The sequence below is a fragment of the Cynocephalus volans genome, chromosome 17 (assembly GCF_027409185.1).
Source record: "Cynocephalus volans isolate mCynVol1 chromosome 17, mCynVol1.pri, whole genome shotgun sequence".
In the NCBI taxonomy this organism is placed as follows: domain Eukaryota; kingdom Metazoa; phylum Chordata; class Mammalia; order Dermoptera; family Cynocephalidae; genus Cynocephalus; species Cynocephalus volans.
The window spans coordinates 1,154,210-1,281,733 of record NC_084476.1 but is presented as its reverse complement, the minus strand read 5'-3'; the positions used below and the strand labels follow the sequence as shown (position 1 = coordinate 1,281,733).

Sequence of the window (127,524 nt, the reverse complement as noted above, 5' to 3'; positions counted from 1 at the left end):
GGCCTCCACCTGCCCCGCCCCCTGCCCACGCGCCTCGCGTGGTTGCTGCTGCCGCCGCCTGCCTGGGTCCGCCGGCCGTCTCCGGGTGGCTGCGGGGAGCGCCCCGGGGGAAGCACCCACGCGTCGCAGCAGCGCCTGCGGCCGCCGGGTCTCCACCTCCGCCCTGCGGACCCCGCCCGGCTCGCCCGAGTCTGCCCCGGAAGACCCGCAGGGCCCCCGAGCATCCCTCCCGCACGGTGGTGTGGCCCGAAAAGACACCCAGGGCCGGGTGCTGCAGAACCAGCGAATGCACTGAGGCATGGCAGAGGACTGCGACTCGGGCACGCGAGCGGGCGCGGGCCGCAGGCACATCCCGGGGTCGGGGACGGGGGGGGGGGGGGGGGGGTCTTCTTCCACCTAAGCTGCTCCGAAAGCAAGGGCTCTGCAGGGGCTGGCGCGAGCCGACCCTGCCAGCGCTCGTCTGGAAGACGGCGGGCCGGAGAGCTCGCGTGTAGGCCGGCTACACGCACGTGCGTGCCAGGGCTCCTGGTTCACGGCCTCCCCGCGGCTCTCGGTCACAAGCGAAACGGTGGCATCTCAAGGATGCAGTGCAGGAAGGCGACTCACCAGCTGTCAGTGCTGAGGGCGCAGACGCCCACCCCTGCCAGGCCCCCGAGACCCTGGAGAGGAGCTGGACGAGAGCACGAGGATTCCTGGGCACCCCGGAGTGGTCCCCGGCTTCCTGTGTGGACGCTGGCGGGCACCAGCCCCCGGCCACAGAGTCGTGGACACCTGGTCTCTGTCCCCACCACTGTGTGCTGGTCAAAAACTGCCCTCGCCGCGGTGGCAGTCAACCGCAGCATCTTATCTACCGGAGATGGCCCATAGAAAGTCACACAGAAAACCAAGAAGTCAACAGTCTTTTAAAACTCAGTTGTCCCACTGGTGGACCCCTGGGTTAGGGCTGGTGGGGCGTGTGATCTTTGTGGTGTTGGCACAGGGGTGCATCTCAATTGCTGAGGGGGGTGCACTAATCACTACATGTGGTGACTTCACATAGGACCAGTGTCACATTCTGGAGTTTGATATTGGCCTGTCATCATGTGAGATGCAACCATGGGGGAAATGCAGAAGGGTACATGGGACCTCCCTGGCATTTAGGGATAGGCTGGCCTAAGTCAGCTCCTGCCCTCCATCCCCCTGGCATCGCCAAAGCCCGTACATTCAGGGGAGAGTCTGGAGGGCAAACAGCAGGGAAACTGCACCGCAGCCAACAAGAAGAGCCATCCCAGGCCCCCGTTTCTGAACTAGGAGGAGACACCGAGGTTGATGGAGGAAGGAACCAGCAGGTGGAAGAGAAAGATTCAGATAAGTAAGGAGGGCTCCGGACCTGGGCGCAGATAATCCAGGATGAATGGGATTAAGATTGTCAGAGAGATTTGAGGAGAGGTTGCATCCATTAAACAAGAGTAGGTTGCTATAAAAGAAGGAGAGCAAGAGGAGTTCTTGGAAATAAAAACATTACTGTTGAAAAACAAAAACCCTCAGTAATTAATTTGAAAGACAAAGTAGTGGAAGTCTGCCAGAATACGGGGGTGGGGAGTGGAAAAATAACATGAAAGAAAAGAGCAGAGATCTACCCATTTTAGTGCTGCTCAGACCTGCCTATGAAAAAAAAACCACCTGCAGATCTTAAAATGCAGATTCTGATTCTGCGGATCTGCTACGAAGCCTGAGGCTCTGCATGTCCCACACTCCCAGGGCATGCTGCTGCTGGTCCACTCGAGGGCCTCTGGATCCCAGGGGTGTGAATTATGAGATCAAGACCTTAGGAAAGGGAGAAAAGAGAAAATGGAAAGGAAGAAATTTCCAGAGCCTAATAGAAGAAATTCCCTGTAGCTGACAATCTTCCAATTCCAAGCCAGGCAGCACAGGGGAACAAAACCCACTACTCCATACTTGTAAAGTTCAGAATTTCAGGGTCAGTGAAGGTCCTGAAAGATTTCAGAGAGGAAGAAACAGGTGGGCCGCAGACAGCAATCCTCAGATAGCAACAGGCTTCTCACTGATTACCCTGGAGCCAGCACGCAAAGCAGCACCTTCAGAATCCTGAGGGAGCATGACTGGAACTCTCCATCCCTAGTAATGTTTTTTGTCTTCATGTCTCTGTTTCATCTGGTTCTAGTACAGCTACTCTGGCTCTCTTATGATTGCTGTTTACGTGGTGTGTCTTTTTCCAGAAAAACAGTGAAAACACACACGCCAAACAAGAGAGCAACAAAATACAGGAAGCAAAAACGTATAGAATTGAAGAGAGAAATAGACAATTTAAAAACAATATTTAATATCACACTCTCAATAACGGATAGAACAGCTAAGCAGACTGTCAACAAGGGTTAAGAAGACTTGAAGAATGCTAGCAAGCAGTTCGACCTGACATCTGCAGAAGTCCCCACCCAACAGCAGCAGGGTACACATTCTTCTCGAGTGCCTATGGAACATTCTCCAGCATAGACCACACACCAGGCCACAAAATAAGTTAGATAAACATAAGAGGATTGAAATCACGCAATGTACTTTTAGATAGGAATTGCTCCATTTCCCCCGGTTCCAGTTTCAGGACACATCTCTGGGTTTCATGCCATTCCCCAAGGTCTCAGGGCCCCCTTCAGGCCCACCCCTAGAGGAAAGTTACTGTCCGACCTATTTTGGGCACCAACGTGAGAGACCGCAGGAGCTGACCTGTGCAAACCCAGTGGCTGGACATGCTCAGTAGAAGGGTGTTCTAGAAGCCTACTAGCCAGGCACGCTGGTAAAGCAGAACTTACATTCATTAGGCAGCATGACCGTGGATTAGATGGCATGACTACAAAAGCGGAATCCCTGCAGAAGGCAGGTGGTGGCTCACTTTCCCGGCTGACCTGTTGCACAGGCTGAGTGAGTGTCTTGCTTTTGTGGGGAGCTCACTCCACAGGTGGTTGCTCCTCTCCTGAGCCGACCTGTGCTCTGCACTCGCCTTTAAGGGGGCATTTCTCACTTTCCTGTTAAACCTGGTGCAGGCCCCCTGCTCGCCCTCCGGAGCCAGGGCACATGCTCTCTCTGTGATGCCTGTGTCCTTGTTCACTGCGTTTGTTAGGCAATTATGTTTTAGCCAATGTCTAAGACGGCGGCGGGCAGACAGGAGGAACACCCAAAATGGCTGCGGAGAGTTTCAGGTCCTTAGAACAGCACGTTTTCCAAGAATCACACACAAAAAAACCCTCCCCCTGCTTCACCACCACATCCCCTTCCCGCGTGCACGAATTTCTCCACCTATAGAAAAGTCCCAGCTCAGCTTAAACCCCGCTGGCTTCCTCCCCTTCCTTCTTAGCCAACAGGAACCGTCCAGCTCAGCCTGGCTGGATATAAAAGGCCCACCCGACTCTCCCTGCGGCTGCTCCCTCTCTCCAGAGGGCAGCCCGCTTGCTCGTTTTGCCTGATGCACTTTGGTTGAGTCCCTGTCTCCTGGCGTGTTTTACTTTCGCACTCGGGCTGGGGTTTTTTCCTTTCAGCGTTCGGCCCGTTCTCACTCTCTCCTGTGACCCTGCCCTCGAATTCTTTCCTGTGGTGAGTCAGGAGCCCGGTGAGAGCACGGGTGGGTGTAGACTGGCTCTCAGGCCCCCCAGACCCCTTCTCCTCTGGCATCACTTTTCACCACAATGGAATTAAACTAGAAATAAAAGAAGAAAGATCTGAGAAATGCATAAGTATTTGAGAAATTAAAACAACACACTTCTAAATAAGTCAGGGGTCAAAGAAGAGATCAGATGAAATTAGAAAATATTTTGAGCTGAATAAAAATGAAAATAAATACATCAAAATTGACAGGGTGCAGCTAACACGGTGCTTAGAGGGAAACTTATAACTGTAAACTTGTACATTAAAAGAGATGAAAGATCTCAAAAATAAAAAACCTAAGTTTCTACCTTAAGAAACTAGAAAATAAGGAGCAAGCTAAATCCAAAGCAAGAAGAAAGAAGGAAAGAATAAATCTTAGAGAAGTCAGTGAAGTAGAAAGCAGAAAAGCAATGGAGAAAATCAATAAGACAGAAAGTTGTTTTTTTGAAAAGATCAATAACATTGATAAATGTTTAGCTAGACTGATCAAGAAAAAATAAAAAACAGGAATAAAAGAGGGACATCACTACGGTCCTTATAGAAATCAAAAGGGTATAAGAGAATATTATAAACAACTTTATGTCAATAAATCAAGCATCTTGGAAAAAATGGAAAAATTCCTAAAAAGATATAAATTGCCAAAACCAAGTCAAGAAGATACAGAAAATCTGATTATACCTATAAGGAAATCAAGTTAGTAATTTAAAATCTTGGGGCTGAGCCCGTGGCGCACTCGTAGCGTGCTGCGCTAGCAGCGCGGCGTCGCTCCCGCCTCCGCGGGTTCAGATCCTATATAAGGATGACCGGTGCACTCCCTGGCTGAGCGCCGGTCACGGAAAAAAAAAAAAAAAAAAGTAATTTAAAATCTTTCTACCCCTAGACTGGCCAGCCACCAAAAAATAAATAAATAAATAAATAAATAAATAAATAAATAAAGGAGAATTAACACTAATAGTCCATAAACTCTTACAGAAAATAGAAGAGGAGGGAACACTTCCCAAATCATTTTTTAGGCCAAAAGTAGCCTAATACCAAAACCAGAGAAAGATATCACAAGAAAACTACACGAGAATATCTGGAAAAATTCTCTGCAAAATATTAGCAAACAGAAATTCAGCAACATACAGAAAGGATTACATATCACAATCAAGTGAGATTTACTTCAGGAATGTAATGTTTTTAACATCCAAAATCAATTAATGTCGTGCACTATATTAATAGAATAAAGCACAAAAATTACATTATCATCTCAAATGCAGAAAAAGCATTTGGCAAAATACAATATTTATTCACAATAAATACTCTTAACAAAGTAGGAATAGATAGGAACTTCCTCCACCTGCTGAGGGCAGATACAAAAAATTTACAACTATCATCGTATTTAATGGTGAAAAACTAAATGCTTTCCCTCTAACACTGAGGACAGGCGAAGATGTCCACTCCCACTGGGTATATTTGTCTTGGTGCTGGATGTTCTACATCGTCTGCTCAGGCAAGAAAATCAATAAAAGATATTCAAACTGGAAAGGAAGAAGGAAAACTGTCTTTATTAATAGAAAACGTAATCCTATAAAAAAAATGCTAAGGAATCAACAACAACAAAACTCCTAGAACTAAGGCTGGCCCGTGACTCACTCGGGAGAGTGCGGTGCCGATAACACCAAGGCCACGGGTTCGGATCCCATATAGGGATGGCCGGTTCGCTCACTGGCTGAGCCTGGTGCTGACAACACCAAGCCAAGGGTTAAGATCCCGTTACCGGTCGTCTTTAAAAAAAATCAAAAAACTACTAGAACTAATAAGCAAGTTCAGAAAGTTCACAGGTACGAGATCAATATTCAAAAATCAATTTTATTTCTACATATTAGCAATAAACAATCTGGAACTAAAATTAGGAAAGTAATTCCATTCATAATTTCATTTAAAAATACTTCGGAATAAGCTTAACAAAATAATTGCAAGACTTGTATATTAAAATCTCCGATCATGACTGAAAGTAGAAATTATCTCAGTGAACAGAGGGCTACTCCATGTCCATTGATTAGAAGACTCAATATTGCTAATATCATAGTTTTGCACAAATTGATTTACAAATTAAATGCAACCTCTACTAAATCTTAGCAGAAATTGACAATATGATCCTAAAATTTATATGTAAATACAAAGGACCCAGAATAACTAAAATAATCTTGAAAAAGAACAAAGTTGGAGGATTAATACTTGCTGATTTCAAAAGTTAGTGCAGAGCCACGATGATCGAGACAGTGTGGTCCGGGCATGAGGACGGACATGGAAATCAATAGAACAGAACTGAGATTCCAGAAATAAACCCTTACATTTAATGGTCAATTGAGTTTTGACAAAGATATCAAGGCAATTCAATAGGAAAGGGTAATTTTCCTACAAGTGGTGCTGTGCCAATGGGATATAAACCTAAAAATAGATGAATTTATACTTTGTTTCATACCATATCAAAAAAATTAACTCAGAGTGGTCATAGGTCTAAACATAAGAGCTAAAACTACAAAACCCTTAGAAGAAACCATAAAAGAAAATCTTTGTGACCGTGGGTTAGGCAAAGATATTTTAGATATGATTCCAAGAGCCCTATCAATAAAAGAAAAACTTAGATTTCATCCAAGTTTAAATTTTTGGCACTTCAAAGACAATGTTAAGAAAATGAAAAGAAAAATCACAGGCTGGGAGAGAATATTTGCAAACATATCCCTGACAAAAAGACTTTTATCCAAAATAAATAAAGAATTCTTGCAACCTAATATTAAGATAATTAACCCAACTAAAATGGGTAACAAATTTAAGTAGACATTTCTCCTAAGGAGATATGCAATGGCTAATAAGCACATAAAAAGATGTTCAACGTCATTGTCATTAGAGAAGTGCAAAATAAAACCACAAGGAGATGCATTTACATTTACAGTGCACTCCATTCAACAGCAGCAGGATACAGAATTTTCTCTAGTGCATATAGAACGTTCACCGAGAAAAAAAAAGAACATTCTGGACTACAAGACAGGTTGATTACCCTGCTTCCTCCCCTCCTCTGCTGAACGCTGTTATCTGCAGAACAGCCAGGTGACCCTTTTAAAGCCGTAATCTGAATCATGCCCCTCTCCGGGTCTGAACCCTCCGGTGGCTTCCCGCTCCCTTGGCATGAAGGCGATGCCCTCTGCACGGCCTGCAGGTTGTGCAGGGTCTGGCCCATGACCCTTGGTCTTCTCCCTGACGTCCCCTCTCACTGTGCTGCATGCTGCATGCTCCTACCCCAGGCCCTTCGCCCTTGCCATCCCCTGTCCCCAGGAGACACTTTCTTCAGATCCTCAGATAATTTCTTGCCTCACTCTCTCATTTTGTTCAGATATTTTCTCAAATATATTTCAGGGGAGGCATTCCCTAAAGCAGCACCCTGTATGGATGAGTTATTTGTCTATTGCTGCAGAACAAATTACCCCAAAACTTAATGCATAAAACAACGATAAACATCATCTCTCACATTTTCTAGGAGCCAGGAATTCTGGAGCAGCTTGACAGGGTGGTTCAGGCTCAGGGTCTCTCATAAGGTTTCAGCCAAGATGTCCCCCAGGGCTATGGTCATCTGAAGGCTCAGCTGGGGCTGGAGGACCTCTGGAGCTGCCAGGGATTTTGCTCCATAGCTGGCAAGTTGGTGCTGGCCATAGGCCTGAAGTTCCTCTCCACACTAGCCTCTCCCAGGGCTACCTGAGTGTCCTCATGTCATGGTAGCTGGTCAGCATCCCCTTGAGCAGGTGACGCGAAGGGACAGGGCCAGATTGAAGGTGCTACTTCTAGACCTCACCTCAGAATTCACGTCATCGCTTCTGCCACGTTCCATTCATTAGGACAGAGTCACTAAGTCCAGTCCACATTCAAGTGGAGAGGAACTGGGCTCTGCCTTTTGAAAACCACTGGGTGGTTTTGGTGTGTTGAAGAAATCGCAGGCGAGTGTTAAAACCACTGCCCATTTCCATCAGTGTCTGGCCCCTTATTCTGCTTTATGTTTCTCCAGAGTATGTCACTCTGCAGGAAATGGGTTAAGGTACTTATTTGTTTGCCACATGTTTGAGTTGGCACCACGAAGTCAGGGAGTGTCCCTTTTTCACTGCTGCACCTCCAGCACTTAGCACAGTGTCTGGCACACGGTGGGAGCTCAGTAAATGTTTGCGGAGTGAATTAAATGTGAACGCGCAGTCGCACCCGCAGCAGGACTGGCGGGGACTTCGTGATGTTGGGAAGATGGCCCTCCAGGAAAGGCGGGATGTGGAACATCAGGAGACAGGGACAGAGAGAGGAGGGACTCGTGGAGTGCATTAGTCTATTTTTGTTGCTTATAACAAAATACCTGAGACTGAGTGATTTATAAACAAAAATGAAATTTATTGCTTACAGTTCCTGAGGCTGGGAAGTAAAGAGTCCATCTGATGGTGGTGACAGTGACCCAGGGGTCTCACATTGCAAGATGGTGGAAGCAGAGAGAGCACAGAGAGCAGAGACATGACAGACTCTCCTCTTCTTTTACAGCCCTCAGAACCACACCCCCTGACCACCATTTTTAATCCATTCCCTACTGCACGGTCCTACAGTCTAATCATCTCTTCAAAGCTCCACCTTTCAATCACCATAACAGGATTTCCCACCCTCTTGACAGTCACAGTGGGGGCTAAGTTTCTAAAACATAAAACTTGGGGGACACAATTCAAGCTTCAGGGAGTTTTGGGGGACATAATTCAATCCAGTACATGGAGGCAGCTGGTAGCACAATGTGGACAAAGGTGTGAGGATGGGTTTCTGTCCCAGTTTCTGACCCAGCCAAAATCCTAAGGAAGAACCCTAGTTGGTCTGCTTGGGTCATGTGACAACCCCTTGGCCAATCGACCGAGGCCAAGGAGGAGCTCTATCTATGATTGGCAGCCCTCACCAGAGCCAGAAGGCTGAAGTGGAGGAGCAGCTCCCTGTAGACGGGGCTGCAGTTGCCAGAGGGGCGACGGGTGTGGAGCAGAATTAACAGGCGTCCAGAGAGCCCCTCCCCACGGGTCCCAGCGAGGGCAGCTTGTCCTCCAGTGGCCTGGGATGAACAGGTCCTCCCTCCCCACGGGGCCTGACTGCTGACCAGGTCCCACCCCAGCGGCAGCACTGGGGGGTCGGGGGGTGTCTCTCTGGACGTCCCCACAGCCTTTGTCCCCACCAGGACTCAGAAGGGTTCAAGTCCAGCCTGGCTCATCTGTCATAGCATGACAAAGGTCAAGTCCTCTGTGGCTGCACCCCACACCCCTACCCCCCCGACAGGCGTGACAGAAGACGCCCACAGGAAAAATGAAGAGCAGGTACTGGGACAGACACGCTCAGCCTCCACCCCATCCCCCATCCTTGGGGACCTGTCGAAGGCCTGGAACAAAAGCTTGAAGACCCACGGCCTGGTGCAGGCAGTGCTACGCTGGCAAACTGGCTCTCTGGAGGAAGAGGGGGGAAAAAAGCCTCGACTTGTAGGGTTTAATGATTCCCGTGGTGTAAGTAATTCCACCATGGCCAATTTCAAGCTCCCAACCGTGCAACGACCGGCTCACAAACTTCGGGATATTTAGCACTTGGCTCGGCAGGACCAGCAGGAGCCACCTCCAGCACCCCACGGGGGGAGGGGGAGACAGGTGGAGCCAGAGCCTCTGGCTGTGGCCCTCCACTGGGTCCCTTTCTCCCTGCACTGCCCTGGAGCTGTCTGGGCCCAGGGCCGCCCCCATGCAGCAGCCTCCAGGCTCTGACCTACCAGAGGCCTCGGGAGTTTGGAGATGGGCCACAAGCCCCTGGCGATGGGGCTGGCACTGCTCCCCGGAGCACCCCCACATGCCCTCCTGACAGCAGACAGGAGGAGTAAGGGTCGCGAGGCTGGTCCCTACCAATGTGTTCGTCGACCCCGAGCATGTCAGCCCCCAAGCGATTCCCCTGAGAGAGAAGAGGCCGAGAGAGGGAGCTTGGCAAACAGCACAGCCCCTGCCCCTCCTCTGGGCTCCAGGGGGATCCCCCAGTGTCTGCGTTTGGCTGGTGGCGAGAACGGCAGCGGGGAGTGTGATCCTGACGGGGGCACGGCTCCCCCACTGCGCTGCTCAGGACAGCGCTTAGGTGTGGGGACGACCCTGCTTTGTCCCCCCCGGGGGGCTTCTGCTGTTGGGTCTGCAGATTCCTCAGTTGCCATTGGAAATGGTGATGTCACCAGCAGGGGCGGAGCTTCAGCCGGTTTTTGAGCTAGGGAGGTGAAGTGCAACCCAGGGATCGAGGGGGACAAATAATTTGGGTCATAAGGACCCAGGGGACAAGGAAGACTCTGGAAAGGGACAGGACGGAGGGGGCCCGGGAGCACGTTAGAAGAGGGACTGAAGAGGGCAGAAGAGGGGAAGCAGGGGACGTGAACGCCTAGCCCCGACGCACGGGCTGCGCGGCCTGCCTCCTGGGGACTGGCCGTGGCCCAGCTAGTTGGGGTCCAGGCGCCCAGGCTGTCCTGGAAGATCCAGCTCCACGCATGCGGCAGCCGCTGTCACCCTTTCTGTTCTTAACTCTCGGGGGAGGCCCAGTCACATGGCCAAGCAAGCGGGGTCTCTCCCATGTTCTTGAGCCTTGGGGGTTGGGGGAGAACCGGTCTCCCTGCCCCGGAGGTGTGGCTTTGGGCCTCTCCACCCCTCTGGGTGTCCAAGGTCGCACCGGCTGCGGGCGAGGGCTCGTGCACGCGCGCGCGCGCACACAAGCAGTCGGGACACACGTGCGGCCGCGTTGGCAGAGGCCCCAGGGTGCGGGCTGCGCGCGGTGACACGGCTGCCTGTGCCGTCAGACGCAGCTCCCCGCCGGTCCCGGCCGCGCGCGTGGTCCCGGCAGCCCTGCGCGCGCACGCGGGCGCGCCCGGCTCACGCGCGCTCTGACGGCTGCTCAGGCGACCGCGGGCGCGGGGGACGCCGCCTCGGCTCGGCGCTGGGGAGCGGGGGCGGCGGGAGGGGCAGCAGACGTCGGCCCCGCTCGCGGCTCCGCAGCCGCCGCACTCGCCGCCGCGCCCGGACCCGCGTCAGCACCGCGGACAGCGCCGGCCGGCGCACGCTCCGGGGACCGCGGGTCCCGGCCACGACGCAGCGCCCCCCGCCCGCCGGGGCCCCCGCGCGCGCGCCGCCCGGAGCCAGGCCTGCCGCGGCCCGGGCCCATGAGCACCATGCACCTGCTGACGCTCGCCCTGCTCGTCTCCTGCTCCTTCGCCCGCGCCGCCTGCGACCCCAAGATCGTCAACATCGGCGCGGTGCTGAGCACGCGCAAGCACGAGCAGATGTTCCGCGAGGCCGTGAGCCAGGCCAACAAGCGGCACGGCTCCTGGAAGATCCAGCTCAACGCCACGTCTGTCACCCACAAGCCCAACGCCATCCAGATGGCCCTGTCGGTGTGCGAGGACCTCATCTCCAGCCAGGTGCCCGCCCCCCCGCCCCCCCCCGCTGTCCCAGTTTGAGTCCATCATTGTCTGTCCCCCCCAAGAGACCACTCCCAAGCCACCGGCTCCTTCAGGGGAGGCTCGGTCGCACTAGGAACCAAACACGAGTGTCCTAGCCCCCAGACTGGTCACCTGCACCTGGCACACCTTGGTTGGTCCTCAGAAGGGCTCTGGTGCTCCAGGCCCCGACCAGTGTGTGCAGCGCGGACATTGGCCCGCGTCTGGCGTTAGCTTCCTCATCTTGTGTCCGTGTGAGGGTGGGCGCTCCGTGCACAGGGGCAGAAATGCGCGTCCCAGCCACATGCCCGCACTGCAGGGCTTTAGATAGGGTGGGGCCTGGGGCCACCTTTGTTTCTGCTTCTCGACTCTCCTTTCCTTCCTCCTTTCCCTTCCCCCCACCCACGGGTCTGCCTGGAAATGGCCCAGGTGTGGAAGCAGGGTGCTCGGTGGGGGTGGGAGTGGAGACTGCGCATGTGAGAGGCGTCAGGGCACAGCATGGGGGCTACAGCAGCCAGCGCTGTGCTGTGGGGGAGGACGCTACCCCGGAGATTTCGCCTGTCGAGCTGTCCGGCCCTGGGCCGAACTGCCTGCTGAATTCCAATGAAGCTGAGAATCCCTGCAATGCAGCCCTTTATGTAAGAGCAGGACAGACGCTGGGCCCAGTGCTGCTCCCACACGCTCACCTGAGGACACGCCACACCCACGGACACACAAGTGCACATGCAGTCACGTAAATACATTACACTAGCACACACTGGTGCACCTCGACATTACGCAATCAATTGCACATGCTCACTCACACCCACATGCACACCCACCGACGCACACGCCCACGTGCCACGCGCTGCTTGGCATGCTCACGTGCACATACAAAACGTGTGCTTACACACTGGTTCAATCACGCATATGCACATGCACAAACACAGACACGTTGCGGCATACAATACATGCAGTTCCATTTCTCCACAAGCGGTTTTTTTCTTTTTTCCTTCTTTTTTTTTTTTTTGCTTACACCAAGTTTTTGAAGTACCCTTGTACGTGTCCTGGCACATGCTCGTGAACACCTTCATGGTCACCTGCCTGCTCTGTCTCTGGGGTGCTGCCCTCCACCCACCCCTGGCACAGAGGGAGGTACAGCAGGTGGTCTTAGGGTGGCGCCAGCACGATGCAGGACCAGTCGTCCTCCCCAGCCCACCCTGGGGTGCATCCCTCACAAGGAAAGGCCTTCACCCTTCCCTTGAGACTATGTCACCACATACCTCAGGGCAGCCCCTCCAGGGGACCTTGGTCAGCAGGGTGAGAGGAGTGAAGGAAGAACCAGGCAGAGGATGGCTGTGGGCTCTCACTTCCCTTCCTGGGCGTGTGTGCCTGGGGCTGCGTGTGCACAGATGCCACCCAGGCCCCCCCACCCCCTGCCGGCAGGTTCAGCTCCCGCTGCTTCCATATCTCAGGCTCTGGCCCAGCCCACCCCCCACTCGAGCTGACCCTGTCTCCTGTGTCCACAGGTCTACGCCATCCTAGTTAGCCATCCACCTACCCCCAACGACCACTTCACTCCTACCCCCGTCTCCTACACAGCCGGCTTCTACCGCATTCCCGTCCTGGGGCTGACCACCCGCATGTCCATCTACTCAGACAAGGTAAGCCTGACCACCAGGCCAGAACCCAGTGGGCTTCTGTTCCTGTACTCAGCGCCGGGCCACAGGTAGCTGACAGGACAGGGCAGGGTACCCAGACCATGGGTTCTGCCCCCAAGGAGCAGCAGGGCCATACGCACTCACACATGCACATGCACGCTCATGCACGCAGGCACACAAACACACACACCTACACATCTCTCATGCACTCACATGTTCACCTCTCACGCTCTCACTCACACACTCACACGCTCAGGTCTCACATGCACTACCGCGCACCCATGCACGTGCCACTACACAACACTGACCTGTTCACCCCACACATGTGTGCACACTTGCACTCACAGCCAGATGGCCCGCTGGCAGGTGACAGCAATGACATCCCCTCAGGAGAAGGGCAGGGCCCCGTGGGCTGGGAGAAAGGGTGCAGGGGAGGTTCCTAGACAGGGGACTTTGATGGGGGAGTCTGGAGAGCTGGGGAAGGGGCTCCAGGAGGAGGAGGAGCCTGAATGGAAGAGGTGTCCACAAGGCAGCAGTGAAGGCTGGGGTTCCCAGCCCTCCCCCCTGCGGGGCCCGGGAGGAAAGTGGTCCACGTTCTTCAGGATGAACAGATGGAGCAGCTCACGGCACGGGGTGGGGGCGCGGTGCTGGCCTGGGGGCTCCGAGCCTCAAGGGCTGAGAGCACTCGGCTCAGCACCATCCAGAGACCTTGTGGCCCACAGCCAGGGGGGGATGTCTCTGTTCAATCCTGGAACCACAGCTGGAAGAGGGGAGAGGTCACCAACTCAGCTTTGCAGGAAACTCCAACCCAGAGAGGCACAGGGACTTGCTGTAGGCCACACAGCCTTCAGACTGCCCACAATTCTAGGAATACCCACTAGAGGGAGATGCCAGCTGGCCACTGAGAGGCTGGAAGGGCTACCACAGCCTCCTGCACACCTCCCTGCGGGCAGACCCTGAGGGGCTACTTGGCAGGGTACTCTGGCGCAGGACCTCAGCGGAGGAGCCACAGCCCGGGCTGGGCAGCTGGGCAGCCAGGTTCCCCATATTCTCCAAATCCCTCCTGCCTGGAGGCCACAGTCCTAGGTAAAGCTCCCTTGAGGCGCTGAGACTCCCGGCCAGGCCCAGGCATGTGTGGGAGGATGGGCGTGGGGAAGACGAGGCCAGGCTCCTCGGGAGGGCCCTGCAGGCAGGAGATGAGACAGGCCGGCAGCCACCCCTGCTCAGGCTCTGAAAGCCCAAGCGTCTCCTCCCAGCTGACTTTGCCCTTAGCCAAGAGAAAGGGGGTCCTGTTCCTGTGCCCTCAGGCCACTGCATCCTTCACCTCCTTGAGCACCAGTTTCTTTGTATGTAAAGGGAGGAAAATGACCCTTTCACAGAAGGCAGCCGGTGGGGCAGGCAAGGGACCGGGAGGAGGGGCCCCCACGGCACTGAGGCAGCCCAGCGCGCCCCCCAGCCCGATGAGGACAAAGCTCGAGCCACGCCTCACGGCCACACCCCGGCTCCCTGCGGTCCCTGCTCTCAGCCAGCCCTGGGCCCAACACCCAGCCCAGCATGACCCAAGTCAGAGCCAGTCCAAGACCCCAACTACTACCCACCCCGCAGCCATGTCACCAGGTGGATGATGGAGAGGCAGGGGACATTGTGTCCTCCAAGGGACCACCCCTAGGCCACCAAGAGGGAACAGATAAAAAATAACGTGGAGGCCTAGAGGACCACAAGATCAGTGTCCACAGGAGCACCAAAGGGACCAGTGCTCCCCTGGGCAGACACAGGGAACCTCAGCCGGGGATGCCGGAGCCTGCTCCACCCCTGGCCATGCCAGGACGTGCCAGTAGACACAGAACACAAGGCAGGCCCAGTGAGCAGTGACGGCGGGACTCGGGGGAAGAGAGGAAATGTCCAGCCCCGAGAAGGAAAACTTTCTAATAAACACACTTTATGCACTGGGGAAGGACCCTGGGCAGCCCCCATGGGTATTCCAGATGCTGAGTGTCACTGAGAACTTTCTGGACACAAGTTCTCCAACAGGGGGTGGGGTGCAGGGAGGGCGCTCCCCAGAAACACAGAGAACCAGCTTCCCGGTCGGGGTGCTGCTGGGCGAACGCCGAGCCTCCTGCCATCTCAGATTAGACCACGTGGGGAGGGCAAAAGGCCAGCGCTGTGAGGGCAGGTGGGCGGCAGTGGGGTCCCCGGGGTCCGGCAGGTGTCCCCAGCAGTGTGAGGGCAGGTGGACGGCAGTGGGGTCCCCGGGGTCCGGCAGGTGTCCCCAGCAGTGTGAGGGCAGGTGGACGGCAGTGGGGTCCCCGGGGTCCGGCAGGTGTCCCCAGCAGTGTGAGGGCAGGTGGGCGGCAGTGGGGTCCCCGGGGTCCGGCAGGTGTCCCCAGCACTGTGAAGGCAGGTGGACGGCAGTGGGGTCCCTGGGGTCCGGCAGGTGTCCCCAGCACTGTGAGGGCAGGTGGACGGCAGTGGGGTCCCCAGGTCCTGGCAGGTGTCTCCAGCAGTGTGAGGGCAGGTGGGCGGCAGTGGGGTCCCCAGGTCCGGGCAGGTGTCCCCAGCAGTGTGAGGGCAGGTGGGCGGCAGTGGGGTCCCCAGGGTCGGGCAGGTGTCCCCAGCACTGTGAGGGCAGGTGGGCGGCAGTGGGGTCCCCGGGGTCGGGCAGGTGTCCCCAGCACTGTAAAGGCAGGTGGACGGCAGTGGGGTCCCCGGGGTCGGGCAGGTGTCCCCAGCACTGTAAAGGCAGGTGGACGGCAGTGGGGTCCCCGGGGTCCGGCAGGTGTCCCCAGCACTGTGAGGGCAGGTGGATGGCAGTGGGGTCTCCAGGTCCCGGCAGGTGTCCCCACAGTGCGAGGGCGGGGGCGGCAGCGTGGTGTCCCCGCTGGCTCGTGCCGCCTGCGCCTCAGCCTGCCTGTGCCCACAGAGCATCCATCTGAGCTTCCTGCGCACCGTGCCGCCCTACTCCCACCAGTCGAGCGTCTGGTTCGAGATGATGCGCGTCTACAGCTGGAACCACGTCATCCTGCTGGTGAGCGACGACCACGAAGGCCGGGCGGCGCAGAAGCGCCTGGAGACGCTGCTGGAGGAGCGAGAGTCCAAGGTGAGGCGCGCGCCGGGGGCGCCGCGCAGAGCAGCAGGAGCGGGCCGGGCCGCCCGCCGTGTCTGTGGCTCCGTGTGACACCCTCTCTCTCCATCCTGCATGCTCAGCACCACCGCGTCTGGCGAGCGCCCGCCCCAGCCTGTCCTCGGCTCATTTCACTCGCTTTTGCCATTAGTCGAAATCTCCTCCGTGTCAGTCCCTGCGGGGCCAGGGCCGGACCACCTGGAGCTCCGCAAACACCCCCGCCCCGCCCCCACCCCGCCCCCCGCCCGCGGCGCCCGCCGAGGCCCCGCCCACCCTTGCCCGTCCCAGTCCCCAGCGCCTCTGAGGGCGCCCCTCCTCAGGGGGATGGCGACGCCCACCATGCCCGCTCCCTGCTGGGACCTTCCACGCCCTGCACCGGCCTCACCTCCCCCAAGGCCCCCTCCCAGCAGCCCCCCACCTGGGCCGCCCCTTCGGCTCCCACTCGTGCCCCACGGGGCTGGGCTGCGGCCTCCCCATCAGGACACACTGACCACTCCCAGGCCAGCCCGGCCTCCACTCCGAGGGGCTGCAGAGAGATCAGAGCTGGGATCTCTGGGGGTCCAAGCGACCCCCTCCCCCTTCTTCGCCCACCCCCACTGCCAGCCAGAGGAGGAGCTGGCGCCCCGCAGAGGAGGAGGGGACCACCCTCACCCAGTGTCAGAGCCCCGAGGGCATAGCTCCCGGGCCCATGGCTCCCCGGGTCAGGCAGAGACGGAGGGAAGCCCAGGCTGGGTAGGGGCCCCGGAGGCCAGACCAAGGGTGGTGGCGGGAGCGTGTCCGGTCTGTGAAGTCAGCGCTGGCTTCATCAAACCTAGTGCTGATCCTGGGCCTCCCAAGGCGCCATAGGCCCCCGGAGGGAGTAGAGGGCACTGGTGTTGGGGGAGAGGAGGGTGAAGCCAGGGGGCAGGCCCAGAGGGTCCTGGGGGTCCTGTCATGGGGAATCTGCTGAGTCTGGGAGGGAGGGAGGGCTGGCTACCAGTGCGGATGGGCCCCAGGCCTCCCCAGACAAAGCCCCCACCCCCAGCAGCTGACAGACACCTCACCCCCCGGCGTGCCACCCACAGCAACACAGACTGCCACCACACACTCACACACCTGCACACCCAGCCACACCCACAGCTCATCAGTCACACCCCTGCACGCCCGACCTCCTGCTCACACACGCCCAGGCACACACACGCCATCACTCCCGAGACGCTTCCGTCATCCTCCACACCTCCTGCCTCCACAGACCCCCACACGGCCTGGTGTGTGCCCACCCTCACTGGCACCCACCAGCTCACACACATAGGCGTGTGCTCAGACCCCCCATCGTCACAGGCTTGTGTGGACAAACGCTCCCACACTCACACCCGTGGGCTCCCACAACCCCCGCAGGCACACACTGGCACACACATCCTCTGAGGTGCACACGTGGGTGTGGACACACCAGTGAGCAAGAAGTAAGCACCTTGGCCTCTGGGGAGACAGAAGGGAAGACAATGGGGGGAGGAGGGAGGGACACAAGGGATAGGGCCCAGGGGTCTACTCACCCCCCACTCAGGACTGACATGGGTGGGAATGGGTACTGCTGGGGCTACATGGCAGGTGCATGGCAGGGGTGGGGGCGGCAGGTGGGACCCTGAAGGGTGGATGTGGACAGGGCTTCCCTTTCTCCTGAGAGAGAGTGACCATTCCCCAGAGCACAACTCCGTGGCAGGGAGTCTCCGTGGCCCCTGCCCCTGTGCCCCTTCGCCCCTAGCTCCACCCCGGCCCCCAGCCCCTCCCCGGGCCTCGGTGTTTGCGAGCTCCAGGTATGTGCCCGTCTGCAGACGTGCCGAGGAGGTGGTGTGATTGCTTTAGCGCCGTCATTTTCAACCGTTTATAATCTTCTTCTGTGTCTGCATATTTTCTCTGTGCACATTATTCATCAGAGTAAAAAAAGGAACTATGAAAACCTCGACCAACTGTCCTATGACAACAAGCGCGGACCCAAGGTATATATGCATGGACGTGCACGCCACCCACCGACTAGGGAGCCCCGGCCTCCGGCGCCTCGGCCACTAGGGCTGCTGTCTGGCCCAGCCACGCCGAGCCGCAGGCCCAAGCAGTTAGGAGAGCCAGGTCATGAGGCAGGCAGCAGGCAGGAGAGGGCAGGCGTGGCCAGTGTGGGTGCCTGCGGCCCACCCGCTGTGACCCCAGCCTGCGCCCTCGAGGCAGGCACTGCCGCAGGAGGAGCTGCTCTCCGGGAAGTGCATGCGAATCTCCAGGACCCCAGGGTTTCCTCGTGGAACCCAGGAGGGAGCCCGCCCACCTGGCTGCCCACCAGCCCGGGTCCAGGCAGCTCCTGCAGGGGCCTGTGGAAACAGGCCTGAGAGGATCTCCCATGGTTTTGGAAGTTGGCCCCACCTCTGTTCCCGGTTGCATTCCGAAACTCTTTTCTGTTTCCTGTCTGCTGCACGCCTCTTTCTGAGTCTCGGGCCACTTCAGCTTGCATGCTCAGTGCAAAAATGAGGACAGGCGTGAGAAGCAAAGAGAGAACAGAGAAAGCAGAGAGTGCGTGCAGGAACTGGAGCAAGCTGAAGAAAGGACAAGAGAGACCAGGCCAGGCCAGGAGCAATGAGGCAGGTGGACAGTGCAGGTGGCAGGCACAGGCCATGGCAGCCTTAGCGAAGCTGCCTCGGGGTTCCTAGCTGCTGCGGCCCAACTCTCGCCCCTGAGGCGCTATGTCCCTTGTCCCAGCCACTTGCTGACACTCTTGCTCACACCACAGGCTGAGAAGGTGCTGCAGTTCGACCCAGGAACCAAGAATGTGACGGCCCTGCTGATGGAGGCGCGAGAACTGGAGGCCCGGGTCATCATCCTCTCTGCTAGGTAAAGCTAGGGGCCTGGGCCAGGCCCCTCCCCAGGGCTGGGCTTGGGCCACGAACCCACCATCTGGGCCAGGGCTGGGGCATTTCGGCAAAGTGAGCTTCAGCTTCCAAAACGCCTTCAGCAAGGGAGACCCCCCACACACACACCCCCACATGCCCAGTGACCTGGCTAGTGTGACAGCCTCCTTCTACCCTCTCCGCCTGGACCCTTCGCCCTTCCACAGTCACTGGCTGCCTCTTGCCCTGAGGAAGACTTTGGGGGTGGGAGATGGATAAGACCCTGCCCTTGGAAGCCCCAGGACTCAAGGAGGCACGCCTATGCAAATACTGCCCAGGACTGGGATCAGGGATGGGGGCATGGGAAGTGACAAGCAGGTGTGCAGATGAGCCCAAGTGGCAAGGCAGGGAGAAGGCCGGACCTATTGACTGTAGGATCAGAGCAGCTGGAACAGGTGGCTCAAGAGGGGAAACCACTTAGGGACCCATGAAATTCAGATGGCCCCTGGGCAGGGCCTGTCCCCCACACCGAAACCTCAGGGATGAGCCCACAGTAAAAATCTCCCTATTTGCAAATGGCGAAATTCTCCTGAGAAGGTAGAGTCTAGGCCCCTCCGAATAGGAAGAGGAAGGGAGCCCCGCCCCACGGGAGGCCCTGGGTGGACCCTAACCTGACCTGTTAGGAGCTCTGCGGGGCTCCCACAGAGTGGAGAAAAACAGCCAAGTCGCCGCAATCCAAACCTGCTGCCCTGCAGGTGGGAAAGACAGGCGTCCCTTTGCACATTCAGTCATCACACCCTCGGGCATGAGCCAGATGCACTCCTTCCCCGGGGCAGAGCGCAGGGTGGGTCAACCAGGGCTCTTCTGGCTGGAAGGCAGGAATCTCCCCAACCCTACCTACTGCCCCACTCCAATACCTGCGAGCCTCTCCTGCTCCTCCAGTAGCCTCGACAAGAAGGCGACAATCACCCCCACCGCAGCCCAACCCCCATTTTACAGTGGCGGACCTGTCCATGCCACTCATCCAACTGTGGGCTACTCGGGGAGGGAGGCCAGGCTTCCTCAGAAAGGATTAAAGATGTGCACTAGCAAGGATGGGGCTGCACAAACCCCGCCCACAGCAAGCTCCACCTACAGCAAGCTGGGGAGGGGGAGCCTCACCCAGGGAAAGCCCCGCCCGAGGAAGGACCCGCCCAGAGCAAGCCCCGCCCAGGAAAAGCTCCACTCAGGAAAGCCCCTCCCAGAGCAAGCCCCGCCCAGGAAAAGCTCCACTCAGGAAAGCCCCTTCCAGAGCAAGCCCCGCCCAGGAAAAGCTCCACTCAGGAAAGCCCCTCCCAGAGCAAGCCCCGCCCAGGAAAAGCCCTGCTCAGGAAAGCTCCTCCCAGAGCAAGCCCCGCCCACCAGACCCTCTTCTATTTTCTGATTCGTTTACACTTCCCTAACTCATAGGGCTTGAGGGCGATTGGGTGGATGTGGTGGGATAAGAGGATGGATAGGCGGGTGGACCAATGGACAGACAGCTGGCTAGTGCGCAGAAGACTCTTTCATCCAGGGTTGGCCAACTCAAGGAACCCATTACCCCAAACATACTTTTTAACTGTTGGGTACTTCTGCAATGGACAAGCAGGACACAGGCCAGAAAATCACATGTAAAACCAATCCAAGGAATCCCACAACGCCCAAGTCCCAGAAGAGGGTGGGTACTTTCTCCACTGTTTTCTCTCTGGCCATTGAGTGCACATGCCACACACTGCAGCCATGGGGAATCCCCGAGACAAGACCAAGAGGGGCCTACCTTGTGTTGCCAGCCCCCAGGATCAAGGACAGGTTTTCCAGACATGGCTCCAAGAAAAAGGCCAGCCCAGAGAGGGGGACACAGTAATAACAGACAGATGCACACACATGCACATGAGCCATGTGCATGCCACACACCCACACACATGAGCACACATCACATAACGCCACATGTGCACACACTTGCTCACACTGTACACACACCACACATGTACAAATGTGCACACACACACAGGCACAGGCACACATACCACACATGCATACACAAACACCATGCATACACATATACAGTCACCCACAGACATATGCCCACCTACATATGCGTACATACACACCACATGCAAACATATATCACACCAATACACATATGGACACAGGTACGGATGTGTGTGTGGACACACTACGTACACACTACAGGATACATATGTACCAAACCCCAAACATATACATGCACTGCACACAAACACACAGCACATAATATCAACCATACATCCAGCAGCACCTCTGTTGATGAATCCATGCAAGGCCCCTGCACCATCAGGGCTGGAAGGGACCCGTCCCCTCAACTCTGGGCTTTTTGGAGCAGAGAGGCCAAAGTCCCACAGCAGAGGGCAGGTCGGCCCACTCCACACACCCAGTTTCTGACAGCACAGGGAGGCAAGACCCCAGGGCGGCAGCAGACAAGGGCCTTGACCCTGGCACCTCAAGCTGTCACATTTCGGCTCCTCCTTCACGAAGGTTGTTGAGAATATTTTGCAGAGAGACCCCATTAAGCCAATCTTAATTTCTGAATAATTTTCTATAGAGTACAAAGAATTCACCTCCAAAACTTTTTATTGTTATGTTTCTGAAATTGTCTTTATTGGCATTGGCTATTTCCATAAAATGACCTGATGAGGTTTGATGGATTGACCAGGTTTTTGTCTACAACTGTTTTACTAATCATAATCATTCCATCAAGTCACATGTCATCAACCTGAATTGTAGAAAGAAGACGGGTTTCTCTGTCTGGTTTTGATGGGCACAATTGCCAGCTGGTATTCTGTGTCTGGACATGCGTGGTCTTGGGTTTTGCTGGGCGATCTTTACCATATTCAATGTGTTGTGACAGTTCACATTCAGTGTGTGATCTAGGGCTAGGAGTCCTTGTCATGACCAGGGAGGCCCCAGCCCCAGGGACCAGGTCCCCTGCTTCACTGTCCACAGGGGCTCACCTGTGAGAGCACCCCAAGAACTCAGGACCACAAGTGCCTGCAAAGTGCTCTGTTGATACCAATGAAGGCAGGGATGGAGCTGCTGGCACCAACTCGAGAAGGGAGGAGCAACCCCTTGTGTCTCTGGCTGCTTCTGCTGCGATGCTCAAGGCAGCTCCTAGGCCACTGTGTCCCACCAGCATCTCATCAACCTGGAGAGTCCCCCAACCCCTCATTTCACACTTTTCAACATGGAGGACCAGAGGGGTGTGGCTTGTCCATAGGTCACAGGACAAGCTCTGGGGTGGACTGTCCAGGCACAGAGCTGACTGCCACTTACAGCTGTGTGTCCCGTGTGCCTCAGTTTCCCCTCCTGACACAGGGATAGTACTTATGCCTGCCCCATAGGGATGTCGTGAGAATTACATAAGGTAATCCATGCAAGGACTCAAAACAGTGCCTGGTACCTGGTGAGCAAGTGATCGATAAATAACGATCCATCACCATCCTGGGTCACTTGAGGAGGGGGATGCTGAGAGAGAGAAAAGGGCGCGCCTGGGAGCACAGTCAGAAGGGCCCAGCGGGAAGTCAGTCCTGTAAGCCGGATGTCAAACCCGATGCCTGCCCCGCAAAGTCAGGGGCCAGCAGCAGAGGCCTGCGAGGCTCCTGGGTCTGGGCCCCGGCGCCTCTGTGGGGTCTCCTGGGCGTGAAGCAGGCTGGGGGTACAGTCTGGGTGCGGTCCCCTCCGCCAGGTCGCTGGGCCCAGGCAGTGCCAGGAGAGGCCTCCGCGGGGTGTCCAGGCCCCGCTCCAGGAGGGGCTGGGGGCGGGGAGCGGCCGCGGTGGGGGCGGCTGGAGTCCTGGCCCGTCACCCCCGTCTGCCCCACAGCGAGGACGATGCGGCCACTGTGTACCGCGCAGCCGCGATGCTGAACATGACGGGCTCGGGGTACGTGTGGCTGGTGGGGGAGCGCGAGATCTCGGGGAACGCCCTGCGCTACGCCCCGGACGGTGAGTGCTGGGCCTCGGCGGGTCCCGGGCGGGGGGCGGCCGCGGGCTCTAAGCCGGACTCTCGCTGCAGGCATCATCGGGCTGCAGCTCATCAACGGCAAGAACGAGTCCGCCCACATCAGCGACGCCGTGGGCGTGGTGGCCCAGGCCGTGCACGAGCTCCTGGAGAAGGAGAACATCACAGACCCGCCGCGGGGCTGCGTGGGCAACACCAACATCTGGAAGACGGGGCCGCTCTTCAAGAGGTGGGCGGGGCCGCTCCTCGAGAGGCGGGCGGGGCACGCTGGGGTGGGAGGGGCCGCTCTTCAAGAGGTGGGCGGGGCCGCTCCTCGGGGAGGTGGGCGGGGCCGCGCTGGGTGGGAGGGGCCGCTCTTCAAGAGGTGGGCGGGGCCGCGTTGGGGTGGGAGGGGCCGCTCTTCAAGAGGTGGGCGGGCCGCGCTCGGGTGGTGGGCGGTGCCGCTTTCCTAAAGATGGACTCTTTAAGAGGTGGGCGGCCCTGTTGCTCAGGGGTGGCCCAGCGACGTCTGCTGCCAACATCTTATGGACACAGTCACCTACCCCACTGCCCTTCTGTCCCCCCACCTCCCCAGCACCATCATCTCTATCTCCACTGTGACAATCGTCTCCCTTTTCCCAGCACTGACACCAATACCTCGACTGTCACTGAAGTCCTCACTGCTTCCACTGCTCCCGTCCCCACCTTTCCACACTGCAGCCCACCCTGCGACTGTACGCCACTCCCCACAGTGGCTGGCAGCCTTTGGGACTTGCTGCAGGGACCGGGAGCTTCCAGGGACCCAGGAGGTCAGACAAGGAGCCCAGGGACAGCACTTGAGCCTGTAGAGAGCCCTGGCTGGCCAAGGCTCAGACCCTCAAGTGAAAGGCTGCCGGCGGGCAGGAGTTAGCTCACAGCACCCCTGGACATCATGCCACCAGGGGTGGGGCAGGTTCAGCCCATCTCCAGGGTCCCCCAACCACCATGTAGCATGTGCAGAACCACCGTTCATGGTGCCCACGACAGGTGCACACACATAACTGCAGATGTAGGCAGCACATATGCACACACATACAGACACTTGCACAGACCCATGTGCGCACACAGACTCAGAGAGGCGCGTGACATGCACGTGTGCCACAAGTACATGTATAGGGGTGCACCCAACATAGGGATCACACGTGCACACAGGTTCACTGACATGGCTCGATGGATACAATACACACAAGCGTGTGCACATACAGCCTGATAGGATGCCTGATGGTTAGAGGCAGGCGCCAGGCTCAACCTGCCTACCCCACTCACTGTCAAATAGGACAGGCATCCTCCTGGGCTTCTGCCTCCTTCTTTGTAAAAATAGGATGGCTGCTGTTAGGATCAAACCTCCTAACCCATGGAAAGCCCTCAGAACAGAGTCTGGCACCCAGGAGTCACTCAATGTCACTAGCTGTCCTATCCATCTGGTGTGGGCAGACACGCACACCATCCATCAGATTCAGAATAAGGGTCTGACATCTGCTCGTCTTTCTGTTCCTGGGATTGGGGCAGGAGGGGCTCGGGCTGCTCAGGAGGCCGGGGGTAAGGAGCATGCCTGATAACTCTAAACCATGCTGCCCTCCCCCAGGGTGCTGATGTCTTCCAAGTACGCAGACGGGGTGACCGGTCGCGTGGAGTTCAACGAGGATGGAGACCGGAAGTTTGCCAACTACAGCATCATGAACCTACAGAACCGCAAGCTGGTGCAAGTCGGCATCTACAACGGTACCCATGTAGGTGGGGGTCATGAGGGGGTGGGGGCTGGGGCCTTAGGGTCCTGGGGCCAAGACCCCTGCGTGGCCACCCTCCATCTCATACTCCCACCCCCAGGTCATCCCTAATGACAGGAAGATCATCTGGCCAGGTGGAGAAACAGAGAAGCCTCGAGGGTACCAGATGTCCACCAGATTAAAGGTAGGGAACTCTACCAGCCTGCCCCGGCATCTCCACCCCAGACACCCCATACACCCAATCAGGCCTGGAGGAAGGGACAATGAGGATAATGAAAGCAACAAAGGATGCGGGGACAGGGCCCGCCTGCACCTACCTGGCTGTGGTTCCACATACCTGGCACGGCAGAGGAAGCAGAGAGAGCAGGTGGAAGGAGGAGAGGAAGCTGCCACCGTCCCGTCCCCCCACCCCTCAGGCTCTCTAGTGCCCCTGCTGACCCAACACAAGTTAGGTGTGAAGAAGTCGTTTGAGACAGGACTTCCCTGGGGAAGATCTGATGCACAGGCAGAGGGACAGACGAGTGGTCATTCCGCGCCCCAGTGCAGACCTCAGCCTCAGCACTCGCTGTCCTAAATCCTGATCCCGCGTGCCAGGTGGACCAGCACCCCTCCCTCAGCATCCCTGGCCTCTTGCTGTGACTGGTTCGAACTGTCCTCTTCCACCCTGGCCTACCTACAGCATTCCCCGTGGTGGGACATTCCCTTCTTGACTCTCTCTCTGGACCACTGGGAGCCCCCTCCTGCCTGGCTTCCTCCCTCATAGAATCTCTTCCTTGACCTGACTCATTTCCTCCCAGGTGCTCCCCTGAGAGTTCCTCCCTGAGCTGAGCCACACCATACCCACTCCAGCCTTGGCCAATGTGGTAAAGGCAAGGACCTTAAGTGTAGTGTGCCCAACCAACCTTCTCCTGGTGTCCCCAGGTCCTCTAAGGTCTCTTAACCCTGTCTGCTGTCTGAGCCCATCCCTGCAGCCTGGGGCCAGTCCACATGGCCTCCTACCCAGACCCCTTTACCAGTGCCCACCCTTCGCTGCAGACAGGGTGACCTTTTCCCATGCCAATGTGGCATCTACCTGCAGCTCAGCCACCTCGGGTTGGAAGCACTGAAAGTAACTGTCAACATGCCAATGGTCAAAGGCTCCCTCTGGGCTGTGGGATGCAGATGGCTGTTTACAGCTTTCTTTCTTTCTTTCTTTTTTTAAAAGAAGATGACCAGTAAGGGGATATTAACCCTTGATTTGGTGCTGTCAGCACCACGCTCACCCAAGTGAGCTAATCGGCCATCCCTATACGAGATCCGAACCTGTGGCCTTAGTGTTATCAGCACCACACTCTCCCGAGTGTGCCACGGGCCGGCCCTTACAGCTTTGTTTCTGTCCCTACTAAATTTTTAAGTAGGAGGGTCTCCCACAAGTTCATGGAAATATTTGTATTATGTTTTAATTCCATTTTTCTGTGAGTTTTTGAAGTGCCCTTGTGCTAACATATATCACACAAAGTACAAGCACAATGAACTTGTAGAATGCAAACGAAGGTCTTTGAGGGCCCTGTCCCCGGGATGCAGGCCAAAATGCTGCCTTCAAGGTGGAGGCTGGCCCTGACCACCTCTCTAGGCTTGCTCTCCCCAAGACCCTCCACACCTTCCTGCCACAGACGTCCAGCCCTTCTCTGGACCCCAGTGCCAGTGCCCTGCTCTCCACCACCTCAGGAGGCACCTCCACAGCCGTGCACCATCTCAGCCCCCTCTGTCAGTATTTGTTCCCCCACCCCCAGACGGTGGGCCCTGGAGGGACAGGAAGGGGAGCGAGCCCGAGCACACGCCTGGGTTGCAGAGGCAGGCCACGGCAGAGAGGAGAGCGCCAAGGAAAAGAGGAAGGAACGAAAGACAAACGATCGAAGACCATGCAGGCCAGAGCCTGCGGGGCTGCTGGGGAGGCTGAGGGCCAGCAGGGCGAGGGCATGTGACAGAGAGGCGCAGTCAGGCGGCCCTGTGGGTCCTGGGTCCTGTGCAGGTGCTGGGTGGACTTCAGTGGGCACGCCCCTGTCCTCATGGCACAGCGGGGTTCGGGGGCAGGCTCCGGGCTGGGATGGGGAGTTTCTTGTCCCTAAGGAGTCAGAGAAGGTGCCCAGCACACCCTGGATGTCCGCAGGCACCTCTGATGGAGTGACTGATGTGTAAGCCAAGACCCAAGGAAAGGTGGCCAAGAGAAGGGATAGCGCTTCCGGAGGTGTTCCCCACGTGTCAAGGGCGGCACGGGAGGGTCCGGGGAGTCTGCGGCCCCTCCTGAGGGCGGCAGGCAGATGATGTTGACGGTGGCCGAGGAGGAAGCAGACTGACCGCCTGAAGTCCTGTAGGGGGGCTTCAGAAAAGGGCAGTGGCGGGTGGATGGGGGGCCAGGTCAGGGATTTGAAGGGCGCCAGGGGAAGCCAGGCCCTGTGAAGAGTCCAGCGCCCCGAGGTAGCCAAAGGCCGTAGTCCAGGCTGGGTGTCCCCTTCCCCCATAGATCGTGACAATCCACCAGGAGCCCTTCGTGTACGTCAAGCCCACGCTGAGCGACGGGACGTGCAAGGAAGAGTTCACGGTCAATGGCGACCCCGTCAAGAAGGTGATCTGCACTGGGCCCAACGACACGTCGCCGGGGAGCCGTGAGTGACGCATGGGGGCGCGGGGGCAGGACGGAAGCAGGGGCAGCGAGCCTGGAGCCCATCGTTTACCGTGTTCACGCCCCCGGCCCCCAGCGCGCCACACAGTACCTCAGTGCTGCTACGGTTTCTGCATCGACTTGCTTATCAAGCTGGCGCGGACCATGAACTTCACCTATGAGGTGCACCTGGTGGCCGACGGCAAGTTCGGCACGCAGGAGCGGGTACGCAGTGGACGTCTGGGGTGGGGCCTGGGTGGGCGGGGCCTGCAGGCTGGGGCGGGGCGGGGCCTGAGCGGAAGGGGCCTTCGGGCTGGGCAGTGCTGGGTGGAGGGGCCTGCAAGCTGGGGCGGGGCCTAGGTGGGAGGGGCCTTTGAGCTGGGCAGTGCTGGGTGGGAGGGGCCTGCAGGCTGGGTGGGGCGTGGCCTGAGCTGGAGGGGCCTGCAGGCTGGGTGGGAGGAGCCTGCAGGCTGGGTGGGGCGTGGCCTGAGCTGGAGGGGCCTGCAGGCTGGGTGGGGCGGGTCTGGGTGGGAGGGGTCTGCAGGCTGGGTGGGGCGTGGCCTGAGCTGGAGGGGCCTGCAGGCTGGGTGGGGCGGGTCTGGGTGGGAGGGGTCTGCAGGCTGGGTGGGGCGGGTCTGGGTGGGAGGGGCCTGTGGGCTGGGTGGGAGGAGCCTGCAGGCTGGGTGGGGCGTGGCCTGAGCAGGAGGGGCCTGCAGGCTGGGTGGGAGGAGCCTGCAGGCTGGGTGGGGCGTGGCCTGAGCTGGAGGGGCCTGCAGGCTGGGTGGGGCGGGTCTGGGTGGGAGGGGTCTGCAGGCTGGGTGGGGCGGGTCTGGGTGGGAGGGGCCTGCAGGCTGGGTGGGGCGGGTCTGGGTGGGAGGGGCCTGTGGGCTGGGTGGGAGGAACCTGCAGGCTGGGTGGGGCGTGGCCTGAGCAGGAGGGGCCTGCAGGCTGGGTGGAGCGGGTCTGGGTGGGAGGAGCCTGCAGGCTGGGTGGGGCGGGTCTGGGTGGGAGGGGCCTGCAGGCTGGGTGGGGCGGGTCTGGGTGGGAGGGGCCTGAGGGCGGGTCTTGGTGGGAGGGGTCTGCACGCTGGGTGGAGCGGGTCTGGGTGGGAGGGGCCTGCAGGCTGGGTGGGGCGGGTCTGGGTGGGAGGGGCCTGCAGGCTGGGTGGGGCGGGTCTGGGTGGGAGGGGTCTGCAGGCTGGGTGGGGCGGGTCTGGGTGGGAGGGGCCTGAGGGCGGGTCTTGGTGGGAGGGGTCTGCACGCTGGGTGGAGCGGGTCTGGGTGGGAGGGGCCTGCAGGCTGGGTGGGGCGGGTCTGGGTGGGAGGGGTCTGCAGGCTGGGTGGGGCGGGTCTGGGTGGGAGGGGTCTGCAGGCTGGGTGGGGCGGGTCTGGGTGGGAGGGGCCTGCAGGCTGGGTGGGGCGGGTCTGGGTGGGAGGGGCCTGTGGGCTGGGTGGGAGGAACCTGCAGGCTGGGTGGGGCGTGGCCTGAGCAGGAGGGGCCTGCAGGCTGGGTGGAGCGGGTCTGGGTGGGAGGGGCCTGCAGGCTGGGTGGGGCGGGTCTGGGTGGGAGGGGCCTGCGGGCTGGGTGGGGCGGGTCTGGGTGGGAGGGGCCTGCGGGCTGGGTGGGGCGTGGCCTGAGCAGGAGGGGCCTGCAGGCTGGGTGGGGCGGGTCTGGGTGGGAGGGGCCTGAGGGCTGGGTGGGGCGGAGTCTGGCGGAGCTCGTGGGCGCGGCCTGCCGGCTGGTGCGGGGCCTAGAGCGCGCGCCCCGCGAGGCGCTAGCGCTGCTGTAGCCGGAGCTCGCCTCCGCCGGCTCTGTCGCCCCGCAGGTGAACAACAGCAACAAGAAGGAGTGGAACGGGATGATGGGCGAGCTGCTCAGCGGGCAGGCGGACATGATCGTGGCGCCGCTGACCATCAACAACGAGCGCGCGCAGTACATCGAGTTCTCCAAGCCCTTCAAGTACCAGGGCCTGACCATCCTGGTCAAGAAGGTGGGCAGGGGCCGGGCGGGGCTGCGGCGGGGCCCTGGAGGCCCGGGCGGTGACGACCGCCCGTCCGCCCGCAGGAGATCCCGCGGAGCACTCTGGACTCGTTCATGCAGCCCTTCCAGAGCACGCTGTGGCTGCTGGTGGGGCTGTCGGTGCACGTGGTGGCCGTGATGCTGTACCTGCTGGACCGCTTCAGGTGAGCGCGACCGAGGGGCCGGACACCTGCGGGGCGGGCGGCGCCGGGCGCGGGGCCGGGCAGGGCCGCCCTCCCGCCGTCTCTCCCGCCCGCCCTCTGCGCCCTGCAGCCCCTTCGGCCGGTTCAAGGTGAACAGCGAGGAGGAGGAGGAGGACGCGCTGACCCTGTCCTCGGCCATGTGGTTCTCCTGGGGCGTCCTGCTCAACTCGGGCATCGGGGAAGGTGAGGCCACGCCCGGGCCACGCCCCGCTCCCGCTGCCCTCCCCCGCTGACCGCGCCTCTGCCCGCAGGCGCCCCCCGAAGCTTCTCGGCCCGCATCCTGGGCATGGTGTGGGCCGGCTTCGCCATGATCATCGTGGCCTCCTACACCGCCAACCTGGCGGCCTTCCTGGTGCTAGACCGGCCCGAGGAGCGCATCACGGGCATCAACGACCCGCGGGTGAGGCCCGCCGGGCCGGGGCGGGGGTCGGCCTCGGTCGGGGCGGGCAGCAGCCTCGAGCCCCGCTCTCTGGCCCTGCAGCTGCGGAACCCGTCGGACAAGTTCATCTACGCGACGGTGAAGCAGAGCTCGGTGGACATCTACTTCCGGCGGCAGGTGGAGCTCAGCACCATGTACCGGCACATGGAGAAGCACAACTACGAGAGCGCGGCCGAGGCCATCCAGGCCGTGCGGGACAAGTGAGGGGCGGGGAGAGGGCGCCCGCACGGCGCGGCGGGAGTGAGCGGGGCGGTGTGCGGGGTCCGGGAGGGGCAGTAAGCATGGGCGGCGAGGACACCACCGTGCACGGCTCCGCGACCCCTGCCTCTGCCCGCAGCAAGCTGCACGCCTTCATCTGGGACTCCGCGGTGCTGGAGTTTGAGGCCTCGCAGAAGTGCGACCTGGTGACCACGGGCGAGCTGTTCTTCCGCTCGGGCTTCGGCATCGGCATGCGCAAGGACAGCCCCTGGAAGCAGAACGTGTCCCTGTCCATCCTCAAGTGAGTCTGCCCCTGCAGCCCCACCTCCCTTCGCCATCCCTCTCCAAGAGGCTCCGCACCAGAAGTGGAGCCTCTCCAGTGCCTGGCTGCACCAAGTCAGCTGCAGATGCCGCCCCACCCCGGGCAAGGCACTGCCCTCTCCGAGCCCCACCCCACCGCAGGTCCTGCTCTGGCTCACACTTCTGCACCCCCAGGTCCCATGAGAATGGCTTCATGGAAGACCTGGACAAGACGTGGGTTCGGTATCAGGAGTGTGACTCACGCAGCAACGCTCCTGCGACCCTCACCTTCGAGAACATGGCAGGTGGGGCCCCCCCCAGTCCCCTCTACAGCTTGCTGACACAGGGGTGGGCTCACCTCCCTGACCAGCAGCTGAGGCTCTGGGTCCTGGACACAGGGGTCTTCATGCTGGTGGCTGGGGGCATCGTGGCTGGGATCTTCTTGATTTTCATCGAGATCGCCTACAAGCGGCACAAGGATGCTCGCAGGAAGCAGATGCAGCTGGCCTTTGCAGCGGTGAATGTGTGGAGGAAGAACCTGCAGGTAGGGCAGGCCACCCTCCGAGGCCTGGTACCCAGGGCCTGGCCTGGCCATGGCCCTCCTCCAACCCCGCAAGCCATGGCACTGGCTTTGGCTCCCGTGGGCAGGACTGGAGCTAGGAGCCTTGGCCAGGGTCAGTGGTGAGTGCTCCTGGGACACAGGGGCAGCATTCATGGGGGGCTGCCTGCAGGTGGCCACCCACTGCAGAGCCGGGCCAAGGGAGGCCACGCACACTGCTCCAAGCCTCTGCCTGGCCCCTCTGTCTCCAGAGTCGCCCACCGGCACCCATTCCATAGGAAAGCAAACAGGCAGGGTACAGCAGGGGCCAACCTGTGTGTAGCACGTGAGTCCAAGATGCACTTTGCCCTCCGTCGCCCCAGGCCCCCTCAACACCCTTTGGGGACCCCCCTCTCCTGCTGTGTCCTTGTTCTCTGTGACTCCAATCCAAATTGGGCCGGCTCAGCCCTGCCTGGTCCCGAGGCTGTGTCCATGGGAATTTCCCACCAGCAGAGGTGAAGCTGCATGTGGGGCAGCCACAGCCCACCTGGGCCGGGTGGGTAGTGGGGTCTGGGCTGGTCCGAGTTCTGGTTCACTCCATCTCTTCTCTTTCTCTGGGTGCCTTCCTGGAGCCTGTGTCCTGAGATGAAGCTGGCATTGCAGCAAAGACTGTGGAGGGGTGGGGGTTGCTGGAGCCCCCACACCTCTCATCCGCCCACTCTTGCTCTTGGCCCTGCAGGTCCCCCGGGGACCTGGCCGCTGCTCTCACTGGCGGACACAGGCCATCCTGGCCATAAGATCTAAAGCTGGGGTCCTGGGAGCCGCCTCTGTCTATCGCTCCAATTCCATCTCGACACCTGCCTTCGGCCCCTTCCTGAATCTTGATGTGTGTCCCTTTGGGAGTCAGCAGCCTCCACACAGTTTGGCTGGCGTGGCCCAAGGGGCAGTTCCTCCAGTCCTCGGAGGGCTCCTCCTCCTCGGGACACTTGTAAGCCAGGGCCACCCAGAAGCCAGGGAGCCAGGTGGAACTCCCAGGAAGAGAGCCAGTTGGGACCCTCCCCAAGCCCAGCCCAAGCACCAGCAAGGTCAGGCCCAAGACCCTGGGCAGGAGAAGAGGCCACCCTCGAAGGTCCAGCTGTCAGTCTGTCCGTCCAGCACAGGGAGGCAGGCAGGAGCGAGGGCCCGAGTGGCCGGCCAGGCCGGGCAGCGGCCCCCCGAGGAGCAGGCGAGGGCAGGTGTGGCCGCCACCCTTAGCCATCTAATCACTTATACATATTCATTTTAGGATAGAAAGAGTGGTAGAGCAGAGCCCGACCCTAAAAAGAAAGCCACATTTAGGGCTATCACCTCCACCCTGGCTTCCAGCTTCAAGAGACGTAGGTCCTCCAAAGACACGGTAAGGGGGAGAGCACCCCAGTCCCACGTCTCCGACTCCTCCCTCGCTCCCCACCCGTGTCTGTCTCCCCTCCCCCTAATCATCCCACCCCCTCCTCTGACTCTCATGCCCTGTTCTGCCCCCCACCTCCACAGAGCCAGCCCCCTTCTGCCCGCCACACTGGTGCTGTGCTCTCTCTCTGACTCTCTAGACCTTTCTCCCCAACCCTCCCCAGGTCCTCAGCTTTCCCCGTGTGTCTGCGTTAGTCTGCCTCCCCCTGCCCCCCATGCCATGACCTACACGCCATCCTGAAGCCGTGTCATGTCGTTGGTCAGTCAGTCAGCCTCACCACCTCTCTGGGCCACACCTGGGCCCTGGGAGCCCACAGCGGCCCTGTCTTGGGCCCCTCGCCTGTTGGGAGGCCACACCACCGCTCTGTTACATCGTTTTTCTCGCCTCTCCCAGAGGGGCCCGCCGCCTCACCCCCTCCCCACGACAGCCCTGGAGGGGTGGCTGTGATGTCCCATCCCGTCCGTCTGTCTGGCCGCCGGCCCTGCCCCCAGACACCTGTCTCACCTGTCTCAGCAGAGCCATGCCTGTTGCATCCTCCATGTGGTCTCTGTGTGGGCCGGGGGCTGGGGGCCGGGCCTGGGTCCATATGGGTGGACGGCTGGGGCCTGGAGTTGAAACTGGCCCTTGGCCACAGGGGACTGTCAGGCAGGGAATGGGGTGGGATTAGAGGGGGTGGCTCCCACCCCAGGCTGAGCAGGGGCCCTGCAGGGTGTGGGGCGGCAGCTTCCAAAGAGTCTGAGAACAGGTAGGGGTAGCCCCACAAGCCCTGGCTTGCAGATCCCGGGGCGACACTGGGGTTCCCAGACAGAGGCCCAGAAGGGGAGGCGTCTGGGAAGGAGACCAGCGCCTCAACTCCTGACCCCCAGCCACCCCCTCGGGGCCGCTGTCAGGGCCAGGCTTTCTGCCCTTTTGAGCCCAGAATTTCCCTGCCTCCTGCCTTGGGCAGCTTGTCACTGCACAAGATATGCATACTCAGACCAAAGGCCCTCCAAATGGATCCAGCCTTGCTAGAGGCACCCTGGTCCCAGGCAACATTGTGGGCAAGGGGCCACCCAGAGAGCCAGCCCACAAGAACCCCAACCCATGGGCAGCATCACCCTGAGGGGGCTTATGCCGCAGGGAGGAAATGGGATTTGCAGATGCTTCCCAGTACACAGGAAAAGGGGCAGACCTCCAGGACACAAATGAGCAATCCAAGTCCCAGGATGAAGCCACCAGGGTGCCCCAGGGGACCCCTGAGGTCTGGATGCTCAGCTTCCCCGAGATAAGGGCTCAGCACAGGGAGGACGGCTGGAGAGTGTGGGGCTGTGGAGCTGGGCGCAGCTGCAGGCTCAAGGAGCAGATGAGGTGCAGTCCCCGGGGCCACCCAGGCCCCAGAGAGTGGGTGGAGCCTGCGCTGCAAGATCTGAGCCTAGGGCCCGCTAGGGGCGCAGGGCGGTGAGAAGGAGGTGAGCTTGGGCCCGAGAGGACTGTGGCATGAGGCAGTCTGGGGAAGGAGACAGTCTCCCGGCAGACAGGAGAAACAGCGTTTTGGGGGCAGGTGGCTAAAAGCGAGAAGCACAAAAGTCGTGCAAGTGATGGGCCACTTTCAGAGGGTGGCACTGAGTTCCAGGGCCCTGCCTGGAACTGATCCAGGTACAGCTCAGAGACCCTTACAGTGCCCTTCTGGGGATACGTTGTCAGCAAAATCCTTCCCCGAGCCACCCTGGGCACCATCCTCCGGGGCCAGCCCCGGCACCATGCAGCATCTGGGGCTGGCCCCGCCCTGCAGGGTTAACTTCAGGGCACTGCCAGCTGGGGGGCTGGGGGGTTGCGGGCAGCCCAGCTCCCACCCTGTCTCTGGGGCTGGAGGGAGGCCTGGGTGGGGGGCTCCTTCGGGCAGGGTGGGCTTGGTCCAGCTGCTGAGATCCTCTGCCCCTGTCCCGTGGCCGGTGTGGGCCAGGGCGGCACTGGGCGCTCAGGGCTGGGGTCCCTGGCGGCCAGCGGGGCCAGCGGGTATTGATTGTTGGTTCTTATTTATAGAGCACCGGGGGTGGACGCGGCGCTTTGCAAAACCAAAAAGACACGGTGCTGCCGCGACGCGCTATTGAGAGGGAGGAGGGCCAGCTGCAGCTGTGTTCCCGTCATAGGGAGAGCTGAGACGCCCCTCCCCCGCAGACAGACAGACAGACGGACGGGACAGCGGCCCGGCCCACGCAGAGCCCCGGAGCACGACGGGGTCGGGGAGGAGCGGCCCCAGCCTGCCCAGGCCGCGCCCGCCCGCCGGTGGCCGGTCCACCCCATCCCGGCCCCGCACGTGCCCCCCGCCTCGGGGCTAACGGGCGCCTTGTCTGTGTATTTCTATTTTGCAGCAGTACCATCCCACTGATATCACGGGCCCGCTCAACCTCTCAGATCCCTCGGTCAGCACCGTGGTGTGAGGCCCCCGGAGGCGCCCACCCGCCCAGTTAGCCCGGCCAAGGGCACTGATGGGTCCTGCTGCTCGGGAAGGCCTGAGGGAAGCCCACCCGCCCAGAGACTGCCCACCCTGGGCCTCCCATCCGCCCACCCCGCTGCCTGGCGGGCGGCTTCTGCTGGACCAAGGTGTGGACCGGAGCGGCTGAGGATGGGCCAGAGCTGAGCCGGCTGGGCAGGGCAGGGCCCTGGGGTCTCCGAGCAGTGGGGAGAGGAGGCTAAATGACCCCGGCCTCCCCCAGCCACTACCCCGAGCCGTAGCGGGGCCGCGGCCCCAGCTGGCCGGGTCGCCCCTCCTTCAGCGCCCGCCTCCCTCTGCAGCCCGCGCCCCACCGCTCTCCCCTTCCTGCTGCACCTCCCACCCGAGCCCCTTCCCCACGGTGGCCCCTGGCTCGCGGCTGCCTCGGGCCTCCTCCTCCAGACTCCAAAGGGCCGAACCGTGCCCTGCACCTTGAGCGCCACCCGCTCGCCGTCCCCTACGCTCCGGGCGTGTGACCCGCCAGCCACCTTGTACAGGGCCAGTCCTCCCGGTACCCGAGCACGCGCCTTCCCCGTGCGGCCCGCGCGCTGCTCCTCCGCCCGGGGACCCCGGTGCGCAACGTCCCCCCACCCCGTGTGTGCAGTGGTGATGCCTAAAGGAATGTCACGAAATTCGGTCTGTGTCGCTTGTTGAGCCCGGCAGGGGGTGTGGAGGGAGGGCAAGGGGACGGGGGAGTGACGTCGGGGGCGGCGGCAGGGCAGGAGCGCCCCGGGGCGCAGCCCGCTCAGGCGTGGGCGTGGGCGTGGGCGGCGGCGGGGCTCCCGGGGTCCGCGGCCGAGGCCGGGCCGTCGGGGTCGGGGTCCGGCGGTCTCCGTGGCGGGCGGCGGGCGGCGGCGCGGCGGCGGCGGCGCGCACGGCAGGCGGTGAGCACGGAGCCCAGCGCCAGGCAGGCGGCCAGGCTGGCGAGGAAGGAGGCGGGCCCGAGCGCGTAGACCACGGCCAGCTCCCCCGGGGCGAGCGGCTGCGCGCAGCGGCGGAAGGCGGCGTCGGAGAAGGCGCTCAGGGGGCTGAGCGTCAGGCGCTCCGGCGACACGCAGAGCAGCGTCTCGGCCTCTGCGGGACACGGGCGCAGCGTCAGGCGGCGGCGTCAGGCGGCGGCGCCCCGCACGACCGGCCCGCGCCCCGCGCCTCACCTGCAGGGGGCCGCGGGTGGCGGCGCAGCCAGGCGCAGAGCGGGCGCAGAGCGCAGCCGCAGGCCCAGGGGTTGCCGCGCAGGCGCAGCGCGTCGAGGGCGGGCAGGCCGGCCAGCAGCCCGGGCGCGAGCGCCGCCAGCGCGTTGTCCTGCAGGCTGAGCGCGCGCAGCAGCGGGAGCGCGCCCAGCGCCGCGGGCTCCAAGCGCGCCAGCCGGTTGCCGGCCAGCGACAGGGACCGCAGCGCGCGCAGCGGCGCGAAGGTGCCGGGCGCCAGCGCTTCCAGCTGGTTGGCGCTCAGGTCGAGCTGCTGCAGCGCGTCCAGACCCCAGAAGGCCCGCGCGTGCACCGAGCGCAGCCCGTTCTCGCGCAGGTCCAGGCGCAGCAGCGCGCATGCGCCCGCGAAGGCGCCAGGCGGCAGCGCGCGCACGCGGTTGTGGTCCAGCAGCAGCGCGCGCACGCGCCGGCCCAGGCCCGCGGGCACGGCGGGCAGCGCGAGGGCCGAGCAGTTGGTCTGGCCGCCCGGTGCACACGAGCACGCCTCGGGGCAGGCTGGGAGGCCCGGGGTCCCCGACGGCGAGGGCGCGGCGGGGGTCTGAGCCCAGGCTGGCCAAGGCGACAGCAGCAACAGCAACGGTAGTGGCAGAGGCCGCGAGGGAAAGGGGGAGCTCCTCATAGCGGCAGCCCCGGCACCCGCGGTGGCAGCTGCTGCCCGTGCGTCCCCGGAGTCCGTCGCTGCGGCGCCCGCACAAATATTAACTCTCCCGGCCGAGCACAGGCAGTTCCTGTCCCACGGCTGGTCCTGCGCCTGGGGCGGGGGCCGGGCACACAGCCAGCGCCAGCCACCTGTCCGAGAGCTCCAACCTCCCGATGGCTCAGCGCCAGCGGCGGCGCTGACGAGACCTTCACCCCCACCCCCACCCCCACCCCGCGCCCCAGGACCACACCCGCCCGCACCCACTGAACTCAAGGATGTGACCCAGGGCGCCCTGACCCTCACCCCAGCCTCGGCCCCACTGGGACTCAGCAGTGTGACCCTGGCGTGCACATAGGAAGTGGCCACCCGTGCAGGGACGGTCCCATTCCCATGGCGATTGGTGGGGGCACGAGCACATGATGGGGGAGTGAGCTCAAGGCACTGGCCTAGGGGTGGAGGGGGCTGCAGCCCTGAGGCAGGGGAGGCCTTGCAGGAGGCAAGTGGCATCAAAGGGACAGTGTGAGTGGTGGTGGTGGGCCATCAGCCCGAGTCCACCTGCTCAACGCAGCTCCCTTGGGAGTTGCCAGTTGCAGGTCCTGACTTGGGGTTTTCTGAAGGCGGGGATGGGGTGGGCAGGGGCCCAGGAGACCTGAGGGCTTCACAGGATGAAGCAGCAGGAAGATGCCTGGGGCGGGGGGTGGGGTGGTGGAAACACCAGGGATGTGGTTCCCTGTCCTGGGATGGGCAGCAGTTCCTGATGTGGGGCTGGGGCACCCCTCCCCTGGGCACCCCTCCCCCCATCGACGATAGATGACCCTTGATGCAGCCTCAAGGGTACTGCAGAAGAGCAGTAGGGAGCACAGCGCATAACCACTGAATACCCTTTAATTCCCCTCCCTCCAGCTGCCCTCCACCCTACTCAGGCAGGGGTGGGGCAGGGGGCAGCTCCTCCAGGTCATCCTCCATGGGGATGGGCATGAGGGTGTGCTCCTCTAGGGGTGGCATCATGGAGACCTCCAGGTGGGGCTCCATGAGGTGGGACTCCATATGCACCGTGTGCAGGTCCATGTGATCTTCTTGGACTTCGAACTGCCCCACCAACCTGCACACATGAGCCAGGTCAGCATGGCCTGGCAGGCTGTGACCACCCAGAGCAGGCTGGCCCTCGGGGACAGTGCTCTCAAGGCCACTGTGAACTTTACTTCCCATGAAGGGCAGAGAGAGGACACAGCTTCCCCTTGGCATCCCCTGGACTCACCTGCTGTCCACTTGTCTGTGGCATGTTCCGCTGGGGGGACAAAGGTAGACATAAATCCTGCAACAGTGTTGACCTCCCTCCAGGAGCCCAGCATTGCCCCCGGCACCTCTCCCCAGCACACACCCTGGGAAATGTCATTCCCAGCTCCCTGTGATATCCCACCCCAGGGGCAGAGGCCCCTCATGGCAAGACCAAGGGTCCGGGGCCAGGTAGTAGGACCTCGCTCCCACTGCTCCGGGCCCTGGAGCTCACACACTTTTTGGCTCGAAAGATGCCAATTGCCACGATGACAAGGGCACAGAAGCAGCTGGCGCTGAAACTCGCCAGCACCACAAGCAGGGCAATGAGGGCCTCGCGGCTGAGGCCGAGGCTGCATTCGCAGTAGGTTCCAGCTGCAGAGACAGGACCCACATGGCCAAGGGGTCCGATCACCTGCCTGTGGAGGACCCCCAGGTCCGTCCCCACCCCGGCAGCCACAAGAAGGACATGGGCGTGCCACCCTTCTTGGAAAAGGGAGGGGACCTGGTTGGGGGCAGGTATGTGGGGCAGGAGAAGGTACCTGCAGCTGGGACGAGCAAAAGGGACAAACATATCAGGCGCAGGGGGCTGCCAACCAGGCAGGAGTCAGGCTGGGGACAGGGGGCCATGTCCAGCCCCCAGCCCCACTGCACACCTCTGGACGGAACGGAACTCGTGGGAAGACTCTGACCTCACAGTGGAGCTGAGGCAGGGAGGGTGGGGGCAGGGCCTCAGAGTTCCTGAAGCCAGCCTGAGTTACATTTACCCTCAGGTGTTGAGATTCAAGGAGCCCCAGGCAGACAGCGCCTGGATGAGGCAGGTAGGGTGGTCAGCGGCCTGGGAGCCCTGGCCAGCTCCTGCCAGATGTGAGACATTGGTGGGGCTGGCCCAGTCTGAGGGGCATGTTACTTCACAGTGAAGGGGCAGGGCCCTACTCCAGCCCCTGGCAGCCCTGGGAGGCCAGCAGTGGATGCCTTGGCCTCAGTCCCTTCTCTCAGCATGAGGGCTGCAGTGGCTCAGGGTGGGATCTCTCCTCCAGTTCCCAGGGCTGGGGCAGGAAGGGACCAAGGAGGGCCAGGGGGGTGGATTTGTGCCTGGCTGCACTCACTGGCTACTTTGGGGATGGTCTGGCCCACATTCCCAGCAAAGCTCAGGTTGGATAGGGAGTACTGGCCACACCTGCCTGAACAAGACCCCAGTCCACAGCCTCCCAGAACATCCCCCTCTGGGAGCAGGTGGCTTAGAAATGGCTGCAGGCTCTGCCCAAGGCTCTGGCTAAGTGTATGGTTAAAGTTAGAGTCCAATGCCCCCAAGGGTATGTTTTGCAAACCAGGCAAGCACTGCCTAAAGAAGTTGACTACAGGCTGGCACGGTCAGGGTTAACGTCAGCCTCCGTGAACCTGTTGTTCCAGGCTGGCACAGGGAGGCCACCTGCCCTCCCAGCACTGCCCCATCCCCACCCTGCAGCCTCCTCTCCTCCCCCTCCGAGGATCTGCCAAGCAAACCACAAGGCTGCAGGAGGAAATGCAGGACCCACAGCTGACTGAGGCCAGGCCTCCTGCCAGCTCAAGCCCACAGGGCACCAAGGCAGGAGGCACCGCCTGGCCCAGTGGCCCTGGCCACCAGGGATGTCCCTGGACATTGACACAGGTGCCCTCCTGCTGGGGCCCTTGGGGGACCACCAGCATCTCTGGCACAGCCTTTGCGCTTGTTGAGTGATGCCGTAATCCAAAGTACATCTGATCTTTAGGACATGTCAGAAACCAAGTCCAAAGGAACACGGAACAAAACATGTGTTCAGGGCCAGGGGCTGGCACGGTCCCCCTGCCAGGCCAGCTCAGCAGGTTTGTGTCCTGGCTAGGACAATGTTCACCTAGCCTGGGGCCAGGTGGTAGCCACAGACAGCAGAACCCAGGCAAGACCACCGTCCACAGGGGATAGTGGGTGTCAGAGCAGTCGGGGACCTGCTACCCCAGAACTCAGAGGAGAAAGAGGTCCCTCTTTTTGCAACAACAGCAATCAGCCTCGGAGTTAAGGGGAGTGAAACAGTGTGCTGTGGAGTCCTCAGATTGCTGAGGTGATGTGCCCAATACCTGCATGATACCTGCCATTTCCTCCTTCAAACCCTGGGGGAGGCAGAATCATCCAGAGCAAGAAGGCACAAGGGGAACCCTTGAAGCAGGACTGCCACTTAGGGCCCACCTGCAGAACAGGCCAAACCTGGAGAGGGGGGATGGGCACCAGGAGGCAGCAGATCTTTAGACCCAGGACAGCGGACATGTGGGGACCAGGAAGGGTGTCTGGGGACAGCAGGAGTAGCTGAAACTGGGTGTGGCTTGAGGCTTGGGAATGTGCCGCAGGCAAGTTTCAAAGGGCCTTTGTCCCCAAAGAGGACAGCGCCATCAGGCTTGATCACTTCCTGCCTGGAAGCAGCGCCTCTGGATGCAGGCCCAGGTCTCAGCAGCTGAGAGCCCAGAGCCTGGTCCTGGAGCGCTCACTGGGTTCAGCCTTAAAGCACCTCAGGCTGGTGTGGACCTCATCGGTGAGGGCAATGTGGATCCTCCCCCATTCTGGCCTCTTGCACAGAACCCTGATGCCCTGGACACGGCAGGCTCTGCACCGCTGTGTTGGGCTCACCGGGCCCTTTGTCTTGTCCTGGCCCTTGCCACATCCTGCTGACCACAGTTGGGGGACATACTTTCTGAGTGCAAATTTGGGAGCCCCAAGCACTGTGGGCACTCCACCCTCATGTGGGATAGGTGGATAAATGCCCAACCCCTGTACCCACTAGGACATATCCCCAAGCAGCACCTTGCTGCTGGAGACATGGAAAGTTCTTGAGTCAGGAAATCACCTGCATGCCTCAGATGTTCTGATGAAGTCCACACATATCCCAGCAGCACCCTGGCCCTCTAACACAGGCTGCGCATAGGACAATGTCCCAAGGGCTCTTTTCAAAAGTCAGAGGAGCAAGCTTGGACCTGGAGGTCCAGCAGGTGGCTCGGGCAGCCCAGGACTCCCAGGCAGCCAACCCCTGGGACACTCCTGCCTGAGCCTCGGACCCCAGATGCAGGCCTTCCAAGTCTGGCACCTGGGCACCCAGTTCAGAGGGCAGCACAGGACGCCTTCAGGAGGTTTAGAGCCTAAATGCAACATGCAGGCCAGGGTGGGCCTGTCGCTGGGGACCCAGGTCCTGCTGGCCTAAGGCGGAGAGGACTTTCTGGCAGGAGGACCAGGACGTGTCCATGGGGGCCCCACAAAGCCATCAGGACAGGGAAAAGATGAAGAATTGACCTGCTTTAATCTGCACATTCTGGGGGATGGGCAGGAGCAAGGGAGTGGAGGGGGCTGGCAGGGGCGAGGGGGCTAGCAGGGGCGAGAGGTGGAGGGGGCCAGCAGGGGCAAGGGGTGGAGGAGGCCGGCAGGGGTGAGGAGTGGAGGGGCGGCTCTGGGCTGTCCATCCTGGGGACACACTCAGGCAGGGACGGCACAAGAGGACTGAGCACCTGCGGGCAGGCCGGGGGGCTGCGCCTCAGCCGCAGTTCTTGGGCAGGCGGTAGACGCCTGCTGAGTAGATGAGCTGCTGGTCACGCACCTTCTTCTGCAGGTAGCCCTGGAGCTCCTGCAGGTCGATCTCGGCCAGCGCGGGTCCCGTCATCACGAACATGCGCAGCATGCTGTAGATGCGCTCCAGGGAGAGGCTCTCCAGGTTTGTCAGCATGGCCTGGATGTATGTCCAGAAGAGCTGGGGACAGCGGCCAGGCCGGCCATCAGTCAGGCCACTGCCACAGCCCAGCCAACTGCCCCCAGCTCTCCTCCCACTGGGGCAGCAGCCACCGCACCAGCAGCTCCTCCTCCTTCTGGTCAGCCTGGGAGGCCATGCCCGAGTCACTCTCATCGTCACTGTCGATGAGCACCATGTTGTCACGGTCCTGAGGCCGCTCCTCCTCGATGACCGAGAAGGTACCCGGAGGCTCCTCCCGCAGCACACCCTGCTGCAGCCACACAGACACGCGCCGCCGCAGCAGCGTCACGGGCATCTTCACCACCCTGCTCAGCTCCTCCAGAGTCCAGCTGGCTGTTCGGTGCAGAGTGACCGGCTAGCCAGACTGCGCAGGGGCCACTCCTCCCCCACCTCCTATCAGCCCTGCTTGGCTTCCCAGAGGTCAGTGGAACCCAGACCAGCCCATCTTGCCCTGTGGGAGAGGAGGGGGCCCAGGCTGCCCCCAATCCTGCCATACTGAGGAGCAGCACCTCGCCACACAGCTGGACAGGGAGCAGTGGCCAGGGCAGACCAGTGGGGCTGGTGGGCTCACCTTGGTCCTGGAAGTAGAGCAAGACCACTGCCTGCACAGGAGTCACTGCCACAGACAGGGTGCGGTCAGCCAGCTCCACATCCATGGTCACCAGACCCAGGGTGTGCTTCCAGCTGAGGGTCCGCATGGCCTGAGGAGGGCTAGAGTCAGCATGGACAAGCCAGTGGGCTCAGGAGAGCCCAGCTGTGTGAGGCTCAGGCCATGGCTTTGCTACCTGGCACCATATGAGGAAGGGGCTCCCAGACCTGACAACCCCACCCCACCCTGGCTGGCAGGTCGTCAGCAGCAGGAAAAACAGAAGGCCGGGTCTCGGTCCCACCTGCTGGGCCACTATGATGTAACAAGGGAGCCACTGTAACAAGTTACACTGTGTCCCCAAAAAAGATGCTCCCATGTCTTAACCCCAAGTCCCTCAGAATGTGACCTTACTTGGAAACAGAGTTGATGCAGATGTAATCGGTCATACAGCCCATCAAGTTTCGGTCAACAACAGACCACATAAGGGATGGTAGTCCCATAAGATTATAATGGAGCTCAAAATGTCCTATCACCTAGTGGTGCAGCAGACATGGCAAAGTCGTAGCACAATGCGTTACTCACGCTGGAGCAACAGGGTGTACCACACAGCGTAGGCGTGGGGTAGGCGACACCATCTAGGTTTACTAAGTGCACCCTTATGTTTGCACGCTGTCAAAAGTGCCCAATGCCAAACTTCTCAGATGGCATCCCCGTCGCTAAGCGATGCGTGACTATAATTAAGATGAGGTCATACTGGAGTAGAGTGGGCCCTATTTCAACAGGAGTGGTGTTCTTATAAGAGGAGGATGTGAAGACAGGCACACAGGACGAAGGCCACATGAAGACGGACACACATACTGGAGTGATGCAGCCACAAGCCAAGAAACACCAAGGACTGCCGGGAAACACCAGACGCTGGGGAAGTGAGGGAGGATCCTCCCCTAATGCCTTCAGAGGGAGCATGGCCCTGGTGACACTTTGATTTCAGACTCCTGACCTCTGTAAGACAATAAATTTCTGTTTTTTGGTTTTTTTTTTTTCCCCAAAAGATGACCGGTAAGGGGATCTTAACCCTTGACTTGGTGTTGCCAGCACCACACTCTCCTAAGTGAACTAACCGTCCATCCCTATATAGGGATCCAAACCTGCGGCCTTGCTGTTATCAGCACCACACTCTCCAGAGTGAGCCGCAGGAGGGCCCCAATTTCTGTTCTTTTAAGCCCCCTCATTTGTGGCACTTTGTTACAGCAGCCCCAGAACACTGACACAGCTGCTCTGTGGGCCGATTTCTGCTCTGAGTCCTTCCAGGGTCCCTGCAGCTGTTAAGGCAGAGGTAACAATGAACCTCCCCCCAGGCAGCAGCACACCCCAGCCCCAGCCGGCAGAGCCATTCCAGCTCCGGCTCCAGGGCCAGGGCTGCCGCAAGTGCAACTCGATTGCCTGCAGCAGGACAGATATGAGGGCTCAGGAGCAAACAGCACTGGTGCAGAAACTCTGTGGGCTGCATGGCCTCCCTCACGTCCAACAAGATCCTCAGGCCAGGAGCTCTGCTGGTGGGAGGCAGAGGCATTATGATCATCGGCCTGACTTCCCAGCACAGCTCCAGGGCCCTCCCAAACCATTCCAGTGCCCAGCTGGAGTTAAGAGAAAATCCTGGCACATCAGCATTGAGTAACAGGATGTAGCTAAGCCACACCTGAGACCCAAGGCAGGATGCAGGTGGAAAGCACTGGGGACTCTCCTATCAGGGGCACTGGAGAGCAAGGGGAGGCCTCACACCAATGGAGCAGCTAGACGGGGCGGGGGGAGGGCACTGAGTTTTTGGGACCGACACACAGACATCCTCAACCAGTAAGTGCAGGGTGTGGTGCTCGCAGACATTGCCAAGATACCAGGCTACAGCATGGGCTGGAGAAGGAAGTACCAGGGTGGCCAGCGGCCCACCTTTCCACCTGGAGACAGCATGTACCATGTAGACCCCCTGCAGGCTGCAGAGGACATGCAGCTAGCTCTTCCAGAACTGGAGCTAAGGTTTGGAGGCCGCAGTCAGGCTCTCACAGCTACCACCCCAGCACAGCCCAACACAGCCCCTCCTTGTCTCCCACCAGGATCCTCCGCCCAGGCTCCTCCCATCTGTCTGGAAGGAGGTGTCCCTCTTAGTTTCTAAAGTGGGCTCACTGTCCTGCACCATCCACCTCCCCTAAGAACAAGGCTCTTTCACCTGTAAATGTGGCAAAGCCATTTTTTTGCAGAAGACACCTCTAGACCCAACACCTCCTTCTCAGGCAACACAGAGAAGCCACTGCCCCTCCTGCCTCAAAGTGGCTCTGTCCAGATACTACGCCTCAGGTCCTAGCTGCTGCTGGCTTGCCCACCTGCTGGGATGTCCCAGGTGTTCCTGTCGGGGTCTGCAGCCTGGATATCTGCTGTGCCCCAGGACCCTCTCCTTGTGCTCATTCTGCCTGGGTGCTTGGTTCCTACCAGGGCCTGAGTACTCACTGGACCATACCCTGAGGCCTCACAGAGCCCCACATCAGACTGAATGCAAACCAACTTCACCTGTCCCTAGGACGCTGGGATAGACGTCATAATTCCTTCCTCTCCCCATCCCATCTCCATTTAACCATGAGCCCAGAAGGAAGGACCCCTGAACTTGGCTGTCATCTCCCACACCCCCACCCGGCCTATACCTCCCACCTGGACTCCCACCCCCAGGACTGCTGGGCTCAGCTGCACTGCCAGGGCTGATCCCATCACCCCAGGCACACTGTCCCCACCAGCTAATGACCTCCAGGCCAGGGCTCCCTCTTCTGCCCAGTGCTTGCTGCCTTAGTGCCCCTTCTGCACGCCTTCCCTCTCCTCCTCGCCCAGAGCCCTGTGCTTCCCATGGCTCCAATCACTGCTAGCATAGTCTTGGGACCCAGGGGAGGGTTAGGATCATGGAGATCAAGCGTGCTCCGAAGTGATGCCCAAAGCGGAGGCATAGCCTCAGATACCGACAGGCTCCATGGCTCTCACTGGGCGTGACACACAGCATCCCGAGCCCCCAGCTCTGGAGGGCCAAGGGTGGATGGTGAGCAGGAAAGGCAGCCTGGGGAAGGGCCTGCTCATTCACAGGATGCCCTGCGAAGTTGGGGAGGACAAGCTGCGGGCCTCGAGGGCATACTCGCTCACACTTGCAGGTGCATGCAGGTCCCCTGGGAAGAAGACCAAGCCCACTCTCTCCTGCAGAGGCAGCTGAGATAGGACCAACCCAAAAGACGTGCAGGGATGGCACTGTGACCACACAGCTGGTCGGAAGCATGCACAGGCCGCGGAGGCGCAGGCGCTACCTTCAGTTTCTCATACTTCTTGCAGTAAACCTCGAGGGCTGCCCTGATGTCCTCAGGGACCTCCAGCTTCTCGTCCTTGAAGGGGGGCCAGAACTCGCTGGACAGGATGACAGCGTAGACACCAAATGGCGGCTGCTCCTCCACAGGCCGCTTCTCGTCTTCCTCACGGATGTTGGCATTGATGCGGCGGGAGTCCGCCATGTCCTGAGGAGAAGACAGAGTCTCACAAAGGCCCTGGGGCCTGGTTGGGGGATAGGTCACGGGCACCCACCTTCAGCATGACCTCACAGAAGTGCATCGGGGCCTCGCCAAAGCGCAGCTTCAGCAGCTCCACGTTGCGGATCTCCCTGGAAGAACGAGGTTTTTCTTGAGGTGAGATGGGGGCTGTGCTGTGCCCCAGCTCCAAATACACCCGTGACAGAGGACTGGTGCCTCCCAGAGCAGGGCCTACACAGGCAGGGGGGCAGGATGGCCACCAGGCATCGCCACCGTGGCCTGTCCTGGCTGACAGAGGGCGGCAGGAGCCTAGGCCAAACCTGCGCCTCCAGTCCACACAGCGCGGGTGCAAGGCCCTCTCACAGTCGCTGCCTGTGGAAGCCCCAGATGGCGGACCCTGGCGCCCCCTGCAGACCAGCCAGCACCCAGCAGGCCTCACCGCTCGGGGCTGAAGCTGAACTGGTGCAGGAGGCGGTCGGCCAGCAGCGAGCGGTACTCGTTGATGAAGAGGTCCTTGCTGCCGTAGATGCTGACCAGCAGGCTGATGATGTCCGAGGAGCGCCGCTTAGAGCTTGACTTCCCTGGTACAGCATGAGGGGACATGACTGGCACCTCGGCAAGGATGGGAGCACCCCAGCCAGAGGCTGCCCTGCCAGATTGTGGAGCCCAGCACAGGCGGTAGATAGGGCTTTTCTCTGATGCCCCCCAAAGCTGGAAGCAACCCAGAGCCTCCTGGGAGACCTGGAGTCGGGGCCTGGGGCAGAAGCTCCAATCCCCCTGGTCCCTCCTGTCTCAAAGGGACTGCCCTGGACCCCCACCCAAGCTTAGGGAACAAACCACAGGTCCTTGGGTTTTCCTCTGAGAGAGACAGAAAACACACCATCTGTGCCAGGGCAAGGGCCAGGCAAGGGCCCCACAGCCTTCAGAAGGCCTACAGAGTGGGCCAGGCACAGGGTGTGGGTCCCAGGCAGGGGCCACCACCCTGAGGGGCCCATGAGGCCCAGGACAAAGTCAAACCATTCAGGGGTTGGGGAGCACATGTCCATGACCCCACTCCTGTAGCAGCTCCACCAGCTCCAGCAGGTACACAGCCCACAAGGGGAAGTACACCCTGCTAAAGCTGGAGTGACCAACATAGTCACATGGGACACAGCCCACTCCGGGCCATCCAACCTGGCTGGTGTTAGGCAGGGTCCTGGCCTCTGACCCCCTCAAACCCCTGGGGCATGCGCTGCTCTGGACACAGCATGAGTGGACAGCACACGTGAGAACAGAGCACCCAGCCACCAGAGCCCAGCAGGCCCCCAGATGAGCCCAGGAGGGGCTGGACAGGCTAGTGTGAGCTGACCTGGGTCAGCATCCACAGGGTCAGGGACCCAGTCCTCGGGCTCGCCGGAGTCGTCCTCGCTATCCTGGCCGGTCTCCAGGCTGGCTGGGTCAGTCTTGGACAGCTCAACGGCCAAGTCTCCAGTCCCATCTGAGTCCCCAGTTAGCCCAGCCACAATCTGCCGCACCGTGTCCTCTCGTGTCCTGTGGGGTAAACACTACTGTTCCTAGTGTGCGCAACCCTCGTGGCACCTCCTACTCCCCACCCTGGCCATCAGCACCTCCCGTCCCACCTCTGCAGTGACAACTAGTCGTGTACTAATGACAGACCTATTAGACATCTCAAAAAACAGGAAATAAAAACCCAGCACCACCCTGGGAAACTGCAGGAGCTGAGATGACAAGGCAGGCCCAGAGGCCAGGTAGATCCAGCGGGAAGCAGCAGCATGGTTCACTGTGCCCTCCAGACCTGCCCAGGCTCTGCTCCTGCAGGGGGTTCTGGGCAGCTGTACTGTGGTACCCGTTCAGACATGTCTTCCACCAAATAGCCCCAAAAGATCCCTGTTCCTTGCTATGGGAAAGGCCAAGACAGCACAAAGCCCACTCTCCTCACACGGCCCACTTGGGGGGCCTGGTCAGCAGCAAGGCAAGGCCCAGCAGAAGAGCCTCTCCTGGGGCTGGAGAGGGGCTGAAGCGGGGCCCCAGCAGCTGCACACAGAAGCCATGGTGGCACCGTGTGGTGACCAGGACAGGCGCCCGGCACTGGCAAGAGGAAAGGAGCCCCCAGCCTAGGCCAGTCTGCTTGGCCCAGCCAAGAGAGACCTTGAGTCCCTGGTGTCCTGAGAGCCAAGTATCCATCCCGTTTCCACGAGGACCACGAGGAGCTGAGGGACAAGAAAGCCCTGAGTCCCAGGGGCATCCAGGCCAGCGTGGCCCTCACCTCAGGTAGCGGCGGATAGGCTCACATGCCAGTTCCAGAATGACCATGGAGGGATCTAGCACCCGCAGTGCCTTGATGGCCGAGATATAGAGAGTGATGATGTCGCATGTGTTGACACCTACGGCCAGGAGGAGAGCCAAGGTCATGAGGTGCCCTGGACAAAAACCTCCCTGGTGCCAACACCTGAACAAGCAGCCGGCTAGGCTGCTCAGGTGGTCTACAGGTCACCATTGTGACCTTGCTCCCCAGGGGACCAGGGTGACTGCAGGGAGCTACACCCTGTCCTAACCCCACCCATTCACAGGTGCTTTCTCCAGAACTTCCCAAGCATCAGGTCCCCCACTGCTAAGACCATGTAGCACCCTCCCCCCCAAACCAGGTCCTGACTTCCTTCAAAAAAGAATGAAGTGTCCAACTTCCCTAAGAACCTCGAAAACTGCTTCTTAACCCATTTCTTCCTTAGTCCTGTAAATCCAGGGCTGGGCACTGGATCCTGGGCTCCCTAAGTCTGAGCCGCAGTGGGCAGCAGCCAGCACGCGGCACCTGGGTGGAGCAGCCGAGTCTCCAGGGCGGCCTTGAGGGACACGAGCAGCTGCTGCCTCTGGTCGGTCCTCTCCAGGCAGTACTTGAGGTCCTCGATGGCCGGCCGGGAGTCTGGGAAGTCTGCAAGAAGAAGAACATCCCTCGGGCACGTGTGCACACACACGCACAGATTTGTGCGGACCTGAGGGTGCCCAGGACAACGAGGAGAACCAGCTCCAGGTGCTAGACGTCACCCTGACACTTTGGTGTGCTGACACATTTGACCACAATAAGCCCACAAGGCAGGCAGAGGGATGCACAGGGGACAGTCCCAAGCAGGAACCAAGGCTGAGGGAGCAAAGAGATGGGTGCCCAGAAGCACCCGTCCAGCACTTGCCATACCCGCCCTGATCCAGACACTGGGCCAAGGGAGAGCCTGTGGTTGGGGGGGTAACCACCACTCTGCTCGGTTCACTACCCTGCAAGAGCTGAAGGCAAAGACACAAGGAACCCAGATGTGGACATGGAGGGGACACGGCAAAGCCCTGGGAAGGCTCTTTAGAAAGGTAGGTGTGCCTGGTGGGGGTGGGGGAGGGGCCAACCTCGGACGATGCTGAAGAGCTCCTCGATGCGCAGGCTGGCATAGATGCGGTAGAAGAACCTCTGCACGTGGCAGCGCCAACGGCGCAGTGTGTTACCGGCCTCTGGGGACGCAGGCCTGGCGGGGCCATCCTGCAGGAATACCTTGCCAAGCCAGCCAACCACCCTCTCGATCCACTGCAGGGGAGAGCACCAGTGTGTGGAGGTATGGGGAGGGGTGCCAGCCCCAGCCTGACCCAGAAGCTGGGAGAACCCACATAGCTAACGCCCCCCTCTCCCCATCAGCTGGGCCCCAGGGGAGCCCTGAAGGCCACCTGTGTCTGGAGATCAGGAGTGTAGCAAAATCTGCAGGATGATGGGCCCAAAAGGGGGCATCCCTGTCCCCTCATCAGTCCTCAAGCCCTCGCCTACACATCAGCAACCATGCTTACCTCTGGCAACAGCAGCCCTAGCGTGAGCCACACACTGCCTGCACGCTGTGCCTGGTGGGCTTGCTCGCCTTCCCAGAAGTGGATAAGTCTGCCCTTGGGACTAGAGATGTGAGTGACTATTACCCACCACCCCGTGCAGACAATGCAGTGCTTGATGAAAACATCTCTGAGTGCATGTAAGTTCACAGGAGGCGACCTCACCACTCAGACCCAAAGGCACACACGTCTTCACAGACCAGCTAGCCAACGGCGAGACTGCCCTGACAGTGCATTCCCTCCACTCTGGGCCTCCAGGACTTGCACCCACCCTAGACCACCAGTGTGGGAATGCCTGCTCTGAATACCCCCCACTGCAGCCAGTCTGCATCCTCTGGAGACGGACACCTGGAAACAGTGCGGGAAGGACAGTTGAGAAACTGGAGCAGGTTGGACGACCCCACATGGCTGGGCCCAGTTCCCTGACGACTCTGGGAGCCTGAAGCAGAGCCCCAAAGCACACCCCAATAGAGTGGGTGCCCCAAGGCCCCACACTGGGACTCCCCAGCTCCATGCTGTAGAGCAGGCTAGTTACAGGTCAGTGAGCAAGGGGGAGCCCACATTCAGGTGGGACAACAAAGAGGAGAAGGGGTCCATTCACTGACCCCTCCCATGGGCCCTGCTTCACCACACCTACTCGAGAAGCCCCCTGAGAACCCTGGACCCTGCACTGTCTCCAGACATGGGATTCTCTGCAAACCTGCCAAGCACATCCTAAGTTGGTCGACACTGTCACTACGGCCCAGAAAGGCTGGCATCCACCCAGCACCAAGACAGCTCCAGCTACCACCTGGTCCTGGTCCACCCCAGCATCCACACTCTGGCTGCTTCTAAAGCCAGGGTGAGAGCCGGCCCGTGGCTCACTTGGGAGAGCGTGGTGCTGACAACACCAACTTAAAGGTTATGATCCCCTTACCGGTCATCTTTAGAAGAAAAATAATAATAAAGCCAGGGTGACAGGTTCCCTAGTCCCCAGGAAGGTGTAGCCCCAGGGAGGGGTCCTCACCTTGTGGAACTCACGCAGGAAGGAGCGCTCATACTCGCCCCGGCAGCGGTCCTCCATCCTCTCCCGGGTTACCTGGTGCAGGGTGGTGGTCACCGCCTCGGCACTGACCCGCTCCAGCAGACTGAGCCTGTGTCTAGAGGAGAGCCCACCCGTGGAGCACCCACAGCACACACCCACCCTCCTCGTCCAGGGCGGCCCTACCCCTCATTGTGCACTCCCCCAATACACCCAGCGCACACCTCTCCACAGCCCTTCCGCAGGCCAGGGGCAGCTGTACCAAGGGCTTGGGGGAAAAGTGGCTGTGAGGACAGAGCACTGGCAAGGCACTGCTCCCCTGCCCAGCTGGCCTCAGCCCAAGCCGGGACACTGGCCTTCCCCATGTGACCAGTGGCAGCAAGCGTGGCTACCAGAGGCCCCAGCCTCATCTCCCCAAAATGGCTCTGAAACAACTAAAGGCATCACGGCCCTAGCTGAACAGGTACAGTACCATTGTTTCTGCCTTTCAGTGCAAACCATGGCCTATAGCAGCAAAAAGACTCAAAAGGGAGTGAAAAGAAAGGTTTCTGTTTAATCTTCACCAGGATGAATCCAGCAGAAGCCCTTCAGGGCCTCCTGAGCCCTGACAGCAACAGAACCACTCCCTCAGTCTACCTGAGAGACTCTCTTCCAAATAGCCTCATTGCTGTCACTGTTTGATAAGACAAAATCGCCACAAATGGCCAGAACGTATGTCAGCTGACAAAAGACTACAACACGATCTGGCTTTAACAAGAACAAAATCTTTTCTCTCCAAAGGTTTGGAAAGGAAGCTTGCTTGCCCACATATTGGACTCATCTCCCTGATAAGTTCTAGAGGGAAAAACAGCAAGCCTGCTGTTCACTATTATAGGGCAGGGACTCCCATGAAAAAAGACACCATTCCTACCCTAGAGAGTCTACTAAAGACACAGAATTCCGCATAACCCAGGGACTTTACAACCAATAAGAAATTTGCTACTGCAAACACAAGCCATATTGGGCCTTAGCAGGCGCAAAGCATGAAACTCTGAGTTAGATGTGAGTGACAGAAAAGACCCACCCATGTCCAGCACAAAAGGTGTAAACCCACCGCACAAAAATCCTCTCTCTGTCATATCCCTGGCTATCAAGAGAAGTAGCAGAGACCACCCCCCACCTCCCCACCCCCGCCAGCTTATCAGCTCTCTGCAAAGGCCAGGTGGACCCAGGGGAGCAGCAGGGAATAGTAGGAACAGGGGCGTGTCCACCAGGCGCAAGTACTCACAGGACCTGGCTGAGCTGATGGAATTGGTCCAGCGCTTGGCGGCACCAGCACTGCTGCTTGTCACTGCCACATCCTGCACACAACGGGCTCTGCAGAAGCCGGTAGTATCGGCGGCGGGCATACCGGCTGTCCAATTCCCCCTCCAGTTCTGGGTCTGTGCCCCCTTCTCCTTTCCTTTTACTCTGCATATAGACTCTCAAGAACCGCCCATAGAGGCGCTGGATCATCTCCTGGAAGGTTCTGGGGGTGGAAAAGAAGAGGACTCCCCGCAACATGGTGTGGACCTTTTCCCGCAGCCCCTGAGCGCCAGTGCCCATCAGTAAGCCCAGGCGAGTCCATTTCTCCAGGAGCTCTAGGCTACGCAGGTAGGGATCCAGGCGGCTCTCCAGCAGGCCGAAAGCGTCAAGGAGCAGCAGAAGGCACTGGGGCTCATCGACAGAGTTCTCGCGCTGATAGATGGCATTCCAGAACTCAGGGGAGATGTTGGCCTGCAGGTCGTTCTGCAGAACCTCTACGAACCACTCCTCCAGGACCGAGTGCAGACCATGGCCCCTCAGAACCTCCACCGCCGCCCGGAGCTCCTCCTCCTTTGGCGGGACCGCTCCGCTGGTCCGGGAGGACGCCTGGAGTGCAGAAAACGGTGAGGAGAGGGGAACACAGCACAGAGGGAAAAGGCGGGGAAGGGCAAGGGCCAGGGCCAGGGGAGACAGGAAACCCCTCGTGCGCGGAGCACAGATGTTAGGCCGACGCTAGAAAATGGCTGCCGGGGAGCCGAACGAGACGGGGCGGTGGAGGCAAGAGGCAGGGCAGAGGCGGGCGACGGATGGAGCCGTATGAGCCCGAGGGTGGACGCCCGAAAGCGTGCAGGGTCCCGAGAACCCCGTGCGGGCCCACCGCTGTCTTCCCGGGCCTCACCAGCCCCAGTGCAGCCGGCGGCACCAGGCCGGTGCTCACGGTATCCCAGGCCACCAACAGCTCCTGTCCAGGCCCGGGGCCGCCGTCCTCCGCCGCCGCCGCCATCGGTGCCCACTAGCTCTCGGATCCGTCGGCGCGGCGCGCGGTGATGACGCACCCGAGAGGCGCGCAGCGATGACGCTCCCGAGAGGCGCGCGGCGATGACGCCTAGGCCGGCGCTCTGTCGGGAGGCAGTGCGCAGGCGCGGGCGGGCGGCGAGCGGCGGGCGGCGGCGGTTGGAGCGGCGGGCCCGGCGGCGGCGGCGTCATGACCCAGCAGGGCGCGGCGCTGCAGAACTACAACAACGAGCTGGTCAAGTGTGAGCGGCGGGGCCGGCGCGGGGCGGGGGGCGGGGTCCATCGTCCGTCTCTGTCTGGGCCTGCGGCCCGTCCGGCCCTCAGCGCCGCCTCTCCCGGCCCGCCCTAGGCATCGAGGAGCTGTGCCAGAAGCGGGAAGAGCTGTGCCGGCAGATCCAGCAGGAGGAGGACGAGAAGCAGCGGCTGCAGGGCGAGGTGAGGCAGCTGACGGAGAGGCTGGCCCGCGTCAACGAGACCCTGGCGCGCAAGATCGCCTCTCGCAACGAGTTCGACCGGACCATCGCGGAGACGGAGGCCGCCTACCTCAAGGTGCGCGGGGCAGCTCAGGGGAGGCGGGGCCCTGGCTGTGGCCCGGCCTGTCGAGGGCTTCCTGCGGGGCTTGGCGTGTCCTGCGTCCTGTCCTTTGTTCTGTACTCGTTAATTGTGTGGTTCGTCGTGCTCAAAGCCTGAAAAGCGGAGTGCTGAGCGGAGCGCGCAGCCTGGGCCAGAGCTAACCCAGCCTGGCCTTGCAGGGTGGGGAGGGAAGTGGCTTTGGGCCGGACTCTGGAAGGAGAAGAGGGCCCTGCCGCCCTTGTTGCCTTGTCTGCCAACCCCCTCAAGGACGTCCTCTCAGCTGCTCCGCCTGCCCCCCTTCCACCTCCCCTCCCCCAGGAAGGGCCCATTGGCTCCTACACCCACGTCCAGGTCCTGGCTCACAAGAGGGTGCTGCGGCAGCGAGACCTCCTCAACAGGAGGGACAGTGACAACCCTTTCATCTCTCTGGCCCCAGATCCTGGAGAGCTCCCAGACTCTGCTGAGTGTCCTCAAGAGGGAAGCCGGAAACTTGACCAAGGCCACAGCCTCAGAACAGAAGAGCAGCGGTGGCAGGGACAGCTGACAAGGCTGTTGTGGGCAGGGTCTGCCTCAGTTGTGCCCTGCGCTGACTCGGCCCCCAGCAAGTCTGTTCTCAAAGCATCTTTGTTCTTCATGGCAGCAACTGCTTTCTCTAGCTGTCTCGGGAGCTGAGAGGAGCAGCTGCCAACCTCCACTGGCCTCCGTGACCATAAAAGCTCTGGGTACAGCCCACCGGGAGGTCCTGGCCCTGTTCACAGAGGCTATTGAGATAGTGAGTTGCAGGTCAGCTCTGCATGAGGCCTCTCTCTCTCTCTCTCTCTCTCTCTCTCTCTCTCTCTCTCTCTCTCTCTCTCTCTCTCTCTCTCTCTCTCTCGCCCCTAACTCCTTTGGGCTGCCAGGGAGGCCCTGGTTCTAGTGCCAATACCATGGGAGTTCCCTCACCTTGTCCCTTCTCAACCAGCAGGGGCCCAGGCCAAGCAAGTGGGGGAGGGAGATGGGGCCCTCCTTCACCCCAGAACCTAAACCTCGGGGCTCGCCCCAGTGTGCTGTGACTATGTCAGTAAAGGTTGCCTTTGTAAAGACCTGTCCTAGCCTGTTGCCTGTGTCACATATCAAAGAGTGTGGGCTTCCCATGCACCCCTAGAGCCAGAGCACAAGCTCCTGCCCACCTGTGGTCGCTCCTCCTTGTGGGAGAGGGAAGAGGAGAGCCTGGAATGGCCTTCCCTGTGACTGCCCCACTGGCCTCAGGGATGCAGAACTGAGGGTGGCCACCCTGCCCAGGTCAGCACCAGCCCTTAGCTCTACCCAGCAGGCCTGCTGGTCCTCTTTTCCTGACTCCAGCACACAACCCATCCTTGTGTGAGGAGCTCTACTCGTAGGTCCTGTTCTCCACTATGCTCTGGCCCCCAGCACAGAATATGCCCAGAAAGACAGCTGGTGGCTGCCAAGTGCACACACCAGCCCCTCTGGGCTCAGGTCCCTCTCAGCAAAGATGAGGTGGCTTTATACCCCTGTGCCCACTCTTCTATTCCAAATTCTGCTCAGTCCAGTAGGGTCCCCCCTTCCCCGACCGCACACCAAGCACTGCCCACTCTGATTCTCCCATGCACCCTGGGAGCCCTCTGTGTCATGTGTCAGCCTCCATGGGGTCCCAGTAGCTGCAGCCACCAAGACTGCCAGGGTGCTGGGCCAGTTTGGGAAGCATGTATTGATCAAGAGAACCCACCCCTCCCAAAAAAACAATCAAAAATACTCTCTACCTTCCCAGGCCTGGCCAGGCGGCATCTCTTTGCTCTTGGCTTCAATCCTCTGGGAGGGAGGCAGACACTGGCAGTCAGTGCTTGAGCAGGTTTCACCTGTGGTTGTAAACAGCCCCAGCTCTGGGCTGTGGCTGCCCAGGCAGCTGAGGGCACATCTAGGAGGCAGCCACCAGCCAGGAGCTGCTCCTGAGCTGCATCTCCAGTCACCTCTTGGGGACCGTCTGCCTGCACAGACTCGCTACAGGTACCTGTGGGTCAGGGCGCTTTACAAGCCAAACAGGAGACAAGATCTTTGAGGCTGTACCCACCTCTGACTCCTGTGCCGCCCATACCCTTCCCTGCTCTTGCTCCCCTCCCAGGCTCTTGGCCCCTCAGGAAAGCCACTTCAGAGTGGACAACTGTTAACAATCACCCTTCCACCCGGAGTCTAGGCCCTGGGCTCACAGAGAGCTCCAGACCCGACAGCAGGTCTAGCGTCCCACCTCCCACTATGCTACCTTTGGGAAGAAACAGGGTAATGGGCTGTGGGTGGTGGTGAGAGCCTGGACCACGGGGACCTGGAAGTGCAGGGGCCACCTCCCATATACCCTGGCACAGATGCCCAAGCTGGGCCCCACTGCATCCCATGTGGTTTCCTCCCTGCAGAGCCCTGCCACTCCCCCATTCTCAGACACAGGACTACACAGGAGGCAGAGAAGGCCTTGTTCAGTGCTGTTTATTGAGTTCATCATCAGAGGCAAGAGAAGACTGGCCGTTCATCACAAAGGGGTGGCTGAGCTCTACCTTGGAATGCGGGCTGAGGTCGGGGGTTTGGAGTCCTGCAGAAAACAGGTAGCCCGGACAGCCCTTCAACCCAGACATGCCCAACAGCCGCTAGGCACAGCAGGCAGGGGCTGGGAAGCAGGATTGGCGGGCAGGACAGACAACAGCCAGGGGCAGAATGTGCTCAGGCTCCCACCTGTTCACAAATGGGCCACCATCCAACAGGACTTTGGCCCTTTTCCACAGGCAGCTCCCCACCTCTGCTTTTCCTTGGAGTCCCCAAACCAGGCCTGGGAGTGACTCAGACAGACCTGGCCCCAATGGCAGGAGGAGCCTAGGATGCTTCCAGGGCCAGCATGGCTGAGGCCACAGGAAAGGGAGGGTGGGGTATAGTGGAGCAGAGCCAGGCAGGGCAGAAGGGGCTGCAGATGAAGGTGGGAGCTCCCAGGGCCCCCACACCTGAGGCTCAGGCCTTGGCTGTCCTGGCAGTGCTGGGGGTCAGAAATACAGGGCTGGCTCACTCCGGAAGTCTGAGAGGTCATTCTGACTGGCAGGTGTGAGCTGAGAAGGAGAGAGGGCAGAATGTAGCCACTGGAGCTCATCCAGGCTCAGGCAAGCCCCATGGCGCTGTGGACGTCCACCCTACCCCTCTGCCCCGCTCACCACGACCTCCTTGGGCAGGGGCTCTGCTTTGCTGGGAGCCTGCTCCAGTGTCTGCTCCTGCCACTTGCTGAAGGCCATGGAATGCTTTGGAGTGTAGCTGGACAGGCCTGTGGGCCAAGGACACATGCATAGACGAGGATGTGTGGTCCTGGCTCCACCCCTCCCAGGCTGCCCATCCCAATAGGTGGGCACTCACCTGAACTGCCGTCTGGCAGCCGAGGGCTCTCAGGCCCCACGCTGCTCACGAATGTGGCCCGGGGCAGGAAGACTGCAAAGGGCTTCTCTGAGCTGGACCCCTCCCCCTCCTCCTCCTGCTCCTCCTCCTCCACCTCTTCCTCTTCTCCTTCCTCCTCCTCCTCTTCCTCCTGCTCCTGCTGTACCAGAGAGCTCTCGGACGGATACTCAAATGTGGTCTGCAGGCTCTTGTCGTTGAAGGAGATCTTCATCTAGGAGCCAGAGGCACGTCAGTAAGGGCCCCACTGCCCAGCTGGGCAATGATGCTGAGGGGCCCAGATGGGGCCACTCAGGTCAGACCCGAGTGGGTAGCAGAACCCACCCTCAGCCCTTCAGCAGCTCTGAGAGGTGGGGGGAGGAGACCCCACCACCTGGACCCTGCAGGTCACACCCATCTTGCCTACCCTCAGGGCCAAAACCCCTTCTTCACTCCCAGGGTTAAATCCCCCCTGGGTGACCCACTCCTCCCGGGGACCAGATCCCAGCCAGGACCAGGAGTCTCCAGAAGCCTCCACAGCAGCTCCCAGGGACAGAGGGCTATCTGCTCAGGACCCTCCTGCTCTGCCCTGGGCAGAGCACCAGCTGGGGAGCACCAGGGGTGGACACATCCTCTCCCACAGTGCAGCTCCAAGGCAGGAGCAGGGTCTCAGTGAGGTTGTCCCCTCGGGGGCCACACCCACAGCTTGCAGCAGTACCTCCCTCTAAAGCCAAATTCACATTCTGGACTCCCCCCACTCTCAGCTGGGATCTCTTGCCAAGGCTGTAACTAGTGATGTTTGTACAACCAAAGACTCTTTCTTGTGGTTTAAGGAGAATAAGATTGACTATGTTTAAAAAAAAAAAATCTTGTTCTGGCTTGCTGAACACCTGAACAATCCCAGATGACCCTGCTGAGCACGAATCACGCTGCTGGCAAGAGCGTGGCACATGCACGGCCTAGGTGCCAAGGCCTGCAAGAGATGCCAATGGTCAGAGGCTGCCCCGCACCAGCCCAGGAAGCCTGAAACAGGCACCAACACCCCTTTCACAGACTGAGTCAAGAGCTGGCCTGAGCCATGCAGAGCAGGGGTCCTGCTTCCACAGAGCCAGGGGTGGCAGCAACCATCCCATCAGTGACCCCTCCTCCCACCTTGCTGCCCTTCTGGCCCTTGTCCATCCTGTCTGCTCCGTAAGCCACAGAATCTTACATCTGAGCAAATTCTCTCCCTCTCCCAATGGCCTCAGAGTCTGGACTAGCTGCTGGTTCTGAGGGGCAGTGGGGGTGGTGGGAGCTCAAGAGCCCTGCACCACAGTCAAGAGCTGCCCCTCCCGCGGCCGGCTCTCTGGGCAGGGGCTAAGCTCCCTGTAAGGTCTGGGCTCCCACCAGGCCTGCTGGGCCACAGTCATCTTGGGCTGGTGGGACGGAAATGAATATGAGCAGTTACCCGCCTGTGGCAGATGGGAGCAGCCCTGCCGGAGCTCGAAATATTAAACTCCTCCTGGGCACAGGATATCAGCAGCCAGCTCAAGTTCCTCCTCCTCCCCTGGAAGGAGCTGGAGGCAGGACCAGGCCCCCAGGCAGAGAAGCCTGGCAGCCCAGGGACAGCAGGACAGGCAAGGGGCTTTGCAGGAGGGCCAGGCTGTCCTGAGGCAGCTGAGGCAGCACAGGCCGCGGGGGCGCACATAAGGAGGCCCTGCCCTGTGAGCCAGCGTCCAGAGTGAGAGCGTATGCTGCCACCCTGCCCCTCTCCCCAGCGGCCACACTCGCCCACACGGCCCGGGGCACCCTAGCCTTTACCCACCATGAACACTCCACCCTCTAAGCCCGAGCTCCCAGCCTCCCCATCTCACACACAGAGACCTTCAGGGTGACTCAGCCGTCCATGCCCCCAGCTGTCTGCACAGATGAGCAGATAGAGGAGACCACCTGAGTCAGACAGAACAGAAGTGAGATGCCTGCTCCTGTCCCTTACCCTGCCCTGCCCTCAGGCAGCCCCACTTGTCCCTCCAGCTGCATCCCACAGGTGGCCGGGCAGGGCAGAGGCCAGGACAGCAGGGTGGCCACCAGAGGCAACAGACGCCCACCCACTGCCAGCCAGCTTAGGGATGGGGTCACCTGGCCCTCCCAGACTAGCCCTCTGGGACAGGCACCCCAGGAGAGGCCCAGGCAGGATGGAGCTGGCAAGCCAGGAGTCTTCCCCTGCCCAAGGCCCAACACATGGAGCTATAGCTGACAACACTGGAGCCCCCAGGCCCATCCCCCATCACTAAAAACACAGGAAGGGCCAGCTGCCAGAGCGCAGCGGATTAGCATGCCCTCATTAGTCCACATGACCAGCTCCCAGCAGGGAGGCCAAGGGGCTGGGAACACTCCAGCACCGAGCCTGGCAGAGCCTGGCCATGTGGAGGGGGAGTTGCTTACAGGCTCCTGTCTGCCACCTAACTGGGGCCCAAAGCCCTGGTCACGTCCCACCTCCCTTTGTCTTATCTCAGTGCACTGCAGGACTCGCAGGTCTCCGTCCCCTGGATCCCAGCTCTACCAGCCTCCCCTCCCACTGTGGGTGCAGGTCAGTGGGTGACAGGACACCCATGACTCATGCTGCTGGGGGAGGGGACAGCCTCCAGACCCTAGGCAGACAGGACAGGCAGGAAGGTGTGGCCAGGGGCTGGCACTGCCTACACCTGGTCACTGGCCTCTCCGGGACTTTGCCCGTTGCACAAACACAGCAGGCAGGTGGGTGCTGGCTGGGCTGAGCCTTCAGGCAGAACCTCCTGGCTTTCACAGGCACTTTTGTTCTCCTTTGACCCACCCTGCCTGTGCACGCCCGCCCAGCTTGGATTACCAAGGGATGTCCACCCTGGGCTCAGTCTGGGGAGCTGGGCTCAACCTGCCCAGCTGCAGGTGTGACCTCAGCCCTGCCCCACCCCTCACATTCCCCAGCACATACCTACCAGCCTCCCATCCCCCATGCAACCCCAGCTCAGGGGCAACAGGACCACCCCATGCAGCCCCCAGCCAAAGTTCCCACAGGTGACAGGACACCACACCAAGGCTGCCCAAGTAGGTTGTCAACAGCTGCTTCCCGCAACACTGGATGCTCCCTGAGTCAGATGCAGTCCCAGCCCGGGGCAGACCCTCCACCAGTGGCGAAGCTGAGCAGAGCAGGCCTGGACCCTGCTCCAGACCCTGGCTCCAGAAAGACCATTTATGCAGACACCCAACGGGAGAGGTGGGAAGAAAAGGAGGGCAGAGAGGAGATTCAGCCCCCAAGACCAACAGGCACAATGGCCGCTGGGCCACCTAGTGTCCTGCCCAGCACAGAGGAGAGACGTAGAGAGTGCCAGCCAGGATGAGGTAGGGCCTGACACTGGTGGAAGACAGTGTTGCTAGTAAGAGCATCTTGGGGAGGGAACACTCTCAGGTCTAAAGACTGCAGCAGGACTGAGGACCGTGGAAGTCACGCTGCAAGGGTAGAGGTGATTACAGGCAAGGGTGGGGTGAGCCCTGGGAACACTGACATGCTCGGGATGGGCAAAGGACCAGGAGTGAGAGGAGGGGGAGGAGCAGCCAGACAGGCAGGAGCCAGGCCAGGCAGCGCTCCACAGAGAGAGGCCAACAGCACTGAGTCCCATGGGAGGCAGGTGTGGGGAGGGGTGAAAGGACACCCTCACCCACCAGGAAAACTGCCTAGAGAGCACGGCTGCAACGACTACAGCAGTCAGCTGGAAGCCTGGCCATAGAGGGAGAGATAGGGCAGCTGTTGATTCCACCAACAGATAAGTGGGGACCTGTGTCCGCAAGGCAGGCCTCCGCAGCACACAGGCCAACAGGGAGGCAGCCCCCACCCTCCAGAGCGGGGAGGTGGCACCTCCCACCACAGCCCTGGGGAGCAAAGTGAGCCCTGGGCCCCAGGGTCCTGCTGGCCTCTGGGCCCTGCACCCCAGCCCATAGCCCACCCACATCCCCCTAGGGGGAGAAGCAGGAAAGAGATCCAAACCAAAGGCTGGCTGGAGTGGCCTGGGCAAGGTCGAGGCCCAGGGCCCACAGGAGCAGCCTGGGGGGTGCTCACAGCCCAGGGGATGCCAGGGAATGAGCAGAGCATATTGGGCGGCCCCACCCTGTGGGCCCACCATGCCCAGGGCCAGTAGGCCACTCCCAAAGCCTGGGCAGCCCCACGCCTCCATCCCATCCCAACACACATTCCAGCTCTTCCTGGGCAGGGCAGTTGGTGCAAGCCCAGGCAGGAAGGCACAGCCAGCAGGTCTTGCTGCTTAGGCAGGGTCCTGCCCAGATCACTCGGCCATGTCAGCCATCATCCATCTGGACCCTAGCCCCCTCGGGCTGGCACAGAGACCAAAGCCAGGGTGGGCCAACCCCCTCCCCACTGCCTCCCACCTTGGCCCCACCTCCCATTACTTCTTCCTGCCCCTGCTGGCCCTCGGCTCCCACCCTGCCCTTCTCACCCACTGAGCCACGAATAACCGCCACAGCTCTGTCCCCAGCCGGGGGCAGAATGGCCATGTTCAGGGTGGATGGCAACATGGCTTAAGGGTAGGAGTTCTGGAAATGGGAACCTGAGCTTAATTCTTGTCCCACAAGCTCCACGACCCCAGTGAGCCTCCTGAACTCAGTCTCTTATCTACAAAAGGGAGAGCTGTTACCACTACTACTTCCTGCGGCAATTGTGGAAAGAGACCACCTCGTAGACCAGCCAGGGTCAAGGGTCAGGAAGCAGGAAAGGGAGGGGCAGACAAGTGGGGCAGGTTGGGAGGAGCTGGAGGCTGTGACTGGATCCTCCTCACCTTCAGGGCTCAGGACCGGGTGCAGGGCCTGGCAAGGGCGTCAACAGACTGGGCCCAGCCCTGAGTTCCCCCACCAGTACTGGCGTGAACACCCGACCCAGCAGATGGAGCGCCGAGGCCCTCATGCAGGGAGGAGGAGTGATGCCAAGGCTAGCCCACCACAGGAAGCAAGAAGAGGGAGGGGCCGGCCGGTTAGAGAGCTGGCAAGGCACAGTCGCTACCAGCCCAGCACTCCAAAGAAGCAGGCTGGGGATGGAGGGGTCTCAGGGGCAAGTCTAGACCCCACCCAGCTGGGCTCTGGCAGTGCGCAGGCAAGAGCAGCAAAGGAGATGCTCACCAGGCGCCGTCCTGGTACCTGGGGAAGGCGCATCTGCCCTGTACCAGCTGACGGTGGGGTCAGGTGGGGCTGGCCTTGGAATTTGCCCTGGGACAGAGGCGCTGGAATGACCAGGAAGAATCTGAGGAATTTTTTCTTGAGCCAGAGGGTTCCAGGCCGCTAGCCAGGGAGTGAGGCTCACCTGGCTGGCTGGCTCTGAGCCTCCTGCAAGGCTGCACTTGGGTCTCTCTGCCCCAACAAGGCCCCTCCTCCCCAAAAAGCTCCCCAGCATCACACTCCTGGCTCCAGACCAGCTCTGGCACACACACTAGGCGCTCAATCAACATTCAGGTCCTGCCAAGCTCTGGGCCAGTGTGCCTTCTGGGGAGCTGAGAATCTCCTCCAAGTGGCTCATGGACTGCACCCCCAGGCTGACAGCGAGGTAGGGGTTCAACTGCACTGATATCACCAGCCTCCTACCCCATTCCACCTATATCTAGGCATCTGCCAGGTTCGAGCAGACTATGCTAGGCTAACACCCTCAAAGCCAGGGCCAGGGAGGAGCCATCGAGCCCAGGGATCCTTCTCCCAGCCGGAACCACAGTGGTACAGGGCTGCCCAGCCAATACCAGACAGAGCTCAAGAGCTAGCAGGAGGCACAGCACTGACTGGAATGGCCCTCCCCACCAGCCATGCGAGGTATATGGTAGGCCAGCTGTCCTCACAGCCCCTGGGACATTGGAGCAACACTGGGACCCTGGGCCTGGCACAGCCACCCAGACGGGTTCTCCACTAGCCCACGCAGGAGCCATCCCCTGCCCAGGCCAGGTGTCCTGGGATGAGGGTACACGCTGTACCCGCAGCACTGAGACCTGCCACTCTCTCCCTCACAGCCAGTGGCCCTGCCCCCACCACTGACCTTCTTTCTTGAGGAGCCAGCCTTGGTGAGGCAGGACTTCTGCAGGGCCAGGTAGCCGCCGATCACCTCTATCTCATGCACAGTGGGGTAGCGCTTTTTTGGGGTGGTCCCCGGGGCAGCGCGTGGCCCCAAGAGGCTACCGTCCTCCTCTTCCTTGGCTTCCTGTGGCTGACGTTCCCCGTTGGCGGCCTGACCTAGGTGCTGCTCCTGCAGGGTCCCTGGCTTCCTCCTGGGCACCACTGTGAAGGTGTTGCTGCCTCGGTGCTGGGGCTCTAATGTGTGTCCAGGCCTCACAGGGTGCAGGCGGTACCGGGGAGGTGCACCAATCTCTGAGCAGGGCAGTTTGGCTTCTTGTGGGGTCTCCTCCTCTGAATCCACCTCATCAATGAAGGTCACAGGCAGCTCTGGCCTTCCATGCTCCTGGCCATTCTTGGCCAAGCCAGGAACCCCGTAGCCCTCGGCAGGCTCAGCTTCGGCAGGGGCCGACAGCCATGGGGGTGGCGAGGACGGCCTCTGCCACCTGACAGCCCGGTCTATGAGGGCAGTGGCTGGCCTGGGGCAGCTGCCCTCCTCAACTGCCCACTTCCCCTCGACCCGGGAGGGGCTCCTCCCAAGGGCAGGCGCGCCATCTGCTCCAGGCACCAGCTGGGCTCTGAGCTCCTGGCTCTGGGAGGCCCAGCCCACCTCTCCCTTTGGCAGCTCCGCAGACTGCCTCCCCTCGAGAGGAGGGACCCCGGAGGCCTTGCGCTTGGGGATGAACACGAAGGAGTTGCGGGAGTTTACCCGGAGGCTGGCCAGAGCCTGAGCCTGGAGGTCCCCCGAGGGGACGGTCTCCATGTCTGGCTTGGGGGCCGGCCTTATCTCGAAGGAGTCGTTGGCGCTGGTGGCTGCGGAGACCCTTTGGAGCTGGCTGGGAGTGGCACTGGCAGGGCTGGGCGCAGGGAAGGCAGGGGGAGCGGCTGGAGTGGCACTCGGGGTCCCGGGACTGGGGGACGGGTGGAGGGAGGGTTCCCCCGCCTCCACCTTTGGCTTCCACTCGCTCAGCCCCGGCGGGGAGCCCGCGAGCCCGTTGGAGAGGGGGCGGGTGCCGACGACGCGGTGCAGGCCCCGGGGGTGGACGGTGAAGGAGTTGCTGCCGGTCTTCTGCAGGAAGTCGCTGCGCCGGGCCCCAGGGCCGGCCCGGCCGCCTCCGCGCCCGCCCTCGAGACCGGCGGCGCGCTCTCCCGGGCGCGGGCCCGACTGGCCGGGATCCGCGCACGGGGGCCTGGGCGACCCTGGGGGCGGCGGCGGCAGCGGGGGGCGGGCGCGCTCGGGGCTCCCGCGGCGGCGCGGCGCGGCGCGAGGGTCGAACTTCTCGAGCAGGCGGCTGACGCGGCCGGGCGCCGGCGCCTCGAACACCAGCACCTCGGCGGCTCGGAGGCGCGCGGCCCCGGCGGCGGGCGGCGCGGCGGGCAGGCCGGGCGCCGACTCGATGATGAGGATGTCGTCGGCGCGGATGGCGCGCACGCCCGGCACGCGGCGGCACAGCTCCAGCAGCTGCTGCACCGGCCGCGCCGCGCCGCGCCGCCGCGCGGACTCGAGCCGCACGAACGGGTTCTCGCGCAGCGGGCCCAGGCTCTCGGCCAGCACCAGCTGCTCGGCCGCGCCCGCGGGCTCCGCCGGCGCCGCGCCCGCGCCCAGGGCGGCCAGCTTGGCCCGCTTGCGCTCCAGGATCTCCAGCTTCCAGGCGGGCAGCGCGGCGCGCGGGCCTGGTCCCGGCCGCCCCAGGCCCGCCATGCTGCGGACGCGCCGCGGACGGCCGACTGCGCGGGCGGCGGGGCCGGCGGGCGCTGGGCGCCGCGCGCAGGAGCCGCCGCAGCAGCCGCCGCGGCCCTCCCGGCCCTCGCGCGCGGCCACGCCCCCGGGCCGCGCCCATTGGGGGAGGCCCACTCGGACCCGCCCTGCCCCTGGCGGCCCCACCTATGGCAGGGGAGGACGGCGGCGTCGCGGCCGCGCCCGCAGCCGGCCCTGTTGATTGGACACCGTCCGCCCTGACCCCGCCTCCCCTGGGGCCTCACAGGACGGCCCCCAGCCCCGGAGCCGGCCCTCATTGGGGAAGGCCCCCTCGGGCACGCCCCCGCGTCCGCACCGCTCATTGGCGGACCCACTTCCGCCTCTGCGCTCTCGACTCGCAGACCCGGCCGGAGCGGATCCCGGTGGGTATCCTGGGTCGGACCCCGGGACCTACCGCGTGTGACCTTGGCCGGGCTCGGGACTTCCTCGTCGCGCCAGCACCCAGCCCGCCTGTTCCCTCCGCTGAGAGCGCGGTGTGGGAAAGGGCTGCCCCAGGACCGGAAGGCTGTCCCGCTCCCTCGACGGCGCACAGGCTACCTTTGGCCTCCCGCCTCCCAACCGAGGCCTTATTCCCCCACCTGGGGCTCTCCGACCTCGGGCGGGCGAGGGTCCCCACTGCTGGACTTAGAAATGCCAATTCTGGAGCCCCGCCCAGCCCTAAGAAATCAAAGTTCCTCAGGAACCTCTAGTTTTTATAGGCTCCCAGACCTGATTCTGTTGCTCAGACGACTGTGAGCACCTCTTACCCCACACCTTGTCATCCGTGGCCCCACCCACCATCGACGGGGGTAGGATGAACCTATGGGTAGGCACAGAGAAAAGGGCCTCCCTCCCCGCACACAAACAGGCCCACCAGGACCCTGCATGCTTGGACAACTCTCTCCAATGCAGAAAGAGCCACGAAAGCCAGGATAAGGGTGGGTCCCAGAAGTCCAGACCGTGTGCCCAATCATTCCACCCTGTTCCCATGCCAGCTACTCCTCTTTCATTGAACTTCCCCCATTCCAGGGTTGCCACTGACCCTAAGGGCAGCCTCCCAGCTGACAGGTTTTAAGGAAGCCCAAGGTTCCCTCCCCCAGGGAGGGCTGCACAGTGCCCGCCACATTCTTTCAGGCCCACGGACGGTAGGGAGATTGCTTGGAGCTATGGGGAGAAGGGTAAGTTGGGCAGCACAGACAGACATCACCGTCTTTCCATCACTTGCTCTGCCATCAGCAGCCTGCTTAGCAATGACACTGCTGCCTCCCACACCACTTGCCTTTCAGGGACAGGGTTCCAAGGGCACCTGGGTTTCTGTAAAGACCCAGAGCAGGTTTTGGCCTGGGGGTGCCCTTCTCAGCTTCATGGTCCCAGGGCAGTCTGCAGCTGCCATTACCTTAACTCTGCCTTACTCTCTTGCCCACTCCATTAAGCTGGAGAAAAGAAACTTTGGATTTCAGCCTTCCAGAAGCTGCGTGTCTCCTCCATTAGGGTCCTCCTCAAATCATATTTTCAAAGCAATCTTCTTATGCTCATCACTTCTACACCAAGAGGATTGCCCAATTCCGAACTACCGAAATAAAACAGGGGAATACACAAAACATGAAATCTAAAAATTAACATTACAAGGAAACCCACTCCCAACGTTCAGTCTGTATCTGGCTTTGACAAAGTTATGTCAGTCCTGCATAGGAGACATTTTTGTAGCAGTGGGCCAAACCAAACAAGTCATCTCCAATTGAAGTATCTCAATGGTTTACACGACTAAGCATCCATCCCAGGCAAAGGAATCACGAAGCTCACACCACTGGCCAAGCTCCAGCTAGAGAGCAGAGGTTAGGGAACCTGTTGTGTAAAGGGCCAGACAGTAAATATTTTAGCCCAGTGGTTCTCACCAGGGACTATTTTGTCCCCCAGAGAACCTGGCAATGTCTGGATAAACTTTTGGTTGTCCCAAGAGATGCTGCTAAACATCCTACATCCTCAGGACAGTCCCCGTTCCCCACAATAAAGAATGATTGGCCGAAAGAACAAGATTGCTGAGATTAAGAGACCTAGTTCTCTGTGGGTCTCATTTACTGTCACACATTCTTCTTTGTTTTTAACACTTTAAAAATGTAACGACCATACTCAACTCATGGGCCGTACGAAAACAGGACTTAGGCCTATCCCTGCTCAACAGAGTGCCAGCAAGGTCCAAAAAGACCACATACTGGCAAAAAGCCAAAGGCTCTGGTGTCACACAAACTATTCAGCAGGTCCTCAATGCAGGCCCAGACTGTTGTCTTCACCCTGGGGGCCCAACTTACCTGCTGTCCAAATCAGGAAGCAGGGATTCTCCAGAAGTGGTTCCCCCTCCCCCCTCATTAAGCTCTAGCCACACTTTCTGGTACATCTGCAACCTTAGCTCTGTAACCAGTTACGCCACACAGCAGGGAGCATCTCAGCATTCATCTTATGTAACCCTCAAGAAATACAGGCAACTACTGTTCATTTCAGGAAACATTCTCTTATTTTATTTTCAACCCTGCAAATGTTCTCATTTGGCATCTGACTGGCATCAAACCAAAGACCTCTCTGGCCAACAAACCTAGACCACATACAAGATTCCGTTTGCAATCTCGATGCCTGTGAGCATCAGAGCACCTGCTCCTCTCTTCAGTCCCTCAGGGAGGCCTAAATCTGTCTCAGGTGTGCTAACAGTGCTGGCCACAAGGAGGTGGAAAAGCCCGTGAAACTGCAATCTTTTGCTGGGCTAGAAGCCAGGCAGCGTTTGGACAGCAGAGTTCTTTCCTCAGGTGACAGAGATCCAGATAGGGTCCTAATTGTGATCTTATTCAACATTCTTCCGTCTCTGCCTGGGCTGGAATGAAGAAAGGGCCATTCTCCCCCGTGACACAGAGGAAGAAAAACAACCTCATTTACACTTTTTAAAAGCACTCAACCACCTAACGAAGTCTGGTCTGGATGAATGGAGCAGTGAGCAGTTGGTCAGCGCTGCTGGTTGGAGGAAATCCCTGAGGCCACTTTCACAGCCTTTGTACAGGAGTATTTTCCCAGAATCCGTGGAAAATACTCAGAACCCATCAGGACATTTTACTTATATGCAGTTTACAACCGTCAGAGGAGTTCATTACTGCCTGGCCTGGGGCCCTTCTCCGGATCTCAATTCAGGATTAGCTACTCAAAGCAGAAAATAACAGGAAATACATTTTAAGGACCAAAGCTGCTCTTTTTAGCCCTGTTCAGGGAAAAATTTGACACGATTGGTATAGAGAAAACTGGGCACTCAGCTGGGCACAAACAGGCGCTGCCTTCAGACCAAGACCTCTCCTCTGGTGTGGGGCAAGTAGGGCCTCGGCTTGAGGTCCAGCATTCCAGCTGTCCGGCGCCCCCTCTCCGACCCCTCTGCGATGTTAGTTAACCCGACAGGCGCGGATCATGAGTAGCTGCAGGAGAATGAAGACCGGAGACGTGATGAGGCCGAACCAGAGCTCCCGAGTCTGTTCCACCAGCTTCTGGCACAACAGCATCTCGAAGACGAACTTGAGGCTCAGGACCGTGAGGACCCAGAAAAGGCGGAGCACGGCCAGCCGCTTCTCTCCGTCCTGGAAGAGGCGCACGGACACGATGGTGGTGAAGTAGGTGCTGAGCCCGTCAGCGGCGAAGAAGGGCACGAACACGTTCCACCAGGAGAGGCCCGGGGCCAGGCCGTCCACGCGCAGAGCCAGCAGCACGGAGAACACCAGCAGGGCCAGCAGGTGCACGAAGATTTCGAAGGTGGCAAAGCCCAGCCACTGCACCAGCTCCCGCAGCGAGAAGAGCATCGCGCCGGCCGAGCGCGGCCGAGCGTGCCGCCCGCGGGGCTGCGCCGCCCCTCCCCGCGGGCCTCGCCGGCGCCCGCCGCCGCCGCCGCTGCGAGCGAGAAGCAGCGAGCGGCCGCGCCCGCCTCGGGCCCCGGCCCCGGCGCGCCGCCGACCCCCCGGCCCGGGACCCAGCACTGGCTGCCCTCGGACGCCCGCCGCGCTCGGACTCCATGCCCCGCCGGCGCGGCCCGAGGGCGTCACTTCCGGCCGACGGCGGAAGGCGGAAGTCGGAGCGGGCCCGGCCGCTCGGGCCGCGGGATCCGGCGTCCCGAACTGCGTCGTCTCGGCGGGGGGTTCGCGGGCGCCCGGATGCCGAACCCGCAGCTGCTGGTGCTCTTCGGCAGCCAGACCGGGACGGCTCAGGATGTGTCGGAGAGGCTGGGCCGCGAGGCCCGGCGCCGGCGGCTCGGCTGCCGCGTGCAGGCCCTGGACTCCTACTCCGTGGTGAGGCCCCCGGGCCTCGGCGGGGAGACGCGAGCGGGCCCGGCCTGCCCGCCGTCAGCGCCTTCGCCCCGAAAGGCGTCGCGTTTTGTCTGAGAACGGGCCCTCCCTTTAGGGCGGATTTAGAGGAAGGGGGGGCTTCGCACCTGGAGCGTAGACCCTGAAAACGAAGGCGGGCTGGCCGCTGGGGTGTTCACATAGGTCCCTGGGCCCTGTCACCCTGAGCGAAGGAGAGCGGGCCGGGTTTCGGGGAGGACGATTGGTCGTTACTGCTGGAGGTCTTACGTGTGTTTCTTTTTGTTGAGGTGAATCTGATTAACGAACCCCTAGTGATATTTGTTTGTGCAACTACAGGCCAAGGAGACCCCCCTGACAACATGAAGGTAAGACTGGCCTAATGTGGCTCCTCAGATCCCGGCCCTCGACCCTCATTTTCTGGAGAGTCCAAGGAACACAATAAATAGTTGCCCTCCTGTCTCCGTTGCACGTGGGGGTGGGTTTGAGAGGGTGTCTCTGGGTGGAGCAGGGGTTCTGCTTCTCCTCTATAATGATCTCTTCATAGCCACCAAACAGCCTTGTCGTACACTTTAACCTTTCATATTTTTCCAGGCTGTATATGAATGTAGTCTGGGTCTTGTCTGGATCTCTAGAATGTATGATCTTCGGGAAACATTGTTTAATTTTTTTAACATCTTTGAGCACACGTTATATTCCTGGCACAGTCTAGTGCTGGGAATTCAGCTGTGAACCCAGTAGCCACGTTTCTGCTCTCACGGAGCTTGTGCTGTAGCAGGAAGAACGGGTTTAATGGGCAGTTACAAAGCAAGGAAATACCTTCTTCTGGCACTTTTAACGTAAGTGCCCAATGTTGCGAGAGCATTGATAAGGGACATCCAGCCTTATCTAGCCCAGCCTGGGAGCTCAGGCAGAGCTTTCTGGAAGAAAAGAGCATAGGCTGAGTCCTGAAGGATGAGTGGAGGCTAGCCAGGCACCAGGAAAGAGGGAACAGCCTGTGTGAAGAGCCAGAAGTAGGTAAGGATGGACAAGCCAAGGAGTGTGTGTGTCAAAGGCAAGAGGGGAGAGAGGAAAAGGAAGAAGCCAGGTCCAGTCCAGGAACCTGGGCAACCACAGTGAGGCAGGTGGGCTTGAGATGAAGAGCTGTGGACACCGGGTTTGGGGGGGTGCCCAGTCACGTTCATATTCTAGCGAGACCAGTACTCGTCTTGGGGAGCAAGAGAGATGTCAGGAGATGCACAACAAGGCGAGAGATGCTGGTGCTGTGAGTTAGGGTGGTGGCAGAAGGTGGAGAGGCGTAGACATGCTCCAGAGAAGTTAGGATGGTGGAACCAACAGGACATGTAGCTGATTGGATCTGAAAGAGGAGAAAGAAGGTGGAATCAAGACAGGGGTTTGGGTTGCGGAACCAGGACGGATGATATTTCCATCCACAGAAATACAGAACGTGGGAGGGACAGGGCGCTTGGAGACGTCAGGTATGCAGTAGGTCTGGAGCTCAAAGGAGGATCCTGGGGTGGAGGGAGATGTTGAAATGGCCAAAATACAGAGGTGTGAGAAAAGGAAGCTCCTCCTCCTCCCGCCTCATGGCCTGTACCCCCACCCTAGGACAGGTTGCCCTGAACATTAGGGCACTGGAGGGCAGGAAAGTGGCCAAGCAGCAAGAAGAGGGAGTATACCATCCCAAGGTCAGAAGGTGGGTGTTTCAAGAAGGGCTCCAAAGAGAGAGAAGTCAGATAAGGTAAAGCCTGAGAGGTGTCCGTGGGATTTATCAGCAAAGGGATTGTTGGTGACATCAGGGAGAGCAGTTTCAGGGGCTCGTGGGGAGATGCCGGATCACAGGAGATCAGCAAGTAAGCAAGTGGGTGAAGAGAGTCTTTTAAGAATGTCTAACTATTAAGAAAAGAATTCTGGTTGTGAAGGGCCTAAGGGATTAAAAAGAAGGTATTTATAAGATTGGAGAGACTCGGCAAGTTTAAATACTGGTGGGAGGAAGATGGTGTGTACAGTGTGGAGAAAGAGGCTAAAGACCAAAGAATGAGGACAGAGTGGGGATGATGTGCAGAGGCCGGGGGTAAGGACTGAGCACAGGTGGGGGGGGTCTCCTCAGCCAGGATGAGGGGCAGAAGAGAAGGCAGGCCAGAGGAACAGAGGCTGGAGGTGAATGGCAGGGTGGGGAAGATGCAGGGTGTGGGAGAGGAGAGGGAATGGAGACCTCCCTGAGGTTTGCGCTGGTCTGGGCAGCACGACGGTGGTGGTGGTCACGCCGGGACTTGGGTGGACAAAGCAGGGAATATTGCCAGAGACGGATGCCCCCCAGGAGAAGATGAGGCATGGGGGAGCCAGGGTCAATCACCCTCCCCCACCACAGCAGGAACTGAGGGCGTCTTCAAGAGGCTGCAGACCCAGAGCACAGGGACATGGAGGCACGGGTGAGGCTCCTCAGCAGCTGTGTCTGTGTGCCAGACAGGAAGACCCTGGCCTCCTTGTGGGGTCCTCTCTGAGAACACTGCAGTGTGCTCCAACGTGACAGGTGGGAAGGGTACTCTCTGGAGAAACTGAGGGATGCAAGAAGACCGCGCAGCCGGGCTCCTGCTCCACTCCTGGCAGCAAAACCTGCTGGGTGTCGGCTCGTCCTTGAGGTTCTCTGTTAGCTTCTCAAGTACAAATAGACCACAAAGAACCACCACGTGCTTGAGGAAAGACCCCAGTGAAAGGTAGAGGTTAGTGCAGCCGTGGTTCTCTCGGCAGAGGACATGGGTGCCCGCGATGAGCCCAGTCCACAGGAGCACACAAGGACAAGACAGAGATGGAGATGCAGGAAAAGTTCTAAAAAAGGGTATCAACAAACTTTAAAAGATTGGAAGATAAAGTTGAGAGAGTCTCCCAGAAAGCGTGACAAACGATGAGATAGAAAATGGAAAGAAGATATCAATTCAGAAATCATTCCAGTAGCCTAAGGATGAGAAAAAAATGCAGAGAGGAAATTATGGAGGAATCTGATGAAACGTCCCAAAACCTAAGGATGAGTGTTCAGCCTGAGAGAGCCGGCCACATGCCTGGGACGAGCCTGCCATCTGCGTCACTGTGGGTTTTAGCTGTTGGGGACTGAGTGCCCTGATGGCTGGCGGGGGCAGCACAGGGCACACACACGGGGCAGCAAGGAGGGGCCCTGGCCTCTCAGCAGCAACCCCAGCTGGAAGAGCCCAGGCGGAGCCTCAGGTTCCGAGGGAAGAAGACTCAATCCACCATGTGCCCAGCCAAACTGCCAGCCGTGTGTGAGGGAGGAGCTGGGGCATCTCCAGACAGGCAGGTCCCTGAAACTTATCTTTCGTGAGCCCTTTCTCAGGAAGGAGAAAGTTCTCTACCAAAAAGAGCAGGGAAGAGCCCTTTGGGCTTTGAGAAGCGAGAGTGTCTCACCAAGAGAGCACCCCGGGGATGCTTGAGGAGGTGGAGCATGCTGCTCCCTCACCACGTGGCCTTGAGTGGTGGCACAGGGCAAGCGGGCAGAGCTGTGTGCCCAACAGCGCCAGGGTTCCTTCACCCAATAGTGAGGTCTGAGGGTCCCGCTGCCACCTCCTGCTTATCTGCAGAATGGGAGGGGGGTGCGGGGTGGAGCCTGAACCACACCGGAGGCAATTGCCACAAGGGCTTTGAGGACCCCTGGGACAGGAGGTAGGGAGGTGGCAGGCAAGCTTCCCACCACTGAAGGGCTGTGTGCAGGCAGAGGCTGCTGCAGAGGACAGGGCTCAACCCAGTCAGGGAAAGAGAGGGATGTGTCCTAGAGATTCTTGGGCTCAGACTTCGAGGGTCTGGGTGTAATGTGCCCTGGGGAAGGGGAGGCACAAAGCCGCTCTGTGGCCATGCAGGCCTGGGCCAGTAGCAACGGACCAGGAGCTGAGGGGCCACTCGGGACATGGGGATCTCAGTGTGGGGGAAGATAAGCTGGTCTGGGGGCCCAACTGGGAGCTGACATGTCCCCCAGCATGGGGATAGCTGAGCCCGAGGGCGTCCTGAGTGCACTGCCCTCGCTGACTGCCACCTGCTGCCTGCCTTCTTCAGCAGCCCCCACCCTGTGGCCACGACGCCTCTTCATGGGGGTGGCTCTGGGGGTAGCTTTCTTCTTTTATGATTTTATGTGTTTTTCCAAACTTCTTGCCAATGTAATAAAATAAAAAACGGATTTGTTGTTTTAATAGCATAAAGCTCTTCAGGAGCAGGTGGGTGTGGCACCCCAGAGGGGACCCTGCTCATACCTGGAGCTCATGCAGCCCAGCCTCCCGCTGGTGGGGTGGGGGCTGGTCTCACCAGGCCCTGGGCCAGCCCTGCCACCGCCCAGTACCTTTTCATCCTGCGGCCGGCTGGGCCCGGCCCTTTGGCCAGTTCTTTCGGTCTGTTCCGTTTTCTTTCCCATCCCTGAGACCCTCCCCTCCTTCCCCACTGCAGACAGCTGCAGGGATGGCCCAGAGTTGGGTACTCTAATTCGGGGTTTTCTCTGGCTGTAGAACTTCTGGAGGTTCATATTCCGGAAGAACCTGCCCTCCACCTCCCTATGTCAGATGGACTTTGCCGTCCTGGGCCTTGGAGACTCCTCATATGCCAAGTGAGTAGGGGGTGAGCAGGCCCTGGCTGCACGAGGACAGTTGTGCATGTCAAGTGAGAAGTGCACTGGCAGGGAGACAGGAGGCCCAGCCCCTGGGGTGGCACTGGTTGTACGTCCTCACCCACAGATGCTCCCCAGTGGATAACCTGGGCCTCACAGTGGGGGGACGGCATAGATAGGAAGCAGGTAGGGCAGCAGAGTGGCAGGGGCTCTGGAGCAGGCCAGGTTCAGAGACAGCTGATGTCACACCTCAGTACACGGCGCAGGATGACAAAAACCTGCCTGGCACCACTCCACACTTTCTCAAAAACACCGTCAGGCTTCTGTGACTTAGAGCACAGGGACATACACAGGCCACGTTCTCCACTGGCAGGGAGTCCACCCCTGGTTTTTCCTTTCTGCATTTTCACAGCACACATCTGCACCCCTGAGCAAGGAGAGGTGCTACTTTGCAGCATTCCTGGGGAGATGATGAGGGATTTGTATTTCAGAGTGCACGTGGTGGCTTAAGACATCAGGACACTGAAGCCACCTGCCTGCGCAGTGGCCAGATTGCCAAGTTTTGCTTGTCATTACGGCTGCCTCCAAAGCCGCATGTGTGGCTAGGTTCTTGACCACCTTAGATGAAAAGGACAAAATATGGGAAAACGGGTGGCAACCAGCCCGGTTCTCCCAGAGATTCTGTCCCTCATGTTATACGTTGGTAGTATGCGCAGGCACGAGGGTTGGGGGAGCCCTGATACTAGCAGTGTTCCAGGGGTCGGGGTTTTCGAGGAGCCAGTCATGCTTTTATAACCCGGAATAGAAATGAAGCCAACCCCTAAGAAGACATTTAACCCTCCTCCCAACTCCAGGCCTTTTGGCTGAGGAGTGACCTGAGCCCTGAAGAAGGGGCCTGGAAGCCTTGGTCAGCTCCAGTTCCTGCCCATGGGCCCTGAAGATGAAGATGCATCAGTGGGACGAGGCCATGAGTGTCCCCTGCATAGGCTCTTTCCTGGCGAGCAGAGTCCTGCTGTCAGGATGGCAGCTGCCCCCTCCTAATATGTGGCCAGTGTAGAATGTCTCCACTCAAGGGAGGCCCTGCTGGGCTCTGCTTTCTGCCCCATGTGGGGCACCAGCCGCCTCCCTCCGCCAGGCTCCAGCCAGGCCAGGGCCAGCCTCGCTGTTGCTTCACAGGTTCAACTTCGTGGCCAAGAAGCTGCACCGGCGGCTGCTGCAGCTCGGGGCCAACGCCCTCCTGCCTGCATGCCTGGGCGATGACCAGCATGAGCTAGGGTGAGTCTGTGGGACTTGGTGCCCCTTCCACGCTCTCCCCCTCCCACCGGGAGCAGGGTCCACTCAGACCAGAGTGTGTGCCCTCTCCCAGGCCTGATGCCGCCATCGACCCCTGGCTGCAAGACTTGTGGGAGAAGGTGCGGGGGCTGCACCCAACGCCTCTTGACCTCCCTGTGATTCCCCCCGGAGTCCCGTGAGTGTGGGCCTCAGGTCAGCCCCTAAAGGTGTGGCAGCCCCAGCCTGGGGCCATGAGGACCTCATCCTGAGTTCCTCCTGGGGTGTGGGTGGGTGGCCCCCCAGAGGGAAGCTGGGGTCTGACGGGTGTGTGCCTTTCACGCAGCTTGCCTCCCAAGTTCACCGTGCAGTTCCTCCAGGAGGTCCCCAATGCATCCTCTGAGGAACCGCATGTGGCCAGCCCAGACCCTCAGGGACCCCCGTCAGCGCTGCAGCCCTTCCTGGCACCCATGGTTGCCAACCAGAGGGTCACTGGCCCCTCGCATTTCCAGGATGTTCGGCTGATTGAGTTCGACATCACAGGCTCCAGCCTCAGGTAAGGTGCCCAAGCACAGCCCAAGACACCAAGCAGGTGGCAGGGTCTGCTGGGGTGACGTTGCAGAGGTGTCCTAGGAGCTGTGGAGGGCAGGGTGAGTGCTGGCCGTGGGTCTGGGGTTCTGAGTTGCTGCCGAAGCTGGAGAGAGGGAAGCTCGGCAGGGAGAAGGCCTGGGCCGGGCTGCAGGGGAGCCGGTCTTCGCCCAGGGACCCCTCTGCCCTCCTGGACGTTTGCTTCTTTCCTCTGCAGTCTCCCCTGAGCCCCCAGCATCCTTCCCCGAAGTGCATGTCCCCCTCCCCCAAGGCTCCAGGTCCTGCCCACAGTCCCTGCAGCCCTGCTGGCTTCCCACAGCTTTGCTGCTGGCGATGTGGTGCTAATTCAGCCCTCAAACTCCGCTGGCCACATCCAGAAGTTCTGCCAACTGCTGGGCCTGGACCCCGACCGGTGCTTTGTGCTTCAGCCATGGGAGCCAGGTGAGCCCGAGAGCTGCAGCTTCCCTTGTCCCCACCTGCAGGCTGGGCTGGTCTGCTCTGCCCTCCTCCACCCTGAGGCCCCAGCCCACCCAGGTCCCTTGCTCACTGCTGCAGGTGTCTCCTGCCCCTCAAGGCTGCCCCAGCCCTGCTCCGTGCGGCACCTCGTGTCCCAGTACCTGGACATTGCCAGCGTGCCCCGCCGCTCCTTCTTTGAGCTCCTGGCCTGTCTCTCCCCCCATGAGCTGGAGCGGGAGAAGCTGCTGGAATTCAGCTCTGCCCAAGGCCAGGAGGAGCTCTGTGAGTACTGCAGCCGGCCCCGCAGGAGCATCCTGGAGGTGCTGTGTGACTTCCCACACACGGCTGGCGCCATCCCCCCAGACTACCTGTTGGACCTCATCCCTGCAATCCGGCCGCGGGCCTTCTCCATCGCCTCCTCTCTGCTAGTAAGGGGCCCGGTGGGCAGCGCCCAGGCTGGCCTTGGGAGAGCTGGGACTGGGGCCATGGGGCTGTGCAGGCAGGGGCCGCCCACTGGCCAGGTCCCATCCCCCATGCCTGGGACTGCCTCTGGGTGAGGTGGGTGGTGCCTGGGGCATGGCGGTGGGTAGCCTCGCCAGGAGGGTACTCACCATCCCCACTGTCCCCTCCCACAGGCATGCCCCTCGCGGCTGCAGATCCTCGTAGCTGTGGTGCAGTACCAGACTCGCCTCAAGGAGCCCCGCCGGGGCCTCTGCTCCTCCTGGTTGGCATCCCTGGCTCCTGGGCAAGGTGACCCCTTCTCCCAAGGAGGGGTGGGGGTTGTGTCCAGGGCTCCCTTCCCCCATGCCCTCGTCCAGTGCTGGGCTTGGGCTCCACAGGCTCCTCAGCCTGGTATCCTCTTCATGCTGCCTCTCTCCCACAGGAAGACCTGTCCGGGTGCCCCTGTGGGTGCAGCCTGGGGGTCTGGCCTTCCCAGAGACGCTGAACACACCTGTGATCATGGTGGGGCCTGGCACTGGCGTGGCCCCCTTCCATGCAGCCATCCAAGAGCGTGTGGCCCAGGGTCAGACAGGTGAGCACCCAAGGATCCCAGAGCAGGGTCGTGGCAGGGTTTGCTGGACTGAACTTTGAGGCCAGTGTCCATGCTCAGGGCCACTCTGTGCTTCCCCAGGAAACTTTTTGTTTTTTGGCTGCCGCCGGCGGGACCAGGACTTCTACTGGGAGGCTGAGTGGCGGGACCTGGAGAAAAGGGGCTGCCTGACCCTTGTCACAGCCTTCTCCCAGGAACAGGTGGGTGTGCTCAGGGGCTGTGGGGTGTGGTGAGGGCTGAGATTCAGCCCCCTGCCCGTCCTTCTGCCCTACAGGACCAGAAGGTGTATGTGCAGCACCGGCTCCAGGAGCACGGGCCGCTTGTGTGGGAGCTGCTGGACCGACAGGGTGCCTACTTCTACCTGGCAGGGTGAGCATAGGCCATGGGGTGTGGTGGGAGTGGACCCAGCTCCTCTGGGGGTCCCAGCCTCACTGAACCCTCTGTGGCCTGTTTCTCTAGAAATGCTAAGTACATGCCAGCAGACGTCTCGGAAGCCCTGACATCCATCTTCCAGGAGGAGGGTGGGCTCTCTGGCCCTGACGCAGCCACCTACCTTGCCAGACTCCAGCGGACACTGCGCTTCCAGACTGAGACATGGGCGTGAGGAGCCACCCTACTGGCCCTACGCCCACCCTGACAGCTGCTCTCCTAGGGGGAACCCCACAGAAGGGAGTCCAGAGGGAAGCTTCTGGCAGAGGGCCATCGTCGTCACCTCCTGGCTCTGTCTGACCTGTCTGACCTCAGAATCCTCATCAGAGCAGGGGTGGGACTTCCAGGCCCTGGCTGGTTGGGAGAACAGCCAGCTCCCTGCACACAGCACACGCGAGTGACCCCTGACCCCACTGCAGCCTCTGCCAGCTGGCTGCCCCTCAGCCTATCCAGCCCCTCCCTGTCCCTCCCCAGCCCTGCCACACAGCTCTGTGTCCCCTTCCCCCCAGCTGCTGGTCGGGGTGGTGCCCTGGGCCGTGCCATTCCACACTGGTGCAGTGACCCAGGCAGGCACTGCAGCCTGATGGGTACCAGGGGCCTGCTGATCCCAAGGTGGCACAGGGTCCCTGTGAGGGCTGCACGGCCCCCTTGTTTGTAGGGGGATTCCCAGACACTCCCACTGTTGCCTACAGGGACCCCGGCGTCCTGAGGAGCATGGGATGAGGCCCAGCTGGTGCAGCGCCTTCCCCTCATGGTTCCGGGAAAGACTTGGCAATAAATTATGGCCTCTGGGTGGCTGCTTCCCACATGCGCTTTCTTCCTCCAGCTCTTCCTGGGGGCCTGTGGGCTCACCACATGTCAGGACCCCTCCTGTGGCGTGCACACCTGTGTGTACACGCATGCCCTTGCTCAGCCACCTTTGCCTGACCGGTGCTGCCACTTTGATTTCTAACTCTCACGTGGTGAGCGCCTGCTGTTTGCCCACTTTGTACTTAGGGGCTTGGCAGCAGGTCAGCCAAGCTCTGCCCCACTCTGAGAGGTGTGGGAAGGTGCTGGCCAGGCTGGCATTGCCCCTCCCTTCCCTTCCTGGGAGCCTCGCCCCTGTTCTGGGAGTGGGGAGCCTGCCCAGGAGGCGATGGGGTGGCACCATCCCACCCCTGGGAGGGGACTTCGGCGCTGGTAGAGAAAATCCTGTTGTTGGGCCAGTCTGCCCGCCCACATTTCCTCCCTGAGTCTGTCGGTCGTCAGTTGTTGACACGGGATTGAATGTGGCTGAGGCCAGGCTTGGGCCAGATTCAGCTGGGGCAGTACCGGGTGGCCCAGGATCTGCTGGGAGCTGGCACACGCTGCTGGGACCCAAGCGAAGTTTACTTCTGGTGGGGCGATCTAGCCTGGAGGAGGTCAGTGCCAGCCTCGGGAGAGCCCTGCCTGGCCCTGAGGGCCACGCTGACCTTCATGTCCCCAGCCACCCCCCTCACGGCCCTGGGGTCCCTGCCCACCTATCCTGACTCCTGCCTCAGGGCCGCCACCCCTGAACTGTGCCCTGGGGGCCCCCTCTTCAGCCCCTCTAACCCCAGCTCTGGGCCTGCCAGTCCCCTTTGTGCCTCTCTGGGCCCTGAGCACCTGGACCCACTGTGCCAAGTGCTAGCAGATGAAGGGGACAACCTTGGGGCTCCCCAGGGTACCAGGACTCCAGACAGTGAGCCCCTACTGGGGGCCATAGCCCTGGACAGTGCCTGGGTCCTGCCAGCAGGGGAGGAGGGGCAGGAGCAGGGGGAGGAGGAGGAATGCCCCATCTGCACGGAGCCCTATGGTCCTGGCCAGCGCCGCCCGGCCCTGCTGAACTGTGGCCACTGCCTGTGCGCGAGCTGCCTACACCGGCTGTTGGGCACGGCTCCCAGTGCTGACCTGGGCCGTGTGTGCTGCCCACTGTGTCGCCAGAAGACACCCATGCTGGAGTGGGAGATCTGCCGGCTGCAAGAGGAGCTGTTGCAGGCTGATGGGCCCCAGTGCCCACCGCCCCCTGCGTCCCCCGTGCCACCCCGCCGAGATCCAGGGCCCTGGGGCTCCCTAGAGCACCGCTACCAGCTGCGCTTCCTGGTGGGGCCTGTGGGTGGCCGGAGCTGCCTGCCCTTCCTGCCCTGCCCACCCTGCCTGGGCGCCTGGCTGTGGGCCCTGCGGGAGCGAGGGCCGTGTGCCCGCTGCCTGGCACTACTGGGGCTGCTGGGGCTGGAGCTGCTGGGGCTCCTGCTTATTTTCACACCACTCATGCTCCTGGGGCTGCTCTTCATGCTCTTGGACCGCTCTGGCCACTAAGCAGAGCCCAGGACAGCCCTGGACACCAACTGGCCTGGAGGCCCAGAATGGCCCATGTCCCCAAGCCTGGGGGGTATGCGGGCTGATGACCACGCTGAAAACCCAAGGATCGTCCCAGGGCACCGTCCTTCAATTTAAGACCTGCCGTCACTGAACACAAGACCAGGGCCAGGGCCACCCAGGAGCTGACCCAGCCAGAGAATCCACAGCCACCTGCTGCTCAGACACTAGCTGAGCGCAAGGACACCGTTTCCCAAGGACAACTGCTGGAGGAGGCTGGCCCAGCAGGAAGGTCTGTGAGCAAGGCCCCATGCGCCTTGTGATAGACGGGAGCCATACTGACCATGGGCTGACGCTGGGCCTCACCTCCCTCTCCCAAGGCCCAGCCAAGCATGGTGGACGTGAACATGAACAGAGATCCGGCAGTGAGTCAGTTCCTTGGAAAGGGCAGGGTCTGCAGGGGTCCCCCACCCACCCTGTGTTCCAGATAAGGGCCAGTGTGTGTCCCTGAAGGTCAGGGTAGCCAAGGAGAGGCTCTTCACCCAACCTGAGTCAGGACCAGAGGAGGTGCCCAGAGCAGCCAGGGGCTCAGCACTGGCTCCACACTGTAAGGGAGAGCCCGCCCAGGCCTTGGAAACTGAGAGTGCCTGGCTCAAGCCCCAGTTCTGCCCGACTGCCCGCACAACCTCACATTGCCAAGCCTGGGGCCTTCGTGTGAAGAATAGGGACATGGGTAGCCCACCTCTCTGGCTTGCCAGTGCTGTGACATGAGATAGGGGGCTCCACGCCGAGTGCTGTGCCTGGCACAGGAAATGGCTTTTGATAAACAGCTGCTACCACTGATACCTTTGTTTTTACTACAGCCGGCATTGTTGGCCATCCTCCCCATCCAGGTGGTCTTTCCTCCACGCCTCCTGCAAAGATCCCTTCTCCATGTACCCCCACCACGATCTCAGCCAGCCTCTGTCCCAAACCCCTGCTCAGACTGGCCCAAAGGCCATTCCCACACAACCTTGGAAGACCCAGGCAGGCGCTCAGCACCAGGTGGACACCAGAAGGTGTCAACTGAGTTTTCCTCCCATGCAGCCACCCCACACCATTGGCTGGTGCAGAGGTAACGTCCTCTCTTTGCCCAGATGGGCTGGTTCTGCACAGCCGCTGTGTTGGCCTGCATGGCACATATAAGCAGCTGCTCTGCACCAGAGTGTGGGGATTTGCAGGCACACACGCTCACAGCCAGGCCTGGCCCTCCTGAGCCACATGCTCACCCAGCCTGGCCACAGTGAACAGAGCAGGCCGACCCGGAGCAGCACTGGGCCTCCCTCCGGCAGCTGCAGGCCAAATCCCATCCAGGCTGCAGCCCTGGGCACCCACCCTAGCCCAGGCCTGAGTACAGCCCACAGGAGCAAGCTTCAGTCCAGGAAACAGGTGCAGACTTTGGCAAAGAGTTTTAATGGCAGAATTGGCTGCAGCAACAATTCCACGCGGGGTAGGGCCAGAAGCCATGGTGGGCGAGGAAGGGTCAGTGGGCAACAGAGCAGGGCCGGGTCCCTGAAGAAGCGGTGAACGAGGACCAGCAGGCAGTGGTGGGCAGACAGGCGCTACATGATGGAACAGGCGGACAGTGGGTTCCGCACGTGGCAGGTGCACGCTGCCCCACAGTACTGCCGGAAAGTCTGGTAGCAGCTGCCCTCAGGCTCGCCCCCCCACTGGCCACCGGATGGGGCAGTCAGCGCCTCGGGGGGCAGGCGGCTCAAGATGGATGTGTTGACAGCCAGTGCAGCCAGGCCATAGTCAGTGAAGAGCACAGTCTCACGGCGGCAGGTGGGACAGGAGATGAACTTGTACTTGGGGCAAGACTCATAGAGAATCTGCAGGCACTGCTCGCACACGGAGTGAAGGCAAGACAGTACACGGGGCCGCCGCTGGGTGACGTTGTATGTGTGCCCACAGGTGGGGCACTCCAGGGGCTCGCCTGCTGCCACTGTCATAGACGAAGTTGCCGATGCTGCAGGGCTAGGCCGAATCACGTACTGATTCACAATGACCTCGTCTGCTGGTGCCACGCGCGGGAAGCCCAGCTCCGCACTACCCTTGCGGGGCCGCCTTGGCAGGGGTGGAGTGTGGGGCGCCCCTTCCAAGGCAGGCATGTCCCCCCCACATGCCTGGTTGACAATGATCTCTGTGTCTGAGGGCCAGGCACGCTTGGGTGCCAGAGTGGGGGTAGGCCGGGGAGCAGGCGGGAAGCAGGGGGCAGCCGTTGATAGCTCAGGGAACTTCTCAGGGTGGACAATCTTCATTGCCTCCATCTTGAGGATGACATGGGGGCCCTTCAGGCAGGACATGAGGAGGCCCGGCCAGCCACTGCCCACCTCGGGTCCAGGGTCAGCGGGCATCCGGCTGTCTCCAGTCAGACTGGACTTGCGGGTGGGCGGGGGCATCGGGTGGGGCTCGGGTGGAGGAGAGGGAGCAGCATCCTGATGCTGCCAGGCCTGATGGGAAGCCCGGCCACCCCGTGGACTCCTAGGGGCAGCCGGTGAGAGCTGGGGGGGCAGGGCTCCTCCCAGTGGCCACAGTGGCTTCTCTGGTCCAGTCCGGGGAGGAGGAGGAAGGGGGAGGGGTGGGGGAGGGAGGCGGGGGCAGGGGGGTGTGGGAGGCTGGGGTCTGGAGGTCTGGCCCAGGGGTTCACCCAGGGTCTCTGGCTGCTGAGGCTGGCGAGGGGGTGTGGGGGGCGCTCCCCCTGCAGCCGAGGTCAGCAGTCCCTGGGCCGGGACATCCGGGCAGGCAGGGGCTAGGTGGGCCCCATGGCTCCAGGACAGGGCGCCCAGGGAAGGCAGCTAGCCTGAGCCCTGGCTGCAAGAGGACCTGGGCAGCAGGCTCCGCGTCAGGAGCAGAGAGGCCTGGATCAGGCCTGAGCTGCAGGTGAGAGACAGCGTCAGGGCATCGCCCGGGCCCACCCCACCCCCACCCCACCCACCCCCACCCCCACCCCCACCCTGCACAAAGGGCCTGCCTCCTGACCTCTGACCCCGACTTCAGCCGTGGGGTCCCGACCTTTGCTGGACTCAGAACCCAGCCCCCTCCCCAGTCCCCGCCTCCAAGGCCAGAGGCACCTTCCCGAGGACCGACCCGTGCGGGGTGGGGAGGGGCGATGAGTCTGACCCCCGCCCCGCCCCCGCTCACCTGCCCCAGCCTGGCGTCCCGGGGCCGCGCGCCGCCGCCGCAGAGGTTGTCTCAAAGGCGGGCCCGGATGCGGCGCCCGCGGCTCGGCCCGGCGGCTCCGGCGGCTCCGGCGGCGGCCGCCGCGACCTCGGGCGATGGTGGGGCCGCGGGCGGCACCAGGGGCGCGGGCGCGGGCGGCACCCAGGGGCGCGGGGCGCGGGGCTCGGCGAGGCGGCGGCGGCAGGTGCGTGCGGAGCGTCGCGCGCTCTGCGGCGGAGGCGCGGGGACCGCAGTGCGCGCGGCGCCCGCCCGCGCCCGCAGCGCCACCCCCCGTCTGGGGACCCGCGCGGGGTCCGCGGGGCGGGGCCAGTCTCTCGGCCGCCCCTCGATCCCGTCCGGTCCTGGCGCCCGCTCCCAGGGTCGCCGTCCCCCGCGGGCTGCGTACGGGTCAGGATCCCCGCGTCGCCCCCAGCCCCCTCCCCTGGCTGAGCCTGGGTCCCGGGGAGCCTCCCGCTCCAGTTCTGGAGGCAGGTCCTGTTTTTCTCCGCCTGCACGTTATGAGGCCTCACGATGCCAAAGGCGGGAGGGGACCTCAGAGGTGGCTCTCAGGGAAGCTGGTTCCCAGGGCCCCAGCCTGCGTCTGCCTCGTGTGCCCCTCTACAGTCAGGGTCTCCACCTGTCCTTCCACCCGGCCCCCAGCGGGAATGCCTCCGGACTTGTGCGGCTCGGGCTGTGCCCCGCACTGGCGGGCTCAGAGAGGGCGATGTGAGCATGGGGGCATGGGCAGGGGTGGGCAAGCAGGTCCCGAGGAGCGGAGGAGGGCGGCGGGCAGGCGGGTGCGGTGGAGGTGTGCGGGGTCAGAGCCGGACGAGCTGGAGGTCGGCACGCGGGGTGGAGGGCAGCCCGCCCAGGACACGCGCCTACCCAGGGTGCGGTGGCCCCTTCCGGCATTCCACCCGGTCAGCACGCGCCCCGTTGTCACACGGTTGTGTGCTAAGCTGACCCCACCCAGCAGGGAGGCCCCATTCCTTCCTGCTTCCTCCTCAGGCCAGTGCTCCCTGCCCCCCAGGTATACACCCGCTGCCTTTGGGGAGCCCTCGGGTGAGAGCAGGACCAAGCACACACTGGGGATCACGGCTTCGGGGGCCCCAGAGTGCCGTCACCTGCCCTGCCACTCTTGCGCCCAGCCCTGGGCCCTGCACCTGGCTCTGGTCAGTCCCGGCCTCCTTCAGGCCACAGCCCTTCTCTCCGCACAGGCACAGGCCACACTGCAGTTGACTGTGGCCGAGCCCCAGAGCGCAGGGCGCAGAACCCAGAGGGGACGGTGTTCCCGGGGAGGGCGCGCATGCGGGCAGAACAAGCCGGAGGAGCGTCCCGGCCCACGGGGACTATGGCCCTCGGGCGGGCGTCTGGACTCATTCAGAGACGGCAGGTGTGAGAGGTGCAGGTGAGCACGAGCGCAGCGAGAGGAGCGGCAAAGGGCCCGGGCATGACGATGCGGCAAACAGGCACCCTGGGAGGGCTTGGAGCGCACCCTGCCCCGAGGGCACGACGTGCGCCCAGAGGCCTCGCGCAGGCCCCGCCCCCGTGCAAGAGCCCGCCCAGGCCCAGGCCTCTCCGGCGCCGCTGCTCAGAGCAGGGGCGTCCCAAGCGGAGTACTGGTGCCTCCGAACCGGGTCTTGCCGGAAACCCTAGAGCGCGGAGGCTTCTGGGGAATGCAGTTCCCGTCGGCCGCCTCCGGCCTGGTCTGCGCATGCGCCAGGGTCCCAGCGCAACAAGGGGCGGAGTCTGCAGGAGAGGCACGCGAGGCTCTCGGCGCCTGCGCAGTGGGCCTGTGTCGTCTGCCTCCGAAGTCCGGAGACCCCAGACCCAGTCGTCCCACGTCTGGTGCCGGGTTGCCAGAACTCGTGTCTAGACCGCTCTGACCGGCCCCACGCAGGTCACGCCGGTCATCCTGGCCTCCGGGCCTCGTCTGATTTGATCTCGCCCTTCCTGGTGCTTACCCCGGGCTTCAAGGCCTGGAGTGCGGGGTCCAGGCGGCGCCCTACTGCCCCGGGTCGCCCCAGGGGGAGCCCACGAGGGCCAGACCCGGACTCGAGCGCTTACACCCGCTGTCACACAGCCCCAGCCCCACGGCGACCCTGCGCATCACCTTACACGAGGGAGAGGTGCCGGGGCCGATGATGGGGTCGCTGCGGAGGGGGCAAAGGAGCACGTGGTCCCCAAACCCACCAACCAGAGGGAAACTGTAGCTTCAGAAATAAGGTAGAAATGTCACTTGTGTCTGAAGCTCGTGTCACCAATCATAAGTAAGATTTGCCCACAAAGGTGTGTACAGCAAACATTTTTTATCAGTTAAAAAAGCTGAAAACCTTCCAAGTAATCTGTGCTCTCAAACATACTGTTCTCTGCTGGGTAGAGGCTGGGGGTCACAGAGAGGAACTCTGCCCCAGTAGGGGCTTTGAGGTGCGTGGGCAATGGCTGGGGACTCTGGACCCAGAACTAAGGACCTGACCCCACTTCCTTTCTGGGGCCGTGACCCCAGGCTCACCTCCTGTCCTCCTCCCTGCAGAGTTGCAGATGCCCTGCAGGGCACAGGGCATGCACTGGATGCGTTGTGGCTGAGTCACCCCAGGTTGACAGTGCCCCTCAGAGCCCAGGCCTTGGCCGCCACCCACCTGAGAATGACAGGTGGGCCAACTATTGTGCTCCAGTTGCTGGGGCCTTCTGGGATCTTAGGAACCCCATCTATGAGCCCCGCCCCACGGCCCCACCCCTCCCAAGGAGGGAAAAGCCTGCTGCCAGTGGCTCAACTCACCAGCACTGGGACCTGGAGCCCGGAGGACCCAGCGGACAGACTGCCACTGCTGCCACTGCAGGTGAGGTCTTGGCCATAGGGACTTCCCTGTGCTCAGGAGTACCCCAGGGACAGCCCCTGCGTTCCCCTTCCTAGCACCAGCTCAGCTGTGTCTCCCAGCCTCCCCCACACAGCTCCATCTCAGAGGCAGTGCCACTCCTGGGGGGGACACCTGGGGGGTAGCAGCTGGGAGACGCTGGCCCCACTGCTCACTCACACTCGGGCTCACTTCCATGACACGCAGGCCTGTGCACACACTTGGACGCCTCAAGGAAGCTGGCACTTGGCAAGGCAGGCTTTTCCTGGGGTGTGGGACTTCTTGGACTGCAGGCTCTGGAGTAGTCGTGCCCCTCCACCAAATTGCTCTCTGTATTTCCTTGCCCACCCGGCAGGCTGGGCCATGGACCCCCACGAGATGGTCGTCAAGAACCCCTACACCCACATCAGCATCCCCAGGGCTCACCTGCGGCCTGACCTGGGGCAGCAGTTAGAGGTGGTCCCCTCCTTCTCCTCCTCGTCCTCAGAGATGCAGCCTCTGCCCGTGGGGCCCTGCGCCCCTGAGCCAGCCCACCTCCTGCAGCCCACCGAAGTCCCAGAATCCAAGGGTGCCAAGGGCGCTGTCCCCCTCCACAGCCAGCAGGCCTGGCAACAGCCCGGCAACCCCTACAGCAGCGGGCAGCGCCCGACAGGACTGACCTACACTGGCCGGCCGCCCGTGGGGCGTGGGGATGACATTGCCCACCACTGCTGCTGCTGCCCCTGCTGCTCCTGCTGCCACTGTCCCCGCTTCTGCCGCTGCCACAGCTGCTGCTGCGTCATCTCCTAGCCTACCCACCACCCTGCCAGGGCTGTGGACCAGGCCTCTGCTGCGGTGGCCAAGGTAGTGCCCGGATGTTTGGAGTGGCCACTGTCAGGGCATTGGCCACTTTCTGCCCTGGACAGTGGCACCTACCCACCAGGAAGGCTGCTGGCTCACCCTGGGCCCCCTGACTTGGAGCCCCAGGTACTGGCCATGATGGGACATGCTTGACCACCTCCTTCAAAACCCAGGCAATAAAGCAGGGTGAGCTTTGTTCCGGTGACTCTTCTTTGCCGCTGGCCCTTTGGGAGGGTTCCCAGGCTGGACAACAGCATCTGCCCTTTGTATACACACACACACACACACACACAGCCTCTGTGGGTCATTCCAGGGATGGGGAAGCCACTGCCTCATGACACCCACACTGTAACCTGCCCTGTGGGTCTCAGTTCCACCCAGAGGCTGCATGGGGAGTGGGAGTGGCCACCACCGTGGCCTGGCCAGGCCTGGATTTGACCTGCCCTGCACTCCCTAGGGACGGGGCTGAGGCTGTGAGATGGGGTCAATCCATGGTCAGACAGCAGGAGGATACCATGTATGGGGATGTGGGGGAGGTGGGGAGCCCCGAGAAAGGCCTCCAAAAGCAGGATCAGGTTGGCAGAGGGTGGTGGGTGGGGCTGGTGCTGGCAGGTTTCGGGGAGTGGGAGCTTAGGACTGAAGGGCCCGGGCAGGCAGGAGGGAGCCCTGCCTACCATGAGTCATCTGCCAACCTCGGCAGGGATGTTTTTCTGGTTTCCCATGAAACATCTAACTCCTGTACATCAGCCGTGTGGCCAGGCCAGCTGCTCACTGGCTGTCCTGTCTCAGGGACTGGGCTTCCTGGAGGAGGTGGCTGGAGCCAGGCCTTGAAGGGGAGGCAGGGAAGGGGCTGGGAGGAGGTTGGGACATGGTGCTGGCCCGGCCCACACACAACCTAGGTCCCTGTCTGTGGGAGCAGCATAGGATGCCTGTCTGGGGCTGTGTATGAGGAGCCGCACTGCTTGGCCTGAGTGTTACCTCACCACTGGGGAGGGCAGGACGCCGAGGCAGGTGGAGAGCGGCGAGATCAGCACTGGGCACCTTGACGTTTCCGGGGTGGGGCAGAGACACGGAGCAGAGGTGGAATCCGAGCTGGCCACGCAGGATGGACAGGTCCTTGTGCCATGCCAGCCCTCGCCTGATGCACAGTGCGTGGCGTGCAGAGGACTCTGGGTGTGGGATAGACGGGTCATTCTTCTGACTCTGCGCAGGGAGCTGGTGTCCCAGGCTCCCTGTCTCTGCTCCATGGCTGGCCCCCACCAGGGAATGACCCCACCCAGGCCAGCGACAGGACCCGTCAAACCAGTTCTGGAGGCGACTCCCATGGGGGAGGGTAGGAGTAGGGAGAAGCCATTCTGGGCTTTGGTTTCCTCCCAGAAGGGATGTAAGTGGTCCTGGGTGCCCTGCCCACCCGTCCTAAGCCTTCTCAGCCCCCCAAGCCTGCTCTGCGTGAGGTCCCCGTAACTAGGAATGCTGGCCACAACTCCTGGAATCTGCACCTCCCTGGGTTGGCCCAGAGGCCGCAGACGGGCAGACACCAACTGGGAGATGCCCTCCGGTGGGGGCCTCTGGGGCTGTCTACAGCACCCTGCACCTCCCAGAGCTGACGTGGGTGGTCCCCGTTTGTGAGTGGGGAATCTCCACACATGGCCCTTGAGCGCCACCTCGGGGCCGAGTGGGCTGGCTGCTGTCCCATAATAGGAAGAGACTCCGCTCACAGAGGGACGAAGGCGATAGTGAGGAGTCACACAAATGGACGCGGACAGGCACACTGTGCCAGAGCCTGCAGAGGGGCAGGGGCCCTCAGGGCCAAGCCAATGAGATTCCCCGCAGGCATCCTGGAGGAGCCAACATGTGAACTGAAGTCTGAAAAACAGGCACCACCCAGGCCATGGAGGAAAGCTTTCCAGTATGGGGGTGGGGACGGTATGAGAGTGCGGGAGGAGAGGACAGTGGTGAGAACTGCAAGGCCAGGCCTGGGAGGAGGGCTAGGGAGGGATCTCGGTCTGAGCAGGGGAGGGATGCCTGCCGGAGGGGCACCTTATCTCCTGCGGCGTGGGTGGGGCTTTAGATCCAGTTGCAAGTGCTTTGTGGTGGAAGGGGAGCCTGTTCCCACCTGCAGCACGCACCACCTGCCTCCCTGCTGACTTGCCCACGCTGGGGGCCAGTAATGCGAGCCCAAAGAGGGAGCTGCAGAGTGCTCTAGGTCCCCACCCCACTTTGGCCACTCTCTGCCCAGGCTTAGCCACCCAGTGGAGCGGATGCAGGTAAGAGAGGCCTGGGGCTCAGGAGGGCTGGGTGGGTGGGGGCCCAGGGCTGTGGGGAGCGGCCATGGAAGGGGACCCAACAGTGGGACAGGATGCTGCCTGGCTGGCAGCCACAGGAGTCAGGGGTGTGCCCAGACCCTGGTGTCTGCTCGCCCTACTGGCCACCACCCTCACCCTCAGTTCTCCAAGCACCTACCAACCCCTCAGAACTGGCTCCTGTCACCTGGGGTAGTCTCCTGGGGCCAGCACCCTGTCCCTTCAGAGACCATGCAGGGTTGCAGAGGTGGCTGGGGCGGCTATGCCTTGTGCTGCTGCCCACCACTGGCTTCCCCGCGCACCTCCCCTAGGATGCTGCAGCCAGAGGGTCCCCAGGCCTTGGAGGAGGGGACAGCCACTGGCATGTGGCGGAGTGACTGCATCATCTGTTACTCGGCCTACGACCTCTCCAGGCACCTGCCCCGCCGCCTCTACTGCGGCCACACCTTCTGCCAGGAGTGCGTGCGGCGGCTGAACACACCAGCACTCGAGCAGCGCTGGATCCCCTGCCCCCAGTGCCGCCAGAGCACGCCCATGCCCCGCGGAGGGGTGGCCATGCTGGACCTTGACCTGGCCGCCTTCCTGGCGGTCAAGGCTGAGCGGGAGCCATCAAGAGTGGAGTCCTGGGCCCCTGCACCCCTCAAAGGCAGCGAGCGCCACCATCACTCAGCAGCCATCCAGGCTCTGCCCCACCTTGGGCCCCCAGCCTCACTTTTCCCCACCCAGATGCTGCTACTGGGGCTGTGGCAGCCTCTGCTGGGACCCCCAGGGCAGACCTGAGGTCTGAGCTCTGGCCATTCACACTCCTGCAGGGGTAACAGAACCACCTGGTGGCAGGGCATCCTGGATGCAACCCCATGTGGCCCTGCATGGGGTGCCACCGCAGCCATGAACATCCCCATGTCACAGCCTGAGGTTGGGGGCTATGGCCATAGTGCCATGAGACTCTACAGGAGGCTGGTGACCTCCTACCTATCCCAGGCAGAATTCCCAGACCCTGAGCTAACCTGTGTGTGCTCAGCGCTCAGCGGGGACACTGCTGTTTGTGTCATCTCTAAGCCCCTCCCAGGCCTGGACTCAGCTCAGAGGATGGCTCCTGAGAGGCTCTGGTGGCCAGTCCCAGGGGCCTGGGCTGCAGGCCAGGCACAGGCTGTTCCTGAATGGGCCATACCAGAGCAGGTCTCTCCTATAAAATGTCCCAGAAGTGTGAGCAAGGGCAGCAGGCAGGGCCACAGCCTTCACCCCGACCTGCGTGGCAGCCCTACGAAGTTCGTCCACTCAACAAAGTTCATTGAGCCCCCACTGTGTGTCAGGCACTGTTCCAGAAGGGCCCCCTGCAGGCACATAGACAGGCATCAAAGGAGAAGGCCACGGGTGGGGCCAGCTCTGAGGCCCACAGAGGGTCTGGACCTGCCTGAGGTCTCACAGGTCAACTGGGTGGATCCCAAGCTGGGCTCTTCCCTGACTCCCAGTAGCCACTGCACGGATCCTTCAGATCAGGTGCCAGAGGCCATCGATGCTGACGACGGCCCCAGTCAGGGCTGCAACATCCTTATCCCCATAGGAAGGAGCTGTCACTTGGGAGTCTCTGGGTGGACTGCTGAGCACCCGGGGCAGCGCGAGGCAGGTGGGGAGGGAAGAGAGAATTTGCTGAGTGGACACTCCAAGCCTCCCTCTTCTCTGGGGCAAAGTCCCCCAACCCTCACAGTGATGCGGCTGGGTGGCCAGCAGAGCAGGGCGCTGGGGCCACAAGGTCTCCTGGGAAGACCAGGCCTGTAGGGGAGGGCCCGGCCCCAACCCACCAGCGATGGGGCTGGGCAGGCTCAGCCAGGGAGAGGTGTGCCGGTGGGGGTTAGGCAGTGAGCTGGTCGATGTGGCCTGCGGAAGGGACGCTGCCCTCCCTCTGCAGATGGAGACAGGACGCCCTCAACCGTTGCCGGCCACCACCGAGGCTAAGCCCTCCAGGAGCCCTGCCCAGTGCAGCCCTGCTCTGAACCTGGATCTGAACTGGCTGACTTCAGGGGCCGGTCCCTTCCTGGGCCACACAAAAAATAGCATCCTCCTCACCCACCTGGTGCAAAGGGCTTCCCTCCCACCTTCTATCAGAATAAGATCTGCATAGCCCTGAGGAACACGCAGGGCACTGGGCAGACTTCTCACGAGCCCCCAGGTGGCCCCAACTGGAGCAGGGACATCCTGTCTGGGTGGGTGTGGAGTGTCTATTAGGTCACACAGATGCCTCCTCACGGACATCCAGTACTGAGGGCCGATTTCCTGCCCTGCAATGCCCCCGGCCTAACTCAGAGCCCATCCCCAGGAGAAACGGCACTCCAGCGGGTTGGGCTGGGGGCTTGGAGCTCCTAGCCCCAGGGTGACAAGGACCTTGGGGCCAGGCAGGGTATCCCCTTGGGGGCCTCAGCTCCTGGGTAAACATTAATGGGGCTGGGTACACAGCAGATCATGTGCGCGCCCAGCGGATCTTTGACCTGCAGCTGCTCCCTCCTGGTGTCTCCTCCCTGCAGGTGCCCCTCACCACACACACAGGTAGGAGCTCCTAAAACCAGGCTGGGGCCCAGGGACAGTGAGGCCAGGGCTGGGGACTTCCAGGCTCAGGACTTAGGCCCCATCCTGAGCCTCCAGGACCTAAGGGCAAGAAAGACCAGCCTGGGGCAGGCAGGAGGAAGGGGTGACACAAAGGACCCCCCAGCCCTGAGCCCAGGGGACGGGGAGGGCTCTATGTGTGCGGGGGTAGGGGGTGTGTGTTTCTAGACACAGCAGGTAGAGGCAGAAGCTGTGGGGAGAATAGCCTTAGGGACAGGGGCACCAAAGCCCCTTGCTTTACTCCTCATTATGGGGGTGTGGGACCCTTATCAAGCCAAGTCATCGCCTATTGATATCAAATGCCAAAGTCTAAATCGGGACCATCCGCAGTGTCCCTGGTGACACCTGATAAAAGAGGTCCCAGGATTGCATTGCCCAGATCCTGGCCACTTCTGCCCACACCCAGCACCCTAGCGCCCTGTGCCCTCCTCGGCCACTTGCCAGGCCTTCTTCCAGCCAGGACCAGTGCTGGAACTGGGGAGACAAGCCCCCTTGACGCTGTCCCCTGAAACTGGACTGGGCTTGCCTGACAGCCGCCCAAGGTCCTTGTAGCCATCCTCCTGTGGACGGAGGAAGTGGGGAGGTCACCAAGGCCTGCGAAGAGTGGGGAGGGAGGGCAGTGGCCAAGGCCTCAGGTCAGCTTGCTTGGCCAGGGTGGAGGCCGGGGAGAGACGCCTCTGACTTACCCTTCCCTCCAGCAGATCTGGGCCGGGGCCTGGGTCTGTCCCTGCCTGAAATCCATGCCGAATTCCCTCACTGGTGGCCAGGTCCCCCACCCCACACTGGACTCGGTTGACCTGGTGGACCGGAGTGTGAGAAATGCAGGTACCAGCTCCGCAGGCTCGGCCTGCCCACCCGCCCTCTCCTGATAGCACGCACTGGGCAAGGGGGAGAGGGGCTCCAGCTCGTGTCCTAGAGGGCCCCCTTGGGCTCAAGACAACACTGGTCAGGGCCACACAAGCTGGAGATCCCTGTTTTCCCCCTAATCCCCTGTGCCTCATCCTCTTTTGCCCTGGGTGGGGGTCCTGGAAACAGCCTGACTTGGCTCCGACCCCTGCAGGAACCTCCAGTTCTGCCCCAGGCCTGGAAAAGCGGGGCACAGACCTTTGGGCCCTTCTTCAGGTGAAGGACATTGGCCAGTCCTGGAAAGGTACTGGGGGTACTGGAGTGGCAGATAGGCCTCCCACTCCCCGGATCCTTGGGGAGAGAGAGCAGGGTGGGGGCTTGCCTAAACAAGCCTCAGGGAAACCTGCCGTGCAGGGCCCTGCCTGGGAGACCAGTGCCCCTCCGTTTGGCTGGCTGCCCTGTCCTGAGATGGAGACCCTCCCCTCCTCCTCCACCTGCTCATGGTTATGCTTCTGGCAGGCCCGGGGCGGTTGGCTTGGCCATTCTGCAAGGGAACACAGGAGAGAGAACAGTGTGGGGGACCCAGGCACTGTCCTGGGCAGCATAAGAGGGGAGGGCTCAGGCTCTGCACTGGGGGTTGCAGAAGAGGAGGAAATAGGGCCCTACCGTGGTGGGACAGAACGGGGGTCCTAGGGGGCCAGAGGAGGAAGGGGCCTGGAAGGGGTGCTGAGCAGGATGAAGGTCTGGGTGAGGACAGCCATGCCCTGTGTCCTCAGAGCTCAGCATGGCTGGCTGGGTGGTCATCAGCTTCCTCAAAGCCTGGGGGCTCCTGGGAAGCCTCTACTTCTTCATCTGCTCCCTGGACACCCTCAGCTCTGCCTTCCAGCTGCTGGGCAGTGAGTGACTAGGGGCGGCCCGGGCGGGGGTGGGCCACCAGCCCTTTGTAGCCTCAATGCACCTGTCTTCTGGGCACAGGCAAAATGACTGGAAACATCTTCAAGGACAACGTGGTGCTGTCCAACCCCGTGGCTGGACTGGTCATTGGTGTACTGGTCACAGTCCTTGTGCAGAGCTCTAGCACATCCTCCTCCATCGTAGTCAGTATGGTGGCCTCCAAGTGTATGTGCCTCTGCCCTCCCCAGGGGAGTGGGGGTGGTAGGGTGGGCAGGGAGGCTAATGCGACACCCCCACAGTGCTGACAGTCCAGGCGTCTGTGCCCATTATCATGGGTGTCAACGTGGGCACGTCCATCACCAGCACCCTGGTCTCAATGGCACAGTCGGGAGACCGGGACGAGTTTCAGAGGTGAGTTAGGGTGGGAGGGCAGGGGGCAGGGGCTGCAGTGGCAGGCACAGCCAAAGCCACCTGACCAGCCCACTCCACGTGGCTACAGGGCCTTCAGCGGCTCGGCTGTTCATGGCATCTTCAACTGGCTTACGGTGCTGATCTTGCTGCCGCTGGAGAGTGCGACAGCCATGCTGCAGAGGCTCAGCGAGCTGGCCCTGGGCGCCACGAGCCTGCAGCCCGGGGTGCAGGCACCGGACATCCTCAAGGTGTTGACAAAGCCACTCACACACCTCATCGTGCAGGTGAGGACGGCTGCCACCTTGGGAGGCCCAGTTTGCCCAGTTTGTCCGAGCACACTGGAGGGGAGAACGCGAAGACCCAGGCCCTACCCTGGATGAGACCGAGGTGGAGGGTCTGGGCCCTGCATTGGGTTGGGGGAGGAGGAGGCGTAAGCGGGCACAGCTGGGCTGGACTGGACCCTGTCAGCACCTGAGCCCCAGGTGAGTCCTGAGGAAGTGTCCAGCACAGGATCACGACTGCTCTGTCTCCCAGCTGGACACCAACGTGATTATGGGAAGCGCCACAGGCAACGCCACCAATAGCACTCTCATTAAGCGATGGTGCGGCACCAAGGGGGAGACGGTGAGGTGCCTCTGACCCCAGCCCCTCATTTGACCCCTGACCTCCAATCCGCCAAATCAACCAGCCCCACCCACTCTGATCCTCCATCTGTCTGACCTCTGTCTGCCACTAAGTCCATCCTGAGTCCTCCCTGCTCTCCCAGACCGAGGGGAGCAGCGGCAAATGCGGAGCCTTCGACCCCTGCACCGAGAGGAACGGAACGGCCCCCGCGGACAGGCAGCCCTGTGAGGCCCGCCCCCGCGCCTGCCCCGCCCCCAACGCCCCGCCCCAACGCCCCGCCCCCAACGCCCCGCCCCGCCTCCAACGCGCCGCCCCCCGCCCCCAGGCCGCCACCTGTTGGCGGGCACCGCGCTCACGGACCTGGCGGCGGGCTGCGTGCTGCTGGCCGGCTCCCTGCTCGTGCTCTGCGCCTGCCTGGTCCTCGTCGTCAAGCTGCTCAACTCGGTGCTGCGCGGCAGCATCGCGCAGGCCGTGAGGACGGCCCTCAACGCAGGTGCGGCGGGGCGCGGGCGGGGCGCGGGGCGGGGCGCGGGCGGGGCGGGGCGCGGGCAGGGCTGACCCCGCCCCCAGACTTCCCCTTCCCCTTCGGCTGGCTCAGCGGCTACCTGGCCATCCTCGTGGGCGCCGGCCTGACCTTCGTGCTCCAGAGCAGCAGCGTCTTCACGGCAGCGGTCGTGCCGCTCATGGGTGAGCCCAGCGGGCAGGGGGCCTCCCTCCGGGGGTGGGGGCTCAGGGCTGAGGCCTTGTGGTGATCCCCCTGCTCCCCCAGGGGTCGGGGTGATCAGCCTGGAACGGGCGTACCCCCTCTTCCTGGGCTCCAACATCGGCACCACCACCACGGCCCTGCTAGCCGCCCTGGCCAGCCCCTCCGACATGCTGCTCTACGCGGTTCAGGTACTGCCCTAGGTCCTTTCCCTGCTCCCAGGCCCCTCCCCACTCCCAGCACTGGCCTGAAGCATCCTGTCAGGCTCAGTACCCCAAGTCCAGCCCTGCAGACAGAGGTGTGCAACCTGCCCTGGGGCCCCAGGCTGGCCGTGGCCCAAGCTCTTCTCGGACCACTTTCTGGCTGCCAGCTGTAGGCCTGCAGCCCCACCTCCTCGGACCCCATAGACCCCACAGGCATCTCTTGGGTCCCCAGCCCATTACTCCTGGCCTGAGACTTCATCATTTCCAGGATTGTTTTCTCAGTGCGTGGCCCTGGGGCAACCCCCATGCCCTTTGCCTCTCTCTTTGGCAGCCCTTCATCAGCCTCCCCTGAGGGACCCTGACGACCCCACCTTCCACGCTGTGCTCCTCACTGTGTCCCCTGGAGGCCTGCCCCAGCCTTGTGGGCCTCCAAGCTCCTCTATTCCACCCTCTCCAAGATGCCTCTCCCCGTGCACTAGCCACCTAATCCCTACAGGTCCCACCTGGACAATGATGCATCTTCCTAGTCCCCATCCCACAAAGGCCCCATGTCACCTGAGCTGGGCGCCCAATGCCACCTTGGTGCCTGGCCGTGATTCTGCCTCCAGGACGTCTCCCCTCAACTCTCAGTTCCCCAGCTTTGTGCCCCATACCCAGTTCCATTTAGTTCTGCTGATTTTCTAAAACACCCCTTCTGTGGTCTTCTGCCCTGGTTCAAGCTGGCCTCTGCCTGGGAGTATAGACAGGCTCAATCCCTCAAATCCTGGATCAAGCTGGGTGCTGCTCACATGAAGAGATTAATCCTGGCCTCCCCCAACTCCACCGGCGTCCTTGCCTCTGCCCCCGCTCTGTCCAATCGGACCCTCTCATTGCAGGGCCCTGCTCCACCCACTGCAGGCAGCCATCCAGACTGCACACACACTAGGACTCTTCTGAGTCTGGCACCACTTGGAGAACAGTGTTCTCTCCATGTGTGGCCCTGTGCCTCCTCCCCACAGGAGCCCAGGCTGGGGTGGCAAAGCTCACTCAGGCATGAGGAGTAGGGTTCCCTAGGCAGGAGGCACAGACAAAGCTGAGTCAGTCTGGACGAGGGCAAGCTCCATGGCTGGTCATCCTTTGGAGGCAGCAGTGATGCAGCTACCTCACTGGGGGACTGGACTGGGCTCCTGCCCACCCCCCACCCCCGTGTGTGTGGGATGGTGGTGCAGGAGGAGCCTGCCCACACCTGTCCAGAATCTGTCCTCCCAGGTGGCCCATCTCAGCTGTTGAATAGGATGCTAGACAAGCTTCGGACTTGGGGCAGTTTCTGCAGGGTGGGGAGGGGCAGGGGTCCTGGAGAACCCAGGTGACCCGTATTGTCAGGCCCGGGCTTCTGACACCTTCCTGCTTTCCCCGCCCACCAGGTTGCCCTCATCCACTTCTTCTTCAACCTGACTGGCATACTGCTGTGGTACGTGGTGCCCATCCTGCGGCTGCCCATCCCCCTGGCCCAGCGCTTTGGTAAACTGACTGCCCGCTACCGCTGGGTTGCTATTGCTTACCTGTTGCTCAGCTTCCTGCTGCTGCCCCTGGCGGCTTTCGGACTCTCCCTGGCAGGGGACAGGGTGCTGGCCTCCGTTGGGGGTCCTCTGGTGGGGCTAGTGATCCTCGTGGTCCTGGTCAACGTCCTGCAGCGGCACCGGCCAGCCTGGCTGCCCCGCAGCCTGCGGTCCTGGGCCTGGCTCCCCCTGTGGCTCCATTCTCTGGAGCCCTGGGACCGCCTAGTGACCTACTGCAGCCCCTGCAGCTCCGCTCAGACCACTACCAAAGAGGCCCACTGTTACGATAACCCTGAGGTCCTGGCCTCCCAGCAGTTGTGAGGGATGGGTGCCCCAGAACACCCTCCACCCCCCACTGGTCTCAGGAGTCCAGGTGCCCTTGGGGCAAGGGGTCCCAGCAGCAGAGGCCTTCTGAGTCACCTGCCATCTCTTCTTTCTTTGTAAATAAATGAGACTGTTACCCAGGTGTGGTGTTCTTTGCTCCCCCATACAGGAGCTTCCTGGGTAGGGTCCCCTAGTCCCTGTTCAGAGGAGAGGTGGGGGTGGAGCAGCGCCGATGCTGCCCCCTAGCGGACACTCAGGGCCCTCAGGGCCCGCCAGCGTGGGGGCTGGGCAGCCCACGTGGGTGTGGGGACGGGGTGCCCTCCCGAGCCCCAAACTGTCGCTGGAGCCTGAAGGCGCGAGGGAGCGGTGGGTCTGGAGGGCGGAGACTTCTCGCAGCAGGAGCGGTCCGCGGAGGCCGGACGGGGTCCGGGCCCCTTCCCCGAGGGTACGGGCGGAGGGCAGAGTGAGCAGGCCGGCTCCCACCCACCGCCGCCCGGGACCCCCTGCCGGCCGGCGGGTGATCGGGCGGGCGCGGCTCCCGCGGGAATCCCCCTCCGCCCGCCTGGCCTGACGTCACGGCTGGGGCGGGGCCTCGCGTCTCGCCAGGTGCGGAGCAGGCGCGAGGAGGGCGGGAGGGACCGGGTTGTCCCCAGGCGCCCCCTCCCCGGTCTGCCCCTCCTTGTCCCTCGGCGGGGCAGAGCCCCAGGAGTTTGGTCCCGGTCTGGGGGCGGCGAGAGGGAGAGCCCCCGTCTGGGGTCTCCCGGGTATGCCGGCCTAGGCTTTCCCAGACCGGCCCGAGCGGAGCCAGGGCCTCAGCTCCCCGAAACCTGGAGGGAGCCGGGCGTGCCCGCGAGGTTCGGGCGCCGCGGCCCGGCCCAGCCGCGCAGGACACTGCCCCAGGGCCCCAGACCCCGTCCTAGAGGCCGGCGAAGGCCTGCCCGGCAGGTGGGGGAGGCGAGGCTCAGACTGTCTCCCAACCTGGGGGCGCGCCCCGGGGAGGGGACGGGGTCCGCGGCTGCGCTCGGGTTGCCACACAGCAAGGCTCTGCCCGCCGGCGGGTAACTGGACACCAGGGAGCGGCAGGGGCCTCCCGCCGCCTCCAGCCCAGGGCTGCCCACAACCCCCACTCCACCCCCAAGGAAAGAAAGCTTCGGGTGCTCGAACTCACGCACTCGGTCGGTCGAGGCATACACTGACCGACAGAGGGACTGACTCTCATCAGGGACACGTCTGGTTTGCTCATTTCTTACCAAGTCTGCTGCGAGTCTGTGGTCAGTCACGTCCTCCTGGCTCAGAACTGCTGCCCTGATGGGGGGGCACCTTTCTTCTCAGTCCCCTCAGGTTTCCCTAGTCGGACCCCCAGGGAGGAGGAGTGTGGCTGGTCAGGAAGACGTCTCAGGGAGCCCCAGGGCCATTCCTTGCCCGTGATCCTGTTCTTTTACCCTCTCAGGTTCCCTTAGCACCTCCCACCGTGTCCCCCAGGCCCTCTCTGTCCCCTTAGCCCTCAGTCTTCCACAGGTCTTCCCCTAGGTCTGCTTGCTCTGAGAGTTAAGGGGGCCTCAGGGGTAAGCTCCAGCAAGAGAAGGGCTTCCCTTGGCCAGCTCGTGCACCCCAGCTTTGGTCCCCCCACCCCTGTGATTCCACAATACTGACATCAGTCTCATGGTACCCTCTGATGTTCCTCAGGGGGACAGGCCTGGCTAGTTCCCTGGGGAGGCTGAGGGGTGGGGGGGACAGTGAGGCCCTTGTGGAGGGGGAGGAAGCACCCCGTACACCTCTCCTTCCGGGGCAGGTGAGGCCTCCCACAAAGGCGGACTGCTGGGTCCTTTGAGGCCGCCAACCACTACCCGCCCACCTGCTGCCCCTGCCTGGCGGTAATACACCCTCCCACTGGGACCATGGCCACCGGTAAACAGAGCCTTCGTTGTGGATGCTTCCAACAGCTGCAGGCTGGAGACAAGGGCAGGCACCCAGCACTCCCACGGCCCCTCCTGCCCTGGCTTCCCTGCTCTTCTGGCCCTCTCTGGTCTGCATCCTGCCTGACCACAGACTCCAGGCTCCAGGGTTGACCCTCTTGCCCCATACTGCCAGCCCACTCCACATAGGGGGAGGGGCACCCTTGGTTCAGGTTGGGGAGCTGCAGGGTGTCCCACCACCAGCTGTGCAGCAGCAGCAACTGCTATCCTTGTCAGGCTCAAGCCTAAGGGCCACAGGCAGCCTTTTGCGTCTTGTCACCAGGGCAACATGAGGGGCAAGGCAGACAGCCTGGTGCCATGGAGAGCTCTGGGGCGTACACCTGGGCAGGAGACACAACCTGTATTTTGTTACCTGTAAAATGGAGGTACCACCCTGACCTCCCAGCCCTGTGGGCACAGGTCACAGGAAGCAGGGGCTTCTTCCATTGGGGGGGTGTCTCAGGTCACACAGCATTGGAGTGGGGTGGGGAGGCTTTGACAAGGTGCAGGGGCACCAGAAACCCAGACACCTCAGAGCAACCTCATCAGGGCTTTGCACAGCTTGCTGGGGAAATATCTGAGCTTCTCCCTCCTTTACTTATTTGACAACTGAACGGTATGAGGCTTAAATGGCCTGTCTACTGTTTGGGCAGCTAAGCTACTCTGCAGGGCCCTGAACCAACTCAGGGGATGCTCTGGGTACTGAGAGAACCCTAGGATGCCAGGCAGTGATGCTGAACACTCATGCTGATGCAGGCTCCAGCCCTTTTGAGGGAAGAGGCAGGTCAGGGTGGTCAACAGAAGCCAGGACCTCCTTCCTGGACCAGCCTGTGGGGCAGGGGCCTGGTCCTTGAGGCCCTGCTAGGACTGTCACATTGACATGCTGACTCATCCTCTTGGTCAGGGTGGCAGACATTGGCGACAGAACCCTGGAGGGATGAAATACTAATCTCTGTGCATGCTCACAATGCTGCTTTCCCAACAATTTTTCCAAAGATGTGTAGTTTTGGTCACTGTAAACTGTAATACTGTACTACACATTATGTGGTGAAGAAGGGTGTGCATTTCCTCTGGGAAGAAAGGTGTTGTCCCCCAAGCCCTCTGACTGGGAGGCAGAGGAGATAAGTTCACTCAGAAGGCCAGACTCCAGGGAGGCCCCGTGGCCGCCACAAGGGAGGCTGTCCAGGGTGGACCCGCGGTGTAACTGGTTCTCCTAAAAATGTTACAAAAACATACTGCAAACATATTATCAAAAGCAATTGAGTAAAGGTGCAACCATGAGTAATTTAACTGCGTTTCCTTTATAAGTTTTTTTCCCCCCTCCCCAGTGTAAATCAGGTCACAAATTAGGAACGATAAAAGCAGCCGTCAGCGCAGGCATCGTGATCCCGGGCTGGGATAACAGGGTCGGGCCGGGGAGCCCGGAGGCCGGGAGCCCACCGCGTCAAGGGGGGCCAGCGCGCCGCCCCCGTCTCCACGCGCTGCTGGGGCCGCGGCACCACGGCGACGGGCGCCCGGCCAGCGCCGTCGCCACAACACACGGCGCGGCGGCAGCGCAGGCCCGGCCCCGCCTCCGCGTGCCCGCACCCGGCGCACCCGGCCCGCCCGGCCGCAGGGGCCCCCCCTGCGCCCAGCGCCCCAGCCCCACCTCATCTGTCTGAGCAGCGTCTGAGCCCCGTTCTGTCTTTTCGCCTTTAATGGCATCGCCCCCTCCTCTGCCTGGAGACCCCCGGGGCTCGCCCTGCGTCGCTGAGCCCGCAGGGTGGGCCTGCGCTCTCGGGGCCCTCGCTGGGCCCTCGCGCCGCGTCGCTCCGCGGCAGCCGGTCACGGAGGCCTGTGCCCGCCCCGGGCCAACGAGCCCGCCCCCACCCCCCGCCCCGGCGCGGCCCGCGGCCCGGCCGGAAGCCCGCAACCGCCCCGCGCCCCGCCCGCGCCGGCCCGAGCCTCCCACGGCATTGCGGCGGTTACCAGGACGCTGGCCCTGCGCAGCCATTGGCGCCAGCCTCTTGGCGTGCTCCTGGGAGCCAGCCAATGAGGGGGCAAATCAATCATTTGAAACGCCCAATGGGCAGAGCTCTGCGGCGCGAGGGGGGGAATGGTGATAGGGGAATCAGAGACCGCGGCTGGCCAATAGAGAGCAAAAGGTGGTGGGAAGGCGGGCGTCAGGTGGCTCGATTGATGGGAATTCAGCCAATCGGGCGAAGGTTCTCGGCAGCCTCGTTCTGGCAGCCCAATCCGAGGCTGGCGGAGGCGGGCCCGGCGGATATATAAGCCTTGGCGGTGCGGCGGTTGTAGCACTCTGCGCGCCTGCTCCGCCACTTCTGACGTGTCCGTCCGCCCGCCCGCCTTTGCCGCCGCCGCCGCCGCCGCCGCCGCCATGAGGGAGATCGTGCACCTGCAGGCCGGGCAGTGCGGCAACCAGATCGGCGCCAAGGTGGGCGGCCGGGCCGCCGACGGTCGGGCGCGGGATGGCCGGGCTGGGCGGGCGGCTGGGAAGATGGCGGCGGCGGGCCGGCGGCGCCCCCGCATTGCGTTCCCGGGCGGTCGCGCGGGGCCGGGGCGAGGGCAGCGCAGCGGCGGGCTGGGCCGAGACCCCGGGGACGGCGGCCGAGTGCGCGGGCTGGCGGGGGCGGGGGCCGGGCTCGCCGCGCCCGTCCGGGGCGGGGCCGCCTCCGGGCGCACCGGCCGCCGTGACTCAGCCCGCCCCGCCCGCCCGTTGCAGTTCTGGGAGGTGATCAGCGACGAGCATGGCATCGATCCCACCGGCACCTACCACGGGGACAGCGACCTGCAGCTGGAACGCATCAACGTGTACTACAACGAGGCCACCGGTGAGGCCCCGGCCGCGACCTCCCCCGGGTGAGCGCGCCGCCCCTGCCCTCGCTGACGCCCTCCCGTCCCCCGCAGGTGGCAAGTACGTGCCCCGCGCCGTGCTCGTGGACCTGGAGCCCGGCACGATGGACTCGGTGCGCTCGGGCCCCTTCGGGCAGATCTTCAGGCCGGACAATTTCGTTTTCGGTGAGCCGCGGGCGGGGGCTGGGCTGCGGCTCGCGAGCCAGGGCGGCGCAGAGGTCAAGGGGTTGCCCCGGTGTCGTTGTCGTCAGAACCGCAGAGTGGCCCTGGACACCTTCCTTTCTTCTGAGTCACTCAATCTCCTCTCCTAAAGCGGCTTTGGGAGGAAGGCCCAGCTGTCTGCCGGCCGGCGAGGAGCGGGTGGATGTAATCTCCACAGGGGACGCGGACCTGGGGCATGGCTGCTCGTCCGCCCTTGGGAATTGGCAGAGGATGCCCGGGGAGGGGTTTAATGTTAAGGCATCTCAGGTTTTGCTCCGAATTTAATTTTTGTCAGGGTGGGTTGCTGTTGTATCATTTTGGAGGTTTGCTTTACTTGTGGGGTGAATCTTGCATGTCATGTCACACCACGTCACTTGGCTGATTTTGCACGAGTGGCAGTGACCGGTGGTGATCTGGCTAAAGAGTGACCAGCTGTCGTCTTTTGTAGGTCAGAGTGGTGCCGGGAACAACTGGGCCAAGGGGCACTACACAGAAGGCGCGGAGCTGGTCGACTCGGTGCTGGATGTTGTGAGGAAGGAGGCTGAGAGCTGTGACTGCCTGCAGGGCTTCCAGCTGACCCACTCCCTGGGTGGGGGGACTGGGTCTGGGATGGGAACCCTCCTCATCAGCAAGATCCGGGAGGAGTACCCCGACAGGATAATGAACACGTTCAGCGTGGTGCCCTCGCCTAAGGTGTCGGACACGGTGGTCGAGCCCTACAACGCCACCCTCTCGGTCCACCAGCTTGTAGAAAACACAGACGAGACCTATTGCATAGATAATGAAGCCCTCTATGACATCTGTTTCAGAACCCTAAAGCTGACCACGCCCACCTATGGTGACCTGAACCACCTGGTGTCCGCCACCATGAGTGGGGTTACCACCTGCCTGCGCTTCCCTGGCCAGCTCAATGCTGACCTGCGGAAGCTGGCCGTGAACATGGTCCCCTTCCCCCGCCTGCACTTCTTCATGCCCGGCTTTGCCCCACTGACCAGCCGGGGCAGCCAGCAGTACCGCGCGCTCACTGTGCCTGAGCTCACCCAGCAGATGTTTGACGCCAAGAACATGATGGCCGCCTGCGACCCCCGCCACGGCCGCTACCTGACGGTGGCCGCCGTGTTCAGGGGCCGCATGTCCATGAAGGAGGTGGACGAGCAGATGCTTAACGTCCAAAACAAGAACAGCAGCTATTTTGTCGAATGGATCCCTAACAATGTGAAAACAGCTGTCTGTGACATCCCACCCAGGGGCCTAAAAATGTCCGCCACCTTCATCGGCAACAGCACGGCCATTCAGGAGCTGTTCAAGCGCATCTCGGAGCAGTTCACAGCCATGTTCCGGCGCAAGGCCTTCCTGCACTGGTACACGGGTGAGGGCATGGACGAGATGGAGTTCACCGAGGCCGAGAGCAACATGAACGACCTGGTGTCTGAGTACCAGCAGTACCAGGACGCCACGGCCGAGGAGGAGGGCGAGTTTGAGGAGGAGGCGGAGGAGGAGGTGGCCTAGAGCTGTCTGATATGGGTGAAGCGTGGAAGCGGCGTGAACTCTTTATTCACTCATAGCCGTTCTCGGGTAGCTGTGTCTCACTGTGTGCACTTGATGTTCTTCCTGTCTTGACATCTCATGCTGTACAGACGCCACCATTAAAGCATTTTCATAGTGTGTGGCTCCGCCTCTCCAGTTCCTTCTGATAGGCCTTCCGGGTACTGTTGCCAAATGTCAGTGCGTAGTTGTCCTGCATGGCTGCAGGGGAGCAAGGCTGCATCTGAGCTGCCGGGTTCAGCACATGCCCAGGGTGAGGTATGCGAATGGCTCCAGGAGGGGCCAGCATGGTCTTGCAGCTGGGGAAGAGGGGGTGGTGGGCAATCCTGCCCAAAGGTGGGACCCTGGGAACACTGTGGTCAGATGGCTGGTCCTGCGCATGGCAGCCTGGGTGCATCAGCGTGACCTTGTCCTAGTGAGGTGGATGCAGGGACATTTGGCAGGGAGCAGGGGCTGGTGGGAGGGCTCCAAGCCCACCACATACTTACACGGTATGAATCCCATGTAGAAGGGTATCAGGCCCTGGCTGTTGTAGATGGTGTTGCTGGGCCAGTTTGTCCTGGGCAGCCTCTCACCCAGGTCACAGACAGGATTTCTGAACCGGAACTGGAGAGACAGGCAGGTGCTGACAAGCACTGCCCCCCGCCTGGTAACTAGTGGGCAGAATGTCCAAGTGGGGGGGATCTGATCCTACCCTGGGATGGAAGCTGGCATCCACCCTGAGAGCATGGCAAATGCTTGTGGGTCTCTTGTCTTCCCTACCCCCAAATTCCAAAACTTTAGAGCAGAGAGCCAGGACCTTATCAGGACAAGAGGGGGTGGGGATGACACCCTTGAGGTCAGACCCTTGAGCCAGGCAGAACCTCTTTCCCCAGGCCTCAGGAAGCCTGGCCTTCAGGGCACCCTCTAGGGAAACCACCAAGCAGGAGCAGAGGCTGGTGTGCGGGTGGAGGTGGGACGTTGCCCTCATACCTGGTTCTTGTCGAACTCGTCCATAGCCTGAATGACCCCATCGCGGTAATTCATCCCCATCACCGAGGCAAATTGGGGGATGAAGCCAGCATATCCTGGGGGTGGGCAGATGTCAGGGTCCATCTGGTCCCCTGGGCATACCAGGCTGTTCCAGATACATCAGCGAAAGCTGGTGAGACTCCTTGCCTTCCCTGAACGTTGGCAACTGCCTCTTGGGGCCAATCACGAATAAGTAACAGAGGAGCCCTCCCTCGAGAGGAGCCTCCATGGCTCTCATCATCTCACCTGGGCCCTGGAATCGTGTGGGGAAGGGGTGCCCCTCTCCAGACCAGCCCACACCCCCAGTACCCACCTGAGATGGCTTTTCGTTGAATCAGGTTGGGGTGGTCCAGCTGGGGCAGCCGTTGGAATCTGCCCACGTCCAGTGTCTCCTGCAGGCGGGGTGGGGGCGGGTATTCATCCCTCCTGTAGTGGTACAGCTGGAGTGGAGGAGAGGTGAGTCACTAACCCAGCTCCCACCTGAGTCTGCGTGGGGGTGAGGCCTGGTGCAATGTGTCTCCCAATTACCTGGTACCGCCCAGGGGACTCATGGACAGGGACAGCACTCTTCCAGGCCTCTTCCCCATATGCCAGCCGCAGGCCCGGGTGTCCCACGTCTCCCGAGTCCCCTTTCCTGCCTGGTGGGCACGGCGGGTAGGGTAGGTAGGGCATAAAGCCTGCAGGCAATGGAACCTGTCTGGATACGTCCTCGTCACCTGGTGGCCTCTGGGCATCCCCCTCCTTGGGTGGGAGCTGGCCTAGGATCTCAAAATTCTTATAGGGCTTGAGACCTGTGCAGACAGAGAAGCCGGTGACAACACAGCAGGAGAGCGGCCCGGGAGGGGCAGGGCTGGGGCTGGCAGCTCACCAGTGTAGTGGGGGATGTAGGGCTCAGTCAGGTCCCGGCAGGGATTAAAGGAGGGCTTGGGTTTGCTGAAGTCTTCGATGAACTTGGGCTTGGACATGGGGGACAGCACGGAGCAGTGACTCTTCTGCACGCTGGGGTCTGTGAGCAGCTGCGCTGTGGTGCGTCCATAGGTATTCCCCACCTGGTAGCGCAGCTGCGGATAGAAGCCGGCATAGCTGCGGAGGGGGAGGGGGAGGCAGGGTGGATCGGTGAGGGCTGTCCCCGCAGCCGGGCAGGGCCCCTGCCAGCAGGACGGATGCAGCCTGCCTGCCTCGTAGCAGCTGCATGACCTGTGGCAGGTCACGGAGCCTACACTCCCTTGTGAAATGGGGGTTGCGGTGGCACGTGCCTTCTGGGCTTGAGTCTTTTTTTTTTTTTTTTTTTTTTTAAAAAAAAAGATGACCGGTAAGGGGATCTCAACCCTTGGCTTGGTGTTGTCAGCACCACGCTCAGCCAGTGAGCAAACCGGCCATCCCTATATAGGATCCGAACCCGTGGCCTTGGTGTTATCAGCACCGCACTCTACCGAGTGAGCCACGGGCCAGCCTTGGGCTTGAGTCTTGAACGGGTAGCAGGTGTCTGTGTGCTGAGAATGTGCCTGGCCCCTGTGTGAGCTTCGCTGTCATCACCCCCACCAGCCTGGGCTCCACCTCCACTCAGCCCTCCTCCCACCCCCTGTCCCAGCCCCTCTCCCAGCCCTCACTCTGACATGGGCATGGGGAGCTCTGCCCCGTGGAAGCGTGTACAGGCCCAGCACAGGGCCCAGGCAGAGGGAGGTTCCTTGTACACAAGTTGGTCCCACCGGGGAGGTGACAATCGGATTTGGCCTGGACTTTTGCCACCCTAGGAGGCCAGAAGCCAACCATGGGACCGGGACATGGCAGGCAGGGGGGCAGGCAGCTGGAAGCTGGTGGCGTGTGAGCTGAGCTTTGAAGGGGAGCAGCCACTTCCCCACATGGGGAGATGGTGCAGGTGTCTCAGTGCAGGCTCCATGGACGGCAGTCACTGGTCCAGTGCTGCTGGGGGGCCTGTGTAATCACCCAAGGAGTGTGAATTGTCTTCTTTTAAAAAATTGCAAAGTTAACACAGGTTCGTGAGTTTAAAGGTGAGCAAGGCTGAGAGTCAGCTTCAGTGTCACTTGCTCCACAGGCGACCACAGTTAAAGACAGGCTTGCCCTACCCTTTCCACCCACATGTATCTGTGTGTGTGCATGTAGGAGGGTGTGCTGTAGAGGGGCGGTCTTTACCTTTTCACCTGAGGGGTACCTAGTGAGGCACCTGCCGTGCTGCTCTCTTCGTTAAAGCATGGAGTGCTCAATAAGGTGAGCACCTGGTGCTCACTCAGCCTGCCTCTGCTCGCCATTTGGGTGCCTCAGTTTCTTTCTTTCTTTTTTTTTTTTAAAGATGACCAGTAAAGGGATCTTAACGCTTGACTTGGTGTTGTCAGCACCACGCTCACCCAGTGAGCTAACCGGCCATCCATATATAGGGATCCAAACCTGTGGCCTTGCTGTTATCAGCACCACACTCTCCCAAGTGAACCATGGGCCAGCCCCTGGGTGCCTCAGTTTCTGCTCTTGACATGCTGGCCACCTGGCACAGCATCTGACATCCAGTCACCGAGTGCTTTCTCTGTCCCAGAGCCCTTCAGCCCACCGGGCCTCAATCCCTAGCTCCCTGGCATTCCTGGCCTGTAGTACCCCACAGCTTCTTGGAGCCCAGCTCTGGAGCCCCCTCACAGCTGGCCTCCAGCCCTTAGGCCCCAGCCCCACACCCCCATCCCCAGCCATGACCCCAGCCTCCTGCCAGAGCTGGCGGCTCTTACCCAGGGATGTAGTGAGGTTCTGGTGTGAAGAGGTTGTGTTTCTGAGTAGCTGTCATTCTGCCTCAACTCCACCCTTGCCGGCTCCAGCCCCTTTTCTCCTGTGTCTGGCCCCCTTCCCTGAGAGGGGCCCTGTCACCTGGCAACCATTGTGAAGGCCCCCCACCCCCCGCATTGTTGGGCACCACCTGGGCCAGGCCACCTTGTTGACCCTGTGGTGCTCCCACTGCACAGGTGGGACATGGAGGTCCAGACATGTGTCAGGCGGGGAAGGTGTCATGGCAGGAAGCCCCCACTGACTGCAGAGCTCAGAAAGGGGGGACCATCCCGCCAGGAAGGGCCTGGACTCTTGCTGCTCCCAGGAGGCCAGTAGCCAACTGAAAAGCAGCCCCTGCCCCCACATCTTTACCCAATCCCCCTCCTCTGACAAGAGGTCCTTGCAGCTGCAGAGACTCAGCATTTCCAGCCTGCAGAGCTGTGTGGACTCTCTCCAGAAGGCTCTTTCACCTGGAGCAGGACATTATTTTCCATTTGAAACAAATCCTGACTTAAAAATTTTTTTTTGGTATAGGAAGAACTTTCTAACCATAAAAATGAAGAAAGATACTGTAATGGAAAAGATTAATAGATTCAACTACATGTCAAAAACTGGCATAAACAATACTAAAAGGCAGACTACAAACTGGGAAAACATTTGCAGCAAGTGTTACCAACAGATAGCATATCAGCATGAAAAGCTCTTACAAAACATGAACATGAAAAATTAACACCCCTATAGAAAATGCACACATAATATGAAAATTTTAAGGGAAAAAACCCCATAGTGAATAAATGTATGGACATAGGTTGAACCTTAGTCAAGTAAATGCTAATTAAATGCTGATAATGTCAGTTTCTAATGCTCATTGCTGGCAGGTCACAGTGGAAATGCCTTCTAACTTGGGAGACGCCTTCTGGAACGCAATTTGGTGAAACAGATCAAGTCCATACAGGACCCACTGCATCCACTCATAGGAATCCATCGTAAGGAAATGATCTGATACTTATCTAAGATACCTGTGAAATGTCGTTCACCACCACAATATTCCTTACAGGGAGGAACTGGAGTTAGCCCGTGTCCAATGACAAGGCTCAGTTGGTCAGCGGATGTATGGCAGTTACGTTTCTGCACAATCAGTTGTGCCCTCAAAGAATACTGCCCAACGTGGGAGGGGCCCTGAGGCACAGCTTGGGAACCCCTCGCCCAAATAAAACATGGGTTTCCTCAAGCATGTGTCTCTCCTTGTGGCCAGAGTGCCTCCTGAGTGCTAGGTAGGGCCAGTGCTGGGTGGGTCAGGGCGGAGCAGGGCCCAGAGGAGCTCTGTGGATAACACATTCTTGACTAGGCCCTGCCTGGGTGGATCTGGTCGGGGGTCAAGATCAGGGCTGGGGCTGGCAAGCTGGTCAGCTCCAGAGGCTGCACTGCAAGAGCCGCAGTGCCCAGACAGACTCTTGCTCATCAGTCTCCTTATCCCTTGGCAGCTTGCAGGGCTGCCCAGTCCATCTGTGACACCTTCTAGCCTCTGTGTCTCCAGGCAGAAGACAGCCTCATACCCCAGCCTTACAGGCAGCTCCTCCTCTAGAGGCCTTCCTGGACTTCTCCCTCCACCTTCCCCCATGAATCTGGGCTGGCCCCACTCAGCTGGGCATGCTGTAGGACTCAGCAAATGCTCATGGGTCCTACTCCCCCTTGACCCTCCATAGGGGGTCTCCAACCTCCCAGAAGCTCTGCTAGAATGGACCCTGCCCCCCAGGAGACCCTGGAGTGCAAGAGAGGGTCAGGAGTTGGAACAAGGAAAGGGGGAAGGGAATAAAGGAGTCTGGGCCAGGAGTCCACTGGGCAGGCTAGGGAGGCTCCTGGCCAAGGCTGGCCCCAATGTGACCCACTGGCAGGTAGGGGAGGGGCCTTAAGGGTGGGGGCCCACCGGGGCAGCCCCTCCAGGCCTGGACAATGCTTCTTCCCCAGGGAGCCCCTGGCAACAGAAGGGGGGGCCCCAAGACAGGCCAGTGAAGTCACAGAACCCCGCAGTGCCCTCAGGGAAGGGAGCCGGAGACTCTGATGATGAATTTTGACCAGAAGGCGGTGAAATTCCTGGCAAATTTTTACATCAATGGAGGCAAACACTGGACCCGTGGCCCCCTGAGTCAGAAGTCACTAGAGCCCACCCAGTAACTTCACAGGGCGGTGGGCAGCCTGGGGGGTGGCCAGGGTGGGGCAGCTGGTGGGCTGGGTGGACGGTGGCTGCCATTCTCCCTTGCAGGACCAAGGCTGCTGTGCTGTTGTCAGGGGCGGCCTGGGATGAGATGTGGCCCTCGGGGAGGCAGGAGCTTCCAGCTGGCCTCAGGCGAAGAATGGGCACCCCGTGGGAGTCCCTGCCAACCTGCACCCGGACCCTGAGGGAGCTGCGTGAGTGAAGGTCCAGGCTAGTGGGGGTGGGGGCAGGGGGGGAGGGAGCTACCGGAAAGAACCCAGGTCCAGAGTTTGCTTCTTGCGGCCAGTGTTGGAGCAGCGACCCCCCATCATGACCGACCTGGATGTCCCCAGCCCCACCAAGTACCAGGTGCTGAGTCCGTCTGTGCGAGAATCCTCCCCACACCCCCAGTACAGCATGGGCCGCAAGCACTCTGGCCGAGGTGCGTGTCCCGTCCCTCAAGCCCCGCACCCCACCTGGCCTGTCCCCCACCCTGGGGATGGAGCCCGAGGCCCCTCCTCCTAGTGTTCCCTCCGCAACCGACGCTGATGCTCCCACTGCAGAGGGTGGTGGCCGCAGAGCCTGGCAGACCGTGTGGTTCCAGAGCGAAAGCCCCTTCACGCAGAAAGCAGACTTTAACCGAGAACAAAAGGTGGGGGGCTCGCCCGGGGCAGGTCCTGCAGGGGAGGGCGGGAGGGCGCGGGGGTGGGGGAGGCGTGGGCCCTGCAGCCCGGTCTCCTGCTCCCTCACAGTGGCCGTCGCCCGCTGACCACCAGCCACACAGCCGGCCTGCCTTCCCGGCCTTCAGCTTCGGAGGCCACCCCCCTGCCTCCAAGACACCTGGGGGCCACGCCTGCCCAGCACTGGCCCGGGCCAGGGGATCAGGCCCCCGTGTCCAGTCCCCGCTCCAGGTTCCTCCGCGGCCCCAGGGGGAGAAGCGCCCCAGCCCCAACTCCTACAACATCCTTCCCGGGAGCCGCCTGCAGAGCCCACGCCCACCCGCCTTCTCCATGGGCCGCTCGCCTGCACTCGCCTGCTGGGTCAGCTCCTGTAAGGGGGCCTGAGAGAGAGGACGGCCAGGGCGGGCTGAGGGCGGGGATCGCGGTAGGGCGGAGGGCAGTGGTCCAGGCACCTGGGCTGGAGCTCCCAGACCTCTCTCCCTGCAGCCCGGACCCCTGGCCCGGCCGCCTACTACGTAGAGGACTGCTACAACTCGCGTTTCCCCTCCGCTCCCGGCGTGGTCATCCAGGGCGTGCGCAGGCCCAAGCGCCACGACACAGGCCCCTTCTGCACGCTCTAGCACCCGCCCGGCACAGCCAGCCTGCCCGGTTATCTCGTGGAACCCTGGCCTCCCTCTGGAACTCAGCACCCCCAGTCTGGCCTTCCGACCCTCTGGGCAATCCTGATTCACCCTCTTGGTCGGCTGATGCTTCTGTGAGTTGTGGATAAGGAGAGCCCAGCCTGGAGCCCCCACCTGCCCACCCCCTTGCTATACAGAGATGCTGTTGGTTCTTCCAAACTCTGCGGTGTGCCTGGCTGCCTGCCCCTCACCTGGTGGGCTGACCTGAAGATGTGACCTGTGGTCGACCTGTCACTTCCAGTTTGCCCTATCAAGGGATTTCCATTCTACTGCCTCTGAAGGGTGTTCTCTTCTCTAGGGTAGGTTGGGCTGGCAGCCTGGGATTGACCCTGAGCCCCCCTGGACTGGGACAGCATGGGAGGAGGGCCTAGTGGGCAGTGTAGGACACCTCCACCCAGCCATGCCACCCAGGGGACTGATCCAGCTGTCAGGCTGCTTGCTGAACCGAGGAACTGACTATTGGGTTGGAGGGGGGACCAGAGTCCAGGCATTGCCATCTTGAGGTGGGGCCAGCCTGCCCAGCCACCAGGGAGGGCCCAGAGGACCAGCTCATCAGGGCCTGGCTGTACTTCCCCCAGGCCTTTACCTGAATTGAAGGGTCACCTACACCCTGAGATCTCTGGCCCACAGCCAACAGACTCTCTGGCCTTGGCCTGTTAGGCCCCAGCCCCTGCCCCCAAGCTTTAGGCACATGGTAGTAGCAGCCTGGCTGTTGGTTCCGCATCCCTATTGGCCTGTCCTCCTACCTGGAGGTTGGGCCGCAAGCCTGCCACTCTGCAGGAGCCTCATCTGCAGCTACTGGTGGCTCCTGTGACTGCACCTAGTCTCCCAGGTACTCTCCATGCAATTCCCACCCTCCCCCACCCAATCCCTGGGCCAGGCCCAGATCTCGGTCCCTCCAAAAAGGCTCCGCAACAGCTGTTCCTGCGGCCTCAGCATCACCCCCTGCAGAGTCTGAGTGCCATGCACCTGTGTCCTCCTCTACAACTGAACCAGCTGGGGGCCGAACCCCAGCACCCTGGGGAAGCAGGCCCTTTGCCACTGACCCTAGGCTGACCCAGTAGGAGAACTGTGGTAGTCCTGGCCTCGGGAGCTCAGCCCTTGGTGGGGGAGAACAGCAGCTTTGCACCCCAGGGATCCAAAGCCAGTGGGAAGGATGGAACAATCCTTTCCAGCTAGGCTGAGGAGGGAGGGCTTCCTGGAGGAGGTGGTGGCAGAGGGGGCTTTCAAGAATGAGCAAGAGTTGCTGCACAGCAGGATGGGAATTTCTAGCAGGGCAAACCGCAGCAGCAAAGGCACATGAAAAGGGCGAGGGTGTGGTGTCTGGTGTGGCAGGGCTGGTGGGATGAAAGCAGGTGAGCTGGAGGGTGCAGAGGCTGCAGAAGGCTGGATGCTGGGTCCAGGGGCTCACACACAGCAACGGGGAGCCCGCCCGCCTGGGAGGGACACTGTGGAACCTGGACTGTCATTCATGACTTTACGGAACTCGGCTTGAGGGTCTACCTCTGGAGTTAGCTGACGGTTAGGTCCTCACCGCGGCTGGTCTCTGCTAGGCACCCCCGGCCCGCTCCGCCGGAGGCACCCTTAGAGTCTAGCCTTTGCGAGAACCTTACAGTGCGCTCTGTCCCCGTTTGACTCGGAAGAAGCCAAGTTCCAGGGAATGTGAGGACAGTTCACGTATGTCCTGCACCTGTGCTGCGCACCTGGTAGGACCCCGGTAACTCAAGCAAAAGTATCCTCAGCGTCCCGAGGCTGCTGTGCGACCAGCAATAGGATTGTTCACGATCATAAAGAAAATTTACTTGCCGACCCCGCCGACACCCCCGGTGCCCCGTCGCACGCCGGGTGCTCGTCTTCCCGCCCCACCGGCCCAAACGTGGGTTCTGTGCTCCCAGAGGAAGGAACAGGCCAGAGGCTAAGCACGCCGCGGGACCGCACGGCGCCAGCCAGCGTGGGTGCAGTGCGGGGCAGAGGACTCAGCCCCAGGTGCGGCGTGGCGTGGCGGGGCCTGGCGGGGTGGGCGGGGCGAGCCCGAGGCGGTGGGGGAGGGGCAGAAGGGCGGGAGGGGCGAGTGCGAGGTGGGGGAGGGGGCCGGAGGGCGGGAGGGGCGAGTGCGAGGGGGGGGCGCGGCCCGAAGGGTGGGCGGGACGACTCCGTAGCGGTGGGGGCGGGGCCGGGCGGGGTCCGGCGGGCGAGTGGGACTGGGCTGCGCTGGGTGGGACTTGGCGGGTGGGTTGGCGCTGGGGGGCGGGGCCTGGTAGGATGGGTGGGGTGGGCGGGACCCGCGCCCGGCCGCCCAGCCTTGCGCCGGCTGAGGGCGCTGCTCCCAGGAACCTCTGCGCGGCCGCGGGGGCGTTTCCCGGGGGGGGGGGCCGGTTGGCGCGCGCACTGCTCGGGGAGGAAGCGGGAGGCTGCGGGACGCTGGCGGCGGCGCGCTGCGGCGGCACCCGGCCGAGCTGGAGGGCGCGGGGGAGCGGGGCACGGGCGGCCCGCGGGGCCCGGGGGAGCGGGCCTCTGGGGCTCCCGCGGCGTCCGCGGCGGCGGCGCCGGGCGAGCGGGGTGGGGATGGGGCGCCGAACCGGGCGGCGGCCGGGGCCGCGGCCATGTTCGCGGGGCTGCAGGACTTGGGCGTCGCCAACGGCGAGGACCTGAAGGAGACGCTGACCAACTGCACGGAGCCGCTCAAGGCCATCGAGCAGTTCCAGGTGGGCCGGGCCGGGCCCGGGCCTCTGCCCGTCTGTGCTCCGCTCCGCCAGCGCGGCTGGGAACGGCGCTGGACGTGCCTCCCGCTGCCGGGGCGGCCTTGGTGTCGCCGCCGCGCCCTGACCCTCTGCCTCCGCAGACGGAGAACGGCGTGCTGCTGCCCTCGCTGCAGTCGGCCCTGCCCTTCCTGGACCTGCATGGGACCCCGCGGCTGGAGTTCCACCAGTCGGTGTTTGACGAGCTGCGGGACAAGCTGCTGGAGCGAGTGTCGGCCATTGCGTCGGAGGGGAAGGCTGAGGAGAGGTAGGCTCCCTCTGCCCGCTGTGGGCAGGCGAGAGGGGCAGCCCGCCGCTCACCCTTGGGATCCACTCTCAGCGTTGTTGTCCCCTTGGCTGTAGAGGTGGCCTGGGGCTGTGCTCGGGCTACCCCTTCCCTGTGTGTCCCCTTAGCCATCGTCTTTTAGGGGGACAGTCAGGCAGCTACTCTGACTTGGTCCTGTGCCACACCGTCCCAGGTACAAGAAGCTGGAAGACCTTCTGGAGAAGAGCTTTTCTCTGGTCAAGATGCCGTCCCTGCAGCCAGTGGTGATGTGCGTCATGAAGCATCTGCCCAAGGTGAAAGTCCTGGGGCCACCTTGCCCAAGGAAAGCTAGCGAGGCTGTGGGGCTGCAGGCGTGGGCCTGCCTGCCCTTGGTGGAAGCTGGAGTGTGAGCTCGGCCGAGGTGGCTGCTTAGCTCTGGGAGATTTGATGAGCTGCCTGCTGGAGTACTGTTCCTTGGCACGTTTTCTGTGCTGGCTTCTCCCAGACAAGCCCCCTGGAGACTGCAGCTTGGCACTTGAGGTGACGTGTGGGACCATTTTTGGGAAAGCGCTGTTGGTATCCGGCATATTTGCCTATACCTTCTGGGGCCTGGGGGGCCAGTCACAGGTGCCTCGTTGGGGAGGGCTGGCCTCAAGGCACTCTCTGTGGGGGCTGAGACCTCTTGGCCTGTCTTGAGGGAGACCCGGGGACACAGGCGCTACTCACAGGAGGCCTGTGGTGTTGTGTAGGTTCCTGAGAAGAAGCTGAAGCTGGTGATGGCTGACAAGGAGCTGTACCGAGCCTGTGCCGTGGAGGTGAAGCGGCAGATCTGGCAGGACAACCAGGCGCTCTTCGGGGACGAGGTCTCCCCTCTGCTGAAGCAGTACATCCTGGAGAAGGAAAGTGCGCTCTTCAGCACGGAGCTCTCTGTCCTGCACAACTTCTTCAGTCCTTCCCCCAAGACCAGGCGCCAGGGCGAGGTGAGGAAGGGAGGAGGCGGGGCTTCTCCGAGGAACGCCATGGCCAGCCCCTTCCCCAGCTGCCTGGCAGTTGACTCAGTGCTCCCCTGTGAGTGTTTGGGTTGTTCTGCCCCGGAAGGGGTGCGCTTGTACACGTGGTTGGAAAGACATGTGGTTGTGTGTATTTTGCTTGTCAACTAAGTAATATGTGAATGAGGTTTAAGTCTACAGAAAGGCCATTTGAAAAGCGACTCTAAAAAGCAAGTTCTGTTTGGCCCTCAATTCTCTAAATAATTCATTAGTATAGTTGCAATTGAATTCTTCACGTTTCACTCTTTATTCATTCATTTATTTATTTATTTATTTTTAAAAAGATGACCGGTAAGGGGATCTGAACCCTTGACCTTGGTGTTATCAGCACCATCCTCTAACCAAGTGAACCAACCCTGGCCAGCCCCTTAGCTTTCTTTTTCTTGGTTTCATCTTCGTTTTATTGGGATACATCCTCAGAAAACCGTGACGTAAGCTTTCAGAGTTCTAATACGCCTGAAATTTATTTTGTTTAGACTTCACACTTGATTGGCTAAATTTAGAATCCTAGTCTCAAAATTTTAAAGGTGTTTCCTACTGTTTTCTAGCATTCATTTTTGCCCATAAGTCTGAAGCTTTTCAGATTCTCATTGCTTTTTTTATTTATTTATGTATTTTTTGGCGGCTGGCCCGTACGGAGATCTGAACCTCTGACCTTGGTGTTATAACACCGTGGTCTAACCACCAGCCCAGTGGTCCGATTTTTTCTCTCTGGGAGCATTCCAGTCTTTATTCTTGATGCTCTGATTTTATGAGGCTGTGACAGGGAGATTCAGGTTAACAGGTTGCCCTGCAGTCCTCACTGTGGTCAGCTGGCCTCTGGGCAGGCGCTGAGCTGCCTGGCCCCTTTTGTTCATGTGTGAAGTGGGTGCGGCCCATAGTCGGAATCAGCACTTATCAGCTGTTGTTGTCACTAGAGGTTCTCAGTTCCCATGTGCCGACAGTTGTGATCACCTCAGGCTGTGGGGGCGGGGTGGGTCTGGTCTGCAGCGAGGACCGTGTCCCCAAGATGGGTGCCTGCAGACCCGAGTGTTAGGAGCTGAGTGGTGCCCAACCCCCCTCTGCTCTGCTTACATGGGTCCGAGACCCAATGTCCAGAGTCCGTGGCAGGGGTCCTAGAGGGTGGACCGCCAGGCTGGTCATTGACTCCTGCCATCCCTTGCTGTTGCCTGTCAGACTCTGTCCCCATCGCCTCGGCTTGCCCTGAGTGTCCCTTCACACCTCGGGCTGAGGCCCAGTTAGCTATGGCCAGGGAGCAGCTGAGCAGAGCCTTCTTGTCTTAGCTGCAGCTGCATGGTAGGAGCCTTCCCTGCTGGCAAGGACTGCAGCCTGAGTCCTGTGTTGAGGGAATGGTGATGTGACCCCTGAGAGGGGGAGGGCAGCTGTGTCCCCACACAGCCATTCAGTTGCGGGTTGGGAGAGACTTGGCAGTTGGTGTTTGCACTCCAGACCCCTGTGGCTTTGGCCTGTGCTCTGTGGCCCTGGATGCTGGTGGTGGGACCAGGGATAGCTGCGTGGCTTCCAGCAAGGCAGAAGATGGGGCACCAGTCAGCCTGGGCCAGTGTGGGTGCCCTCAGATGGAGAGCAAAGGGGTCTCTCAAGCCTTGACCAGGCCCGGAAGGTTGTGCCCACGTGTCCTCATCAGGGCCTGTGTCTCCCACACTGGCAGGGCTCTTCGGGTGGGCCTTAGCTGCCTCTGTGCCTGACTGGGCAGGTGAGGGGTTGTGGCATGCAGTAGGAGTCACAGCGGGTCACAGATCAGTGGGTTCAGAGAACCATGGGGACTGATGTGGGATTTGCCACCTTAAAAGTAACAGAGCCTGCGCCATCAGACAGGCTGCCAGTGTTGTGTGAGAGAGGAAGAAATGTTTTATGCCAGAAAAGTGGGAATGGCAGGTGTGCAGGGGCAGGGCAGCGCGGTTGCAGAGGTGGGCAGGGGAGCTCCTGGGCTCGAAGGCTGCGTCTCGCCCGCTAGGTGGTGCAGAAGCTGACGCAGATGGTGGGCAAGAACGTGAAGCTGTACGACATGGTACTGCAGTTCCTGCGCACGCTCTTCCTCCGCACGCGGAACGTGCACTACTGCACCCTGCGGGCCGAGCTGCTCATGTCCCTGCACGACCTGGATGTCGGTGACATCTGCACTGTGGACCCCTGCCACAAGGTAGTTCTGTGCTCCTGCCTGCTCCTGGCTCCTCCTCGGCGGCTCTCCTCCCTTGTGATGCAGGTGGCCCAGTTACCTCCTGGGCCCCAGCCACTCCCAAGCCCCTTTCTCAAGCTCTGTTAGTCCATCCAGCTGCCTGCCATGTGCTGGCCCCTCAATTCCTTTGCAGACCCCATCTGGAGGATGGAAGAGTGTCCCCACTGTCTCCCTCGTCCAGCGGTGTGCAGGCCCCGTGGCTGTGCCTGGACCCTTGCCCCAGCCTCCTCTGTCTTTACAGTCTGCCTCTGGCCCCACCTGCCCCACAGCCCTTGGCTTCTTCTTTTTTTTAATTTTTTTTTAAAAAAAAAAGAAAAAAAAAAGATGATCGGTAAGGGGATCTTAACCCTTGACTTGGTGTTGTCAGCACCACACCCTCCCAAGTGAGTGAACCGGCCATCCCTATATAGGGATCTGAACCTGTGGCCTTGATGTTATCAGCACCACACTCTCCCAAGTGAGCCACAGGCCGGCCCTAGCCCTTGGCTTCTTTTTTTTTTTTTTTTTTTTTTTTGTCGTTTTTTCGTGACCGTCACTCAGCCAGTGAGTGCACCGGTCAGTCCTATATAGGATCCGAACCCGCGGCGGGAGCGTCGCCGCGCTGCCAGCGCAGCACTCTACCAAGTGCGCCACGGGCTCGGCCTGCCCTTGGCTTCTAATTGGCCAGGCTCCAGGTGTTCCCCACACTGCCCTTCACCCCCTAGTGTGGACACTGCAGCCTGAGACCGTCTCCCAGGGACTGGGTGATGTCATGCTCTGAGCCCCACGTTGCGGGAGCACTGCAGGGCCCAGCCTACCCTGGGGGCTGCGAGGGAGTCTCCAAACAAGTATCGCCTCCCCACGTGCTGTCCTGACCCAGCTGCTTTTGCCCCCCCCGGGAGGACACCCCCTGCTTCCTGCAGCTCCTCCTCCTCCACGAAGGCTCAGCTGTGCCTTCTGTCTGCATACCTGACACCAGAGGACAGGCACTGGGTTCCCTTCTCTTTGTCCAAATGCGTTTGCACGGTGACAAGGTGAACAGTGGGCATGACCTCACCCTGGCTCTGGGCTCCTGATGTCTGGTGTTTGGGGGCAGCATGGGTGTAGGGAGGGACCTGGTGGTCCCTTGGGATACCTTTGTCTTCCCTGGGCTTGGCCTGGTGTGGAGACCTGGGCCTTGGCCTGTGGTTATCTTTGCCTCGTCCTGTTCCTGGCCCAGGGGCCCTGCTGGGCCTTGGTGCTATGGCTCTCATCGCACTGACGACTGCCTGAGGAGTGGGGAACACTCTGCCCTGCCAGCATGAAGGCCTGGGTGCCAGGAGCTGCTCCCTTGGCAGCGCTGTGCCTGAGCAAGGGGCGAGGGGCTGTCTTCAGGGCCTTAACTCTTGCCATCCTCGGAGGGTCCGGGCCACGACCTGACTGTGTTTCCTCCTTGTAGTTCACCTGGTGCCTGGACGCCTGTATCCGAGAGCGGTTCGTGGACAGCAAGAGAGCCCGGGAGCTGCAGGGGTTCCTTGATGGAGTGAAAAAGGGACAGGAGCAGGTCCTGGGGTGAGGGCTGGCTCTGCGAGGGTCCCGGGCCCCAGAGCCCATCCACAGACAGCTAGTGCAGCACACTTTGTCCCAACATTGGTAGCTGGGGGCTCTTCCAGCCTGTTTTAGCAGAACTACACGTGGTACTCCTCTGCAGAATGTGGGACCCACGGTTCCAGGGGCAGCCAGGTGTCCAGAGGCCGGGGACTGTGGTGTCTGCAGCATCATAGGGGTTATAGACCCTGTCCTGGGGCACTCTATGCCAGGAGGTGGCCAGATTTGGGTCCCGGCTGGCAAGTGGACAGGGTGCTGCCTGGTCCAGCCCTGCCACTTCTGTTTGTTAGAATGGTCTCTGTGGGACACTGAGTTTGGAGAGTTTGGGTCAGGTTTTCAGAACCAAAATGTGATCTAAATTTTTAAAAAATTTCCTCACTCTTTAGTTTGAAAGATCTTTGAGTAAGTTCAGGATAAATTATGAACCTTAAGCTTTTCTTTAAAGAAACCCAGAATGGAATCAGCTTGCTCCACATGGAGAGGCTGGCTCCCGGGGCTAGTCCCTGAGTCCCGCAGCCCAGCCTGGGGCCACCTTGGGCTTCCCTACCTAGTGCTGAGGCCTGTTCTTGCAGCGACTTGTCCATGATCCTGTGTGACCCCTTCGCCATCAACACGCTGTCACTGAGCACTGTCAGGCATCTGCAGGAGCTGGTTGGCCAGGAAACACTGCCCAGGGTGAGCGCGGGCTGGCAACGCCGGCCATTCTGGGTGGTTGTGAGCTCTACATGTGTGGGATTGGGTTTCACCCCATGTGTGGTGGCACGAGGAGCCTATGGTCAGAGTCCTGGGGTCCTATTTCTGGGCACCGGTTACTCAGCTGAGTAACAGTCGGAGTCAGAAGAGAATTGGGCCTAGGGTGGAAGCTCCAATGAGTGTGCTGAGGTCTCTGTGCCCCCACAGGACAGTCCCGACCTCCTGCTGTTGCTTCGGCTGCTGGCGCTGGGCCAGGGGGCCTGGGACATGATCGACAGCCAGGTCTTCAAGGAGCCCAAGATGGTATGTGACCCAGTGGGATCGTTTGGGAGAGGCTGTGGGCCGTACTGGAGGGGGGCGAGCTAGGTGATATTTGAGGTCTCTCTGGTCCCAAAGCTTTGTACCTGAAGATGCCCACCTTCATTTTGGGAAAACAGCCACTTGGGGTATATTGCGGCATCTCCTTGGTGGACTCGGCCCAGCAGGGGCTCTGCATGGCTGGCTGTGATCATGCCAGGTCGGGGTTCAAGGACTGGGCAGAGGTCTTGGGAAGCTGGAAGGAGGGACCTGGGGGCTCATGTCCAGAAATGCTGGATGTGAGAAAGGTGCGCTGGAGCGGGGCCAGTGGACTACAGAGGTGGGGGGTGGGTTAGAGGGCCAGGGGTCTGCATGGGCTGGGCTCACGATCTCCCACCTGTCAGGAGGTAGAGCTCATCACGAGGTTCCTGCCGATGCTCATGTCTTTCGTGGTGGACGACTACACTTTCAATGTGGACCAGAAGCTTCCAGCCGAGGAAAAAGCCCCAGTCACGTACCCAAACACGCTTCCTGAAAGTTTCACCAAGTACGGGCTGGCGGGCAGCGGGTGGGAGGGGCGTCAGGACTGCGGCTGTGAGTGGACGCGCTGCTGGGCGGGGTCTGGGCTGGGCTGCCAGGGCTGAGGGTGCCTGTGGGCGCAGGTTTCTGCAGGAGCATCGCATGGCCTGCGAGGTGGGGCTGTCCTATGTCCTGCACGTCACCAAGCAGAGGAACAAGAATGCGCTGCTCCGCCTACTGCCAGGGCTTGGTGAGTCCCAAGGGTGGGGCCAGCTTGTGCCTGCACTTCAGCATCTGCCACATCTCACCTGGGCAGGCCCTCCTGGGACCGCGGACAGCCTGGGATTGCCCTGTCTCCCCATCCCCACTTCCGATTTCACCAGCTTGGTTTAACTTTTAAGCTTTTGTTTGTTGCTTGTTTTTTTTTGGTGGCTGGCCAGCTTGGGGATCTGACCCTTGACCTTGGTGTTGTAACCTCGCTGTCACCGACTGAGCTGGCCAGCCAGCACAGTCACTTCTAGGTTTCTGTCACAGTCTGTTTTAGTAGGAGAGTAAGTATTTTCACAGATGCCTTTCTGGGCCTCACAGCCCTTCCCACAAAGAGGTGACGTGAGAACCACCTTTATTTTATCCTAATTGGGGAGAGGCGTGGAGCTCCTCAGGTGCTCAGATGTCTCTGGAGTGAGAGACACAGAGAGAGACCTCCACTCAAGGCTGTGACAGGCCCACTTCCCCAAGAGCCTCTGGGGGGAGGGGTTGTTGCGAGCCAGGAGAAGAGGGAGGGGTTCCTAGTGGACCCCTTCAAGAATAAAGTTGCAGGTCTTGTTGGAGAGGGTTTCTGAACAGATGGAAGTCAAGTGCACAGGACGGTGGAACCCCAGTGCCTTTGCCTGCTGTAGCATCCGGTGTAGCAACACAAGCCTGGGCCCTGCTGACTCAGCCTTGCCTGGGGTTTTGAGGTTTCTTCATAGAGGTCTTGCACATTTCTTGCTAAGTGTGTTTCTTGGTCACTGATGTGTCTAAGGGTAACGTGTGTGTATGTTTTCCGGCTTTCTGTACAGAGGAAGTTATCTTGGGTATTGATTTATACCCAGCCACCTTCTAACTGAATTCTCTTAGCTCGGGCATTGGTTTTCTAGGGCTACTGGAACAAATTACCACAAACTTAGTGGCTTAAAACATTCAGCAGGCCTTGCTACAGGGGCAGGACACTATTAAGAACCGTGACCACAGGCCCCAGTCACACTGCGTTGGGTTCACAGTGATTCCTTTGTGTCAGATGCCTGGCGGTGGCCCCGACTGATCAGGTCTGGATTCAAATGAGGGCTGTCCTTCCTACCCATGCTGGCTCATCTGCCCCTTAAGCCTCTCATGAGCCATAGGGTTACTTGGGAATTGGGGCATTTGCCATTGGGACCTTGGTGCATCCCCTGGTAGTGACCATGTACCTGCTCACATGTCCTGTAACCATGCTGGCCACGAGGCTGGCTGAGGCCCAGTAAGATGTGTGGCAGGAGCGCAACTTGGGACCCAGGTCTCCCCGAAATGCTCCAGTCACTTTGTGGGTTCAGGTGGCATCAGCTGGGTCTGTCCTCATGTGGGTCCTTGTCCAGGCCCCTCTTGCTCTGTCAGGGAGTGGTGACGTCTGGCCCCGAGTCCACCTTGCCTGTCCTCCCTCAGTGGGGCCTGGCTGCGGGATCCTGTCTCTGCCGTTTGGTGTCAGGGGCTTCAGAGAAAAGATTTGCATGTTTTTCCTTGTTTTTGCTGTGGACTATTCAGATGGGGGCTTGGTGGGCTTGCCCTGGGCTGGCACAGTGGCACTTCCTTGGGCTATGTCTCTTGTCGGTGGTCTCCAGGTTCTCTCTTCTGTGGTCAGTTTAGGCCTTGGTTCCTTGGCTGTTGGGCAAAGCCTTTCGTAACAGGCCCTCGTCACCTTTTCTCTTCCCCTGCCCCTCCTCAGCCCCTCCTCGTGGCCCACAAGCTGTAGCCCTGCTTTAGGTGCTCAGGGTCCCAGACCACCCCCCACCCGCCTGCCTGGCAAGGGCCCTTCCCCACTTGCCAATGCCCTGTTCTTAGGGCCTCAGGACAGCTGGGAACCCCTGTCTGAGCCCCCTAGAGCAGGTGCTGCTGAGTGGTCTCCCTGAGACACAGGTCCCTGAGGGCAGAGGCCGCCAGCCCCTCAGGGTGGGTGAGGTGAAGAGGGGCAGGTGGTGGCCTGGTGGGCTGATGCCTGCTGTGATTGCAGTGGAGACCTTTGGCGACCTTGCGTTCAGCGACATCTTCCTTCACCTGCTCACGGGGAACCTCGTGCTACTGGCCGACGAGTTTGCCCTGGACGACTTCTGCCGCAGCCTCTTTGATGGCTTCCTCCTCACCGCCTCACCACGGTAGGCCATGGAAGCCTGGGAGATGGCCAGTGTCACCATCCTGGAGGTGAAGGGCCATAGGAGGGTCTGTGGGCACCAGGGTCTGCCCTCAGCCCTGCAGGGTGCTGGGCATAGCCGGGGAGTGGTCCAAGGGGCTGGCTGTGTCCTATCTGGAGGGGCACCTGCAGGTGGGCCGGGCCTGGGAATGAGGCAGTCTACTGGCCCCTCCCACTCCCCACCTCCTGCTGGGCCGTGGCCTTTTCCAGGAAGGAGAACGTGCACCGGCATGTGCTGCGGCTCCTCATCCACCTGCATCCCAGGGTGGCCCCGGCCAAGCTGGAGGCCTTGCAGAAGGCCCTGGAGCCCACGGCCCAGGTGGGTGACCCTGACCCCCACCTCGGGGGAGGAGGCTTGCTGCCCACGTGAATGTGCCTGGTCACTACCAGCCTCAGGCCTGCTCATGCCAGGCAATAGCTCTGGTCTGCAGTGCTTGCCGTTGTCTGTGGGCTGTTCTCTGCATGACCCTGGGCCTGTCCCATGTGTGCTGCCTGGTAACTGTGGGTTTCCCTGCAGAGTGGAGAGGCGGTGAAGGAACTATACTCCCAGCTTGGCGAGAAGCTGGAGCAGTTGGACCAGCACAAGCCCAGCCCGGCCCCAGCCGCAGAGACACCAGCCCTGGAGCTGCCACTCCCCAGTGTGCCTGCTCCAGCTGGGCTCTGAGGCTTTGCCTGGGGCTGGTCAGGAGTGGGGGGGCCCTTCTGGAATGAGGCTCTGGTGAGCCAGGAGAAGAGACCCCCTCAGACATGGGAGTTCAGGCCAGTCACTGCTTTCAGGGTGGTGGTCAGATGGGCCACGGTCCCATTCCGTGAGCGGGGCACCCCCTCCACACCTCAGCCCCACCTGGTTCTGGGAGGTTGTCTGCCACTCATATGATGGGAGCTGTGTGCCTGCCCTCGGGGCCTCTGGCCCGCTCTGTGGAAGACAGCCCTAAAAAGCTTGCTTGTTTCTGCTGTGCATTTCAGGTTTTCATGGCTGTCTCAGAGACAGACTGGCAGTAATAGGGATTAGGAAAAAGCCACCTGTTTTCCAGGGGCAAAGGGCAGGGGGCCTAAGCTGACTGTGTCTGGGGTGGAGGCTCCCAGGGGAGGTCTGAGGGGATGAGGCAGGGCAGCCATGCTGGCATAACTTGGCGAGAGCATGAGGTTCGCTGGGTTGTGGTGTCTGCAGAGAGCAGCCACCACCTGGAGGCAGCAGCTTGAGCCTGGCTTGTGCCAGGGTGGGTGGTCCCCACTGCCTGAGGGCCCGCAGGCAACCTCCGCAGCACAGCGCCATGGAGCAGGGTGTGGCAGGCGGGGCCAAGGAAAGCCTAGGCACTCCCACCTGCCGCCTCAGTTTACCCTTGGAGCTGAGTGCTCCTCCTCGCTGAGCTGCAGTCTCCACCTGCCGGGCGGGGCAGGGATGGCACCCATGGTGAGGTTTTCAACTAAAGTGAATAAAGGCATTTTAGTAGACACTGCAGGTTGTTTCTGTGCTTGCCCTGGGGGTTGGATGCAGGTCCAGGGTGGGCACAAGTGAGAGTCAATACCTGTGGCTCTATGGGCCATAGTCTGGCCCGCTTAGCCCCTCCTGGCGACAGCAGCCGTGGGGGGGTAAGTTAAGGGTGAGGCCGTGGGATTCCACCTTAGCCTTGCAGGGTGGCTTGGTGCCCTGACATGCAGACCAGCTCCTTTGTTTCTGTCCTGTGGGTCCAGGTGAGCAGCCCCTCTCTGCACAGAGTTGGACCTGAGGCCCTGGGAGTGCCAAGGGTGAGCCCCAGGCCACAGGCTATGCTGGCAGCCAGGTGTGGCTCCTAGCGCACTTGTGTGGGTGGCTTGGAGAATTCAGCCTCAGCTGTTAAACATCACGTCTCCTTGGGATGCCCATCACTGAACTCTGCTCCATGGAGTGCCAGGCCAAGGCTACGCAGGCGAGACCCGTCAGAGCATGACCAGTGCCCACCTAGCATGATGGGGGCACTGGGGTGTGGGTGGGCTTGGGAACCCTCTGAGCCTGTGCCTGGCTTTTCTCGCCCTCAGGGGCACCCAGGGCCCCAAACTTGTGAAGGCCCTGCACAGTATCTTGGCAGGCAGGGCTGCCCCACACCACCAAGTCTGCATCTTGGTTTACCCTGTTGTGTCTTCCTCTGAAAGAGCTGCAGGGCAGGCTGAGGGCTCTGGAGGGTGCTGGGGCCACACAGGACAGGGGCACTGCCCTGGCTGACAGGGTGGACGTGTTGGGGTTCTGGGTGTGATTTCTTTTTTTGACCGGTAAGGGGATCGCAACCCTTGGCACAGTATGGTCTGCACCACGCTCAGCCAGGGAGCGCACCGGCCATCCCTATATAGGATCTGAACCCGTGGCCTCAGTGCTACCAGCGCTGCACTCTCCCGAGTGAGCCACAGGGTTGGCCCTGGGTGTGATTTCTTGAAGGTAGACCAGTAGGATTTCCAACAGGTTGGAAGTGGGTGTGTGGGGCAGTGGAGTTGGCAAAGGTCCAAGGCTTTGGACTTACTGGGCAGGCTTTAGGGGAAGATGGGGAAGGTTGGGTTTTGTGGAGCTTGGCCTACTAGGCACGTACCATGGGTTTGGGAGTCGAGCTCAGGGAAGAGCAGGACTGGGGTGATTCTGGACGCTATGAAACCCAACAAGGTCACCCCAGGTGAGACTGGTGGTGTGCTCTCCCCAGGTGGGGCGGGGGCGCAGGCGGATGGGGTTCCAGCAGTCCGTGAAGGATTGGCCTGGCCTGGAGGAGGAGGGGCCAAAGGAGAAAGGCTGCTGAGGGGGCGGTTGCAGTGGCCTTGCAGGTGGAGTCTGCAGGGGAGGCCTGAAGACCACCAAGTGAAGGAAGGGAGCATGGGCTTCAGGGTCGTGGGTGTCGGGGCTCGGAGAAGGGTGCTCTTTTAAAAATTTTTTTAAAGGTGGAAGAAACATGTTTCTGGGCTGATGGGAATGACACAGTCCAGTGAAAAGTGGATGATGTTTGGGCGGCTGGGCTGTCACTGAGTGAGCAGGTGTGGCTGGGGCTTCAGGGCAGAATGCTCCAGGGAGGCAGGACAGTGGGGCCAAGGGCAAAAGAGAAGGAAAGGCCTCAGCCATGGGGGCAGCGGCCAGTGCGTGGACCTGGATGGCTGGTGCAGTCACTGGGTAGCGCTAAGGGCCCACGGAGGATCGTGGTCAAGATGGACAGACTGGTTCATGTGGCCAGGCTCCTCCAGCCTTGTTCATGTGCAGATGTGAGGACAGGGTCCCGCTATGGGCACCTGCAGGGGATGATAGGACCATCGGGTGGGGAGAAGGACCAGGTGGGTGAGGGGGGTCAGGGTCGAGGGCTGGAAGGTGTGAACTGTAAGGACGGGCGAGGGGCGTGGGAGTGGGCAGCTGAACTTGGGTGGTGCACACACTTATTGCAAGAGGCCAAGGGTCTCCTGCAGAAGCGATGGTGACCGGGAGGGGGCGCTGTTGGGGAGTCAGGGAGAATGTCCTGGTAGGGGACAGCGGAGAGGCCTGCGTGGCCTGAGGACAGGAGAGCAGGATGGTCTGAAAGCCGCAAGGAGGAGTAGGGACGCGCCTGCCCACCTCCAGGCCAGTGGTTTGGGGGAAACCTAGCTGTACTTAATGAGCCTGAGATGGCAAGGCGAGGGGTCCACTCAGAGAAGAGGCTGGATATGTGCTTTGGGCCTTGGATTGTATTTGCGCAGATGGACGGTGAATCCCAGAGAGCAGGGCTGCCGCTGGGCAAGTGGGCGCGATGGGGCTGCTCCTGCGGGCCAAAGGCAGACGGTGACAAAAACGAGGGGCTCTGGGCCGGCCCGTGGCTCACTCGGGAGAGTGCGGTGCTGATAACACCAAGGCCCCGGGTTCGGATCCCATATACGGATGGCTGGTTCGCTCACTGGCTGAGCGTGGTGCTGACAACACCAAGTCAAGGGTTAAGATCCCCTTACCGGTCATCTTTTTAAAAAAAAAAAAACAAAAACAAGGGGCTCTCTCCCTTCACCCCTGCAGGAGGGGCCTCAGCCCAGGACTCAGGTTCACTCCAGGGTCCTCCCTGTGTCAGAAGAAGCTCTGAGGTTAGAGGAAGGACCCCCACTTTCAGGCAGGGCCATAGGGCCACCTTCTGCCCTGGTGCCAGGAGGCCTGGCCTGGGCTGCAGATGCAGCAGCACTCCGTGTAGTAGGTGAGGCCCTGTGGCCTAGAGAGTTGAGACTGAGGTCCCCAAGTGCCCAGCCCTGCAGAGAGGAGGGGCAGCAGGTCCCAGGCACGGGGCCGGGCTCCTAGAGGGGAGCGTGTGGTTCCTCAGCACCAGGAACTGTGGATCCATGTTCTGGAGAGAACAGGAGCCCCAGGCCTGTGACCAACACCTCTATGCAGGTCCTGCTTCTTGGGTGTTAGGTAGTGGAGGAAGTCCTTTGTGGGTACAGAGTGGCAGCTGAGAGGAGGGGGGGTCTCGAGCCAGGGGCACTCAGGACTGCCACAAACACATCCACGCTGGCTACTCACTCCAAGGTTGCCATGGCTGCATTGTGTGTCCTGAGAGGTTCAGGGCTTCCAGGCTGGGCTTGGAGAAGACCAGCTCCCTTTGCCAGTGGTAGGGTCATCTAGGCAGTCCCGGGTGCTGAGATCATAATGGAAGTGGGGGTGGGCCCATGTGCAGGCAAGTGGCCCAAGGGTCCAGAGCCCTTCCTTGCCTCCCAACTCTTGGCCCAACCTAGAGTTTCTAAATGTGCTGCCCAGCCCCCACAAGGACCCTGAGCCACCTTCGGGGGAGGGATGGGGTGGGTCTTT

The 127,524-nt window shown here is 61.2% G+C and overlaps 17 protein-coding genes across 26 annotated transcripts; 10 read left to right on the top strand and 7 right to left on the bottom strand.

The window, feature by feature from the left end:
• Positions 1-10,846: 10,846 nt before the first annotated feature.
• GRIN1 (glutamate ionotropic receptor NMDA type subunit 1) lies at positions 10,847-34,694 on the top strand. Of its 5 annotated transcripts, XM_063081729.1 has the most exons (21): positions 10,847-11,104; positions 12,631-12,765; positions 15,683-15,859; positions 17,797-17,859; positions 18,636-18,736; positions 22,607-22,728; positions 22,799-22,973; positions 24,348-24,492; positions 24,590-24,673; positions 26,993-27,134; positions 27,228-27,355; positions 28,956-29,120; positions 29,195-29,313; positions 29,423-29,535; positions 29,604-29,752; positions 29,834-29,991; positions 30,129-30,290; positions 30,485-30,594; positions 30,688-30,833; positions 32,113-32,223; positions 34,626-34,694. In XM_063081729.1, the coding sequence occupies exons 1-21, from the start codon at positions 10,847-10,849 to the stop codon at positions 34,692-34,694; spliced, it is 2,832 nt and encodes a 943-aa protein (XP_062937799.1). The 5 variants fall into 5 exon arrangements, with proteins under 5 accessions (XP_062937799.1, XP_062937801.1, XP_062937798.1 ...); XM_063081731.1 differs by lacking the exon at positions 32,113-32,223; XM_063081728.1 differs by lacking the exons at positions 17,797-17,859; positions 34,626-34,694 and adding an exon at positions 34,297-34,413.
• Positions 34,695-35,492: 798 nt separating this feature from the next.
• LRRC26 (leucine rich repeat containing 26) lies at positions 35,493-36,574 on the bottom strand. Its single transcript, XM_063082556.1, has 2 exons — positions 35,902-36,574; positions 35,493-35,821 (listed from the first exon to the last, which is right to left on the bottom strand). The coding sequence occupies exons 1-2, from the start codon at positions 36,572-36,574 to the stop codon at positions 35,493-35,495; spliced, it is 1,002 nt and encodes a 333-aa protein (XP_062938626.1).
• Positions 36,575-37,135: 561 nt separating this feature from the next.
• TMEM210 (transmembrane protein 210) lies at positions 37,136-38,500 on the bottom strand. Its single transcript, XM_063082555.1, has 5 exons — positions 38,413-38,500; positions 38,110-38,245; positions 37,854-37,883; positions 37,515-37,697; positions 37,136-37,280 (listed from the first exon to the last, which is right to left on the bottom strand). Exons 1-5 carry the CDS (start codon positions 38,498-38,500, stop codon positions 37,136-37,138), a joined length of 582 nt encoding a protein of 193 aa, XP_062938625.1.
• A 2,651-nt stretch (positions 38,501-41,151) lies between these two features.
• On the bottom strand, positions 41,152-52,944 carry ANAPC2 (anaphase promoting complex subunit 2). Of its 2 annotated transcripts, none has more exons than XM_063082131.1 (13): positions 52,812-52,944; positions 51,897-52,519; positions 50,615-50,747; positions 49,144-49,318; positions 48,563-48,682; positions 48,020-48,137; positions 47,102-47,283; positions 46,193-46,334; positions 45,809-45,884; positions 45,538-45,741; positions 42,188-42,317; positions 41,714-41,949; positions 41,152-41,616 (listed from the first exon to the last, which is right to left on the bottom strand). In XM_063082131.1, exons 1-13 carry the CDS (start codon positions 52,914-52,916, stop codon positions 41,404-41,406), a joined length of 2,457 nt encoding a protein of 818 aa, XP_062938201.1. In that variant the 5' UTR covers positions 52,917-52,944; the 3' UTR covers positions 41,152-41,403. The 2 variants fall into 2 exon arrangements, with proteins under 2 accessions (XP_062938201.1, XP_062938202.1); XM_063082132.1 differs by having other exon boundaries at positions 50,615-50,741.
• Positions 52,945-53,062: 118 nt separating this feature from the next.
• On the top strand, positions 53,063-54,582 carry SSNA1 (SS nuclear autoantigen 1). The gene is made up of 3 exons (XM_063082425.1): positions 53,063-53,169; positions 53,277-53,476; positions 53,937-54,582. Exons 1-3 carry the CDS (start codon positions 53,118-53,120, stop codon positions 54,042-54,044), a joined length of 360 nt encoding a protein of 119 aa, XP_062938495.1. The 5' UTR covers positions 53,063-53,117; the 3' UTR covers positions 54,045-54,582.
• A 1,382-nt stretch (positions 54,583-55,964) lies between these two features.
• On the bottom strand, positions 55,965-64,712 carry TPRN (taperin). 2 transcript variants are annotated; one of them, XM_063082225.1, is made up of 5 exons: positions 62,937-64,712; positions 56,882-57,131; positions 56,686-56,792; positions 56,482-56,583; positions 55,965-56,078 (listed from the first exon to the last, which is right to left on the bottom strand). In XM_063082225.1, the coding sequence occupies exons 1-4, from the start codon at positions 64,710-64,712 to the stop codon at positions 56,521-56,523; spliced, it is 2,196 nt and encodes a 731-aa protein (XP_062938295.1). In that variant the 3' UTR covers positions 55,965-56,078; positions 56,482-56,520. The 2 variants fall into 2 exon arrangements, with proteins under 2 accessions (XP_062938295.1, XP_062938294.1); XM_063082224.1 differs by having other exon boundaries at positions 55,965-56,583.
• Positions 64,713-67,241: 2,529 nt separating this feature from the next.
• Positions 67,242-68,634, bottom strand: TMEM203 (transmembrane protein 203). The gene has a single exon (XM_063082419.1). It carries the CDS (start codon positions 68,573-68,575, stop codon positions 68,165-68,167), a length of 411 nt encoding a protein of 136 aa, XP_062938489.1. The 5' UTR covers positions 68,576-68,634; the 3' UTR covers positions 67,242-68,164.
• Positions 68,635-68,854: 220 nt separating this feature from the next.
• NDOR1 (NADPH dependent diflavin oxidoreductase 1) lies at positions 68,855-78,266 on the top strand. 2 transcript variants are annotated; one of them, XM_063081879.1, is made up of 13 exons: positions 68,855-69,058; positions 69,361-69,438; positions 73,576-73,673; positions 74,850-74,948; positions 75,040-75,141; positions 75,289-75,498; positions 75,850-75,971; positions 76,086-76,414; positions 76,622-76,736; positions 76,870-77,019; positions 77,119-77,237; positions 77,312-77,406; positions 77,497-78,266. In XM_063081879.1, exons 1-13 carry the CDS (start codon positions 68,924-68,926, stop codon positions 77,639-77,641), a joined length of 1,797 nt encoding a protein of 598 aa, XP_062937949.1. In that variant the 5' UTR covers positions 68,855-68,923; the 3' UTR covers positions 77,642-78,266. The 2 variants fall into 2 exon arrangements, with proteins under 2 accessions (XP_062937949.1, XP_062937948.1); XM_063081878.1 differs by having other exon boundaries at positions 77,098-77,237.
• Positions 78,267-78,732: 466 nt separating this feature from the next.
• On the top strand, positions 78,733-79,782 carry LOC134366135 (uncharacterized). The gene has a single exon (XM_063082554.1). It carries the CDS (start codon positions 78,733-78,735, stop codon positions 79,780-79,782), a length of 1,050 nt encoding a protein of 349 aa, XP_062938624.1.
• Positions 79,783-81,228: 1,446 nt separating this feature from the next.
• RNF208 (ring finger protein 208) lies at positions 81,229-83,061 on the bottom strand. Its single transcript, XM_063082479.1, has 2 exons — positions 82,966-83,061; positions 81,229-82,698 (listed from the first exon to the last, which is right to left on the bottom strand). The coding sequence occupies exon 2, from the start codon at positions 82,221-82,223 to the stop codon at positions 81,384-81,386; it is 840 nt and encodes a 279-aa protein (XP_062938549.1). The 5' UTR covers positions 82,224-82,698; positions 82,966-83,061; the 3' UTR covers positions 81,229-81,383.
• A 2,717-nt stretch (positions 83,062-85,778) lies between these two features.
• CYSRT1 (cysteine rich tail 1) lies at positions 85,779-86,875 on the top strand. Its single transcript, XM_063082659.1, has 2 exons — positions 85,779-85,823; positions 86,194-86,875. Exon 2 carries the CDS (start codon positions 86,202-86,204, stop codon positions 86,625-86,627), a length of 426 nt encoding a protein of 141 aa, XP_062938729.1. The 5' UTR covers positions 85,779-85,823; positions 86,194-86,201; the 3' UTR covers positions 86,628-86,875.
• A 2,418-nt stretch (positions 86,876-89,293) lies between these two features.
• RNF224 (ring finger protein 224) lies at positions 89,294-89,768 on the top strand. The gene is given in 2 exon segments (XM_063081596.1): positions 89,294-89,629; positions 89,631-89,768. Coding segments are annotated over 2 exon segments (474 nt in total).
• Positions 89,769-92,322: 2,554 nt separating this feature from the next.
• On the top strand, positions 92,323-97,122 carry SLC34A3 (solute carrier family 34 member 3). Its single transcript, XM_063082445.1, has 12 exons — positions 92,323-92,407; positions 92,643-92,732; positions 93,205-93,324; positions 93,404-93,547; positions 93,622-93,733; positions 93,822-94,017; positions 94,268-94,357; positions 94,500-94,581; positions 94,683-94,850; positions 94,928-95,044; positions 95,127-95,251; positions 96,667-97,122. Exons 1-12 carry the CDS (start codon positions 92,323-92,325, stop codon positions 97,120-97,122), a joined length of 1,785 nt encoding a protein of 594 aa, XP_062938515.1.
• Positions 97,123-101,379: 4,257 nt separating this feature from the next.
• Positions 101,380-103,803, top strand: TUBB4B (tubulin beta 4B class IVb). 2 transcript variants are annotated; one of them, XM_063082590.1, is made up of 4 exons: positions 101,380-101,514; positions 101,803-101,911; positions 101,988-102,098; positions 102,583-103,803. In XM_063082590.1, the coding sequence occupies exons 1-4, from the start codon at positions 101,458-101,460 to the stop codon at positions 103,641-103,643; spliced, it is 1,338 nt and encodes a 445-aa protein (XP_062938660.1). In that variant the 5' UTR covers positions 101,380-101,457; the 3' UTR covers positions 103,644-103,803. The 2 variants fall into 2 exon arrangements, with proteins under 2 accessions (XP_062938660.1, XP_062938661.1); XM_063082591.1 differs by lacking the exon at positions 101,988-102,098 and having other exon boundaries at positions 101,424-101,514; positions 101,803-101,939.
• On the bottom strand, positions 103,792-107,478 carry CIMIP2A (ciliary microtubule inner protein 2A). The gene is made up of 7 exons (XM_063082592.1): positions 107,423-107,478; positions 105,559-105,773; positions 105,219-105,481; positions 105,004-105,130; positions 104,652-104,746; positions 104,168-104,285; positions 103,792-103,880 (listed from the first exon to the last, which is right to left on the bottom strand). The coding sequence occupies exons 1-7, from the start codon at positions 107,476-107,478 to the stop codon at positions 103,792-103,794; spliced, it is 963 nt and encodes a 320-aa protein (XP_062938662.1).
• Positions 107,479-109,517: 2,039 nt separating this feature from the next.
• Positions 109,518-110,950, top strand: STPG3 (sperm-tail PG-rich repeat containing 3). 2 transcript variants are annotated; one of them, XM_063082664.1, is made up of 6 exons: positions 109,518-109,627; positions 109,720-109,865; positions 109,958-110,092; positions 110,214-110,302; positions 110,550-110,700; positions 110,817-110,950. In XM_063082664.1, exons 1-6 carry the CDS (start codon positions 109,518-109,520, stop codon positions 110,948-110,950), a joined length of 765 nt encoding a protein of 254 aa, XP_062938734.1. The 2 variants fall into 2 exon arrangements, with proteins under 2 accessions (XP_062938734.1, XP_062938733.1); XM_063082663.1 differs by having other exon boundaries at positions 110,403-110,700.
• Positions 110,951-112,355: 1,405 nt separating this feature from the next.
• Positions 112,356-124,211, top strand: NELFB (negative elongation factor complex member B). Its single transcript, XM_063082553.1, has 15 exons — positions 112,356-112,365; positions 112,906-112,970; positions 113,341-113,715; positions 113,853-114,016; positions 114,228-114,327; positions 114,763-114,993; positions 117,038-117,223; positions 118,677-118,789; positions 119,398-119,500; positions 119,726-119,821; positions 120,220-120,362; positions 120,478-120,584; positions 122,580-122,721; positions 122,967-123,075; positions 123,274-124,211. The coding sequence occupies exons 1-15, from the start codon at positions 112,356-112,358 to the stop codon at positions 123,418-123,420; spliced, it is 2,091 nt and encodes a 696-aa protein (XP_062938623.1). The 3' UTR covers positions 123,421-124,211.
• Positions 124,212-127,524: the final 3,313 nt, after the last annotated feature.

What these genes read in the sequence shown, in the direction of transcription:
- GRIN1 (XM_063081729.1), top strand. Translation starts at nt 10,847, where the DNA reads ATGAGCACCATGCACCTGCTGACGCTCGCCCTGCTCGTCTCCTGCTCC. An exon ending in TGTCCATCTACTCAGACAAG is followed by an intron (nt 12,766 to 15,682) that starts GTAAGCCTGACC and finishes CTGTGCCCACAG; the next exon opens with AGCATCCATCTGAGCTTCCT. An exon ending in TGTGGAGGAAGAACCTGCAG is followed by an intron (nt 30,834 to 32,112) that starts GTAGGGCAGGCC and finishes TATTCATTTTAG; the next exon opens with GATAGAAAGAGTGGTAGAGC.
- LRRC26 (XM_063082556.1), bottom strand. Translation starts at nt 36,574, where the DNA reads ATGAGGAGCTCCCCCTTTCCCTCGCGGCCTCTGCCACTACCGTTGCTG. An exon ending in CCACCCGCGGCCCCCTGCAG is followed by an intron (nt 35,822 to 35,901) that starts GTGAGGCGCGGG and finishes CGTGTCCCGCAG; the next exon opens with AGGCCGAGACGCTGCTCTGC.
- TMEM210 (XM_063082555.1), bottom strand. Translation starts at nt 38,500, where the DNA reads ATGGCCCCCTGTCCCCAGCCTGACTCCTGCCTGGTTGGCAGCCCCCTG. An exon ending in CACAGACAAGTGGACAGCAG is followed by an intron (nt 37,698 to 37,853) that starts GTGAGTCCAGGG and finishes TCATGTGTGCAG; the next exon opens with GTTGGTGGGGCAGTTCGAAG. An exon ending in CCTGCCCCACCCCTGCCTGA is followed by an intron (nt 37,281 to 37,514) that starts GTAGGGTGGAGG and finishes CCCCCGCCCCAG; the next exon opens with GCATCTTCCTGCTGCTTCAT.
- ANAPC2 (XM_063082131.1), bottom strand. Translation starts at nt 52,916, where the DNA reads ATGGCGGCGGCGGCGGAGGACGGCGGCCCCGGGCCTGGACAGGAGCTG. An exon ending in GCTCTTCAGCATCGTCCGAG is followed by an intron (nt 48,683 to 49,143) that starts GTTGGCCCCTCC and finishes TTCTTCTTGCAG; the next exon opens with ACTTCCCAGACTCCCGGCCG. An exon ending in CCCTGTGGATGCTGACCCAG is followed by an intron (nt 46,335 to 47,101) that starts GTCAGCTCACAC and finishes ATGCTGTACCAG; the next exon opens with GGAAGTCAAGCTCTAAGCGG.
- SSNA1 (XM_063082425.1), top strand. Translation starts at nt 53,118, where the DNA reads ATGACCCAGCAGGGCGCGGCGCTGCAGAACTACAACAACGAGCTGGTC. An exon ending in CAACAACGAGCTGGTCAAGT is followed by an intron (nt 53,170 to 53,276) that starts GTGAGCGGCGGG and finishes GGCCCGCCCTAG; the next exon opens with GCATCGAGGAGCTGTGCCAG. An exon ending in CGGAGGCCGCCTACCTCAAG is followed by an intron (nt 53,477 to 53,936) that starts GTGCGCGGGGCA and finishes CTCTGGCCCCAG; the next exon opens with ATCCTGGAGAGCTCCCAGAC.
- TPRN (XM_063082224.1), bottom strand. Translation starts at nt 64,712, where the DNA reads ATGGCGGGCCTGGGGCGGCCGGGACCAGGCCCGCGCGCCGCGCTGCCC. An exon ending in CTGGCTCCTCAAGAAAGAAG is followed by an intron (nt 57,132 to 62,936) that starts GTCAGTGGTGGG and finishes TCTGGCTCCTAG; the next exon opens with ATGAAGATCTCCTTCAACGA. An exon ending in CCCTGCCCAAGGAGGTCGTG is followed by an intron (nt 56,584 to 56,685) that starts GTGAGCGGGGCA and finishes TCTCCTTCTCAG; the next exon opens with CTCACACCTGCCAGTCAGAA.
- TMEM203 (XM_063082419.1), bottom strand. Translation starts at nt 68,575, where the DNA reads ATGCTCTTCTCGCTGCGGGAGCTGGTGCAGTGGCTGGGCTTTGCCACC.
- NDOR1 (XM_063081878.1), top strand. Translation starts at nt 68,924, where the DNA reads ATGCCGAACCCGCAGCTGCTGGTGCTCTTCGGCAGCCAGACCGGGACG. An exon ending in CCCTGGACTCCTACTCCGTG is followed by an intron (nt 69,059 to 69,360) that starts GTGAGGCCCCCG and finishes CTTTTTGTTGAG; the next exon opens with GTGAATCTGATTAACGAACC. An exon ending in TGTGGCCCAGGGTCAGACAG is followed by an intron (nt 77,020 to 77,097) that starts GTGAGCACCCAA and finishes GTCCATGCTCAG; the next exon opens with GGCCACTCTGTGCTTCCCCA.
- LOC134366135 (XM_063082554.1), top strand. Translation starts at nt 78,733, where the DNA reads ATGTGGCTGAGGCCAGGCTTGGGCCAGATTCAGCTGGGGCAGTACCGG.
- RNF208 (XM_063082479.1), bottom strand. Translation starts at nt 82,223, where the DNA reads ATGCCCCCGCCCACCCGCAAGTCCAGTCTGACTGGAGACAGCCGGATG.
- CYSRT1 (XM_063082659.1), top strand. Translation starts at nt 86,202, where the DNA reads ATGGACCCCCACGAGATGGTCGTCAAGAACCCCTACACCCACATCAGC.
- SLC34A3 (XM_063082445.1), top strand. Translation starts at nt 92,323, where the DNA reads ATGCCGAATTCCCTCACTGGTGGCCAGGTCCCCCACCCCACACTGGAC. An exon ending in TGCCTTCCAGCTGCTGGGCA is followed by an intron (nt 93,325 to 93,403) that starts GTGAGTGACTAG and finishes TTCTGGGCACAG; the next exon opens with GCAAAATGACTGGAAACATC. An exon ending in GAGGACGGCCCTCAACGCAG is followed by an intron (nt 94,851 to 94,927) that starts GTGCGGCGGGGC and finishes CCCCGCCCCCAG; the next exon opens with ACTTCCCCTTCCCCTTCGGC.
- TUBB4B (XM_063082590.1), top strand. Translation starts at nt 101,458, where the DNA reads ATGAGGGAGATCGTGCACCTGCAGGCCGGGCAGTGCGGCAACCAGATC. An exon ending in GCAACCAGATCGGCGCCAAG is followed by an intron (nt 101,515 to 101,802) that starts GTGGGCGGCCGG and finishes CGCCCGTTGCAG; the next exon opens with TTCTGGGAGGTGATCAGCGA. An exon ending in GCCGGACAATTTCGTTTTCG is followed by an intron (nt 102,099 to 102,582) that starts GTGAGCCGCGGG and finishes CGTCTTTTGTAG; the next exon opens with GTCAGAGTGGTGCCGGGAAC.
- CIMIP2A (XM_063082592.1), bottom strand. Translation starts at nt 107,478, where the DNA reads ATGACAGCTACTCAGAAACACAACCTCTTCACACCAGAACCTCACTAC. An exon ending in GAACCTCACTACATCCCTGG is followed by an intron (nt 105,774 to 107,422) that starts GTAAGAGCCGCC and finishes CCCCCTCCGCAG; the next exon opens with CTATGCCGGCTTCTATCCGC. An exon ending in AGTCCCCTGGGCGGTACCAG is followed by an intron (nt 105,131 to 105,218) that starts GTAATTGGGAGA and finishes CCTCCACTCCAG; the next exon opens with CTGTACCACTACAGGAGGGA.
- STPG3 (XM_063082663.1), top strand. Translation starts at nt 109,518, where the DNA reads ATGATGAATTTTGACCAGAAGGCGGTGAAATTCCTGGCAAATTTTTAC. An exon ending in CCGCAAGCACTCTGGCCGAG is followed by an intron (nt 110,093 to 110,213) that starts GTGCGTGTCCCG and finishes CTCCCACTGCAG; the next exon opens with AGGGTGGTGGCCGCAGAGCC. An exon ending in CGCCTGCTGGGTCAGCTCCT is followed by an intron (nt 110,701 to 110,816) that starts GTAAGGGGGCCT and finishes CTCTCCCTGCAG; the next exon opens with CCCGGACCCCTGGCCCGGCC.
- NELFB (XM_063082553.1), top strand. An exon ending in AGACCAGGCGCCAGGGCGAG is followed by an intron (nt 114,994 to 117,037) that starts GTGAGGAAGGGA and finishes CTCGCCCGCTAG; the next exon opens with GTGGTGCAGAAGCTGACGCA. An exon ending in GGACAGGAGCAGGTCCTGGG is followed by an intron (nt 118,790 to 119,397) that starts GTGAGGGCTGGC and finishes CTGTTCTTGCAG; the next exon opens with CGACTTGTCCATGATCCTGT.